At 41.2% G+C, this 141,621-nt stretch overlaps 4 protein-coding genes across 7 annotated transcripts in view; 3 read left to right on the top strand and 1 right to left on the bottom strand.

Annotated features, from left to right (window-relative positions):
* Nucleotides 1-15,591, top strand: part of hdac7 (histone deacetylase 7) — a 56,387-nt gene extending 40,796 nt beyond the window's left edge. The window contains exons 10-25 of the mRNA XM_022757487.1: nucleotides 50-215; nucleotides 774-979; nucleotides 2,066-2,269; nucleotides 2,969-3,328; nucleotides 3,587-3,707; nucleotides 4,016-4,065; nucleotides 4,746-4,853; nucleotides 6,334-6,389; nucleotides 6,859-6,946; nucleotides 7,095-7,214; nucleotides 7,308-7,405; nucleotides 12,659-12,777; nucleotides 13,205-13,338; nucleotides 13,841-13,922; nucleotides 14,327-14,465; nucleotides 14,557-15,591. Of these exons, the coding sequence (XP_022613208.1) occupies nucleotides 50-215; nucleotides 774-979; nucleotides 2,066-2,269; nucleotides 2,969-3,328; nucleotides 3,587-3,707; nucleotides 4,016-4,065; nucleotides 4,746-4,853; nucleotides 6,334-6,389; nucleotides 6,859-6,946; nucleotides 7,095-7,214; nucleotides 7,308-7,405; nucleotides 12,659-12,777; nucleotides 13,205-13,338; nucleotides 13,841-13,922; nucleotides 14,327-14,465; nucleotides 14,557-14,599 (2,094 nt within the window). The 3' untranslated portion in view covers nucleotides 14,600-15,591. The remainder of the gene's footprint in view (nucleotides 1-49; nucleotides 216-773; nucleotides 980-2,065; nucleotides 2,270-2,968; nucleotides 3,329-3,586; nucleotides 3,708-4,015; nucleotides 4,066-4,745; nucleotides 4,854-6,333; nucleotides 6,390-6,858; nucleotides 6,947-7,094; nucleotides 7,215-7,307; nucleotides 7,406-12,658; nucleotides 12,778-13,204; nucleotides 13,339-13,840; nucleotides 13,923-14,326; nucleotides 14,466-14,556) is intronic.
* Nucleotides 15,592-22,833: 7,242 nt separating this feature from the next.
* On the bottom strand, nucleotides 22,834-23,504 carry LOC111230701 (twist-related protein 2-like). Its single transcript, XM_022757519.1, has one exon. It carries the CDS (start codon nucleotides 23,479-23,481, stop codon nucleotides 22,834-22,836), a length of 648 nt encoding a protein of 215 aa, XP_022613240.1. The 5' UTR covers nucleotides 23,482-23,504.
* Nucleotides 23,505-36,856: 13,352 nt separating this feature from the next.
* LOC111230688 (E3 ubiquitin/ISG15 ligase TRIM25-like) lies at nucleotides 36,857-40,990 on the top strand. Of its 2 annotated transcripts, XM_022757502.1 has the most exons (4): nucleotides 36,857-37,649; nucleotides 38,452-38,591; nucleotides 39,627-39,794; nucleotides 40,013-40,990. In XM_022757502.1, the coding sequence occupies exons 1-4, from the start codon at nucleotides 37,023-37,025 to the stop codon at nucleotides 40,719-40,721; spliced, it is 1,644 nt and encodes a 547-aa protein (XP_022613223.1). In that variant the 5' UTR covers nucleotides 36,857-37,022; the 3' UTR covers nucleotides 40,722-40,990. The 2 variants fall into 2 exon arrangements, with proteins under 2 accessions (XP_022613223.1, XP_022613224.1); XM_022757503.1 differs by lacking the exon at nucleotides 39,627-39,794.
* A 1,123-nt stretch (nucleotides 40,991-42,113) lies between these two features.
* Nucleotides 42,114-121,430, top strand: LOC111230673 (MICOS complex subunit mic25a-like). 3 transcript variants are annotated; one of them, XM_022757473.1, is made up of 10 exons: nucleotides 42,114-42,311; nucleotides 44,713-44,806; nucleotides 46,016-46,136; nucleotides 46,981-47,125; nucleotides 67,707-67,730; nucleotides 70,418-70,501; nucleotides 80,099-80,169; nucleotides 91,062-91,197; nucleotides 120,229-120,269; nucleotides 120,953-121,430. In XM_022757473.1, the coding sequence occupies exons 1-9, from the start codon at nucleotides 42,228-42,230 to the stop codon at nucleotides 120,250-120,252; spliced, it is 783 nt and encodes a 260-aa protein (XP_022613194.1). In that variant the 5' UTR covers nucleotides 42,114-42,227; the 3' UTR covers nucleotides 120,253-120,269; nucleotides 120,953-121,430. The 3 variants fall into 3 exon arrangements, with proteins under 3 accessions (XP_022613194.1, XP_022613193.1, XP_022613195.1); XM_022757472.1 differs by having other exon boundaries at nucleotides 120,229-121,430; XM_022757474.1 differs by lacking the exon at nucleotides 67,707-67,730 and having other exon boundaries at nucleotides 120,229-121,430.
* The last annotated feature ends 20,191 nt before the right edge of the window (nucleotides 121,431-141,621 follow it).

Genomic DNA, 141,621 nt, shown 5'->3' with positions numbered 1-141,621 from the left:
TGTGTGTGTGTGTGTGTGTGTGTGTGTGTGTGTGTGTGTGTGCGCGCAGGCTGATGGAGAGCTGTCCTCTCTGAAGGTCGGCCGGGTTCCCGTGGTTACAGCTGGGGGCTCGTCAGTCTTCCTCCCCCTGAGCAGGGAGGATCAGGCTGGGCACCCCCACCTGCCTGTCATCATCCTGGAGCCCTCGGGACTGGTACACACTCCGCTACTCACTGGTGAGGCACACACACACACACACACTGACACATATACTATAGGCATGTACGTGCATTTACACACTCAGTGTATGTGCACAGGTGTACGGATATGAAAGTTATCAGTGTTGAAACGTTGATAAGGAAATACCAATTTTACTTTTACCCTCTGTAACTGATTTACATCTGGGACTGGGATTGTTTGCACATGCAAAAGTTCTCAAGGCTGCAAAAAAAACAAATAACCACAAATGAACCCACATACATTCATCAACACTGAACCCACCGAGGGAAGCAGTGGTTTCACAAAGGTCTTTCAAGTGTATTGTCTGAAATGTTATAGCACCACCCGGTGGTTACATTTGGAATGATCTTTTTTCTTTTTCTTTGATGGCGTGGCACCTGTGCTCTTCTTTTCCCCTCGGTTCAGTGGTTCAGATTCTAAAATGAAAGAAATGATTCAGTCAGTTTACAAGACAGCAGGGTGGTAGTTATTGTGTGTGTGCATGACTGTTGGTCTGTCTCTCATAAAGTAGCATAACTACTTTCCTTCTCCTTGTTCTCCGTATCTCTCACCAGTTCCGGGCCTGGACTCTGTCCCGCTGCAGTTCGCCTCCCAGTTAGACCACCTGTCTCCTGGAGGTCCTCAGCCCCACAAGCCCTTGAGCAGGACACGCTCTGAACCCCTTCCCCAGAGCCCAAGGAACCTTCACACACATCTCCTCCAACAACAGCACAACACACAACTACTGGAGAGGCTCAAACAGCAGACCCACCTTGGCAAGGTGTGAATGCACTCTGATCTGCATCTATGAAAATTATTAGTAAGAAGACACGAACACTGGTCTTTTGACCTTCTACGTGAATTTACTGGGGCTGCAGGTAAAACAGTGGAATCACGTTATCGCTGCCTTATTCCACATTTGCATCCGATTTAAATTTGCAGCATGTAAACGTCTTCAGCTTGGTGAGAGTTTAAATTACAGACTGTGAAAGTGGATTAAAGCAGGAGACGGACATGGCAGCAAATTTGTTGATGTTATTTGCCTTAGCTTGTGTAGGTTTTCTTAGAAGCTAATGATTGAATGCAGGGGTTTATGTGTGTGTGTGTGTGTGTGTGTGTGTGTGTGTGTGTGTGTTTGGATTTTGAGAAGTCACACAGACATGATACACATTTAGATTCAGTGTGAAATACACTTCCTAAGGATATCATTATCCCTGACATTCGTAAGTCTGCAAGAAAAAAAATCACAGAAAAAGACTTCCCTCTGTATCAATGTAATCCAGTGATAGCTGTCTGTGTATCCATGGCTGCACTGCAAACTGCTGGAAGTGCTGATAGCTAATTTGTTAATGTTGCCAGTTTGCTAAAATGGAAGCCGTGGCCTCACAGTTTCAGACTTTCCTCCTGATTTAAATGTGAAACTTCCTGCTGATACCAAGAGCTTTCTTCAGACTGTAGCAATCCTGTTTCAGAAGGAGACAGTCTCAAGGATGCAATTTTGGATATGGGCACAAGGGTTAAAACATTTAAACACTGCTATCTGTGTTGCGGCAGTGAGATGTCTTCCTCCAACACAAACTTGACCGGCTTGTGTTTATTTTTGTGACCCAAAGGCCGTTGTTTCCAACAAGCACCTTTTAGATTTTCACTCACATCCCCTCATTAGCCTCTGCATATTTAGATGAGGTTGTAACTGAGACAGAGAAAAAGGCGTATGTACTGTCTGCACATGTTTTTCATCAGGTGTTACGCTACAGCAGCAATGTGCAGGGCCTGCTTGTGAATCCCTCTGCAGATCATGTCTTCATCTGAATGCCCAAGTGCAAACACTGATATGTTTAATCTGCATGTGTATGTGTTTGTGCAGCTGATGTCCAAGTCCAGCGAGAAGCCCAGACTGCACCAGATCCCCTCTGAGGACATGGACTCAGAGGACGGTGGTGGGATGTCGCCCACAGAGCCGACCTATCAGAGCAGAGTGAGGTCAGAGTCACTGAGGGAGGCGGAGCCAACGGCATCCAAGAGCCACGAAGAGCAAATGAACCTGCAACACGCGCTCATACTCAACCAGGTTAGAAAAACAGAGAGTTCTCTGACACACGAGATACACACACACACAACAAGCAGTTAGACAGATGGAGTGAAACCACACGGCTGCTCTTCATCCAACAGTCCTGTAGATGGCGGCCTCACGCTTGCACTTGCATTGGTTCTAGTTGCCGTTGCGTCGTCTTGTGGTTTGACGACTACTCATTACATTTATGTGGTCATTTCAGCATGATATGATGACAGAGTGCATGTAATATGAGCTGAGCTGCGACCCTTCACCACATCGTCAGGAGGCCAGCTTTGGATAGAAGGAATGACAATGAGACTTTTTAAAGGAAGAGATCAGACTTCCAGATTGAAAACACTACACTTGATATTGATCCAGATGTTGGGGGGTGGGGGGTGGGGGGTAATTAAGGCAGATTTTATTGACATTAAGCTGAAGGAAGCTCTGCAACGTCCAGCACTTGACATCAGCCTAGAATACAACTAACTTAGAGAATATTAGAGGGAAGTAACAGCTGCATGTAATAAATGTAGAAACTGATGTAAATATAATGAGCAGTAATATTCACAGAGACCCTTTGGCTCTCTATAGTTTCTGTTCTACACTTTCCTCTCATACTTCATTTTGCCTTCTTTTATATTTATGATATTTACTTGGAAATCTGTCCATAACATGACTATCCTTCATCCTTCATCACCCCACCTCTCTCTGTAGTCATTGCTATGGGAACAGCAGAAGCAGCTGCAGCAGCTGCATCGACAGATGGAGACCTTGGCAGTGCCCATGTTACGAGACAGCGGCGGGGTCGGTAGCAGGTTGGGTGTCCACCGCCCCCTGTCGCGCACACAGTCGTCCCCAGCCTCCACCTCTCTCACTCTGCCTGAGAAGACCCTGAGCCTGCCCCCGCAGGAGACCAGCAGCAAACCACGCTTCACCACTGGCCTGGTGTATGACTCTCAAATGCTGAAGCACCAGTGTACATGCGGAGACAACAGCAGTCACCCAGAGCATGCTGGGAGGATACAGAGCATCTGGTCTAGACTACAGGAGAGAGGCCTGAGGGGACAGTGTGAGGTACACCACCACACACACACACACACACACACACACACACACACACACACACACACACACACACACACACACATAAATTAGCCTGTTTAGACACTCGGGTAGAAAATAGAAAGGTTGAGTTCACAGACAACTTCAGGGCAGAATCAGGCTTTCCGTCTGTTTAACATTATCATTCATTACTTATTATACATTGTCCACATGCTATATGATTCTTTATTGGAGACGTGAAAGTCAAATGAAAATCTTGTGTCTATACAGAGTATTCGTGGGCGTAAAGCCACGCTGGAGGAGCTGCAGTCGGTCCACACAGAGCGCCATGTGTTGCTCTACGGCACCAACCCCCTCAACAGACTCAAACTGGATAACCGCAAACTGGCTGGTGAGCGACACCTCACCCTGATAGAAATGTAGTCTCAATTCTGACTCAGATAATCTAAGTGAGAACTATCTCATGACTAATAATGTTTGTCTGCAGAGTTGATATGATCAAAATTTAAATTAAAGCTTTATAATAAACTTTTGTTTAACAATTATGTTTGTATTTTGTCGTGATTCAGGTAGCGAGGTACCAATAGTTTTCTCATGCCAAGTGTTTTGGTTTTCATTAACCTTCACACTATAAAATGAAAAGAATAAAAACAGTAATATATATATGGTAAGGTAACTTCTATGTTTCTGTTCCCACAGGAATCCTCTCTCAGAGAATGTTTGTCATGTTGCCATGCGGGGGAGTAGGGGTAAGAAAACACACACACACACACACACACACACACACACACACACACACACACACAGAGCTCCATTTTTGATTATAATTCTCCAAAGCTCTTAATGGATGCTATACAATACACCACAATCACTGCGTTGATGAAAGATGATCTAGTTTCAAACAAAAGCACCGAAGAGCAGCAAAAGAAAATTACAAGAAAGACGGAGAGAAGGACAGGATATTAAAGAGGAAAAGAGAGGTTGCTTTGGCCCAACGCTAACGTTCGCCTGACAGTCCGTGTCGGACCATGACAAGTCAGACTAATGAGAACAACATGTCCGTGACCAAGGATAAAAGAAATGCCTCGGATTTCATTGTCCGAGCCAGATGGACAGTAATGCCAGTTTGTGAACAAACAGCAAAGAGAAAAAACAGAATGGAAAGGAAAATTAGTGGCAAATATGGATCTGGCCTCGAGATGAGAGAGTGAAACTGACATTTTTACTCTCCAGTCACAGCTGTGTGTTGGGTCATCCGTGCCCAAGGGGAAAGTCTTTGGTTTTCTTTTATTGCCCGAGAGATCCCCTTTTTGGATGTTCAGGTTTCATTCAACAACAAATATTAAAACTAGTTTCACACATATGAATAAGTGTTCGTAGATGCTTCTTTTTAATCAATGAGCTCCATCGTTTGTCTGTCGATCGGCAGGTTGATAACGACACAATCTGGAATGAGTCGCACACCTCCACGGCGTCCCGAATGGCGGCAGGCAGCGTGGTGGAGCTGGCCTTCAGAGTGGCCAAAGGAGAACTAAAGGTGAGAAAACTGAACCCTGCAGTCGCTCTGCTCTGCTTCCGTCTGTCTTAGCGAGGCATTTACACATTGAAATAATGTGCAAAATTCAAACTTGGATTACAGATTAAATATTCTCAAAAATCACCACAGCCGTCTACATGACTGTATCGAAGGTATAATAATGCTCCAAGAAGTTTCCCCTATATCAGAAAATTATGGATGAAGTGCAAGAAAGGAATGTCAATCCAATAAGAATGAACAGTTATAATATACTTGTAATATTATATATCATGTTTTACTGCCGTGATGTAAGTAACTCAAAACACACACACACAAGGAGGATCGCCGCTCACTCCGAACACATAAAGATTAAAAACACATTTATTTAGTCAGAAGGTGAAAAAGGCAAAGACGTAAAAATGACAGATTTAATTTTGTACTCATACGTGCAAAGTTACTGCTTTTCAGACAGAAAAGAGACAGGCCCATGACAACGGCTAGGGTCAGAGAGAAACATCAACTCAGAAGTGCATCCAGTAAAGAAGCGCGCCTCGCCCCGCCTCAAGGAGCTACTAACCCACTTCAAAGACGACTGGGTTTCAGAAAAGACTTTTCCCTGTCACATAATGGCCTAAAATTTCTCCCTTTTCCTGCTCACAATGATTAAAAGTCTGGGATAAACTTTTTTTTTTTTTTTCTCATCCTAAATTGTCAAATGTAAATATACCACTGGCTAAAAGTATTTATAGCCGGCAGCTTCAATCCAAACATTTCTACCCAAAAACAAATAGATGAAAAAAAAAACAAAAAGTGTAAATCAGGCAGAGAATGTAAAACAATGGCTCAGTCTGTAGTGAGCAGCAGCGGTAAACAAACCACCACACTACACCACAACCACAGGACAACCGCTCCACTTCAGAAAGGCTGTTTTTGAGCTATACATATTGTAGAGAATGTATACTGTACATACTTATTTACAAGACAACATAATAAGTACCCTGGATGACCTGAACTCATGCATTTGATCTTGTGTATGCATGAAATGTTTAGCTTTATGCTTTGAGATGATAAAGATGAAGTCGACTCTAATTCACTTCACTGGCTTTTAAAATAGCAGAGTGAAAAAAATCTTAAATCCACATTTATAATTATATAAAATTGTCTAAAGCCGTCATACTCTCTGTAAACCTCCTGAAAATAATAAAAAAAAACCCTATATCATGAGGCTGGAAGATCGGGTGTTTATGAAAGATAAACTGGGTTTAAAGTCAAAGTCATTTCATAAAGCTCCACCTCAGTGCTGCAAATACAAGCAGCACTGATGTAAACAAACCTCACACAAACCAGGAAGCATTAGTTGCTGTCTAGTTTTCTTCATGTAAACTTTATTCCTTTACATTATAAAAGCTTTAGAAGTGAAGGATTGTAGTTTCTTAACATGTAAAGTTCTTCACATCCAGTCAAACACTGATTAATAGCGTCGTCTTCTTCTTCTGCACAGAACGGCTTTGCTGTGGTCAGACCGCCGGGGCATCACGCAGACCCCTCCAATCCAATGTAAGTGTGTGTGTGTGTGTGTGTGTGTGTGTGTGTGTATGTGTGTGTGTGTGTGTGCGTGCGTGTGTGTGTGTGTGTGTGTGTGTGCGCGTGTGTGTCAGTCACATGCTCAGCCTGACCACAGTGAGTTTTCCTGTTCTTGCTGCACTGTCAGCAGCTTCTTTCTGGAGGATATTTATGGAGTGATAGAGAGAAGACAAAGGGACAAAATCAGGAAGATGAATATGTCTTTGTGTTTTTTTTGTGTGTGTATGTTGTTTTTCTTTTTTAACTGATGCTGTAGTGTTAACCATTTTACATTTCTGAGTCCCTGTCTGACACTACAGACAACGCAGAGCACAGAGCCTTTCCAAACTTCTCATTGACTGTGCACTACTCATGACACTCTGAAGCCAGCAGAGATTTAGTGTTTTTCCCTCTCATGTTCTAAATTGTCTCTACACTTCTGTCACTGTCTCTGTCTCTACAGGGGCTTTTGTTACTTCAATTCAGTGGCCATAGCTGCCAAGCAGCTTCAACACAAGCTCAGCGTCAGCAAGGTCCTCATTGTGGATTGGGTAACTTTAACCTTGTGCTTTTATTTTCACTGTTGTTGTTTAAACTGATGAAAACCCACTGAGATATTCCTGTAGTGGTCAGACGTGAATGTATTTCCTGTGGTATTGCTGTGTTCAGTATAGTATTAATACGTCGTCCTGTTGCTAGGATGTTCACCACGGTAACGGCACCCAGGAAGTGTTCTACAGTGACTCCAGCGTTCTCTACATCTCGCTTCATCGCTATGACGACGGGAACTTCTTCCCTGGCAGTGGTTCGCCGGTGGAGGTGAGCGGCGTCCAGGACACTTTGTCGCCCTGTTGTTGAGTGAAAGTACCGCCAGAATTAAACTGGTTCTAAATGCGTTTCTTTGATTTTTAGGTCGGTTCTGGTGCGGGCGAGGGCTTCAACGTCAACGTGGCGTGGACGGGAGGACTGGACCCACCCATGGGAGATGCCGAGTACCTCGCTGCATTCAGGTACAAACAGCTGCTGCTGTGTTTAAGCACTGCAACACAAGCTTACAAGATAAGGCGATTTATACATGTGGGTGAGTAATTATAGGACAAACCAGCATGAAGTGTCTGAGTTGTTCTACGAGCCTCCAGAACAGCTGCAGTGCTTATTATGATATATAATTGTAATAATCTTTATTTATAAGTCTACGTTACAAAGTGTTTACATTACAAATGTTGTGGTACTCCGTGCTCTGACAGAGACTAGACACTTCCTGTAGACTGTTGTACAGGACTGTTTCTCAGGTTCACTTCATAAGAAGGAGGAAGTAGCTCTTTTAAACTTTTGGGAAGAGTTTGGGAAGTTGGTGTGAATGGAAATATAAATATCTTCAGATTTAGTTTGTGATACACAACAGAACGTTGACTTTTTTTTTTTTTTTCATTTTATCATATACGCTGCACTGAAAATTATTTATAATCTCACTACAGCTCTTTTTCATAAAGACTGAAGAACAGAAAATATTCAGAGTGTCGGGACAATAAGTCAAAGTGGATCATTCTGCTGTCATTGTTTCAGCATGCTCACATTAGTAAGGCCAGTGCATGAGGAATGCTTGGTTTGTCTTTCTGACTTTAATTCGAGTCTTGGATGTGAAATCTGGTAGATTAGGCAACAAACAGAAAAAGCCCAATAACTTTGCCACCAGCTGTGTTCCAGTTTTTATTGATCAGGATGAAGATACTCAGTGGAGCTGTAATCAGACAATTTCTCTCATTTCCTTTACACTGAGCCACAACAAACACACTTAAGCTGATCAGAGGCTCCGCTCCACATCGCCTCTGACGTACTTCTTGCGTAATTGATAATCCTTGTCATTTGGGGACCATGTGTTTGGCGTTCTCGGTTTCCAGTAACTTCAGATGCTTTACAGCAAATGGTGTCCGGGTCTTGTGTTTGACAGACTGCAGACTGTGACTTCCTGCTCGTGGGTCGGGATAATTGTCGACGGTGGGTGTTTGCCACCAATAAAATTTCAGTAGTGTGGGCTTTTTGGTTGTCTGGTGGAGCAAACCCCAAGGAAACTGTGGCAACCGCATGGTTACTGGAAAAGGGGAACAGTGGCAAAGCTGCAGAGAGAACGTGGGTGTGTGTGTGTGTGGGGGGGGATGGGGGGTGGAGGTTGGGGGTGGGGCATACACACAAGCATGTACATGTTTATATAGTCCTCAATCACAAACACACACACTCAAACATGCACTCTCACACATACATGAGGTGGGTGGGCCATGGCAGGCACCATCAGCAACGATCTGCCTGCGTGCACTTCGGTCCTGTCGTTAGTGTGCACTTCCATTAACACACACGATCATTCACAATCGATGATTCAAACATATCACTGCTCATCTGAAGAGTTTCAGAAGTCAGACGAAGCTGTCCTTCCTCTTGAAGTATTCCTGAGCAGAACACTATTTCCTGCCAGCTCCAGGACTGACTCCTTGTAGCATGACCCTGACCTTTGACCTTTTTTGTGGAGCAGAGGTAGACAAAGACAGATTTTGCCCGTGAGAATAATTCAAAGCGGGGGGCTTGTGCACCTGGTGTTTTTTGAGGGGGAGCGGTTCACTTCCATGGCTGTGATGTGACGTGAAATCTATTTGGAAGCGAAGCGTGGGTGTTTAGATTAGATCACATCTGCATGGTGAGAGGATACATGAAAATCATGCTGTTGGAAAGTCCAGAAGGTCCTATGTATGTATATCGTCCTGCTGACAGCGGCCGTGCCCGTTGGATGGAGAAAAACACCAGATATAATTTAGATATCATGTTTTTTCATATCTGCTCATAATTTAAATTCAAACTCGTCCCTTAACGTCAGAGCCGAACAGGAAACGTTCAGGTAATGCTGGCTTCAGTGTTCTGTCTTCATGTGAGAGAGCTCGAGGTTTTGGACATTGAGGAGGTAGGTGTGCACCTCCCACAGCTTGAGGTCATGAAGAAAACCCCAGAAAAAAGGGGGTTGTGTTTTTCTTCACATTTAAAAGAGAAAATGTTTTGAAAAGTATTTAATGACAAAATTGGGTTGAACCGCTTTCCCATCAGATCTAAAGAGAATTAAGAGGGATGTGCCTCCTCAAGTTCAATGGGACCGACTGATTCAAAGTATCATTTTTATTACATAATGTCAATCGTATGGGCCGGTCTTCAGATCTGGACCTAATAGAAGATCTAAGTAATTCTCAGTTTGTTTCAATCTGCCTTTAGCCCCGGATGATGAGAGTTCACCACATCAAAACTGTTCAGATAATTGCCCGCTCAGTTATAGAAAATAAAAGTCATTTAAAGATGAGATGTGAGTTGAGGTCACCGATTCCAGATGAAACTTTGACCGAATCCACCAGAAGGTGCCATTTTCTACCATAGGTCACTAATTATTATTAGTTCGTATAGAATGAGACGTATATGAGAGGAAAATGTGGGTAAAGAGAGAGAGAGGGGATGACACACAACGAAGGTGGACTTGAAATGTTGTATATTTTCATTACACTGTGTAAAAACACAAGTAGGGACAAGAGTCTCCTGCTCTGTATTGGAACTATATTAAACTGCATTTTCCCTATATAATAGAATAAAATAAAAAGCAGTAGAGATGATGTGATTACATGGTCAGCATCTCAGCCACCAGGATGACAGATAAGTAACACAATTTAACCGTGAAGCCCAGTATCTAGCATCGGGCCTTACCTCACTCCGTACACCACCCAGCTGATCTCCTTTCTCTTATTGAATAGACGTAGCACTTTGGACTTACTACTACTGCACTGAAGCTTTAGTGCTGTCCCTCGCTTGTATTAGTCGCTTTGGATAAAAACATCTGCCAAATGATTAAATGCAAATGTCTCTGTTAGCTTTACAGGCCCAAATCATCAAAGGTCCCTCAGTCCAGGCGCTAAGAAGACGAGGAGAAACCCTTAGCGCACACGACAGGACACAGAGTGAAATTCATGAACCAGCGTGACATGAACGTCTTTCTAAAACATCAGACTATAGGGAAAAAAACAACTTTTCTGTTGTCCGGAACAGAAAATGAAAATGATTATGATTATCCTGCAGGGACACATAATCTCTTTAGGCTGTAATGAGAGGGCAGCGTTCCCCCCCACCCACCCACCAGTCACGCTCCTCTCCGTCTCCCTTTGTAATTAATGAATTTTGTAAATGTTTGAACGGTCTGTGGAAAAGAGTGTGTAAGCCATCGATTGAAATAAATGTAATGGGTTAAAGTTTGAGTGTTTCAGCTTCAGAGGGGGAGCGTCGGTGCATTTTCACCTTATCCTTCACTCTCACCCCGACCCCCACCACCACCACCCGACACATATATACACACACACACACACACACACACACACACAGTTCTGCCCCTCTACATCTCCTCCCTTGATTGATCTTTAATAAGCATCCCCTCCTCTCCTCCACCTTCCCTCCTCCCCTCCATCTTTCCATTAGTTTGTCTGTAGTTTCTCTCTCTGGGGGGAGCGCAGGAGCTTTAATGGGTCTACAGGCGAGGTGGGGTTGGGGTTTTGCGGTTAGGTGTGTGCATGTGTGGGGATGAGTGAAGTGTGTGTGTGCGTGCTCTGCTTCATATCCACATGGCTATGATGAAGTTTAGGTCTTAGGAATTATTTATCAAATCAAAGCGTAACACAACCCCAACACACAACACACATCACACACACTGTAAAGGTTTGACACAGTAAAAATGTTACGACTTCACGTGTTGGTGTGTGTATGTGCATGAAATTTCATCCATGTGTTGTGTATATCTTTGTGTTGTGTATTAGCGTGTGTGTGCTGGAATGTGTTTGTGTGTTTTATCTCTGTGTGTCCTCCTTTTTGTCTATGAGCTCATGTTGTCCATCTGCATGCAGTCATGACAGCACTGTGTGTGTGTGTGTGCGTGTGTGTGTGTGCGTGCGTGTGTGCGTGCATGCGTGCGTGCGTGCGTGAGTGCGTGTGTGTGTGTGAGGGGAGGGAGGGAGGGAGGGAGGTCTCCAAAGTCCCCAGGCAGAATAATGAAAGTAAATGGATCCCAGATGGACTGTTTTTCCTCTTTTCTCTGTGTTGTCAATGACGTGAGGCGAGTGACAAGCCTCTAATGGGAAACAGACTCACACACTCTGACTTTGAACTCTGCCGACGGCGTCGAGCCGCAGAGTTGAGCCTCGTTCCACCTCAGGACAGCACCAGCTCTCTTCTTAACAACAATAGCATTAAGGAAATCTTCATCTGTTTGAAGTGCACCAATAACACTGTGCAGCTACAAGAGCTGACAAAACAATATGACTTTGTCAAGCAGACTGGTCGCACTCGGGGCTCTGCAGCCTCTCCAGCAGAGAAACAGTGCTCCTTTGTCAGTTCTGGTTGGATCAGCCAAACCTTGGGTTCACTTGTTAATGACTTTTTTCTTTAGATTTGATCATAAATATTTGTCATCTCAGGGAGATCGTCCAGTGTGGAATATTAGGGACAAACTTCACGAGCATATTGATCAAATCAGTCCAAGAAACGGTGAATCATTAAGCTTTGAATCAACTGAGATGTGAGCTACAAGTCTGGTTGTGGAAGTACAATGTCACTGTTTGGACAGTGTGTTGAAGCGTGCCTCTTGTTTGTTCCAGATCTGACTCTTAATGTGTCTACTTGAGATTAACAAGAGAATAACAAGGGAAACAGTCTTGTTATTCTCCCTCCTATTCAACATAAATCCATTTTGCCATTCAAATAGTGATTGAACTTTGCTGTTTTAAAACCTTGCTAGTGATTTAAATGTCACAAACAAGTGATGTCTCACTGGTGATGTCACCACAGCAATGTAAACAGTAGTTAAGTGTTGCTTTTTGACAGTGGCTCCAAGTGTTGACTGCAGAGTTTGTTCACTTTTTAGCCAGAACTACAGGTGTGTGTTCAACCTCTCTGGAGTGTTGACGGGTAGAATTTAGAAGTTATTATTGAGACTTGTGTATGAAGGATTCTGTTACTGCTTTTTATGCGACTCTAAAGAAAAAAGAGTTTCCTCTGCTTCTATTCTTTTCAGTTGTTCAAATCGTCACATATCAGGACAAAAACAAAAAAAGCTGCAATACACAAAAAGGAAAGACACTGTGTGAGTGTTGTGTAATGCATGACTTGTATCAACCTCTATTGGCAGCCAGTAGCAACTGCAACAACACAAAGCTCTTCATCGTGTGTGTGTGTGTGTGTGTGTGTCCTTTCAGGTCTGTGGTGATGCCCATCGCCCAGGAGTTCTCCCCGGACGTCGTTCTGGTGTCGGCTGGATTTGATGCTGCTGAGGGAAACCCAGCTCCTCTGGGAGGGTACAAGGTCTCCGCCAAATGTAAGCATAGTTCTCCACCACAGACCGCACAGTCCGTCCTCCAGCCGTTACCTCAAGGTCTCGTTCTTAGGAAGGGATGCCAATAAGAACTTTATTTTATCGTCCTGCGGATATTCAGAGATATTAATAGATTATTACAGCTCCAGTCAAGCATGGACCAAAGAGCAGGAGTCACCGTAACTCACTTGATCACTGATGTAACCATAATTATTGTAATTGGTAGTTGGTAATGTTGCCGTGGGAGGATCCACAAGGTAAAAATATACCTTTTGTTTTTGGAGAGTATTGGAAATTACAGCAAAACCTTTTTTTTAAGTCTCGCAATACGTGGTCTAATCATTGCATCTTCCGTGCCAAGCTTCATTCTTATTGGCTTTTGCACGGTTCATACTTCATGTTAACATTTCTGTGTGTTTGTCTACCACAGGTTTCAGCTTCCTGACCCGCCAGCTGATGTCTCTAGCAGGGGGTCGTCTGGTTTTGGCGCTTGAGGGAGGTCACGACCTCACAGCTATCTGCGACGCATCTGAAGCCTGTGTCAGTGCACTCCTGGGCATACAGGTAAGGCATGCTGGGTTAATGGAATCGGGTTTCAAATGTCTGTCCAGGATTATCTGCGTAACTGACACATGAAGGAAGCATGAAAATGAAGTACTTTTCAGGGATTGTGGTATTTGAATTTGTGGAATATCGGGGGGGTTGAAAAGTCAGGCATGACAGGCGGGAAAGTTTCAAACTTAAAAAACAGATTTCAGATATTTCTCTTCTTCGAATGGGCTGTTTACCCCTTTGTTAATTCCCCTTCCCAAAGTTAAGAAAATTGGCCCATGTACACACACATTGATGGAGCCCATAGTATGATGTAGTACAACATACTGTATGAAATGTGCTTTTTCTTTTCAATAATATCTGTGGATTCAGTAAGTGTGTTTTTTAGACAAGAAATGATATCTCTTCAGTCACCAGCCATTTAACCACTGAAAGGATGTCAGACTAAGACTAAAGATTAAGATTAAGACTAAAGTTATTTGATTGTGTCTTCATGTGTGCGTCTGTCCTGTAGGACCCGCTGCCTGAAGAAGTCCTGCTTCAGAAGCCCAATGCCAACGCAGTCCGCTCCCTGCAGACGGTCATCCAGATACAAAGTGAGCACAATCAAACTTTATTCACTTCTTCTTTCGTTTTGTTGTCGGTTGGTCCTCTCCAGTGCTACGCTCATTCTCTTCCCTCTCCGCCTTCTTCTTTAGATGTTTAGATGTTGACGATACAACCTTACACATTCACACTACTCATGATGCACATAACAATAACAGCTGACTCAATTACATAACACAAACACAAAGAAAATAAACAAGCTCCGACTGAATCTATCTTTATCAAACAGATAAATATCATCCTTTAACACTGCATGCCCATGGAACTATTTCACAAATATATGATAACACACAAAAGTTTATTTATCTATTACAAAACTTTCGTCCTCTTCCTCCTTTGTTTCTTTATTTTATTACATGAAAGCAGCAGTAACCTGTGTGTGTGGATGTTGCAGGTCAGTACTGGCAGAGTGTGAAGGCTCACAGTGGGTCAGTGGGTCTGTCCTACCTGGCTGCTCAGACAAGAGACTGTGAGGAAACAGATGCTGTCAATGCTTTGGCCTCGCTCTCTGTGGGAGTCCTCTCCAACAAGAGGTAGAGCACACACACACACACACACACACACACACACACACACACGACAAAAAACACACTTTCTCCACTCACAATCTGTGTTTTTCTCCAGCGTCCCTGATGAGCCGATGGAGCACGACAGCGACTCCATGTAGAAGAATCCGACCAATCACCTCACAGAAACTCACCTTCAGGAGTCGGGCCGGACCTGTAGCCTCGGATCTCTTGCGCTGTCACATTACCATGAATGGGGATGCATTTTGTAATGCCACTGAGCCCCACCCATCTGCCTTATTCACCACACATGCACATCCAGCGACCCACAATGCTGAAACCTCTAACAGACCTGCCGTACGAGCACCTCAATGCTGGTAACCACTCAGCTGGCGCCAGCAGCACTACCTGCAGCTGGGAAACCTTCTGAAACCTCACCAAAGAGCAATACAAGATGATTTTTAATAGACTTTCCATGTCTCCTGACTGACAGTGGATTGTGGTCCGGGCCCACAGCTCTGTGACCACAAACCTTTATAGGAACAGACACTGACTCTTCTTGAAGCACTATGTACCAGCAGCTGTTTTGTTGCCTTAATTTTTTGCCTTAAAGAAAAGACCAACATCTGGTTTCAGAAGGAGACGACTTTGGATTATAAATTCTTTTTCTCTCGTGCCACATCGCTTCATCCATATCAGAGCTGAAGCCACTGTCGACCAAATGTATTGCAGAACGGCTGACGCAGGACGAACCTACTGTATGACATCAGGTGCAAGCATGTACTGTGCAAATGTACCTGATGGATGAGATGCAAAAAGAAAAGAAAAACAAAGAAAGAAGTGGCCACATCAAAAAAAAGAAAAGAACATTGAGAAGAAGACACGGAGATTGTCTGTTTTAATGATGTCATTACATGCAGTTTAACCACTAAAAGAAGACAACAAAGAACTCAAGGGAAAGAGAGAAAATGAAGACACAAAAAGGACAACTGTGGTTTTTTTGTAGAAACAAAGAAAGGGCGAAAGTCCCTGTTGTTTAATTGCACTGTTCATTCCATAATGTGAACCATAAGAAATTCCAAAGCTCTGGGAAAAAAAACAACTCCTCTCTCTAGGTTATTTAATAGTTGTTTTTTTTTTTTTTTTTTTTTTTTTTTTTGAAGATTTGGATGAAATGGTGTTTGCTATATTTTTTTCCCACTCTTCATGAGATGTCTTATGAAGTCTCTGACTCAGTCTAAGGACACGTTTTGGCCGAAATACTGTACAGTTGTATTTCCTCTGAAGTTAATCTGAGAAGTAGGCAAGATCTTAGGAGAAGGGTTATTTTTTACTCCTGTTCAGTGTCTTAAATGCACACACACACACACACACACACATACAAACACACGCACATATAAATACACCTACACACACATGTACAAAGCAATGATGAACTGTTGATGTACCACTAGTATTGAATACTGTATATTATTGTTTATATTTGAGACTAAAGGAGCATTCATTCCACCGTGGCACCACTGAGGACCATTGTATTGTTCGATAGTGGCAATAATGTTAATGCACTTAATGGACATCACCCAAAGAAAACTGCCTTAAAAATAAAAACAAAAAAAAAAAAAAAGAAAAAACAGCCTGCACTTGGCAACGGGACTGTATGCAAGCAACAGGAGGGACCAGTACGGACACTGCTCTTACTCTACTTTTAAAAAAGACGACATTCGAAACCTGTGGATTTAGGTGAACACCGTATATGCAGACTTTTGTATTCTCGTTTGATGAGTTCAGTGACCCGGACTGGTGTGAGTGTTTTGTTCATGATCTAAATAAGTTTGGAGTCCAAGCTTCATCACAGTCTAATTAAGGAAACTAATGCATTGTGTTTTTGTTTGTACGTGACCTTTTTTTTTCTGTTTTTTTTTTTTTTTCCCATATGTGACTCTTCTCTGCAACCGTGTTTAGTAGCTGCACTCCTTGTTACAGTCAACCTAGAGTCGATCGTCTTTGTAGTAGAGGTCATGTTGATCGTTGTGACCGCCCTGCTACAGGGGCGTGTGAGGGCTCTGCATTCCAAAAGTACAAATAACAAGATCATGTTTTTTAGTTTGCAAGTTCATTTTTCATGCGCACTAGGTTTCACCAGTTTAGACTTCTGATGAACATGAATGCTAATGCTTTTAGATTAAAGCTGCAGATAGATGAATTTAGATAATTACATTTGACAAAATTTGACTTTTATTTCCAGATTTCTATAATTTGAAGCAGCATCTAGACACTAAAAGTCTCTAATGAAACTGAGACTGATGAAATTCATATTTGACTAGTACTTTCTACATGGCTTTGTCTAAAAATTGTTGCATTAGAGATTTCCTTTGAGTTTTTTATAACCATAATAATAAATAATTTTAAATCAGCACAATCCAATTTTCAACAGATTTGATAAAAAAGAGACCCGATGTTGCGTTTGTGTGTAAATACAGCTTTTGTAAAATCTAGAATAACATTAGCACAATCTCCACAGCGAGTTCATTTAACTGGCTGGAGGAACTGTTGTCAGTTTAGCATCCAGGTAGGAAACTGTATGAGAGTTTAGTCAGACCCTGGGCATCATCTGCCCAACAGAAGGCCTCAGAGTTTTTCTATCAGACAGCAGGACAGTATAGATCCGTCTGAGGTCCCTCTGCTGTTGCACTACTGCTCCATCCCAGTAGGAATTGTTAAGGAAATGTTGCATGGAGGACTTTTATTCTGAGGTGAGGGCAACTGAAAAGTGTGTCATTCTTTTAGTGTCGTTCATAGTATTCTTAACAACAAGTGACAGCATTCAAACGACATGCTGTGCCTGTCTTATACACCGTGCCGGGCAGGTGCACGCGGCGTCTATGAAGTAAATGTTTTCTATGTTGTCTATGTGTGCGTGTGTGTGTGTGTGTTAATGTGAGAGAGAGTGTGTGTGATTGCATGTGCACTAGTACATATGTAAACTTCTGTCATGTGTTTTGTGTGTTAGAGTGTGTGTGTGTGTGTGTGTGTGTTTATGTATGTATGCCTGTCTAATACTGTAAGTGACCTCTCCTGTATTATATATATTTTTTGTCTTATAGAGGCCAGTATTGCCTCAGCTCTTAATTCCCTTTATTACTGATGTCATTGTACCTTCTTCTTAAAGAAAGACACTGTAAATAGAAACTTCAAGACCAAAATACACATGTCACACATGTGCCTTGATGCATTCAGTAGTATGTGTATTGGTAACTCTTAACTAACTGGACTTACAGTAACTCTGTATCTAAAAACATGACATTGAAATCTTTGTTTCATTGCTATTCTTTATTATTTACCTGTATGTGTTATTTTTCCTTTACATTTCCTACCATGTGTATGTATAGAAAGATTGTCTATTTTGTACTGTTATTTTTGTCTTTTCCTCTTGATTAAAAAAAAAATAACTTCCAGTATAAGCCCGTTTTTATATTTCCCTTTTGTCCAAACATCATCATATAAAATGCAATTTGCATAGAACTTGTGCATCAGTGAATATAACTGTGATAATCTTCACAAAATCCTGATTCTATTTCCTAATAAATTACTAAAAGATCATTGAATGTTTGCAGTAACTGCATTAAAAAGTGAATATGACCAGGTAGGATTTATGGGTGTTTGAGTGAGCGCTGAGCATCACGATCATGTCAATAATTTATGGAGACAGATCTGAAGTTGGTTGTGAATAAAGAAAGTGCTTGGTGTGTTAGGTTAAAGAATATTAGCTTAAAGGAGGTTAAGGAAGGTTTAATTTTTTTTGTTATCACTGACAGGAACAAGTCATCTAGCAATATCTATGAGTTCAGTTTTAAGTGACATCTGCCCTGTTGTCCCTAGTAGCAGGCTAATTTGCTATTTCAGTTCCAGCTGTTTAGACACTGTCCACCAGCAGATTAGAATAGCACATTAAGGCGTCTTATTCATACCACAAATTGCAAGCCAGTATCTTATTAGCTAGCTACTGCTGTTTATTCCAAAAACATCATGCATCTTAATGCCATGTCCATGTCACATTGTGTTACAATAATTACTAGTTTCCGTCTTATTTACCTCAGATCCTCACTGTGCACGTCTACCGTTAAGACTTTGATGCAGACATGCCTCAAAAAATCAAACTTTACAAAAGAAAAAAAATCTCAGTTCAGTGCAATTTAACCCAAATCTAATACAAGCATCTCATTCATACATATACCAATTTTTGTGTACTGTGTAGTCATGACAACGTAATAGGTGTCGTCATGATTCAGCCAACACTTTTTGTCTAATGACTTTGTGGCCATGTAAGCACCTGGGTGCATTTCTTTTTGACTCAGTCGGTCTATCTTGAGATGACATGAATGCTTGGATGTCACAAACACATTTCCCATCCGTTCCACAGAACGATCAATGTATCCCAGGTGTGACGTCACCGTGTGATCAGCGCAACTAGTCGTCCTCCTTGGGCAGTCACCTACTAAGAGCCAGCATCCACCGGAAAAAGCAAACTTCTCAGGTCTGTGAACTCAAAAAGAAAAAAAATCAATAAGCAGATGTCACATGACTCTGTCCACCGGAAGGAGGCAGAGAAAAAGCTGCTCGCACTTATCTTCCTATCACTGAAACACCACGTGCAGCACTTCAGCACTGTTTGATTGACGCCTGCTGTTAGTTTCTGTTGCACCGGTTAAGGCGGGACGACTTACACCTTTAGTCTTTTTATGTGCTCAGATATCGTGTTAAGTTTTTTTTCCAACTCCACCCAGCCTGCAGCTGAGCAGAGCTCTAATCAGAACAAACGGAAACACCTGTGAGCGCGAGCAGAGCCTTTAAGTGGCTGCACCGGTGAGTCTGCCCGCTGAGACCTCACATATACGTCACGTTACTGCAGACCCGGGGCTTTTTTTCAAAGCTGCCGTGTTTTAGAGGAAGAGAAGAACATTTTCAAGCCACGTCACTGATAAAATATACAGTTTTCCTTTGTATTTAGATTGGTGAGAGACTCTGCCATGGAGTGGGACCAATTAGCCTCTAATTAACTTACAATGTGGATTAAAATAAATACCAGGAAGCTGTGTCAACAGAAATCTGTAGACTGACGAGACCAGTGTGTAGTGTTCTTCTCATGTATGAGGTCCTATAGATGTTGTACTGATGTTTTACTGATTTAACTCTTTGCTCAGGCATGAAAATACACAACAGAAAAGATCAAGCGACAACCGAGAGGTTTAAGTCCACACAGGCTATAAATATCCCCACAGCCCTTAATTGCACATTAACGTGTTCTTTTTGGAGGAATTAACTGTTCCTGACTGACCAGGCAAAGGCACACAGACCTCATTAAAAAAACAAAAAAAAAAAACTGAGCGGGGGAAGGAGGAAGGAGGAAGGAAGGGAAAACAAGAGAGACAGTTTAACAAGAGAGACAGGAGACAAAGAGGGTGTGGTGCCAGTGTAAATCTTTGCGCTGTTCATCATCCAGTTTTGGCCAAACAACACAAACCATTTTGAAGACAGTTTTTTATTTTTCAAATAATGATACATGTGCTGTATGTATCACTTACTCTATTTTTTCTGCTTGTAATGTTTATATTCAGTCATACTGTATCAGTGTCATTTGTCATAAAGCACCCCACTGTATATGCTTCAAGTAAATGCTCTTAAAAAAAACCAAAACAAAGCCTCACACACGCTGTAAACACATGTACAAGAGATGAACACACTATTATCTGAGATTGAAATCTGCAGTCTTTTTCCAGTGACAGCTATTATATAAATTTTCTTAGAATAATCTCTAGGGGAAAATAGAATGAAACAAAAAAACACAAATACTGCTCCAACTTGACCTGTGGCGGCATTTTCTTCTCAATAAATGACAGCGTTTTGTTGATTTAGCTGGTCCAAAGAAATGTCAGTCTGCATCCCGATCACTTTTGATCTATCCAAAAGTGAGGAACCTAAAGGTTTCCGTTTGCATCAAAGTCCATGTGATTGGGATGGCAGACATGGCAGCAAGGAGCATGGAGATGTAGAGGGAAGATCACAGTCACTTTATTCAGCAGCTGGAAAGATAAAAATGGAGACATGTTACTGAGTTTGTGGCGTGTATTTATTATTGAATGATGGTCATTGGAATAATCTTTTTATTACTCCAAATTACTGCTGCTAACAGGAATTTCATATTTCCAAAATGCCACCAGAGGAAGATAACAGTCATCCTCTTCATTCATTTCATCATTGTTAAAAATAACAGAAATAAATGTTGTTTTTTTTAACATTAATAATCCTAGGATCAAGATCTCATGTCAGTAAAACAACTTGATTCAAACAAGGGTGGGTGACACATGGGCATTAAACTGAAACACGAATGGGCGTTAGCAAATCTCCAAATTTTTCACACATCATCAATCTCTGCACCAAGAAAAGTTCTGGAGTAAAACTTGCAGACGCCATCATGTCTCAGTACGTTAGATGAACGCTGTCTGGAATTAATGTAGAGTCAAAATTCATCTGCCTGATTGTAAAGGACCAGTCGCACTCATTTTATAAACAAAATGCACAGGGGCTTCTTTTTTTCCTCTCTCCCAGAACTGAATTCTTTTTAAATGTCAAGTGTCTTGTAACATGTCAGTGAAGGTTAGTCCTCTGAGACCACAGTGTGCTGACTATGGGGCTCAGTAAAAGACTTCATAGGAGCTGGAAACATTAGCTACCTCCCTGGGACATTCTAATGATAGGTTGCTGGGCTTCATGCATATTGGCAATGAAGGAAGAAGTGGTTTGTCATGGATATGTGTTGAATACAAACACCGTGTCAGCCCCCATTTCCTTGTAGTTTGGTAGTTGCTAAACCTTGCAGGTGGTGTTTGCTTGGCATTAGGTCTCTTTCATGTGAGACCAAAATCATAGACGCAATAATGCAAAAACTGGCTTTTGTTGCTTTAGTGCATGTGTATAATTTGGTAATTATGGATGTGGACTTTTAAAGAAAAGGGCACTCGGGTTCTTTTTTAAAACTCAAGACGTGGGGGGATGTGTGTGTGTGTTTTTGTGCATGGGTGCGTGTGCACAACTACACCTATGCATGATAGCTCATTTGTGTGTGTATAAATCAGCTCTCACCTCCTCCATCACTCCCAGTGGTTTATGGGAGCCCAGCGGGGAGGCACATCAGCCCCCCCCCCCTTTGATGGTGACACACATGATTCATGGCTTTAAGGGACCGTTTGTTTTCATTACGCCTCCTCGTCAGCTCGCTGTAGCTGTATCACGGTTTCATGCAACGCAAGCAAATTTGGGCAAAAATGAGAGGAAAGAATTTCAAGAGGAGAGTTTTTTTTGGCGCTGGAAGAAACAAAGGGGCTTGGTTTGGGTATAAAGAGGAGAAACTTAAGTCAGGATGACGGCTGCCCGCGGCTACTTTTTCCACTGTCGTTTGGGTTCAGAGGTGGTCAGGGATTCATAATATGTCAGAGTCTCGGAAAAGTAGGAGTTGAAAGGGTAGGGAAAAGTCAAAGGTCCCAATATGTCTCGAATTGAACATCCAATTCTGTCTTCCCGGTTCTGACTTTCGTCTAGTCCCTCCTCTGCATCCTCTGGTTGTTACTTTTTATGTATCATGCAAAACTTGCTCACACTCGCTGGCCCAAGGCAGAAATTAAGTTACATAAAAATATAAAAATGAGCATCAAATGTGGCTCAAAGTATGCATACCTATGATGATGACGATGGTAACGATGACGATGATGATGATGATGATGACACTGATGGCAGTGACGGTGATAAAAATCAAGGGTGATGATGAGGATGAAAGCCGAGGGCTCACGGAGGCTCCAGCAGAATGAGCCGTGCTGTCATGTGGAAGCAACATTTAGGGGCATCACATCCTTAAACCATCAGGTTGTTGGAACTGAATAAATGTTGAATGCAGTCCGGTTGTTTTTGTCTCTCTCCTGTTCTGCCCTCCACTGTGATCTATGTAAACAAAGTACAAATGTTGGGGGAAAAAAAAAAATCCTTTTTGAAAAGCCAGGAATCATTCACCGAGCACAATGTTCCTGTTGTGGCACATTTCTCCAGACCTATCACTGGCACACAACAACAACACATCACCAGAATCCATATTTACATCTGATATGTAGGTTAAGAACAATGTCAGCTACCACAGCTTTCGTGAAAGTGCAGTGGCTTAAATGCTCACATGAAACTATCAAGTGTCAGATAGTCTTTCCACTGAGGAAAACTACGTTGAGGTGTGAAACGGTGTGAGTCCACCGGTCGGCCACGGGTCAGCTGTCTGTGTCAAGTAAGAACATTACCGTCATGAGGAATTCATCATATGTTTTAGGGCAGCAGTCAAAAGACAAGTCAGGCGGGGTTAGTGACCAGCGGACATGGTCGACCAGGCCCCCTCCATCCTCCACACAGAGAAGGCGTAGCTCAGTCTTTCATGGGCCAGGTAGTTACATCCAGCCAGCTTAGAGTCCATCTCGTCGCTCTGCAGTACCTGGTACAGGAAGTCAATGTAGCGCGATGCCAACTTAAGGGTCTGGATCTTGCTCAGTTTGTCAGAGGGGAGTGTGGGGATTATTTTACGCAATGAGGCAAAGGCTTCGTTCAGAGATTGCGTCCGCTGGCGCTCCCGGATGTTGGCAATCACCCGCTGGGCGTGTGGGTCCTCGATGGCTGAGAGACCTCCGGGACTCGGGCCGGGGACGGGAGAAAGGGACGGCTCTGAGGAAGGTGGCCGATGCTGAGGACTCTTCTTCAGTCTCTTGGGTCCGGTGGGGGTGTAGATCTGGATGTCGTCCCCTGGCTTGACCTTGCTGTAGCTTGCTGATGTGGTGGGAGTCACTGTGGTAACGCGATCCTCCGTATGTGAGCCTGTCAGCCGCTTACGCACGGTGACCCCCGGCGTCGCTACAACAACAGGACATGCGTTGGAAGGTGGTCTCCCCATGTTCTCCTTGCTGGAAACCACCCCTCCCTCAGGGTGCTCATCATTAGACTGCTCCTCCTCTCTCATGCTTGGCCACGTTTTTCTTCTGTCTTCTCTCTTCTTTATGCAACTATATCCTTCTCTGAATATCCCCAGCGTTTTTCTCTTACCTTCAGTGTCTTTCTCTCCCCTCTGCCTCTTTCACACTCTTTCCCTGTGTTCAGGAACTCCCCCTGTTACGTTGTGTGTTTCTCCGGCCTTCTGCTGTGTCCTCCTTCTTCTCCAACTTATCACTTTTAAACGTTGTCACATCCAAACATACTAGGCCAAAGTGGGTGAGTAATCAGCACTCAGCTTTGGTTTACCACAGTGCTTCTTCATCCACACACATGGAAACCTTCCAATGATCCCTTCCCAGTCTCTGTCAGTGTACACTGCATCGGCAAACTGGACCGTTCTCATGCCTCGCTCCTGTGGCTGCATGTGAGACAACAGCAACCTGAATCTGACTTTTTAAAGGGAGGGGACCGTGAAACTTTCAGCTACCCACCCATCTGACTCACTGATTGGTCCACAGGACTTTTCTTGGACAGCTGAGCTTAAGACAACAGGAAGAATGAATCTTAAGCGATTGGTCCGATCAAAGGGACGAGGCGGAGACCAAGGTGTGCCGCACAGCCAACCAAATCAAACCGTTGTGACGTTTGCTTCTTGTCATAGAAGTTGCCCAAGTTTATAGGTTCCAGATTTCCTCCAAAGCAAGTCGCTACCATCCCCCCATCTCACTCCCTGCCTCCCTGTCCTCTCCTGTCTCCCTCAGCACGGCTCAGCACCAGCATCAGTCGCTTTCTATATAGTTCAGAGAAAAGGAAAAAAAAAGAAAAAAGCTCCACAAATGTTTTTGTTTCTGGTTTGAAAGTTGGACAAAGTTCACCTACATTTTTCTGCCACATGGTTGATCTTCCTGCGTTAGAGACGGTGGAATGTGACGATATTGTGAAGACATAACATTCCAGGCAGATGCAGTAATGGTGGTCAGGGACTTAGGTAACATGTCTTTCATTGTTTATTTTCTGCCGGGTAAACAAAAATTTTAATCGCTGCAGTTGCCAGGTCTGCCATCTTTAGTGATTGAAGAGGAAAGAGAGATGAGAGTATTCAACACTTAAAAAAAAAAAGAAAAAAAGATGCAGAAGTCGAATCTACGGCCTCGTCTCAGACACCATCAAATCACCGAAACAAAAATCCTTCTTTGGTGTTATATGTAAATAATGTAAATACATAATTTGGCAAATTAGCTCAAATATTGAGAGAACTGACACAGAGTTCTTCTCGTTTGTGAAACAACAGAGGGAGTGTGTTTTATTGTACTGGCAGTGACTTGGCTGCAGTTTCTAAGCGTAGACCTGGAGGGAGGGAAGAACTGGCATTCAGACAGCACTGCCGCACCGAGGTCTAATCACAGCATTAAAGGAAAGAATGAGTTCTGTGAATCAGAGCGAAGCCTGTGGGACATTTTGTAACTTTCATCCTCTGAGCTACGTCTAGAACAAGCCTCGGTCCGGGTCCAACGTGGACTACGCTCTCCAAACTTGTGGGGTGATCCCTACAGCGTGGACCACAGCCACACCCCCACCCCCCCGCACAAGAGAAGAGTCTTTTGTTAGCGTGATGCTTTTCAGAGACAAGATGCTTCCCTCTGATGAAGACGCTGGAAAACTGAAGGTGGTTTTGGACATGACACAGAACTGGAAAATGTCGGTCTCTCCACTGAGTCAACTCACCGATGGCTCAGGTCCACAACAAGAAGAGAAACCTCCATTGTCTGACCACAGATGATACCATTTCTCTTGAGCACACGCAAACACACACACACACACACACACACACACACACACACACACACACACACACACAACGATATTTGCACTCGTATTGGTAATGTGCACAATCCCGTGTCAAAAAAGGTTGCTGGAGCTTTTTGAGGCTCTTGTCCCAGATTTTTGACCCAGTGTTTTCTTCTTCTTCATCATCTCCCTTTTCTTCTTCTTCTTCTTCTTTTTCTTCTTCTTCTACGCCCTGTACAAGTCCAAAGACACAAGTCTCCACACATAGCCCAGATACGCCTTTTTATACACTGGAGTTTGCAGCTCTATGCCACTGTAAACCTGCTGCATGCTCCTATCGTGGGTTTTCTGTGTTAAAGAGAGAGAGAGAGCAGTGACCAAAATTGAGATTTATGTTTTAATTAAATAATGACATCTGCATTTGCCAAGTAATTTGAACACTGAATTTGAAAAAATGTGCACGTGAACAGTCTGCGTGGAGAGTAAATGGGTAACGAACCAACAGAATGTCAAAGAGGTTGAGGTTTACCTATTGTGACATGTCAAATGAACAACAAACTGCTTATTAACATGAAGTAACCTAACGTGAGTTAAATCGACCACCGTTATAGTGATACTTAAAATTTAAATGGTAATACTAACCATCTGACATTTTCACCGTGATTTAGCATGAAACCTTCAACCGCCTCATCTCTACCACAGACCAACAACTAGCGCTGACTGGGAGTCGAATCTGTGGCCTGATGAGTCCAGTATTCACCCTCCTTTTGGAACCTGCTGTAGTTTTTGTCAAATCCAAAGAAAGAAATGTTTGTCTCTCAGCTGCTGGATGCTTGATCACTTTCACTGCTAACTTTTGCTAGCAGTGTGTAATGTGTTAATGAGAGAATACAACTTCCTGCCGTGGCTGGAAACACGGCGGATGAGAGTAGAGTTGTCAGGATAGAAAACCGCAACGATAAGATGAGAGTGAGTAGAGGCAACGTAGATCAGATATCTTTCAGACAACTTTCACATCATTTAAGTCATTACTAAGATAAAACACTGTATTAACCACAGCTTGAAAGATTTTGAAAAGGAAGTTTGAAAAGAGTATGAGAGTAAAATATTCTCAAACTTTATACCACGAATCTGTGCATGCAGTCACACAATGATCAAATTAATATTAACACAATCAGTCTGGTGTTGAATGACTAAAAGTATTTACATAAGAGAGCTTGAGTTACTGTTACCATCCTGCTCTACAATGCTTCAAATTGTTGTTGTGGAAATGAGTGTCCATATATACTCTGTGCACATTCTGCTGCCAGAGTGGCTGATTCCTTTTCATCTTCTTCTCTTTAAACATCATCAGACCGTGCGTCCTCTCTGTGGGCAACGGGACACCTGTGATGGATCACGACTATTTACATATCACAGCTCCCTTGAAACAGTTCCTTGCTTGCTAAAAATAAATACCTCCAAGCTAGAGGAGTGATGGAAAATGGATATCAGGTTTTGATATAAACACATATATTGGGGCTGGGGAGAGAGGAGGGTCGGGTCACGCTCACAATGCTGCGTCTTTGTATGGGAAGGGCCCCCCCCCCCCGGAGGCTCACTGCGTCTGGAAAAAGGGGGAAAGAACACTGGACCCTGTCTGTTTGAACTGCACGCTCAAATGAGGACTTAGCATAAATATTTCCACCATGAGAAACGAGAGAATGTTATCACATGTGGAGCTTATATACACACACACACACACACACACACACGGCGCACACGCATGCTCGAAAATTCATGGGTTTACAATGTGGCATGCTCTTACACGGACCCACAAATAAAGAGGATCCACTATATAAACAAGTCAGTAAGGGATGTTAGATATAAGACATGGTGAAATTTGAATTTGAGTGAAGCTAATTTTCCATACAGCATCAATGACTGTCCTCCATTTAAACACTATTATTAGATTGTATCTACATTTTATAATGGAAGTATTTGTTGCAGGGCTTGGATTGGATTAAACAGAGTTAGCGTTCAGTTTACAGTATTTTTTTTTCCGAATGGGGTGAAATTATATTGTATAACTCTGCGTTGCCCAGTCCTCCAACCTGAACTCCCATATAGGTCATTTGTCCCTACCCTCTGATATGACCCATAGTTCCCATCCTGAAATAGTGCCCCGATGGTGGGTGGCGTACCATCCCTTCATCGTCGTGGTTACAATAATAAGCAGGTTAGTTTCAGGTACAAAAACCACCTGGTGAGGTTTTGGAAAACATTGCGGTTTGGGTTAAAATAAGTACTTCCTTAAGTTTGGAGGGCTTCCATTGTCATGGTAACATGGTCCTCGGCTTAAAACAGGAAATGGAAGACCACAGAGAACTGTCACCTGACTCTGCAGCTCTCCTCAAATCTGTGGAGAGTTTTAGGACTCTGGGTCATAACTTAGTGTCTTTTCTAGTTTCAGACTGACGCAGTTGTCTTTTTCCCATCCAGCGGCCACATTGTAACAAATAACAAATATACCTGCGCCTATCGGAGCACCCATGGGCGTGTTGAGCTACAGTCAGGCACAGTGCTACCTTGAGGCAGGGAAGTGATTGCACAATTGACCAACATAAACTTGGTCTAACGTCATTGGGGCCTCACTGTTATTTTAAGGGCACACTGTCAAGACAGTTATACATAGACACTTATACACAACGGGGCATCCTGACGTACGTGACGCTGCGATTTTGCAGATGAAGATCAGCGTGAAGTGCTGAGGACACGGCGTCCTCCGTGGATCTGTTGGCCTTGTAGGCAAACTGATGTCGGTGAAAATTTGTGGAGCGCCATCAGGCCTACACTACATTACATTAGTGACATCAGTATGTTGTTGTTGCACTGAATGTGCCAGATGTGTTGTGTTGGTGCTAAACATTATATTAGATACCTGCAGTGTGCCAAAGCTGTCAATGCAGGATTCAGCCATGACTGATGATTTCGCCAGGACTTAGTAAGGACACAGAAAGCGTATGTGTGTTTCTTTCTCACCAGTCTGTATGAGACTACCCTGCATCTTATTAAAGAATGCAGAAGAATAGAGCTAATTCTGCAGCCTGAGCTGAGTGGGGGGTTTCTTTCTTGTGATTGTAGCAGGTAGTGGGAGGTCCCTTCCAGGTCATCATAGAGTTTCGTCATGTCTACTTCCTGGTTTTAATTGTTTTGGGGGAGGCTATATATACAACCCTGATGCTGCTTAGTTTAGTTATTGTGTTTTTGGTTTAACTGTCTGTTTAGTTAACTGTTTTGCTTAGTTTTGTTGTTTGATACAGTGCTTTGCACTTTCTATTAGTTGTTTCTTTAGTTTGTACACCGTTGGCCCTCCTGGCATTGATTGGTTATTTCCCCCAAGAATTTGCACCCCTGCTGTGTCTAACACGTTTTTCTTCTGTCCCTGTATGAGTGCTGTAGGTGCGGCAGCGAGAGTGGCCGGCCGCACCTAATTTTGCAATTCCTTTTATTTTCTGTGTGTGTGTGTGTGTGTGTGTGTGTGTGTGTGTGTGTAGGGCACTGGAGTGGTACTCTATCCCAGTGAGAATCTTTTCACTTTACTGTCTGCGGCCACAGCTGCTAATCCAACAGCACTAACTTTACTAAATTGTTGATTTTATAATCTTGATTTTGTAATCTTGGGGGAAATCCTTGTCTCGGTTTTTGTCATCTGTATCATTAAGGGATCTGTGGATTTAACTGCTTTTACTGGGGGTACTAAAGGGGTCAGTGGCACCTAAATTTTCAGTCAAATGCGGGCCTTGCCACCTGGAGAGATCCCTTCCTAATGTAATTCCAGTGTAACAAACTAAATCCACAGTCTCTGTCCTGCACAAAAATGTATTCTAAATGTATAAATGTATGTTACATGTGAACAAAGTGGGAGACCACACAGCATTTTAAGTAATTTACAGAGTATTTTTTATTTGCAACTAAGACAAAAGCAATAAAAGAGTTAGATCTGTGGTCAGTGGTGATTGCAGTGTGGGATCTGTGTGTGGTGTTGTGAAGGCAGAATAAAGAGGAAAACTGAAACAAACTGCGCTTGACTGGAAATTAGGGAGGTCACGATACCAGAACTTTGGTGGTCGTTGCCAATACCAATGAAATTCCTCGATACCGAAGCAAAAAACAGAAAACATGAAGCTGCTGCTCACACAATGTGCTAACACACACGCACGTGCACACACCTCCAAATCCTCCATAACCTACTAATGTTGTGAGCACCCAGTGTGGAGAAACGGAAAGCCGGGGAAGACCAACAGAGACAGGAACACACTGAACACACTGATGAGGAAGACTGTTGACAACTTCGGCGGTCAAGTTATTGAACATCCCCTCCTGAGGTTTCACGACAACAGTCTGTTTTTGCAAGATGGCGTGCACTTCACCAAGGAAGGACACAGAATCTTTCTGTCGGGGCTCCACGGTGCCATCAAGAAGATCCTTCAGAAATCTCTTCCAAAAATCCACACTTGACTTCTTCCTGTTCCTGTGTGGGTACACTGGCTGCATCCCACAATATGAAGAATGTAAATATTGATGTATTCGCCCTGATGAAATAAATATGTCAAATAATAATAATAATAAAAATGAAACAAAAAGGGCTGTGTAGAGTGGTGCAATGTCTGTCGGCACAAAACAGAGTGATAAAACCTTGGGCGAAGCATTGGGGCATCAAAAGTTCCAGAAATGAAACTGACTTTCATGCAGTGTAAAGTTTGTTAAGCAATATATGAAATGTAAAATATTAAAGTAATTCAATGAAAAGAAAGATTGAAATGACATTTACATACAGAGAAGAACATGTTTGTCTGTGCAAGGGAAACATCAGAGAGCTCCTCAGGTTGAAGGAAAATTTAACCATCTCATCATGAACCACAACTACTGGAAGAGAGACCCCAAAGTATCATTTATCTAGTGTTTTAATACCTAATGTTATTGAAATGATTATAAGTGTAATTGCCCATAACATCACTGATAACCCTGGCTACATATTATAAAATGTTCATGTAGGACTGAAGAAAAAAATCAGCACTCACATCCACATGTGGCAGAAAACTGTGGCGTCATGTTTGTGATGCTGAGACAAACATTACACGACAAGTTACAGTGTAACCAACCAGCGTAGATGCTGAAGCTCTGTTTTTGATGATATGGAGTCTGAGTTACTGTTAGTTATGTGAACATAATGTAAATAATCAGCTTGTTGGTTTGTTGAGGTCATTTCTGTCACTTTTCTTTTTTAGCATAATTATTGTAGTTTAGATGTAGGAGCCATTTATTAATTTCTTGTGTTATTATTAAAGGAAATTTTTTTTATCTTAACTTTGTCAATTTGCATTTAGCCTGAACGGTATTAACTCAAGTTTTACTGAGGAAGTCAGTGGAGATAGTAGAAAGTTCCAGTCTGGCAATGCCTCTGCTGATCTGTGAGGCTTTTGTCATGTGAGGATTAGACATAAGTATGAAGCACCCTCTGCTGGGGACATGGTGGGAGGTGGACTGTCTCTGTGTGTCGGGTATCTCAGCTTGCTGCTCTGCACCTGGTTCGACAGAGAGAATGTAAAGGTAAAATTTTCACCATCAATAGTCGGGGGGAGGATGATGAAGGACCCGCAGGAGATTCAGCTGTTTTCCCTGGTATCTAGTCAGTTTAACTTCCTAAGGACCAGTGTTGCCATGGCAGCCAGTAACATCATATCCCCAAGCTAGTGAGATGTGGTTTTGCCTGTAATTCCTCATCTTGGTCTCTGTCCCTCTGCTGGGAGCAGCAGTAACATCTGTTTCGGTTTGTACAGACTTGCAGACAGCTGATCCACTGATTGCTTGTCCTCCTGCAGGTCTTCATGTGCTGCCTGGATGACGATGTGTTGTTCTGCTGACTGTGCGTTTGGTCTCACCTCGCTGTGTGTTTTACACTAAGTGATCGGTAATTCTGATGCGTCACTGCTGTTCAGAGACCAGTGGGAGTGGTTGTGTGACGAGAGTTGTGGATAGAAACGTGGGGTGAAGGTGTGTGATGGAGTGTTACATACCGACACACCTGTTCCTATTTACCTCAGCAGCTCCTCTGCATATATACGAGTCTGGTTTTCAGTCATTCACAAGTTCATCAAGGTCCCTCAGTTTCTCTTGTTGGCTCGGACCTGGTTTCCTACCTGAACCTGAACCTCTCCTTGGACCTGCTGTTTTTCTTCTGCCTGCTTCCCTTTCCTGGACTTTGTTAGCCTGTTCACATCTGTGCTTATTAAAACCTCCTCACTGCAGCTGCCATACATGTGTGGCTGTTTAGGTTGAAAACGCAGCTCTGTGGATGGGCATTCAAGGAAAAAAAAAATCCATGTGTGAAATTAAAGAATTTATTTAATGAAGCTTCATCAAGTTTCTGCAATAAACTGAAAGTCCAAAGACATAGTGAATATCACAGTGGAGATGGATGGAGGCTGCGCCTGTTGTCATAAAAACGAGCAGCTTGAGGTGAGTGCAGAGTGAATGTCGGGTTTGGGCTCTAAAGGCTGTGGTAAATGGCATCTCTGTAACGGGATGCCTGCTCATTAAGGGGCTGTGGTGGATGTGGTTCATCACCCCGGGCCTCATTCATACCCATTCCCATTGTGCTGGTCCCCTGGAAAGGTTGCACAATACAAAGGCTGTATAAGCCGAGGCTGCGCAGTTGATGTCCTGCACACTGTCCATCTCTATGCAGAAATTTGACTTCAGGATGCCAAATGCATGTTGTATTATGATACGCGCACCATTCAACTTCTTATTGCAGTTTATTTCCTGGCTGTCAGGTGCCCATTATCTCTGTTGTTGTTTGACGTGCGAGCCCTCTGGGACAAGGGATCAGCGATCCTCTTCCAGAGCATGTACAACTGCTGCAAGGCAGAAAGCTCTGGCATCATGCCAGCTGCCAGTGTGCCCCACAGTGAAGTGACAGAACCGCCTCTGGCTGTCACAAAAGCCAGTCAAGGTGACGGAATACAAATTTTTCCTGTTCAGATGAGCAATAGAGTTCTCAAAGTGGGGCCTTGAGCTTGAACTCTACAGCACAGACAGTTCTGGGGACACCAGCTCTTTGAAACCCTAACTTAGATATGTATAGGGCTTCCCCCGCAGGCCAGGTCATGTAATGCACCGTATGGGTGTTGACTAGGGCACAAAACTCATGCAGATTCATCAGTGTAGATTTGTTTATGTTAAACCTAACTGCAACATATTTTGCTTTCCTGTGGACTCCAGTGGACCGGACCAAGAGCGGCTATAACGTCCTGGGTAGTAAAGGCAAGAGAAAAGGTTATTAATAACATGGAAACAATTTTATATTTATGCTACGTAGCCACTGTATGCCATACACACCTCCACTTGTGCTTTAGAAAGCCTGAAATGAGCACTCAGCTCAGACTGTAGGATGACATCCTCCACGAAGCGGAGAATTTTAGGAACAATCCTACAGAAGGGGAAACACAAACTTTGTCCTTACCAGCACATGTTGTACTGGTAATATCAGTTTGAACTGATTGCATGTAGTTTCTCTAATGCCACAACTGCTCTGAACAAATCAAATGTAATGATAAAATGTATACAAAAGGAAGTAGGTCAATCGTAACACAAAAAAAAGTAGGACAAAACAAAATTTCCCGCTCCTGAAAGTAGGTAGGTCAAAACAAAAGGAAGTAGGTGATCATGTGAAAGCATTGGTTACACGTGCTACAAAAAAGGAGAGAGAAAAAAAAAGAGATTAGCCATGTTGTGAAGGTTGCGTCAATGTATGGGAAGTCTGTGTCTGATGTGCTAAAACCAAGAAGGAAGTTGCAAAAAGCAAGAACGGAACATTCCAGGGACCTTAAGGAACACATGCAAAGATATTTCATTTTTATTTTTTTATTTTATTTTATTTATTTTATATAGATATAATATATTTTCTATTATTATTTTTATTTTTATTCTTTCATGAATGTGTTGAGTTCAGCAGTTGCCTCTCACTGCAGGACAGGGAAAGCCTTTTGCTTGTGAATGGAAGTGAAAATTAGAGAATAGTTGAGATATCTATGTGGGTAAACTGTGAATATCAATGTATTAGACCTGATGAAATAAAAAAAAAAAATATTGAAAAAACCCCAAAACTGCTGCATAGGGAAAAAACTGTTCAAGTTTAAAAATAGCACTACAGTTGTAACTTCATGGTTTATTTCAACTGACAAAACATTATTGTTCAGTCATTTTTAGTCTCATTATCGCCATGAAAAGTTTCTCAATGAATAGTTTTCATCACGGTTTTCGTTGATGCACCTGTGGAACATAAACGAAGGCTGCAGGTTTGCATGTGTTAAACACACTGTTATATCTGTGGAATTTTACAAATCACACTAACAATTAATAATAATAATGTAATAACGTTTGGTGATTGACATAAAGACCCATCCACCTCTGATAATGTACACGTTTTGATGTTGTAAAGGTAAGGATATGGTGGGGGTGGGGGTCAGCTCCTATATAAGATGACCCCCACCATGTTCAATGAAATGTTTGTTCTCTGGCTCCTCCTATACAGCTTGTGCGTACATTAATTAAAACGTGACTTTAAAACCTTAAACCTCAGTTGAACCAGGTTTGTAGCAGGTCTAAGTTAAACCTCAGTTACAGTGACCTCTGCTGGAGGTTCAATGATCTCCACTGGATGCAGCAGCTGGTTCAGACTAAACCACTGAAAGACTTTGACCCAGACAGAACAGGTTCAAACCCATCTTAAATCTTAAAGTGCAGCTAAGCTAATGACAGAGCAACAGCCCCTGAGGTCCAATTATACTATTAATAAAAAACATATTCGTCATAAAAATATTAACAAATGCATAAGCAAACAGCGCAGCAGCACCGAACCAAATACATGTGATGTGTTTTGATGGTATGTATGTCAGATAATAACAGAATTACTCAAACACAATGTTGTCCTGGTAATTAAACTAATTAAACTACACTGCAGGAAATGTACTTTGGGAATATTATCACATGACATATTATATATGTTTCATGTAAGGCAGGTCTATTCAACTATGTTGTTCAGGCTGCCACATATCCTGAAAGCAAAGGACCGTAGCTTTTCCCTGAGCTATTCTCATCATGTATGTAGACTTGACCCAACATGCCACTATGTTTTCAGAAGTTTTATTTTGTCACAATGTAAAGGTAACCTAATCACTAACTAAGGAAGAAAATAAATAGGCCTTCTTTAAGTTATCAGACCAAGTGATTAATTAGATTTTCTGTGCAACACAAGCTGTGAGACTTCTACAACACATCATGTCAGCTGTCCGACTGTCTACGTCACAGCATTTAATAAGTGGCAAAAAGAGGCAAACAGCAGAGGAGAGCAAAGAGAACGCAAAAGTTCAAGATGAACTGAACTCGCCTTTGCACTTGATGCAACACAAACACAAATTGTAGTTGAAAGTTTGGAACATTTCAGCAGCAGATACGGCTGTTACTGTGTGGGACCGGTGAAACTGCTTACCAAGATGGCTGCTGCATTATTAGAGCCTCTCTGTGGTTTGGGGGGATTTATTGTAGAATATTTATTTGTTTTTCAACGATTGATCGGTAGGCAGGTCGGACTTGATTGACAGGATGGAGTTTGCCCGCGGGCGGCCAGCTGTATGGGGAAACTGGAATGACGCAGAATGCAAGCTTGAAAAACCACACGTGAGCGCGAAGAAAACGTGACCAATCGTTGACTGATGTTTGTTTTCACATTTTAATTCGGTGTCAGCATCAAGACCTGGATTTGTGCGCGTCTTTGATCCGTATTGTTTTTCATACTACTGCAATAAAAAAAATAAATGAATAAATAAATTCTCTTTTCACTTATGGGATATTGAGTTTCGATTGACGACGGAAAAAATAAATGATTTTAACTTCAGACCGCAACATAAGAAAATGTGAAAAAAGTGGTCTGAATACTTTCTGAGTGCACTGTACATCTTTCACAAAATTTATATTTAAATGATCAAGTCTCACTTATTATTTAGTGACCTATTTTTTATTTTTTATCTTTGATTCAGCTATTACCTGTTTCATTTTGCTAATGAATCCTGGGTCTTTTAGTGATGGACTGATTGATTTATTTCCAAACTCTTGTGTCATCCCCCTTTTCACCAATCAATTGACAGTTTGTAATTTCAAAAAAACCACTTACTTGCTTTTGCTTGAGGTTTCAATCAGTCAACTAGCAAGCACTCAATATAATTCAGGTCATGATGGAACCTCAACAGTTTCGTGCCAATTTAGCAATCTGATGATGAAAACCATGTGAGTTCACAGTCAGAGGAGCATGAGTTGTAATTGTTTTGTCATCTGCTCTATCCAACATCAAAAAAAGAATTCTTAAGCTGAGTTTTATAATTTGATTATTAATTTTTTTTAACAGGTTTCATGTGTGTGTGTTTCCTCTACCTGGCCAGCAGATGTCCTTCCTGATGCCCTTGTCCTGTTTGTTGTCCAGAACAGTACTCACAGACAGACAGAGGGCAGTGAAGCAGATCAGCGATGACTCATTACAACTTTGTGTTGGCTAATGTAATGATGGAAAACCCATGAAGCATATCAATCATAAAATCATTATAATAAATACTGTTTGACTGTTAATGGTGGAGTTTTTGTTGCATGTTTCAACAACCTGAAGAGAGAGGAGCCAAACTGTCAGATAATCACAGTCACAACTTAAATGCTTCAATATACTCATGAGCCCCTGTGAGTTATGTCAAACAAGGACTTAGGACAGAGGACCTGCAGTCACTGGTTATTTTGGAAACAGCTGGAGCCACCACTTTCAAATGGTTGGATGGCTAATTTTAGAAAACGCTCTTCACCTTCACTGAAACGCTTCCGATTTTTTTTTTTCCCCACTTCACTTTATGTTGGTCTAGGTGACATTAATACCTCTTTACTGGAAACCTCTCTTGAATGCACCCTTGATGAAAACACAGGCTACAACACTGAAGGAGGTGGAAGTGATGAGGGTCTTCCCCTGTTTGTGTTTACAGTCAACACGAGACGTTAGCGCATGTGATTTTTACTGTGTACAGTACCAGGTTCCCCCATCTGTGTACATCCAAGCACATACAGGAACGCACTCGTACACTTAGACACTCACAGTGAACCAAACAGTGATGGATAAAACGCTTGAGTCTCTTTTGAGATTGACCATGCATTTCTTATGTTCTTTGAAGTTTTATACACCTCATTGGCTGCGGAATTGAAACCAGTTAAAGAAAACTGAAGGGGTGTGTGTGTGTGTGTGTGTGTGTGTGTGTGTGTGTGTGTGTACAGCTTTTTCTTGCATAAAGTTAGATTTGTGTTCTGTGAGTTTCAGTTCTATGACTCCTGAGGTTGTGTGTATAATAGGGTCATGTGGAGCATATTTTTACCATCAACAGCAGCCCTGATGGTGGTGGAAATTCTTGGCAGCGCAGACGGGCCTCTTGGAAAGGAATGTTGTCTTGCACACATTCGTGGATACACCTACCATTGAGATAAATAGTTAAAGGCCGTTGACTTCCTTGTTTGTTCTGTATATTACCTGTTGTCACTGCAGAGTCACCTGCAGTCTTGCCAGGTGGGAAGACCAGACAAAATACCAGAGATAGTAATACGATAAAGGGTGGATTGGAGGTGAGGTGAGATGAGCAGATGTCTTTGACAAGAGGCGTGATAAGAAAAGAGAAATAACAAAAGAAGACATCAACCTCATCACCTCCCATCATGTCTTTGTCCAAGCCAGAGGAGCTGCTTGCTTACGAGCTGAGTTGTCCCATCTGCCTCCAGCTCTACTCTGATCCGGTGGTTCTTCCCTGTGGCCACAACTACTGTCTAGCCTGCATCTGCAAGACCGCTGTCACCGCCGACCAAGGCGGCACGACGCTTCCACGTTGCCCAGAGTGTCGTGAGGAATATCAGGGTCTGGACTCCCTGAAGAGAAACTTCAAACTCTGCAGCATCATCGAGGGTTACCGAGCCACCGCTGCTCATCTGCGCGGGCAGCCTGACGCCAAGCCTGGGAGGATGGAGGTTTTCTGCGACCAATGTATAGACGAACAGTCGCCGGCTGTGAAGACCTGCCTGAAGTGCGAGGTGTCGCTGTGCTCCAGGCACCTCCAGAGACACCACGAGAAGGAGTCGTTCAAGACGCACGCTGTGGTGGAGCCTCTGAATGAGATGGGAGTGAAGGGCTGCACCGTCCACCAGCGTGTGTTTGAGTACTTTTGCTCCAGTGACATGACCTTGCTGTGCGGCACATGCTTGATAGAAGGCCATCACCAGAACCACGATGTTCTCACCTTCGTCGTAGCCGAAGAAGAGATGAGGCGGGCGCTGGAGAGCCGCAACAAGGTACTTATTGTTTGGTCCCGTTGACATTTACCTGAGCAGTGATATTGTTGTCATGACAACAACATAACAAGGTTTTGCAAACATCTACAAAAAGTGAAATTGGTGCTGAAGTGAAAGACAGGGTAAGATTTTATTTCATGGATCAAAGTTCTGTATAATTTCTGTGGTAGTAATTGTAATTCAATTATAGATAATTACATGAAATAGTCACAATGTGAAAGTTGTACAGGCAAGCACACATTTTGACACACATGGAGAACAACACTAATGAATGAATGTTTACTTGTGTTCAGTCAAACTTTTCTCTCAAGGCAAGTCCTATTTTTGCCTTAAATTACCAATAAATACATTATTCTTCTCAGGAAACGTTTCACTATCATTCTGAAACAATTGACCTGTAAAATGAGCCACTACCAAACAGAGCACTTCAGAGAGTGCAGGTTGTTGAGGCTATGCTTTGTGCCTGTGGGAAACAACAATGATAAAGGTCAAATATTTGAGGCTTGAATAAAGGGACTGGCAGCTTTGTGGCTCGCTGGCATTGTTCTGCAATGCAAAAAACATGTCTGACCGGCAACAGCATGTGTAATGAAGCCAGCAGGGTTGGCGTGAGTTGCCAATTCCAGGCCAGTGATTAAAATATTTTGATGACACCTGTGTTGACGGTCACATGTAATCTTAACATATATCACCTGATATGAAAATATGCTGTTGTTTGTTACAAGACAATCACTTCCAGTTATTCCAGATTTTCCTCCTACAGAGATAAAGACACAGAAGCATTAAATGCACATGTTTGCAGGTGGTTTGCTGCAGGCTGCAGATGACCCAGAGTCTCCTACAGAAGACGGCAGAGGAGCAGGGAGCCTCTGAAACTGTGGGAGACAAACTGATCAACAAGGCTGTCACTCTCATGGACGGTATGGCTGCACTCGTGGACAGGTAACAGACTGCGCGTGTGCTGGTGTTGATCATTCTCGTGGCGTCCTCGAGCGCTTCCACTAACGTATTCAAAGATGCATTTTTAAAAGCTCTGAAAACACACGTTCTCAGTCAGTGTCTGACCTTGTGTTCACATGAGGGGTTTGCCTGTGCAGTTTTTTCTCTGTACTCCTCTCACTGCTTTGAAGTCAGACTGATGACAGCTGTGGGGTTGTTTACTGATGTTTCAGGGCCACTGTTAATCAAATCCAATCAAACCACATCCACACAGTCCTGGTGAAGCAGATTAGCAAATGTTAGAGTGTTAAACTCCTATTGAATAATATGTAAGTTTTTTTTTTTTAAAGTCTTTTTTCAGCTTATTTAGTCATACATCTTCATGTTTTTATATCATGTTTTCAGGGTCTAAATGTATAACTGGAACTTTCATCCCATCACCTAGTTGACTATAGAATCTGAGGATGATTAGAAATAGTGCTATGCACCAGGGTGTATGATGTATAACATCTCCTTCTGTCATGTTTGTATGTAATTTCACATCTCGATAGTATCCTAAAAATAGTAACGCACACTGTGTATTTAAATTAGTAAGATCATACACTATATTAGGTTTTTGACTGACACACTGACTGCTCAATTTACAGTACACTTAGTAGAATTACCGGAAGAACAGGATCGACCAGTGATTGTTGTAAACGCAATCTCTTTGTAAAAGTGGCCACAAGACTGAGAATCAACAGCCAAACCAAGAGCCTTGTGAAGCTGTGTTCAGGGAGAGCTATTATCAACATGCTAACATGCCCAAAATGACAAACACACTGATCTTAAAGTACTTGAGATATCTCGCTCAAACCACAGTTTGTCAGCCTCACGGTGGCGCTAGACAAAGATGGAAGAATAACATGAAAGAACAGGGGAGAAATCTGCTCAGCTACTGAAATTAAACATTGTAAAATATATCTAATCACCCACTTGTCCAAAAAAATCTCCAACCTCCAACCACCTATTGATGTGTTATTATTGTGCTGTGTTCAGGTACAGGGAGCGTCTGATTGTGCTTCTGGAGGAGGAGAGAGGCCAGCGCAGAAAAAGCTGGCAGCTCGGACTGAGCGCACTGGAAGAGCAGCAGCAGCAGTTAATGAAGGTCCAGCAAAGTGCCACAGAGGCACTCAATGAGACTGACACGTGCATCTTCATACACAGGTACAACAGAACCAGACATTCAGTCAGTCAGTCAGTCAGTCAGGGACATTCCAGATTACAGGGCTGGCCCGGCTGTTGCGTTCCAGTCTAAAAATAGAAAAAAATAGAAGTGTTTTATACAGTCTTTAAGCCTATTTAAGTAAAGACATGTGATGCCAAGCATAAGCAGGAACCACATAGCAGCATTGTGTCCCAATGGAATTCCCTCTGCTCTGTAGGTTCATGCAGATTGACCATAAGATGAGAGAAGTTGTCGAAGACACCAGTCCCTCCATGATCCCCTGGAAGGCACCGCTCAACACCAGGCGTGTCCACACAGGCCTCAAAACCCAAGACTTCCGCTCAGAAATGACCTCCTTCCTGGATTCTCTTCACCTCCTCCTCAACCCCCTGGATCTCACCTTCAACATCTGCACCGCCCACCCCAGCTTGATAGTGTCCAATGATCTGCGCACGGTCAAGTATAGCTCCACCAAGCAGGCATATGCGGAGCACCCAGAGCGTTTTACAAGCGCACCTCAGGTTATGTGCAGTCAGGGTTTCTCAAGTGGCGAGCATGTATGGGTGGTAGAGGTGGGGGCCAACAGCATGTGGTCACTGGGCGTTTGTTACAAGACCATCCCTCGCCGTGGCGACCACAGTCGCCTGGGGCACAACTCTGTGTCCTGGCGATTGCAGTGGAAAAACGGCAAGCTGACAGTGTGCCAGTCCTCCTGTAATGTGGCTCTGGGGGACATGACCCATCCTCCGCTGAAGATTGAGGTAGCGCTGGACTATGAGGGGGGGGTGTTAACGTTCCATAGCATCAAAGGGCGTAGGGAGCACCTCCATACCTTCAAGGCTGTGTTTAGGGAGCCGGTTTACCCAGCGTTCAGTATTCATTCAAACAAACCAGAGTCCTGGATCACACTGCACAGTGGGATGTGAACGCAACTGTTTTTGTTTAGTACTTCCCAATAGGGCTGCACAATTAATCAAAATATAATCTAAATCACAATATGGCTAAGTGCAATATCCAAATGGCAGGAGATACAAAAATTCCCAGGAGCTCCAATTGCAAAAAAGCAAAATGTGTCACATTGTTGTGCATTGTGAGCAACATAAGCATTGTGGTGCAACAGAGACGCCCCGGCCTACAAATCATATTCTCCAGATGTTAAAGGAACATGTTTGTTTGGTACAAGACCAAACAAAAATCACATCATCATCATTTTAAAATTTTCTTTTCAGTGAAAATGAAATGCAAAAATCACCATTCCAACTGAAATTGCATATCATCAATCGCATATCACAATCGCAATATCTGCCAAAAATAATTGCAATATTATTTTTTTTGCATATCCTCAAGCCCTACTTCGCAAGCATAGAATTAATTGATGGGTTCCTCTATGTAACTATGATTGGTCTTTGTACTTTACTGGTTTCTTTCAAAAGTCTGCATGGAAATACAGTAAAAAGTACAGATGTTGCACTTTTGTGTCATTGCAGTGGAAATGTGACTTCCCCTTCTCAGATAAAAGCTTGGGAATGTAATTGGCTACCACAAATAAAATCACACAAATCAACCATGCCATGCGCCATCTCATAAAGCCATGCTATTATACAAAGGTGTGTATTTACTGTCTAGCATGACTGCATTAAGGTAATGGATTAATCACATGAGATCATTTATTATTCATGATCAGGGTGATTTTTGTGGAGGATATAGCTCAGAACAGGTGTCCCATAAATTAATGAGCTTTTTGGGAGTTTCTTTAGTCATTCTTCAGTCGTTCTGGCGTGCTATTTGGCATGTTTCAATTCTGTCTATTTAAAGTTAACTAAATGTCTCTTGAATGTTGTGTGTTTTGCCTTTTATTTTCTTTACATACAGTAAACAGTAAAATGTACACAAACTTCACCGTGAACACAGGCTGAATATACGAGACATGTTTGTGTTTATGCTTCAAATAAACTCTGAGGATTATGATGTTTGTGTCTCAAAATGTCTGTGTATCTATAATAATGTGTATATATATATATATATGACAATACGGTGCATGTGGTGTGTGATTGGCTCTTGAAAGTTCATTCATGCAAGGAGATGTAGTGTGTGACACTGGGGTTGCCAGGTTGGGATGTAAATAGGTAACTAACGCTGATTCAGCGGTTTATATTTTACCTAACTGCACGTATAAGACACACGCAGATAAATTGTTTTATGAATAATGTTATTTAAGTTATTTGCTCCATCTTACTAATATACAAATAGCAAACTATGGTCTGGGTTTTACACCTGTCTATGAGAGGGGGGGATGATCTAAAATGAATCTGGCAACCCATATCCCATCTGTCACAAATTCTGTCATTGGGCAGGACACTAACATTATTTGATGTTAGTAGGATTATTCCACATAAGACAATTAGCAACGCCGTCACGGAACACCAGAAGGAATGGGCTCAGGAGAGAGTACGACCAGAAAAGTGTCTTTCGGTGTCGACGACGAGGACAGAGTCAGGATTCTTCGTGGAGTCAAGGTAATGCTAGTTTAGCTAGCGTTTGATAAGCCATGCTAACGTTACTTTAATGTTACGCCTAGCGCTAACTAGCAGTTAGCGTGTTGCTGCACAGGCAAATGAAGTTACCCGTGTGTCATGAGCTGTTGACCTGAGGTAAAGTGAACAACATGTGAAGCGACTGCTGAAGTGAGGAGGATGTGAACGGATGCGGGGTCAGGGGAGGGTTGATGTACGACCTGAAACATACCTCTGTCTCTTTTTTTTTTCGTTACACCAAACATCAGCCGTAATAAGCTGCAGGTAGAAGTGTGCCTTGCTTATCGGCAAAGGAATATATCTGGTAGATGACCGACGTCTTTTTTAGAAACCGTCAAGGTCTTCTGGTAAATTCGGCATAATCATTATCCACATTGCAGTACTGAATTCATTAGCAATCCCATATTTTTCAGTGTTCACTAGCTGCTGTCCAGCGTTTGCTAACAACGTTAGAGATAAGGCGTCCAACTAGCAGCTAAGAAAACCGGGCAATAAAGCTCATTGGTGTCAGGAGAGATTCCCACTGATGTAATTAACGGCCTCAGTTGTTGTTGTATCTATGAGGCTATATATGACCATAACCAAAGTGGCTTTAAATTGGTAAATTTTGAATGAAGTTTGGCTTCCTGCTCTCTGCTTCTTGACCCTGCTGCCTTCCAGTGCTGTTGTATATGTCGGAATTTTGTGCAAGTCATGACCAACCAATTGAATGTTAATGCAACTGTATATGTTGCCAACATACAGAAGTAAAATCTATCCTGAAACATTTTAAATGTAGTTAATAGAGATTTAAAATAAAATCAGCTTCATCCATACACATTGCTTTTAGCAGCTGAGGTATGCTAGTAGTTTGTGTTCGTGTGCATTGAGAAACATCAAATCTTCATGTTTGAGAAGCAAGAAACAACAACAAATTTTTGACCTTTCTGATTTGATCATCAAAATAGTCACTTATTAATTATCTGTAAGTTTACTAGTCAACTAATTGTTGCAGTTCTACATACATCTATACAGTTGTAATAACATCACAATGATTCTCATGCAGATTCTCTTAGCAGAGAGTTTTGTTGCATTAATGCAAATGTGCTCCCTATCTTATACTGCATTAACAAAGTCCAAGACTTCATGTCACCAGATGGAGACTTGATGACAGATGACAGGAAGCAGAAACAACAAGAATGTGTGTAACACAGGAATAACAAAAATGACCCATTTTGAACAGTGCATCGAAACGGCTGCTTTCACAGAATGCATTAACACAACCTTTGACTCACACTGTCAAGACTTAACACTTTTGTAGCTAAAGCCTCACACTTTCTGTATCATGATGGCTTTTTATTTTAACTGACACAAAGCAACAACTTTACCAAGTGGTGCTTTTTTTTTTGCAGTACTTTTCAAATGGTGTTTCACCTTATTGTAGTGATGTAGAAGTGTGTTCAGTGCACCTTGGCCTTCACAGCCTATTGAGTGTGGTTACAGGTAGAGTGTAACTGCTGGGTGTGGTCAGAAGTGTGCTCTAACTGTGCAACACACAGGAAAATTTCAACTAGAAGAGCTCAGTGAAGTAGCAACTATCAGGTTGTTGTTATCTCTAATCTCTAATTATGCCACTTGCATGCATGCACACACATAAGATGTATGAATGTCACTACTGCGACTGTATCCAAAGCATTTCTATTTTCTGAGATGTATGAGAACTTGTTCGATTTAACTTTCAAATTTCTGGTAGTATTTGAAGGCACCTTCAGACCTAGCTGTACATGTGCAAGTGCAAGCTTGTCCAGTATAACAACAACTGGAATATAAAAGATAAACCACAGAAGTGAAGAGTTTATAGGTCAGGAACTCCCCTGCATCACAATGATTGTGAACATGTTTGTATAATTGTGTACAAAAAGCAAAAACAAAGAGCCTCTCAGATAATCACATATACCAGCCCTGCCTGCACATTCAAATCTTGTGAGTCATAGAAACAGTGAGTCAATGGCAGTTGCCGACTTCTGTGGTTTTTGGTGTAACTGTTTTTAACCATTTCCCTGGACACACACACACACACACAGACAGCGATCCAGTGTTTTTGGCATACTCAGCTGGTTCATGTGTTTTTCTTCAGGACAAAGTCACTCTGTTCTTCCCGAAAGGATTAAAAAAGATAAAAGGATGATTTTCATGTGAATGAAAATGACACCAAATAATGTGCATGATTTGCAAGTAGACTGTTGAGTTTGTAGAAACTTGCAGCAAAGCCTATGATTGTTTCTACTGTATAGAAAACAAAACGAGGGGTGAAAAACCTTAATCTCAAATCTGTGTCGATTCTGTGTCTTGAACCTACCCATCTTTGTCCTTTTTAAATTTTTCTCTTTATCCCTCTGTCTAGCTGTCAGAAGATGTTCTCCAGAGGATGAGAGGAGTAGCCAACATTGCTCCAGAACGCACATCATCATCACCCTCAAGCGCTCAGAAAGACACAGGTATCTTACAGCTTACAACCATTGTATCTGGCTGCGTTGCATTCAGGCTCCGTCACAGCTGTCAGATATGATTCGCTGTTATTTGAGCTGGTGTGTGTGTGTCCATCGGCACCGTGTCAAGCATGGTTCTTTCCACCGTTCCCCTATTTTTACACACAGGGTCTATAATCTGGCAGCTTGCACTTCTGGACCATGAGATACGCTGAAATGCACATGTAAATAAATGCCTGTGTTAAATGTCAGTCGTCTTTAATGATAAAAAAAACAAACAAATATTTTACTTAATACATTTACTACTGACACTGTTCACATACATACATAAACATGTTCCTGCTAATGTTAAAACTTCAAAACATATATGATGGTTAGTGGGGTAGTGCGGGAGTTCCCACTATAATCAGTACCAAAAATAATCAGTAATAATAATGATAATCAATAGATATGGAACAGTTAATTAATAAGATCTAATAATGTAAGTGTTAGCTGGAATATAAGATGACAATGATTACAAGATGACCCCGCCCCTTTTTCCAACACCTGTTTCTTAGAAAACGACTTCTTGGAGATAGAAACATTTTCATGACCACCACCTGAGATGCTGCAAGTTTGAGGATAAAATTCCTTTAAAGCCAAATGTAAATCTCACATTGTCTGTCAGCCACATTCTCTCACGCTCTCTTCCCGCCAGGCTGTTGAAGTGGTCAGGATCATTTTTCAGTCTCTTTGAGCTCCTCATTATGATGCCGTGTGACAGCTGTGATTATTAGCATTTTAGCAGATAATCTGGTCGCTGCACAGTTCTCTAGTAAAAACATCAGAGGGGCCTTTCACTCATTTTCACTTATCAGGAATTTATTTACTGTCAGCAACACACACACATGCAGGCCATCATAAGCCACCCACAAGTCAAACTGGGCTAATTAAACATTTTTAGAGCTTATGAACAGACGCACTATAAACACACTGGAGAAATTTACTAGTTCAGCAACATTTGTCTCATCCTCGAATATCAATCAACCCCTAAGATTTTTTTTTATATGTTAATGCAGGTTAAATAATCAGGTACCCATTTTTAGACATTTATTTACACTATGCAATAATTACATCCAATAATAGTAACAGGGTTTATTTCAATAGTAATACTCTAAGTCACATAATAACTTTTCTTCTGCAAGAGTTTTGCCCTTTGATATCTGTGTCTTTGTCCAGGTGCCTCTCGCAGTCCCAGCCCAAGCTCACGACCCCAGCAGAGCTCACAGAACCGGCCCCAGCCCAGCACCCAGTCCAGCACTAGCAAACCAGACTCCCGCACTAAGGAAGAGCAGAGGAGGTGGGTTCAAGAAAACATGTAATTCATGTAATATAGATTCTAATTGGTTGACAAACATTTCCGCTGATTTATGCCTCTATGCCTATATAAACCTTTTATGATAAAACTATCTGCTCTTGAGTGATTGTAAACCACTAATAAGGGTGAGATTCCTTAGAGCAGCACTGTGACTATTTCAGAAATGTGACTTGGCTCATGCTCCCTTTATAACCTTTATATTCAGACACATTGGAGCTGCCTCTGGAATTCACTGACTAAGCAGCTGTGCTGGGAGTATCATGCATGATTACACTGAGTGAAAATACTTTAAAGAAATGAAAGCAAATGGAAAAAATCATCTGGAATAAAATATTAAATGATACCTTGTGTATCACAATCAAAATATCACCAAGCTACTTATTCCATGCAGTGTGTTGTATTACTGCATGTTTCACTTTTACTGGCTCTGTGCAGCCTAAACACATGCACACACACAGGGTTAAAAATGATAAAAAGGATCAGTTTGTTCACTGACAAGTGACATTTGAAAGATGGAGATCAGACCAGAGAACATACAAGTTTTGTGGTATGTGTAACACAGGAACAACAAAAACAACTGTTAAAGAAGAACTGTTAAAAAATTCACTTGATGAAACCTGCAGTTTTCTTGATAATTCCTCCCTGTGGAGAAATAAATAATCTTAGATACTGAATGGATTTGACTGGCCTGAAAATTGGTATATGCTGCCCCCTTGTGGATATACATGCCTAAAACATTTGACCGCAATCAGAAGACATTGACACTTATTGCAATAGGCAATGAATGCAATCGTCATATTTTGTATATACGTTTAATGTGTTTCAGGTACGAACAAAAGCAGAAGATTCACAAAGAGGAGTTGGCCAAGGCAGCACAGAGACAGAGGGAGGCAGCTATGCAGGAGATGACTAAAGCCATGAACCGGGAAAGACAACACACTCGCAAGGAAGCTGAGAAGACCAAACAACTGGTACATACACACACACACACACACACACACACACACACACACACACACACACACACACACACACACACACACACACACACACACACACACACACACACACACAGAGGCTCATGTACGGATTGAAAATATATTATTCTCCTTCCTTAAGCCGAATGCTTCTTTGTTCCTGCCTTGTTTCCTGTTTTCCTGTTTTCCTGTTTCCTGACCCAGTGACGTTAGATCACATTGTTAGTAAACATCACAAAATCACCGAGGTTACACTCAGTTCTATTTGGTTTCATGTTTGTATGATACGACACAGATGAATATACAGGGGATAGTTTTGATAGAAACTTGCACTTACAAACACTTACATTCATTTGTGGAGGCCAGCCAGTGAAACTAATGATGGGAAGTTTTGACTGAGCAGTCATTTAAGTGAGACAGTATTAAACACACTGGCCACTCACAGTGTTGACAACATGCACCATATCTGCAAATCAGAAGCTGATTCAAAATACAACAATATAAAGTGAAGCGAGTGCCTCACTGTCAGTTCTCATTCAGATCACGTCCTCAGCTTCTTTTAATTAGTTGATTGTTCGTAGCCACTTTTGTGAAAAAGGCATCTCTTCTAAATAACATGAAGATGAAGATGTGAACTGGTTAAGGCAATCATCATAATGTATTTGTGTAAGTGTCAAGTCAAAACACACCAACTGCAGGACAGCAACACATCACCCCATGTGTACCTCCTGACCCCCATAGCCCCCCCCCCCCCCCCCAATAGTCATAACAACAATGTGTGCATCACACTGGTGGACCCACGCTGATAGGCACCTATTTACTGTCTGTCCTTTTATTACTCTTAAACAATAGGTGTTTTTCACTAGCTATTTTCTGGGTTTGCACAAATATACACAGAAGTTCGCCACAGTGGAGGACATGGGATGGGATCCATGTGAGGCTTTAAGATGCATGTAGCTCAGTTTTGGAATCAGTTACTTGATATGGAAGATGGAAGGACGACAAGAAATATGTTGATATGGAACAAACGAATTATTGGCTCTTGGTCAAGAGACAAAAGAGTGAATGCACAATGTTCTACAGTTATGAGAACTGAGTGATATATGGACTAAACCAGAACTGCATATAGTTAGGATGATAGAATATGAATATGGTACTGTTGTATATAGGGCTGTACCATATGCAAAAAAAAAAAAAAATCTTATTGCAATTATTTTGATACATTTTGTGATATGAGTCATGACATCAGTTGGAAAGGTCATTTTCGCATGTTGTTTTCGCTGAAAAAAATAAAAATAAAAATGAAGATGATGTCATTTTTGTGGTCTTGTACTAAACAAGCTTTTTCCCCATAGAAGTATATGAAGAAATATGATTTATAGGCTGGAATGTCTCTGTAGCACCACAATGCTTTAAATGTACTATTTAGAATAGAAGAGTATCTGTAAGGAAAACACGTATTGAATCCTCTGGTGCTGAGTGCGCTGTGTATAACCGGCATAATAGACTCTTCTGTGTAGGAAAATATTAAATAACTTATTAAAATGAATAGCAAAAAGTAGCCAGACTTTCTATTGCATAAACAGATTAACAAAATGGAAAAACACAGCGCCGAAAGCACTATAACGTGAACCTCCTCCTCCTTCGCTCTCAGCTGATTAATAATGAGAAACAACAGGTTAACACAATGGAAACTTGCAGTCGTATTTTTCACACCTCCAAATAAAATAGACAGGCCAGGACCTACCTCCGGGGTTAGTCTGGTGCTCTGTCTGTGAACTGTGAGACCCGCGGCGGAGGGATACATGCGTAGATGCACCTGATGTGGATATTTCAACTGTTTAACTGATCGTTTTAATCGGTCAAATTTCTTATTGTCAGTTAAATGCACAGTATGTAACTTCTGCTGCTGGTGGGGTCTCTCATTCAAAACAATAACAAAAGCATTTGGTGAGGAAGTAGCGTGAGATCACGGGAGTTGTCGTCTTCAACACCACTGTAGTCAGCTTCCTCCAGTTTGGATGTGTGTCAGTCATTCAGGAGGTTTTTTTTTTACCAGGAGCTGAGTTATCTACAGAGGTCTCCTCCTCCTCCTCCTCCAAGACGGAGGATCCGGTGATCATAACCAGTAAAAACACTGAATAAAGCAGTTTCATTTTAAAAATGTGTGATTTGCTGACGTTGTTCAGTGGACGCAGGACGACTCGGAGTGGCTGGGAGCTGAGCTTTTCTCTGATAACTTAAGATCCAGTTGTCTGATGGCTAAAATCCTTCATCTGGTTAATACATAGAATTGAAAACAACTAATGTTTTTAAAAAAAAAGTGTATATTGAAATCTTAAATCTAGTTTAAAAAGTCAATTTTCAGGCAACCACAACGACATGCATGTGCAAAGAGGATATGATGTCATTGACAGGTGACAAAATGATAAAGACCATGATGTTGCCATTATTAAAATCACAGACTTCTCTAGGTTTGAAAATTGCTGGAAACATTTGGAATAACTTAAAAAAAAAAAAATCTATAACATAGGTCAAGTGATTTTTTACTGTAGAAAATAAAACTGTTCAAGACATTTTCTAAAGAAAAGTCCCCAGTGGCAGGAGATCAATAGTAATACATTCTTGGGCAGGGCTTTGATGACAGTTGTCCTTCTGGTCTGTGTTTCCTCTGTCTTACTGAAAAGAGGCTATTATGGGAGTCTTTTTACTTTCAACCTTGACCATCATTCACAGTCTACAGAAAACCTATGTGCCATATTTGTCACTCAGATCTGTCCTTCAGTGAATATGGTGGATAATGGGAAAAATCCTCTTCCTGCTGCAACATCGACCAGTGGCCAGTTGGCAGAGCTGTTGTAGCCCGTGTGCGACAAACCAGTGCTTCTGAATTTTGCTCTGACTGAAGACTTTAGGGTTTACATGCAGTGAGTTCAGCGATAAAGCTGTGTAAAAGCGGATTCATTTGAGTAGATAAGTTTGTGCAGGGACAAGTCATGATTCAGTCCAGTGCACTTTTCTCTGGTTAAATCACATGTTGGAGCATTTTGCACAGACACAAATTGGGTCTTTGGGATTGCATTTGTAATTTCCATGGTCATATTCCCTCCTGCCTCCTTCTTCTTTCACCTATTATATCGCTGTTCTTTTTCCACCCCCTCCCCTCTCTTCACCATTTTCACTCTCCCTCTTTTCCTTGCTCTTCTTTCTCTCTTCTCTCTCACCCCCACCCTCTATCTCCCTCTGTTTTTCCTCTCTTTTCTATCCCAGCCCATCACTCTCTCCTTCCTGCCCTGGAGACAGTATTATCAGTGCAGTGCAAGCGGTAAATTGCACCCTGAGAGTTTCCTGGAGCTGGAGATAGGACTGGTGCAGGGTTGGAGGTATAGTCATGGGAAGGGGAGAGCTTGTTTTACACACCAGTTTCATGTGACCCTCCCCCCTCTCCCCCCTCCCTGTGTTGAGACATGCTGTAGCACCTGTCTTATCTCCACTACAACACACTCCCACTCCTAATAGAAAGCCGCTGGAGGGACGTTGTGAGCAGAATGACCAGTGGAGCAGGACTGGACCTCCTTATGCCGAGGGCTCCTTGTAATTACTGTTTCTTGTGCTTTGAATACATATACGCGCCTACGCACGAGTACGGACAGATTTAGTCACAGTCTTAATTCAAATGAGATTTTTCCCAGTTGTCAAATCGGAGGACATGATCACTCATCATCTGCAGCTCTTTTCAGGTGCGACCTCAAACACGTTGACAATGTCATGTTTTATAGCTCTTACGCAAACAGGGTTATGGCCAGTCTATTCAATGCTGGGAAACTGTTCAATTTCAAGTAATTTAAAAACAAAATTAAGTAGAAACAAGTTCTTGAATTTTCTAGCACCCTGTTATGACCGGTTTGTTGTTCATGGGTTGTTTTGCATTTTGTTGCCTTGATTCGTGGTTAATGCATTAAAACTCTCAGTTTTAATCTAGTCACTAAAATCAAGTGTCAGCTAAGAAATAATATAGATAATTTTGACAATATTACCTTGATATCATGAGCATATTTACTGCATTGTTGCCCAACGTCTTTTTTTTTATTGACATTTTGTCGATTTTTGTCTTTCTCTTCCATTCAGGAATCACAGGAGACGGATTTTTAAAAGAATAATTACTGAGATATTTTGACTTTTAGACTAGTTTAGTTTAGTTTAGTTTAGTTTAGTCTAGTTTGTTTTGGTTTAGTTTATTTATTTAACAGGGATGATGAAATCTGTCATAGTTCCAATACAAGGCATGAAACTGATGTGTTGCACAGAGAGTTCAAAGCTATTGCTAATTTTCAACTCTTATCCCTAGTTGGGCTTTTACATGTACAGTTTAATTAAAATAGTTAATGGACTTCCAGCCATCAGGGGCAAGGTGGGATTCAGTGTCTTGGCCAAGGACACTTGGACACACAGTCTGGAGGAGCCGGGGATCGAACCACCGACCTTCTGATTAGTGGACGACCCGCTCTACCTCCTGGGCCTGTGCTGTGCAGTCTGAAAAGAGACAACAGCAGCAGAAACAAAACAGACAATCAGACAAAACAACTGATAATATCATACATTTAGCTAGATTAGCTGCTAAATAGATAGCGGTCAGATGTACAGTCCAAAAGGAGACAAGACCGCAAAACAAGCAGATAAACAGTCAACAAAAACAATTAATGTACTAAGTTAAGCCCTGTATGGGTTAAGCTCCGAAAAATGCTTTCCCATAATGCATTATTCCCATGTTATTATTACTGTTTAGTTTAGCTTAGTGTATTTATTTGCACAGAGGTTACACTAAGATATCACACGGAAAAAAAGATAATTGCGCAGGAGAGGAAGGAAGTCCAGAGGGCTTATACAAAGTCCTCCCCTAATTTCAGCAAGTCATTAAAAACATACAACATAAAACAATACGATTACTGGAGTGTTAAATCCCATTATTACCTTAATACAAGTACGTTCTAATGTTTTCATCATTAACTTAGTACAGGAATTAAACCGTGTCATTACAATGATAATGTCATCATTACATGACATCTATTATTGCGTTTTCACCCTTTTGTTATTACCGTGATGTTATATTATTTTTACTGAGCTGTGAGGTAAAGTGCTACAAAAATACCCAGGCTGTTTGTTGGATGATAATAACAGTGCAAACGTAGAGAAGCAAATTGATGTCGGCTTAGTTAGTTTGCTACCATCAGGAAGCTTTAGCCACCATATTGGCCACACCAGACCAAATTTATTTATTTATTTTTGGTCAAATTAAGTCCACAACATAACAAGCGTTTGACTTATTATTTCCTAATTTCCTGGCTAATGTGTTCGCTGACACTTTGCCTGCATACACATGGCGCAGACACACAACAACATTACCCTTCAGTTCGAGTCATGTTTCTGTCCACCTGATGAATTCGCTCTCCTTTTAACTCTGTTTTCGTCTCCAACTCCTGAGAAATGCGACTTGGCTTTGACTGATAACTTTGCCGCTATATTTCACCAGCTGGTTGCTTACAGNAGACACTTTGCCTGCATACACATGGCGCAGACATACAGCAACATTACCCTTCAGTTCGAGTCATGTTTCTGTCCATGAATTCTCTCTCCTTTTAACTCTGTTTTCGTCTCCAACTCCTGAGAAATGCGACTTGGCTTTGACTGATAACTTTGCCGCTATATTTCACCAGCTGGTTGCTTACAGTGTCTGCTGTGCTGGGCATCTTATACATCTTATAATTTGCAGAGGTGAATCTCCTCACTTTTCCAATAGCGACTCACTGTAGCCTCCAATCTGCCGTGAACACGTAGCGCTGCTCAGAGGGCGTATTAACGGCTCTTGAAAACGTAACGATGGCCGAAGCTCTTGTCAAGCGACAATCATCAACAACCCGTGTTCGGTGTCAGAGAAAAACGTACAAATGTCAGTGTCTACATAGTGGAATACCGCGTACAATGTAGGTGTAACTTAAGACATGTGCTTTCAAAATGTATTTCTGAGAATTCAAATGGATTTTCAGAGTAGAGCCCCCAAATTAGAGTACCTGCCAACATGGCTGGTGCTATCTTTGCACAGTTAGTGGGCTGCCATGGTCAGAACCAGCCTACATTTGGCAGCTGGCCCATGTTAATTTCACACCCTGTGAGGGAAAAGTTTAAAGCGATGACAGTGATGCAATATTGCCTGGAGAAAAAAGGATGAGGAAGACTGAACATATGAGAAGATGAGAAATAAGAGGTGACAGCTGATTAAGCATTTACTAAGTAATTGGGAGCAAGAAGGATGTGAGGATGAAAAAGAAGTGACTGAACATTTTGTGAAGGGATAGGATGAAGAATGAAGAGGCGCCGAGAATGAATGAGAGTGAAAGAGAAGACGGCGCACGTTTCCTATAGAAGTGAGCTGAAGAGGAAGAAATGAACGAACAGGTGAAAACGAAGTCCTCACAAGCAATTTAACATTTCCTGGAGGATCGTGAGGAGGTGGAAGAGGAGAGCAACAATGGGAAGACCAGAGGGAAGGAGTGACTGTGATGTTTCTTCGATGCTCTGGGAGGATGAATAGGAGAAAAAATATGATTAAAAAAAATAGGGTTAAAAGATGAATAAACATTCTGCACAGTGAGTACTGCACAAGAGTGATGTGTGTATGACCACCTTTTAAATTAAGACAAAAGGAAAACGGGTAAAACGCTAGCAAAAGGAACCAAAGTTGACAAATGTACTAGAAGGCGACCAGCAGAGTTATGATGAAGGGGAGGAGCAGGAGGCCATGCAGGTGAAGGGGAGAAAGCTGCGATGCAAATGTGCGACCAATAACTTTGTGAAGAATCGCTGCGGTGTGACGAGCAGACGGAAACAAGGCACGGAGTTTAGCCCTGAGTGTGGAACAAAGGTGTGAGGAGAAGGTGCTACAGGTGACTAAGTGCTTCCTGTCCTGGGTGTGTGCGTGGGCTCGGCTCTGAGTCACGAGTCGGGGGGAGCCAGACAATGATGTGTGGCATCTGCTATTTAGTTGCCTCTTTCTTGTCTTAGCCTTCACTCCCTCGCTCTATTTCATCCTGCCTTTTGTCCTCCTCCCAGAGAACTGTGTGATCCCGCCATTCCTCCGGCCCTTTCTTCATCTTTCAGCCAAGGCCCTCATCCGCTGTGCCGCGCTCTGTGAATAGTCTTTGTTAATAGCAAATCTTCTGCAGATTAATTTCAGAATGGGAGAGGGGCACGGGAGAATGGAAAGAAAGGAAGCAAGTCGAACTAAAAGGGCTAAAAGGGATTTTCTCTTTTTATAATGTATTAATGGCCTTTTGGCGCCTGTTGAAAGCAAAAAAAAGGTTATAAGTCACATTAGCATACGGTAAATTTCTCTCTCTCTCTCTCTGTTCCCACAGAACAATTACGAAGCCTATTTTATTAGCTGCCCTTTAACTTCCTCTGATGGAGCTTCAGCTAATACAAAAAGCCATCCATGCTTTCTATATTCTTTAAACATGGCTGTGAATCACAGGTGAATCAGCTGCATCTAATAAGAACATAATGCGTCAGGGAAAAATCTATGATGGTTAAAGATACTATGTGTATATATGATTATAGCAAAAATGTGTCGGATTAATTTTACATGTATCACCGTACTGTGCCCACTTACTGCTGTCTACTACAATAACTACTGTCCAAAGGGCTGGACAATTAACAGAAAAATCAAAATGGACAGTTACAATACTTTCCCCAACGCATGCGTTCATGAACTGTCCACAAACATCTTACCTCATGTTCAATCAGGTGCCTCCTCGTGTCAGAATTGAAGGGGGTACTCCACCAATACACATCAATGTTAAGTTTGCTCGTCATGAGAAGCAGTTTTCAGCCTGTGGAAATTGTTGCGTAACGTCTTCTGTGACACATTTTTAACAGAAAGCCTTCAACTAACTGTGGGAGTGGAGTTTTAATGGTGTGGGAATCTACCAATGAGACGAACAATATTTAAGTCGTAATGGAAGGTGTAGGCTTTTCCTTGAATGATTCTCCACCTGCAGAATAGTTGGTTGTCTTCTTTTTTTTTTTCTTCTTGTTTAAATGGTGCGGTTGGACAGCTCTCACTGACAGCTACACCCCAGAGGTTAAACTCTTGGAGGTGAATTTGCCAGGTGGTGAATTTCAGCTTCACCTGTGGTTCCCAGTTTTATTCTCAAGATAAGTAAAACCTCCACAAGATGCCAGGGTTTGAAGGGTTCATTTGCAAGGGTAGGGGTAGTGTGGGGTGATTTAGTTCATCAGTAAAAGTTGTATGAATTAGCTACATGTGTGTGTTTTTTCTCAGTAAAAACATCTGTTGAGAAATGTTGGATTAACCAGTTCCTCCGAGCGACACTAGATGGCAACAGAAGGATATTCCATGTTTCACTGACTCGTCATCAAGGTGGAAGCATCTCTCTCTCTCTCTCTCTCTCTCTCTCTCTCTGTCTCTCTCTGTCTGCTGCTTTGTCTCTGTGCCCATCCTGCACAGTATTAAGTTAAATTTCGAGTGTGAAATTCTCTCATTGGAAAAACAGTCACAAATGTTATGCCAGAGGTTCCCCATGTTAATTTAATCTACCTTTTCTCTCCCCTGTACGATGACCTTTCATCTCTCCCATCATTTTTATTGCTTCAGAATTGGTTGTGTAGTGGCACGGTGACAGGGAACATTTCATTGTAATGTTCAAATTACTTTAGTCTTCACGGAAATCGTCACATGCCAAGAGCCGCTGGCGTTCCTCCTCTCACCTGCTTTTATCCTTACTACAAAAATAAAGCTGGATCGTTCCAGAGGAAGTAATTAGCCTTCATTCAAAATCTGTGAAATTTAAGACTGAAAAACTTCAGTCAGTCTGTGACTTTCTATACCTTTTTGTTTGCTTAGATGTCTTTGTTGGCTTAATGACAGTCTTTCTGTGAGTCAGGAAAAGTTTAAAAAAGAAGCATGTAGTCGGTAATCTGTGATTTCTCTCATTTAATATTTCAAACTGCAGTGTGTCATTTACATTTATTGTCAGTGCTGACGCCGCCACAATTGGAAAGTTGTCCCCTGTGAATCTTTAGCGTTTTCCTGTTTTGCTTATGGCCACTCTGGAAGATATCAGTCAAGATTGCAGTTTCAACACAAATGCTCACATATCCAGTCCATTCAATGAGAATAACATAAAGACAAAACACATAAATGGAGCTGCAGTGTGTCCTGCACTGAACCACAGTTACTGTCACTCTCGCAATCAATCATGATCCTGTAGCAGACGTAGAGCTCTGCAGGTCAGTCGCTTGTCTAAATCGCATGAAGCCATTACATGGATTTGGTGGTTGAGGTGGTGTCACGTATAGTACTGTACATACAGTACATGGAATCTCTGTCTTTAAAAACGCCCTCTGATGATCATTAAGTGTTTAACCTTGTGAGCATCCATGTGATGTTTTTATAATGCAAGACACCGAACTGCAGTGAACTGATGACAGGCTGCTCATTAAAAAAGATTCAGACAGCCAGGGTGTCGTACGTCAAACCATGTGAAACTAAATATTAATCACAGCAGAGAATATTTACATAGTTTAAAACGTGTCTGGAGAGGAACTTTAAAGTTACTATTTATGGAAATTGATTAGCATGGGTGTGGCACCCTTTACCCAATCCCTAAGACTCCCACTTTGGGAACCACTGCTGTAACTAATGGTCTGTGGGTTTAAACATTTGTACCAGTTTATTTCTCCGGTGGGTCATTGTTCAAGAGATTAAGAATATATTTACTTAATAAAGGGCAGAGTAATATTATTATTTTAACACCTATGCATCTTCTCATCTTTGTCACACAGTCTGTGCTTTTTTTGTGTATCCATTGAAGAACTTCAAACACTAGCAGAGAATATCCATCACTCCCCTAACGATGCCGCCACTACTTTTACAACAAAGACCATAGAGCTAAACGTTCAGCTAAATTCCCCGTGTTTGATCCCCAGATGGTTTTTCTGAGGCGGCGGCACCACTCCAGAGCAAGATAGCGCTGGGATCCCTCTTGCCTGCCTATCTGTTTGTCAGGCGGCCCTGCTGGAATGAGCCAGATGTTGGCTCTGATTGGACAAACCTGCCTCTCTGGTTTATACTTAAATCCATGTAATCAGCTACAGATTCTGTGCTGATGGAGAGACAATGTTGTCTCTCTCTCACACACTCAGGAAACTCATTCAGACTTTCGTTAGGGGCATGAGAGAAACAGCTGTGTTCACGCGCACGCACACATGCACACACACACATACATACATGTACACATAAGAGTGGAACAGACTGAGGCAGATGGGAACATGCTTCATTATAGCAGTACATGTGAGCTGCTGAATGGCTTGATGTTTTATCATGTATCCCTCTGACTGCTTGTTTAGTCAGACATATGGTAACACACTGATATTATATCATTTAGATGAGTGGAAAACTGCTTAAATGAGTTGCTTTGCTCAGCACACAGGCTTTGTCTTGAATTTCAATGGATTGACATTGTTCAAGCCATTTAAGGATCATTACTGTGTAGACGCACAACACGTGCTTTGATTTTGTATAAATGCCTGCACACTGAGACATATGAACTCTTGCTCAGTTAATCACAGAGCTTGTTCTGGTGTCTGGCTGGGGAAAAAAAGAGTAAGAACAGTAAAGAGGAAGGAAGTAATAGTGAGTTGGAAAAGAGAAGATGTAATGAAAACAGGGGAAAACGGGAAAGGAAGAACAGAAAAGGGAGAGAAGAAGGGAGAGAGGGAAATGTTGGGAAATGAGGGTGCTGAAGAGATGGGGAGATGGCAGGAGTAGCATCGAAGGGAATAGAGGGAAAGAGGTGAGTGAAGGAATGGGTAGATGTGGAGGAGGAGGAGGAGGAGGAGGAGGAGGAGGAGGCTGAGGTACAGATAAGCCCACAGTTGTATCAGTAATTGTAATCTGCAGCTGCAGCTGACATGGTTCTGCATGTAAAGCTATTAGGCTGCTCAAAAAACTAGCCTCCCTCTGCTCTGTCAGTTAATCAGGTAAGACATACGCAGGAAGACGGACAGGAAATCCTGATACACTGAAAAACAGGGCAGACTGAGAGAAGAATGGACATCAGAGTAGATCTATCGAAATTTCTTAGCAGCATTGTTGCTGAAAAACCAGCACACTTACAGCAGTCTGTAATTGACAGAGTCACATTTATACACGAGAGATGAGTTACGTTATAGCTCACTGGAGCAGTTAAGGAGTAGTGCACTGCGTCTTTGTGCTCAATATAGCTTGTGTGCTGTAATACTGTAATACAGCTCAGAAAGGATGTAAGGTGTCACAATGTTCCCCACTGCACTGGGATATACATTGTAGTATTGCAAAATCAATATTCTCAACACTTCCTGGGAGCTGGAAGGCTCGTGTCTAAACATCTCGGTCTTGTTCCTGAAGTCCTCAACTCTCTCACCGGGAAAAGATCATCTCAGCTGACGGTCCACGTCAGCTCGCTTCCAAACTAACGCTGTACTCGGGCATGCAAGCAGACGGTAATGAGACGGTTTCAGCAGGGTTTGATTGCAGTTGTGCAGTATATGGTTCTTGACACGTTCAACGCAGAGTCCCCAGCAACACAACTGCTGGCAAAGAAAAAAAAAAACAATGTTGCTGCAAAGGAGGAAGTATTTTGTCTTGTGTGTGTTGTTGTAGTGAACATCCAATCATCATGAGCTGAGCTTAGTCACTATTAAATTGCAGCTTAATAGGACTTAGACATTTTGACATTTCACAGTAGGAAAAATGCAGGTGTAAAGGAAATTAATGATGGCTGAATTCCATTTAGCAACTTCATTGTCAGCGTCCTGGTATTGTTCATGCTGGTTCAGTGTAACACTGTCACGGCTCACTGAGACACTTGAATAGAACAGAGGTGTTGTTAATGTCATTATTAGGGCCTCCACTTTCTCCACAATAACAAGTCAAAATGTCAGCTGTGAAAAAGGCCTATTGTAATCAAGGTTGGATTTTTTTTTAATGCAATTTTTGATCAGATTTTTTATTCTGGTGAGTCTGAAAAATGTGTGCACTGACTGTTTAAAGTTTTAGCCAATTGTGGTTTGGATTAAATCACATTTAATCACACAAACACTTAATTTTAACAAGTTTAATAATTTTTTTTTTTTTTTTTACATCTTTAAACATCATATCCTGGCAAATTTACCAAGTCTATGTGATGATACAAACATGCAGGCATACAGGCCAAATTTTGAAGACGGTGTATTTTGGGATTCAGACCTATCAAGTCATGGTCCCAGGCCATTGCACCAACATCACAGAGACATTAACACACGTTAAACCAAAGGGACTTGGTCTGATTACTCTGGCGGATCCGCATCCAATATCTCTTGCTAAACCAGACGTTGTGATGACTAAGATCCTTGTAATAAAAAAAAAAAAAAAACACACAAATACAACATCACAAATTACATATTGCGTGTGTTTTTTTGCAGATACTTGAAATACCAACACTGCACACTGTCGAGCCCATTGAACTACTTTAGATCACATCTCATAATTATGTAGAAACTACTTAAATGAAAACATTAAAGACGGGATGTGGTACAAACGGAGCAGTCGGAATAAAAGGGGTAAAGTTATAAACAGAGGAGAGGAGGAGGAGCAGGAAGGAGGAGGAGGAGGAGAAGGGCCAGTGGCCACTATTGTACTACTCCTTTCTCTGTATAGCTGCCTAGCTGTAATTATCAGTCAGATTAATATTGAGTGCTAATTTATTGCCTCGCTGGGAGCTATGTGTTAAATAAACGCAGCAGAGTAAATAAAGAGAGGGGGAGAACGAGGGAACGGGAGAGCAGACTGCTGCTGCTGCTATCAGATGGCTACACAGCGCACAGACTGCCCACAGGGGGAAGAGTGAGAAGCGTGAGTGTATATTTATACATGTCTGTCACAGGCGTACTTGTGAGCCCTAAAGACTAGTATTCTGCGCCCGTGCGGTTTGTTGATGATCCGTTGGACTGTTAACATTGGTTTGCTGCCCTCGGATGCTCTCTTCATGCGTTCCCTCTGTACTGGATCAGTGAGTTGGCCCTCTGTGGCTGATATCACTGTGGCGTCTACCCGGCAGACGCGCTAACAGTTAAGCCAGCCGCCATCTGTTGTCCCTACAATGTAGTTTCAAAACCTGCAGTACGATATGGCTGTTGTAGAGAAGAGCTCTGTAAAAAAAAAAAAGAAGTGGGGAGCTTAATGACAGATATTTGTATTTTTGATGTGGACTCTGTTTATCAGGGTCTGGTATTGTTTTAGAGATTTGGGGCCTTTATGATGCCTGAGTGTCAGAAACTAAATCACAAACATACTTTTTAAAAACCTGGCCATCCACCGTGATTTGTGTGTGCAGACTCATGAACAGAGATGTTAACAAGCTCCGTGTTTCCTTCGAGCCTTTAGCTGTTAGTCTGGGGTTCTTACTGATCATTCTGCATTGAGCTTTTGGAGTCATCTTAGCCGGGCGCCCGCTTATAGCCACAGAACTAAATCGTCTCCATTTATTGACAGTTTGTCTGACCGTGGAATGACGTTATCACCCTTTCAGCAGATGTTTCTTTTGAATAGCAAATTCAAAAAGTGTTTTTTTTTTATAAGTTAAAGTAGCTCTAACCTTCACCTTCAGTCTTCTTTCACTGACTGGACTCTAGGTTTGGTAACTCCCGAGACCATGAACTTTTGTTGATGCCATTAGCCGAGGATTTCACATACTTTTTCCAGCGTACACTGTGAATGTTTGAATGGTGTTTCAATATGGATGAGAAGGATAAATTGATTTGTGTGTTATTAGTTCAAATAACTTGGAAAAGTAAACTAAAGTAACTCTGACCATGGACAGATTTAGACTTAAATGGAGGTAATTGAAAAGTGGTTCTCGCCACTGTATCTTCTCTGGTGGTCTGAACAGCTAAAAGAATGAAATTGTTGGTTATGAACATTAGTTGAGACTTGAGCAGGACTTCCTCTGTAATAAAAGATAACAGGCCTCCAGAAACAGAGGAAGCACATTCATACAATGCTTTTCACCTATTCATATGGTGGTGGTGTAGGTGATGGTGGTGGTGGTGTCTCCTCACTACTAACGAACTGTATCAGACTTCTCTTGGCAGCAGATAGACACCAACATCTCAGTGTAGGCGTTCTGTCCAGGCCATCGCACAACTGGCAGTGTGACATGTAGACAGCTGCAGCCAACTGGCAGAGAACGGTCCAGAGCGGCGCGGAGGCAGTACGACACTTCTCGCTGACTTCTTTAACATCATTTCAATAACGTGTCTCAATACAGAGTGAGTCATCAGTATGTTTATAAAAGCCTCATTTTAGGAATCTGTTGATATGATGTGAAAGTAGTATTTTGATATCGCACATGTAGAACATTTGACCCAGCAGTTAGACAGTGATATTGTTGTCTATGTATTGATCCTGGTGCTGCTTTATTGACAAATAAACATGGACTTTGTCGGAAATTATAACAACATCCAAAGTGGTTTTTATTGTAATTTTGGGAATTTTTCCTGCTGGCATAAATTTTGAGCTGATGATCTGGTTTCCAGGTTATAGACATGACCGTCCCTATTTGTACATATTGACTTTATTGTCTGAAATCTTTCAAATAGTCTAATATCTATTGTTTTATGATGAATTTTTCCTTTAATGAAGAGACGGACAGGTTTCATTGAACTGTTGAGAGTTAAGAGGAGTTTTCAGCCACCTGAGCTCAAAGTGACTTAGAATATATTCGTATTGACATAAGATATTTTCTCCAGTCTTCTGACACCTCCTCTCTCTCGGCCCCTGTTACCCACACTATCTTTTATAAAATGATTGTTTTTCGCAAACAACGTGAGCATATGGTCGAAGTTGATCTTAATTGATTCATAGGCAAATAATTATCAACATGTTAGTTTCATTCAACCACTGCACAGAGTCATGTCATGTCAACAACATAACCATGTTAGTGATTGGGTCAATAACCCAGAAAGTCTCTTTCATCTCTGTAAGTACAGGTACTGCAATCAGGTGGGGGTCAGTGCAGAATCTACTACAGAAATGTTCTCAACACTATAAGTATTTTACCCAGATGGCAGCAGTGTTAGCCTCTGTGTCTATTGGTTGGGAGCTTTTAGATTGTCATTCATACTGTCATTTATTTTCTAAAAACGTAGCTCCAGCTAACGAGCAAAACTGTATTATAAACAATGAGAGCTGTCTAAATGTCTCTGCTAGGTTTCAGTTTCGCTGTGAGATGTTTCCGCAACAGATGCACAACTTGCTTGCTCCCTCATTCTTGAGAGGATTTTGTTTTGTCTCACTTTGTCATTTTATTTTTTTTTTTCATTTTTTTTTTTTTTGTTCATTTTTTAACTGTTCAACCTTTTTTTTTCCCTTATCATTTTCAGCTCATTTTTCCCATCACTCGCTCTGGCTCGGTTATTCTGTCTCACACATTTACACATTTTTTCCTCTCTGTAGCTTCTAAATAGATGCTTCACACTTCTAGCTGTGTACTGAATTGATTCATATGCTGAAGGCGCCTGGGGCAGGAAGAATATACAGTAATACGTTTGTAAGCCAATCTCCCATTTAGCCCATGGGTAGCAGCTGCTATATTCAATTATGCACCTTCTTAATAACCAAAGTTATTTTTCTGCACTTGTTTACATTTGTTAGGTGTTTGGTCTTCCTCTTTCTTTCTTGAACTTCCTGTCTTCTTCTTTTCCACCAGATGAGATATTTTATTGTTTTCATTTTTATAATTTCGTATGTGTTTAGTGCAATTTTTAAAAAAGCTAGAGGAAAATATATTTGATATCCTGCATGAAAACACAGCATTTCTTCAAGCATTAGGACAAAAGACAGGAGGAAACAGTGTGAGTCTCTGAACAAATTAGTATTCTGATATGTGTGCGGTGACCTGATTGCTGCTTTAAAAGCTACATTTATTTATTTATTTGTTTATTTTTCTGTAGACAATATCAGTCCTAAGTGCAGAGTAAAATGAAACATATTTCCTGGTGACAACACTGCCTTTTTTTAATGTACATCTTAAAAGCAGAGTGCGTAATATCACTGTAATTTTACAGTGCCTTTTCGACTGAGCATCTCAGCAAATTGAATTCCTTTTGTGTGCAGGTGCACTTGGCCAAAAAGCCGATGGCGAGTCTGATACCAAACAGGACTTAAAAACAGCAATCCAACATGAACAAATGCACAGCTCGGGCGCTCAGTTTAGGGATTCATTTTGTAGAGGGATAATCCTGAGATGACTTGGGTGTGTTTGTTAGATTTGTTCATCATTCTTGAAGCTTAGGGGTAAAAACTTTTTCTCTGTATATCACTTCTGAGGCTAATGCTGCTGCTTTACTATAAGAAGTTTGGGAAGGACAGTCACTTAATTGTTGAATTGATTTTCTCTTCCTTAACATTTTTTTTTTCTCAAACGTTTTATTTTAAGACTCTGCTCTTGACTCCTGGGTCAGATTGCTTATTGAACATCAATACTTCTGTGTTATTGCTTTGAGTATTGAAAACGGTCAAAGACCAAAAGTTGGCATTGAATGCTTGCTGAGATTCATACTCTTCTTCAGTTACTCTCTAAACATACCTTTACCCATTCTTTGCCAGATTTTCTTCAAGCAAAGTTCTAGTATTTAAACATTTGAAATTTAAGAAGTTTGATTTCCTTCTCTAAAGCAATGACTAGGACCATACAGCCATGCTAGCAGCTCTGTGAAGCTATACTTTGGCATGATGGTGCTTTGAGCTGAACGCTAACATCAGCATGCTAACATGCCTACAACTAACATTCTGATGCTAAGTAGATATGAAGTTTACCAGGTTTGCCATCTTGGTTTAGCGTGTTAGCATGCTAACATTTGCTAATTAGCACTAACCACTGAGTACAGCTGAGGCCAATGGGAACGTCACTAGTTAAACCATATTAGCATTGTGTTGATGGACGATTGATAACGGTGATCGATGATCATCAGAGCAATCGCCTTTATTATGCCTTTTCCATTGTCAAGACGATATTTGGCTTGTTTTCCCATCAATGTATTAACTTATTATTATTGCTGTTATTATTATTGTTTGTAGTATTACATTTAATTTGCCATGTCATAGTTTCACTTCGGCATCGCCTGCATATAACCCATGCTTGCAACATCGATGCATGCGCACACACACTCACACACACACACACACACACACACACACACACACACACAAACACACTCCCCGACCTGCTGACTGTCATTGAAGCGCTGTTTGTTTTGTGTAGGTGCCTTACTGTGATTAAACAGAGCAGAAGAGATCGATGGACAGACAGCACGTCACTTTGTTCAATTTGTTTCAGCTATTGGCAATTTCACAGGATGGCGATAGGCCGATCTGGATAAGATCGCACAATCCCAAACTATACACCGCATCCCTAGAGCCACACTGCTACCAAGGCACAGCAGGGTTTTGTAAAATATCTTGGTCATATTCCTCAAAGTAAGGTATCAAAAAAATGTATCCGATCAACAGTTTTAAACAATACACAGCCATAAGGTCGAAGCACCATATGGGGGAGACTTTCAGTCATAACAGAACATCAGGCAGTCACCTCCATCATTGCTAACGTCAGTCACTGCTCCCTTGGTTGGTAGGTCTACATGCATATCTCATCACTGCTGCTTGTGAACTGTTGAGGTCACCCCAATAACACATTTAGATATTTTAGAGTTTGCTTATCACATTTATATTATGTGGAAAGATTCAAAAACTCTTTAAAGTTGTGACGGCAGTCATCATTTGATCCGTCTTGGCAGTCGTGAGGTGAACTGTAGAAATGGAAAGGAATGTGAGCTTGCATGTATTTGACTGGGGGAACACTGTGTGCTGGATGACATTGCATCGCGTTGTGAGACGGCGTGAGCCAAGTGCAACTTTTGTTTTGCCAGATGAGAATGTGTTTAGTTAGCTGGAGTCCTCTGCAATGGCACCCCCACTGTGCTGGCGCAAAAGATAGATGGAAATAAATCAGGGGACTGTGTTTGTTTCACGCAGTGCTGATGTCAGTTGAAATGTCAGTTTAAACGCGGTCTGAAGTAGGAAGACACAATAACAGGCTCATTGATACACATTAGTTGAGACAAAAAAAAAAGCCTAAATGACTGACACAAACAGATTCTTCCAGGTATCCCAAAAGAGAGACAGACTAAACATCAGCATGCAAGCCCCAGCCCCATCCTTTGTGTGTGTGTGTGTGTGTGTGTGTGTGTGTGTGTGTGTGTGTGTGTGTGTGTGTGTGTGTGTGTGTCTCTTGATGTGTGTGTGGTGTGGTGTGTTGTGTGTAAAGTCACGCCTGGCTGGCTGTTATCTACCATAGACTCGCAGGTCCCTGGAGGGACACCAGAGGAGTCATCTGATTCACTTGCAGTTTCTTCTCAGACTGCAAATTAAAACAGGACCAACACAGAGAAAAACACAGATAGGAAGGGTACTTGTGTTTTTTTAATTAAATCTATTCTGTTTCTGCTTAATCCCTGCCAAACAGATAGTTGTCTAACATATAAAATTAACACATGAACAGCTCCAGTTCCTCTTTTCACCTGCATTAACATGCGGCAGCTGCAGCTTTTTCAGCTCACAGTGCAGGTATCTCTCACATCAGAAGCCCTCCTGCTCTTTGTCTTTCCTCAGTTAAGGTCTGTTTATGAAACACAGACGATCGGCTCTGATTTGATTTGGCGTTCAGCAGCCCTGATAATTATGATGAATCTTCCTCCCTCTGTATGCGTGTGCATGTGTGCGTGTCTTCACCCCCAGTTTCTCTTTAGTGGTGCTACTTTTTCACTGCCACAGTGTTGTTAGTCAGACCTGCTTTGCGGTAATAATGCTTGAAAAATATTGATTGGCTTTAATTTGCTGGCTGCACCAGATGTGTAAGATTAAGTACATTAGCTTAGTTCAAACAGTGATACAAAGACAGGCTTCGTAGTTATTATTTCAACTTTCTACACGTTGGTTTCCCAGTGTGACAATTGGCCCGTCTGGTATCAAAATAAGCTTTATGAATTACATGTGCTCAAACAGTAGCAAGTTACAAGACGTTTGCCTAATGTTTATACTTTGGCTCAAAGCAACAAGTTTCTAATCTGAGGAAACATCCTCTGCTGTGACAGTACTAACATGCTGCTCCTCGTGTAGTTCGCTGGCAAAGAAACCAGAGGAGTCTTGTTTATACAGGCTAATTGCCATTCTGTTTTACAAGGCACAACTGCTAAGCTTTTACTTTTTAACATATTCCAAACTAGCTGAGAGCTGAGAGTCCATCAACAGCCGTGAACCAGTGAGGATCGAGGCAGAAAAGCAGTTCGCTTGCATGAGGACAGTGTGATGCAGTGTCATTTTGAAATGAGTCATTTTGAAATGATGCAAATAAATGTAATCCACGAAGCTGATTGTGTCATTGTTTTTAGGATAAGCCAAAGTTGGATGTAACTTTTGAACGGGCACATTCATATTTCCCAGAAGTTGCATCTTTAGCTAACTGCTCAATGCAAAGGTTTCTCATTAATTCAAAAAGTCAAGTAGGAAGTAGGAAGTTTTTAGTTTTTATACCCGTTTCAGTTCAAGTTCTGAAATTGAAAATATTTTTAATATTCAGAGATTCTCAAGTTTTAAATAAGAAAGAAGGAGCGGGTGTAAAGAATTTCTAACTAGTTTTTGGAACGTTTTTGTGTCAGACCAATTATCATTGAAGACATTGTATTTTCTTATCTTTAAACATGTCTGGAAATGACCTTTGGCATTTAATACTTTATACTAGCAATTTTTTGGCAAGTTTTGTGTCTGTATTAGATTGAGACAGTAGAGACAGACATTAAAAAAGCAGGGAGAGAGTAAGGGAAAGACATGGTCCGGCCGGCCTGGAGTCAAACTGGGGACTGTTGCTCAGGGCATTTGAGCTCGTGTGATATGTGCCCTAATCATTCAGCCATCGGGTTCCATACACTGCTACTTCTAACATATTAGTTACTATTTCCCACTGACATTGTCACATACCAGTTCTTTATCTGCTCGTTCCTCAAGATGTTGTATGGCAAATTGCTAAAATAACATTTTTGCAAGTTTAAACAGCTTGAATGGCATCATAACTTTCACGTAATCCATGTGGGGATCCTTCTATAGTTTTGTAAAATAGAATACAGACAAATGTACAGCTGATTACTGACGTACCAGCTGATTTGACTCCTTGAAAGTTTTGATACTGTGTCAGCTGCGTCATGGTTTTATGAATCCAGGATTACTTGTGAAATTGAATACATTTTGCTCGAGCTGAAAACAATAGGAACTGATGTTTCTGAGGGAATTTAATCAGATCAAAATCTGTGATTAATTGCAGCTGTATCTCCTCACTGTTCCCCCTCCTCCTTGATCTTTCTTTCCTAACCCTGCTTTGTTTCTCTACACCCTCTTCTCTTTCTGTTCTCCTTTCCCCAACCTGTGCAGTCGCCAGATGAGATGGAGGTGATGGTAAGCTTTGTAACAGTTTTCAAATTCCTGCTCTTCTGTCTATTTCTTCTGTTCTGCTGCTTTTTCTGAACTTCTCAGTGTTTTATTTCACCATTGTCCAAAAAAAGCTGAAACCATCAATGTGCTGATTAAAATTATTCTTAATACTTTCTATTTAACCAAAATCCTTGACTGATGAAAAAAGTAAAATAACTGTAAATTGCAGCTTCTGGAGAAAAATAGCCTGTTTGATTTGATTGAATAGAAAGTAAATTGAACCCATTTATTCTCTAGAACCCATCCGTTTATCTCTGTCTTCAGTTTTTCATCTCTCCTGGTTTCATCTCCCTCCATCAGTCCTTCTTCTTCTTCTTTTTTCCATCTCTCCATCCCTTCCATATATCTTTGCCTTTGCTCTGGCCACGACTATCCTTCCCTGCCATCAGCAGCAGCAGCTGCAGCAGCTGCTACATCCTCGACACTGTCATCAGATTGCATGCATTTCAAAAATTACATTTTGGCCCGACAAACCAAAGGTTTGGTTTTAGAGGGATTTATAACACTTGTTGGAAAGCTTTAATTGCACTTAACGTAACGAGTTGTCAACCTGTCTCTCCTCCACCTGGCTCTGCTCCGTGTGTGTGTGTGTGTGTGTGTGTGTGTGTGTGTGTGTGTGTGTGTGTGTCTGTGTCTTACCACACACACACACACACACACACACACACACGGTGAAACAGAAACCAGAGGAGAGGAGAGAAACATGACAGTAAATGACAGTAAAACACAATAGAGACTCTCACACTGAGCTGAAATGAGTGCACATAAATATGGTAAATAAAATATTTGGGGTTTTTTAAATTTTTTATTTGGGAGGGTCCCGTCGGGGGGCCGGCTGCACCTCCAAGGCAATGGGAGGGGAAACACCAGGAGGTGAGCTGAGGTGTAGATACAGATGTTTTTTTTATGAAGCTGTGTTGAACTTGAAATAAAAAAATCTTTTTTTTTTTTCTAGTCCAACATTCTCTAACAGCAGCAATCTCCAGTCAGTGATTGCATCTGATACAGATCAAACATTAAATGAAGTTATTGAATTAAAAGCTAACTAAGAGGAAACTGACCAATTACAGCTAACAAGAAAGTCTCATTTCTCTATGATCCCACTCTCTCTCTCTGTTTATGTCTCTTTGTCTCTTTCTGCGTGTTCTGTTTTCTCCTTTTTCAATTCTCTGTCTCCTGTGTCGCTCCCTCATGTGATTTTATTTCCTCCTGTCTTTCAGTCAGTGTGAAGGCTTGTTTGCATGTGCATTTACTGTGTGAGCCAGTTTGGGCACAGGCTTGTTTTTGTGCACATATGAGTATGTTTGTCATCTTCACTCCTTCATAACTGCTTGAAAATAACATATGATCTGCAGCGAGTTCGGGGGTCTGGCGTGATTTTCTGTGTTGGCACAAACACAGGCACACGGGGATAGATTGCCATGGATGGATAAAAGGGTTGGTGAATAGAAAGGCAGGTGAAAAGCAAAGATTTTCAAAGAGGGTTGGGTCTTGCTGTTCGAGGAATTTTGGATTTTATTTTATTTTTTTATAGCACAGGCCTTTGTACCAAACACTACACGGTCGAGAGAGCAAGAGAGAGAGAGAGAGAGAGAGAGTGTGAGAATGGGTGTGTTGGCCCAAAGACACTTGGGTGTCTTTGGATCTAATGATAGTATGTGCATGAATGTGAATGCATCTTCAGGCCCTTTTTTTCTTTGATTGTGATACATGAATATATTTTTTGACTCGTTCTGTCCTGCATGCATTTCCTAGTGTTGTGTATAAATTTGTTCCCTACTGTGTGTGATGCTAATGTCAAGTGAATATAGATGGGAAAAAAAGTCATCATAAAACATTTATTTATCAAACTCATTATATTTGATATTAATTAAATATGACTCTGAGGCAGAGAAATTCCTTCATTCTTCTATTTTGGGGGCCCTTGCTTCTGGTTCTGGTTCTGGCTCTGGCTCTGGTTTTGGAAGTAAAGGTGCCCTTCATTTTTCCCATTTAACAATTTTTAATGAGTCACAGTTTGAGTAATTCCACTATTTGGATGGACGTGAGATTCTCTAGAGCAAAAGATGAATAACTTTGTACGGTAATCAATCAATCAACAATCAAAGATACAGTCATGTGTACTTAAAAACTTCAGATTCTGAGGCCGAGGCTCATGGGTATTGTAGTGTTTTGAGCTGTCTTCCATGCCAAGCTGATGGGCAAAACATGCTTCCTCAGAGATTAAGGTGAAAATAACAAAAACGTGTCACAACGATTCCATAACTACTCATCATCATCATCATCATCATCATGAATTGTTACATCCTGGGAGAGTCCTGTGTTTTAAGTAACACTAAGGACATTGTTTAAGGAGAAATTTTAAATGGGAAAATACAGAGCAAGGAAAAATACTTGAATATTGAAGTGCTATAACAGAAATTATCACTGGAAATTAAATTTATCTGAATACTTGTAATTGAAAAACAGAACAAAAAAACAAACAAAAACCAGGACTACTACTGTACTGCACCAGTCACCTACGCTGTGTTGAGAAAACACAGAATTACACACTGTAGAAATTCTTTCTATCTCACCCTGTGTGTGTGTGTGTTTGTGTGTGTGTGTTTGTGTGTGTGTGTGTGTGTGTTTGTGTGTGTGTTCTCTTGTAGGCTCAGCAGCTACAGAAGAAAGATTCACAGCTGAAAGCGCTGGATGCCTTCTACAAGGAGCAGCTGGCACAACTGGAGAAGAGGGTACAGCATTTACACAAACACACATACACTGACACACACACACACACACACACACACACACACACACACATACACACATACACACACACTTGGAAAGACTTCATTAGAGGCTTTCACAGACTCACAAAGTTATAGTACTGAAGCAAATGTAAACACACACAGATTTGGACGGACGTAACTTTGCATCACACCAAAAAACATCCCTAAACAAACACACACATTAATGTACAATCACAAAAATGCAGGCAAAGAGAAAAATTTCCCTGCGCACACACACACACGCATCAATTCTCCATATGTTTTCTGCAAATTCACTTGGCTACAGCAGTATGACATAAAGCGGATGAATATAGATGTTGAACAAACAGACTGAAAAACACAAAAGTACCATTAGGCCAGGAACACACTGGACTCGTGGCGGCTGCGGAACATCTTGGTTTCTGGCGCCCATGTTAACGGATTAGAGCGGACACACTGCCTCACTGACTCACTATAGTTTAAATGTCTAGGCTGAAGCTGAATGTGTCACAGACATGAAATAAATGTTTTAGCCATTTTATCAGCTGCTTGTGGAGACAGTGGCTTGAAACCTTTTCAGATGGGACACTTATTGGTATTAAGACTTTTTGTACTAAAGGAATACCACCTTTATACTTTGTTTATGTACGGTGCATAACTATAAAGAATGCCAGCATGCTAAATAAGTCAATTACATTTACAGTATATTTCAGCATGCAAACATGTGTAAAGTAAATTGCAAGTACAGTATACACACATAAAAAAAGGAACGCACTGCACAAGGTGTGTCTGGAAATGTGATTCAAAGGGGAACAAGGATTGGCCACATAAGAAGGAGGGGGGCACTCCTCTAGTTCTCAGCTGGAGAACAGGACATTATGTGTAAAAATCTAACTATTATGTTCTGTTTACCATGTCTAATTCAAGCCTGTTGTGCTTGAGTGGGAGCGGAGGGAGCAGATGGAGTCACAGGGGGCAACCGGGGCATTGGAGTGCCATCACTACAGAGTTACAGTTGCCCCCAGTGGTCCGTCAGCATGTAGCTGAGGGCAGACTTTATACTCAGTCACTTTCATTGAGCCCTTTATGTCCTCACTTTGCTGTTACATTTAGTCAGTCATTTGTTTGTTTCTGATTTCTGTTGTGAAATTAAAAGACAGAAAATCTCCAACGAAGTTTGGAATAAGTCTTTGATGTTTGGCCCACTAGTTTAAAAAACTTGTTTCTGTGTGCTTATGCGCATAGAGGTTATGTTTAGTGTCTGCCATAAGCTACAATAAGCGGATAGAGTCACTGACTCGAGCAATAGGCTTTTTTCTGTTTGGTTAAATCTGAAGTTTGAGCTTTTTGAAACTAGGCATGTCCAATCCTGTCCTGCTGCCTCTGCCGAAGACAAGAAAGACAAAAAAACACAGTCTTTCTTTCTTTCTTTCTTTCTTTTTCTTTCCTTTCTTTCTTTCTTTCTTTCTTTCTTTCTTTCTTTCTTTCTTTCTTTCTTTCTTTCTTTCTTTTTCTTTCTTTCTTTCTTTCTTTCTTTCTTTCACAATTCTGTGGATGTCTAGTTGACATAACAGATGGACAAACACACACAGACTTACATCACAATAGCACAAAATCTGTATTCTAATTACCACACAGTCAGCCTAAATAAACATTTATTACGTCGGTAAATGGTATCTACACACACTTTAAACACACGCGCACACACGCGCACAAACGCGCACGCACGCACACACTGACAGGTCTTGGTGTCAGCTGCCTGGCTGTTTGTGTTCGTCTCATTAGTAACAGGTTGGGTTTGCAGAGGGAGTAGAAGACTGGCAGGCTGGCATACGGGTGGCACAAGCTGTATTTGCTGTTGAGCTTAGGATGTTTGTAGACAGACCTCTATGTGGGTGTGTGTGGTGTGTGCATGTCTGTGTGACAGAGAGACGGACAGAGAGAGTGAGTTTTGCATGCATACTGTATATTCAGGTGCACGTGTACTGTATATGTAAATGTGAGTCTACGTGTCTATCTGCAGGGCTCAGTGTGTTTGCAGACTGTACCAGAAGCCACATAATGCCATGGTTTTAGTCTGTTTGACTGCTCAAGATATTCTCAATGCTTGAGGTTTAGTTTTTCTCAAACTGCTCAGCTGAACTGAACAAAAAACTGAGCTGGGCTTATGTTAATGTTATCTCACCCTTTGCATTAACATACGTCCTGGGTGGGGATGTAGCAATGCATCCTGAAAATAGACGTTCGACAATATGCACCGGGAAATTACGGTTTGTAATTTCAGTTGCCTAATACCTTAAAACTAACAAATGACACACTCAGAATTGAGATAACTCTAAAGCAGCTATTTGTAAATTTACCTATTGCTACATAGCTAGCATTAGCATTAACAGCTGTTGACTTACCGGTCTTGACAAAAGGTTCAGCCATTGTTGCTGAGCAGCGCTACTTCTTCAGGGCAGACTGGATGCTACAATAACTCGGTATCGGAAAGTGACGAGATGGGCTGGAGCTAGCTAGTTAGCATGCTAACTTCAGTGCAAGAAAAGAAGTGATAGAAGTAGAATCAAAACAAGACACTCCTGTTTTCCACTCCTGGAGACACCTGTGGCTATGTAGCAACTCTTGTTACTTTCAGCGCGTATCAATTTGCATTCTTCTGTACTTACACTTGCCTCTTTGAGTGCATAAGCGCATTCACACTGACAATTAAGGCAACATGCAGTGCACTCTGTCCCCATCTCGGCTACATGGCAGAGCTTGTAATAATGGAGGCTGAGGAAGCTTCAGCTGTTGCCATGGTTCCAACGGTGAACACTGCACCATACAAACCATACAGAGTTACACAATTCTACACAAAATTTGTTTTCCACTCAGTACCAGTACACTGTTGTCAGATATGTTTGGTTAATTTAGCAGGCTGTTATGATTTGATACCGTGCACGATAACGCAAACGCTAGCTAGCTAACACCAGTGACCGTCATGCATAACAGTCGTGTTGAATGTGAGACGCGACCAAAACGAAATTCATGCACTACACAACTAAGTACAGAGCGTAAACAGTATCTGAAATGAGGCAGAGTGTTGGCCTTTTATTGTTCCTCTCTCTTTCTAATGGCTGCCTTACTCTCGCACCCTCTCACACACGCTCCTGTCATAGTAGAGTAGAGTTTGAAGCTGGTGGAATTAGAGCGTACAGAAGGAGATAATAATCCTCCTCCAAGTCTGACAGGTTGCTTGACACACTGTCAGCAGTGGCCTCCATGTAGTGCAGCAGAAATATCTACACACACACACACACACATACACACACTACTCTAAATAATGTCAATGGCAGTACCTATATTCCCGGCCAAACAGAGAGGCAGAGGGCTTATTTAAGATGGCTTACACACACACACACACACACACACACACACACACACACACACACACATATACATATAGATTAACATATACATACATATTGACAACATATTGTATGTGTATGTGTGTTCCCGACACGATGTAGCCAGGTTCGCCCTCTGATCAGAACTTTTTTTTTTTTTTTTGAAAACTGTATTAAAAACTCCACTTTTCTGCTGTGTTGCACTTTCTTATGGAAATGCATACACTCTGGGCCCTGTATAGACTAAGTCAAAGTTTAACGCTTTCATCCTGTGAAAAGCTATCTGCTCAATATGCTGCAGCGAGGGCTTCGAATCAGCTTATTAGTTTAGCTTGTTAGCAATATTTCCACTGTGGCTGCACCCATCTGGAGATGAAGATATGAGTTTTATAATAAGTTAATGTTTCTAAACATTGCAGAGTTGTGGCTAACATTCCAGTCACCTCATTATTTTTGCCCGAGAAAAAAAAAAAAGTGCTTGTGTACATTCCTCGACAGTGGTAAACACTCCATGAGATCCAACCAGCTACATTTAATTTATGTATACAGTATGGAGATGAAGGCAGTGTGGGACAGAAAAATATGAAAATGAATATTTACACAGAACTTGTGAAGATGTAGTGATAGCTTTTGTAGAAATGCATTTATTTTGCCCATAGCACACGTGACTCTCAGTCTATAGAATGTGTGTTTTTATACTGTAGTTTTACATATCCTCCAACCCAGTGGTTCCCAACCTTTTCCAAATCACGGCCCACTTAAAAAATCTCAAAAATTTTGGCGGCCCACATCCGACACCGTAATAATACAGAGGCCAAATAATGTGTTCTCAGAGCACTTTTTTGAGCTATTTGTGTGTTCTGCCCAACCGCTTACTGTAGCTACATCCTCCAGCAGCTATGAGAACATTAATTGTCCCTCTGCCACACCGTTTGTTTGGAGAAACATTCAGTTACAGTGCATGTACGTATAGAAGAATGTGTGGTCATGACGGCAACCAACTGGCAAATAAGATTTTGTTTTGGTAACTTGAAAAATGAATAATTTACTTTAAGAAGAATTTGCTTTTTAAAAAAAAAAAAAATATTTGTAGCTTTTGTTGCTGAAGGTGATTTTCTTACATGTCTCTCTTGATGGGGGAGAGATCACTTTGATTCTCTTGATACTTTCCTTTTAACTAATTTAATTCAATTTCAGTTCAGTTTAATACAATCTACTGTCTCAGGTGCTGTGTGGCCGATTTTGCCTCTCAAACACCTAAACAAGATAAAAATCTATTAGGATTTGATGCATCAGAGTGAATGAGTGGATACCAACATGCACATGCTTGCTGTCTGTGTGAGCCAATACAAACAGAGCTGTCAGTCAGTCAGGGTCTCCGCCAGTGACTTCTGTGACTCGTCAATGGCTTCAGTACTGAAGACAACAAAAGAAGAGTTCTTAAGTAGATGACCGTACATTTAAGCATATAGGACAAATAATGAAACACAATGACGTGTCTCTTGAAGCTCACACACATAAGACACACACACACACACACACACACACACACACACACACACACACAGGCCCACACAGAGCCCAGGGTTCAATTGTGTGACACCACACAAAATTCTTCAGTGTTGTTCAGTGAATTCTGTTGCCACTCTCGGGTCACACCGAAAGGTTAGATGGAGTGGGAGTGTGTGTGGTTTAAAAGACTGCTCTTTCTACTGTTGGATCAAAGAGCAGCGTGTGTGTGTGTGTGTGTGTGTGTGTGTGTGTGTGTGTGTGTGTGTGTGTGTGTGTCAGAGTTTTTTTGCCACCCACCTGTAGACCAATGTTTGTGTTGTCTACAAAAATTCACGCTGTGTGTTTATGTCATGCCACAAAATTTCAGTCAGGACAGAATCTTATCAATGCTCTACTCCATCTGTATCCTGTGTCAGAGATCTGCTTTTCCACGTCAGTATTACCTTTTTTTTTTTTTTACCAATTTGCCAGTACTGAAAATAAACAGTAAAAATAAATCTACCAAATTACTTTTAAAGTTCCAATTGATTTCTTAGCCCTAAATTTAAGAAACGTTAGTTGTAGGATTGGTGTCAACATCTGGTGGCAGCTTGGGCGACTGACTACAATCACACTCAGTAGGGAAGCAGAAATCTGTTTGGCTGTTGAAGGCTGAGGACTGTAAAATACAGCTGTTGTCAACTTTTCACAGCTAAGTGAAAGTCTGGTAATTATCCATTCTCTCAAAATATTAACCACACACCACTATCATCGTTGCCTGAGTGTTCAGATGCAAAGCGTGAGGAAATACAGAGCGAGTCCTCAGTGCAAGCCTGATGTTGGGAGCACCTACTCCAGCTGAAGAAGAGAGGAAAGAGCAAAAAAAAAAAAAAAAACTGAACAAGGTTGACGAAAAGGGCTGAGAGAAAGAGAAAGAAGCCTCTGTACCGTGGAGAACATAATGAGCAGGTTGGAAAAGAGGTTGCAGGTGAGCTAAGAGTTGCAGTCAAAGCCCTGACCACTGAAGGATTCAGGTTTAGCAGCACCGACCACTGTCAATCAGTTGATACATGTGTCGAATGCTGTCAATTTTGTCCTTGAGGAGGAAGCTTCAACCCTTATCTGCTCACTCAGCGTAAGCTGTCCTTGATGAGATCTATGCAGCATGAAAAGGAAAATAAGTTGGAAGATTTGGAAAAATAGTTGGACCAGAGAAACAGGAAGTAATAGTGGCGATGGAGGAAGATGAATAAGAGATAATAGCTGACGAGTTCCATGAGCCATTATTTCTAAAATTCTTTTTTCCCCCTTCCTGCCTCTGTTTTTATTATAGCTGCTGAAATCAACAGTTGCTGACTGAAACTTTCACCTGCTACAGTTTGTTAGGACACTAAATTATTGAAACTACAATGATTTGAAATTATTTCACTTCTTTCAAATCACAATTTTGATATAAAAACTCATAAATAGTCCCTTGTATAATAAATAAACAGGCTATTGTATAAATGGAGATATGGGTTAGGAGATTGTGATACTGAAGAAGGTGATAAAAGAAAAAGAGACCCATTCAAGTGAATAGGAAAATGACAACGGATAAGTTTGTGTCTGTAAAGATGAGAAATTGTTTTGTTTTTTTTTTTAAATCAGAGGGAAAGAAGGAGTGGGGGAAATATGTTGAGCAGAAGGAAGAAGGGTTTGGTCTCAGTGCCAGCGTGAAAAGTAATACACACAGACAGCTGGATCAGAAATCCTGCAAACAGCCCTTAATTCACTAGTGTCACCATGGCAACCACACTTATTAATTTGTCCCTATGAGTAAGGTAAAAGGATGATTCATCCTGTAATGAAGTTTACTTTGATTTCATTTTTCCATACAAGAATGTATGAATACTGGAACTGACCCTGGAGTGTGTTGGCAATCCTGAGAAGTGAAAATTATATGAACCTGCTCATAACCAGAAAACAAAACAGAACAAATGACACACTGACGCTCGTAATGGAGTTGTGTAACAGTAGTAAAATGTGTCCAACCTCCATGAAATCACAGGATTTATAGTAACATTTTCTCTCCATGATTTATCTCTGTATGGGTTTTTTGGCGAGATGTTCATTAATACACCTGAGGCTAGATGTAGTACACTGTGTGAGAACAGCTATGCATACGCTATTGTACCTTAGTGTGTACTAGGTTTTGTAGCTGACATGACAAGGAGTAGAGATGGAATCTAAATGTTTGTTAGCCAGATCGTGTGATCTGAAAAATGCCCGTCAAAACTAAGGGTGGGAATCAAGAACCGGCTCCATCTTGTCCAGTTCCAGATTGTCCAAACCATTAGAATCGTATCCCTCCATGTCAAACTCCTCTGTCTACGCTATTGGAAATTTGCAACAAGAAGGAGTCATGGCGAAGAGTTAAGAACAGTCCAAAATGTGGCTTCATTTCACAAAGAAGGATAACAATGGTGCTAATGAGAAAGTGCGATTAAGGGCATGTCTCAGTTCATTTATGGGGGAGGGTCCGTTCAAAGCAGGAAGTGCAAAGCGTGTTGTTTTCACGGAAAATAGGGGTCTCAGAACCGCACATGTTTTCCCGTTTCCTGATGCCACTTGGGTAATTGTGTCAAAAACAACAAAATAAATTCTGGTAAACCCGCTAAATGTACTTTCATACGTACATTACACTATTAGGACTGATTGGTCTGACTTAACAAGTCTTATCAGTTTAAATTAATACACATTGGTAGCCATTGCATTTTTATTATCAACAGTCGCAAACCATGTTGTGGTTCTATGTTGGTTGTGGCATGAAAAACAACTGTGTGTGTTCTTTGTCACTAGTAGCGGCATGACCAGGACTATCACTGCGGCCACACACTTGCCAGTTGTAGTGACTCGTTCAGTCCTCATTGCTTTGGTCCTGAGAGCAACACCACCCTCCATCATAAGCCAAACATTCAGCTGTAACGACCACTATTGGAGCACAACAGCCTGCATCTGTTTCTTTAAGTCACAGGCAGGACGGCTTTTCTACCTTTTAGTTCGGGCAAATAATGTTACCCAGTTCCCAAATCTCTCTCCCTCCTCCTCATCTCTCCCTCCTCTCTATATTCTGTTCCCTCTTACCTTCATGCCTTCTGCCGCGTCTCCTTCTTTATTCTTCTCTTACCTCCCTTCCAGCTTTTTTCTCTTCCCTCCCCAGCTGGACAGTATGCTGGTTAAATATTTGGGGGGGGATACCGGGTGCTGGAAGGCCTAATCTAGGAGGATCAGTAGAGGAGAGGCTGCAGTTGTTGGGGATTAGCTGCTTGTTTTATCATTATACCACTGCCTGCTTGCTTTGGGTGGGTGCTCACCGGGCAAGCTGCAAAGTCAGAAATCATGATTTCTTAAAAAAATGTATGAGTAATGCAACTCATTATTGCTGAGCTTTAGTTTAGCTAAAAGAGACTGGAACTGCAAAAAAAAAAAACTTTCTCAGGATGAAAATACGACTCCATAACTTTTCCTACATACTGTAAATTTCATGTTAAGAGTGTGCTCATGAATTGGGGCAAAGTAAAAAAAAAAAAAAAAAAACTACAAGTGAAATACTGAGTTGTTACTGTGAACTCACAAAGAAGTTCATAAAGTCTGGAAGAGAAAAATGGCAGAAAAGGAAGCTGCAACAAACGAGAGAAAGACAAAGATGAAGAAATGCAGTAGAGGAAAGATATTCATTTTTCATATGTGGGGACAGAGACAGAAGGGTGGGACAGGAAAAACACTGAGATGAATTTAGTGGTTAGTATATCATAGGTAGATTCAAAGTGCAGAATAAAGTTATCATTAAAAATATGCTAATTCAAAATATGAATTAAATGTCTTAAAGTTTTTTTTAAAGGAATAGTTAAAGACATTTGGGAAATGTGCCTGTTGATTTTCTTGCCCAGAGTTAGATCAGAAGATCGATTCCACTCCTCTCTGCCATAAACTATGAAGCTGCTGCCAGCATCTGATTAGCATAGCTTAGCATAAAGACCAGAAACAGGGGGAAACAGTAGCCCTGGAGCTCACTAATTAACATGTTATATCTCTTTTGTTTAATTCATATTTAAGTTATGGTTTTACTGGTGCTGGCTGCAGATTTTTTTTTTTTTTCCAGTTTTCCCTAATTGTCAGACTGTCCCTTCAGCGTGTTCTTTTAATGAAATATTAAAACATTATTTACACAAAGTTCCCCCAAAATCTAGCAGTTTGTCTCATTATTATTCCCAATGATGTCTCAATGCTCCAAAATATTAATATATTGCTTTACACAATTTCAAAAGTGAAAACATCTCTTCATATATACAGAATGTTTGGCGAACACGTCCTTCAATGCTTCACTGACTGATCAGAGTTTCTCGACGAACTGTTTTATTTCTTCTACTCATGGCCAACCGGGACAAGACATAACATGTGCAGTTGTGAGACAGCGACACATGTGTAACAGTTGCTGCCTCGCAGGTGTTGTTGTATTTATGCGAACAAAACTTGACAAGAAGCTGCTGCTGGAAATCTGATTGTGATTATGCTGAACATACAAAACAACAAATCCTCCAAAAGTTGTGTCCATTTAGAATCACACTTGCTAACTATACAAAGGAAGAGAAGACACAGCAATGCACATGTTAAAAAATCAACTAATGCTTTTTCCTCCTGTGTTGTCCTGCATGTCTAGAATTTGGAAAGATACGAACACAGCAAGGAACAGTTCCACCAAGCTGCCTCCAAGACTGAAGCAAACGTGAGGTGAGACACGCGTTCACACACATACACATTCACAAACTAATTTGCAGTTCCAAAAGTAAAGAGATATTATTCCCTTGGAGCCTCTGGCACGCACCCACCGACTCACAAATGACACGGGCATACACACAACAGAATAATAAGCAGCGATAGATAGCTATCTGCTCTTTTTCCTCATTTTTTAAACCAGATAAACGCACACATTCTCTAGAGCAAACCTGACTAATGTGATAAGTGTTTTAATTGGCTGCTTTAATTAAGCCGAGTTTAACAATACCCTATTTCCTCCCATCTTTGCTTCTCACCGTGGACTCGTAATGAGCCACAGCCAGGGAAAAGGTGGCTAATTTGCCACCGCAGTCTGTAAAACACACAGCTGTAATTCACATTTGAGACCAGGCCTTGACTTGGCTGTTAAATTCTCTGCCACAGCAGTAGCAGGGCTTTGACAAGACGAGAGTCGGTACAGCTATAGCTGAAAGACACAAGTACTTAAGGGTGAGAACAACATATACTTGTTAATGTACGTATGTGCTGCAGTGTGTCCTTGTCCCTGGAGGCAGGTTTTAGCTGGAGGCCAGCTTTTTGTCAGTGAAGTTTATCTGTAATGTTCTTATGTCCCCAGGATTTTCAACTCACTTCACTGTCAAATTAAGAAGAGAGCAAGAAACAATTGGTCAGAAGGTTATACAGGTTTTTGATAAACCTCCCAACGTATTTGGACCAATTTCTCTATGCAATGAGTGACAGATATTTTGGATTGCATTTCACAGTAGCAGCAGGCTAAGCGTGATAGCCTGGAGGTTTTTCTTCCTAGCCACGTCCACCCTCTCCTCCTGAGGGATCCCAACATGTTCCCAAGCCAGTTAGGATCCTCCAGTGAGTTCTGTGATGGACATGCTCAGAAATCCTTTAAAGCTTCTCTTATCAGTATTTTAACAATAACAATGGATCAAATGACTACACTCACCGAGCATGTAATTAGGGACATCTATACACCTGCTGATTCATGCAATTATCCAATAAGCCAATCATGTGGGAGCAGTGCAGGGCATAAAATCAGGCAGATACAGGTGAGAGCTTCAGTAAATGTTCACATCAAACATCACCACAGAGGAAAAAATGTGATCTCATTAACTCAGATTTGACCGTGGCAGGATTGTCGGTGCTGTTTCTGAAACTCTCGATCTCCTGGGATTTTCACACACAGCGGTCCCTGGAGTTTTTACTCAGAGTGGTGTGAAGAACAAAAAAACATCCAGTGTGCAGCAGCTCTGTGGACAGAAACTCCCTGTTGATGGGAGAGGTCAGAGAGAATAAATAAATACATGGCAAATAAATCAATGTATGGGAGAGTGCAGTGTTTTTATAACCAGCTGAAGTGATGGCCAAAAGCGCAAAAGTAAAACTGAATTATTCTGAAAACATGAAGGAGATTTTAAACTATAAATGAGTTTGTATTACAAATGAAGTATCTGGAGTTTAGATAAATTGAGCGGTTAATAAGACAATGAGAAACACTTGTTCTTTACTTAATCTTGAAGTCATGAATTAAACCACTAACTGCTCCATTTAAAGAGCCCAGATTCCAGAGATAGGGAGTTGCACTAAATATTTGAGTTTGAAACATTTGTGTGGTCAATTTCACCTGGATGACTCAAAAATGAACCGAGAACAAAAAAGGTGCTGCCTTTCAACAGAGCGGAGGATTACCTGCTGACTTCCCTTTCCCACCAAAGCCCCGCACTTCAGTCTTAAGCCTGACGATAACAAGTAGCTCTGGGCTTACCCCCGCACTCACACATACACAGACTGCTTGCTGCGTGTTAGCACTGCAGTTAATGCACCCCTTGCCACGATGATTCGAAGTGACTGTACGCCGCTATTGGCAGTTGAGGAATATGAGGAACCCCCCCACACACACACACACAACACCAACATGTTTTTGATCTGATCTGTGCAGATGCTGAAGACCAGGTGATCTTACCTCCGGGGAATACTGTACAGTAATACCTCTAATCCTCTGCTCGTTGGGATGTTGTGTGTGTGTACGTGTGTACGTGTGTGTGTGTGTGTGTGTGTGTGTGCGTGCGGAGGGGGAAGGAGGATATTCTAAATCTATGAGTGTTTTATCAAGGAAGATAAAACGATCCAGGCTTCCTGTATGGCACTACCTTTACGGTCAATTATATGCTGCTTTTACAGGCTTTAGAGAGTGGATTAGACCCTCATTCATTTTGTAATCCAGTCTAACCCTAACCTCCGGGGGATTCAGTAGTGTTACTTTAATGAGTGGATTAAGGTGTGAGGAAAAGAGTATGTCTGTGTATATGGTATGAAAAATATACACAACAAACAGGGTTGTATTTGATTTGGACCTGTACGCTACAATGCTGTCGTTCACCTCAGTAGAATGGAGCCTTTGTTAATGGTAGTAACACCTGTGCTTTTCCTATCAAGACAAGTCAGATAAATGTCTGCTGCTCAACAAAGAGATATGATTCATGTTGTGCCCTCCTGTTGTTGGTGAGCATGTACTGTAAGAATGTGATTGGTGGGGCGACCCGGAGGCCGAGCGTTTTGGGGCGTATACCGTGTGGGTGCAGGTGCTCTGGGCAGGCGGGTCCCCGGTTTGCCTCCAAACTGGCCATGTCATTCCCCTTCTCTCTCTCTCTCCCATTTCTTGTCGCTCTTCATTCTCCTGTTGATTAATAGAGGCATAAAATGACCAAAAAAATAACTTAAAAAAAAACCAAAAACGTATGTGATTGGTATCTTCCAAATGTGTGATCAGAAAGGCTGGAAAAGTATAAATTGAATAGAATAAATCTTTGTTTGCCTTGAAAAACATTTAAATATATGCAAATTGGGTGAGCTAACACTCTATCTGTTCCTTTGGTTAATATGAAAATTATAAAAATTCAGAATACATACGGTGCTGGTAACAGAGACGCAGAGCCTGGACATTTAAAGGACACTTTGAATCATTCAAATAAAAGTTCCATATTCTAACATTTTCCGATGCCAAAGCTACTCTGTAGGAAACTTCGGGCCGGCTCTGGCTTTATGCTGTAAACTGATTGAGTGAAGTTTCTCTCAGTGCAGAGCTGTAGAACAAAGCTACTATAAAATATGAGGTGGATGACTCCTAAACCCCGTTGGCTCCACTGTCCGTGTCGTTCTGCGTTTTGTATAAGAATGTGTGCGTGTGTGTGTGTGTGTGTGTGTGTGATGTGATGTGTTAATCCGCAGTTTAATCCTTGAAGCAAAAAAGGCGGCTTCGGCTTCCAGCACTCCGTGGTTATGAGGGACCCGGGGAGCGCAGGGCCAGTGTGTCATTGTCACTTGTGTGTATATAAGAAAGAGACAGAGGATGAAAAGAGAGAGAGAAAGAAACCTGTAGCACTCTAAAATGTCAAACTCAACGGATCATGAAAGAACGGTATGATTAACTTAACCGTCATTACCCCAGCCAAGGAGGTTCCGTTTTCACCCGTGTCTGTTTGTTGTTTGTTTGTCAGCAGGATTACGCAAAAAGTACTGAATCGATTTGCGCCAAATTTGGTGGAGAGAAGGGGCATGGGGCGGGGAGAAGAACCCATTACATTTTGGGGCAGTCACTATGAATTTGAGTTATTTCCTCTGAGGTCTGGTATGTGTTTCTTTGATATTGGCCTTGGTGGAGGTCTGCACTCGCTAAGTTCCCTTCCAGTTTTCTTCGTCTCTCTATATCTATTGTATTTTTTTGTTTTGTATATTAAAACAAAATGGACCATAGCTCAATAGCATCCCCTACTTTTCATCCACTGTAGTATATACTCACACCAATGATCTACTTTGCCCAGTACATACACTTTAAATGTTTGTCCTCAACTTGTTCGGGAGAGTACAAGAACACACGTCAACACATGCCGCCATGTGCTGTGCGTACAGTACATGCAAGAGAAAGACACATAAATAGATACTAAACAAAAATATAAGTACAAAGCAAAGCTCACCTAAGTGTACCAGAAAGCAGTTATTAAATGAAACTAATACTTCTAGCTGACCCTCTCTCCCAACACCCCGCCCTCCCATCCCACGCTCCCTCTTACACCCACTCCAGATGGTCAAGTTTGATCAACACTAAAGTACAGTCTTATAGTCCTTCCACCTCACAGGAATCATTAGGACCCACAGATTCTTACCGATTGACTGGATATATGACTTCAGACTTGCATCAGCATGACTTGATGTGAGCAAACAGATGTAATCTTCGTCACGGCACCTGAGATAACTTAAAGTCTACACCCATAGGTCACCTATTGATTTTGTACATATGAACACTGAAGCTCCAGTAGCAGCTGGAGATTATTTACTCTACCTGGGTTGAACTGCAGGCATTGAAAGTCTAACTGAGATAGAAACTTGTGGTGAGAGTCAGTCAATAGCTTTGAGGATTTCTGCAGTAGTTGAGCAGAGCTCCTGAGCCGTATGACCTGTGCACCCCTCCGTCGCTCGGCTGCCACAAAAACAGAGGAGGCCTCTTAGCAGTGGTCTGTGGCAGCAAGCTGTCCTTGAACTGGCCTACAATGAAGCAGAGATGGCTACACTTAGCTGTTCACCGCTTAGCAAAAGCATTTTTGAATTTCTCGAGCTCGACAGATTTTTACCAAGCTGTCAAAATAAAACAGATAAAGTGAAAGAGACGTGAAGATGGAAACGGCCGTCTTTCTAGTCTAGATACATTTTGTATGTTAGAGAGCGAGGGAGACAAGCTCCTCTTCAGAGCTGAAAGTAATAGAACGAGAGTGAGATGGAGACAGACAAGGCAGATATCCACGTCAAACCGCTCAGGTCACTATCCAAGGCATTTTAACAAGGCCAGCTGTCTGTTACAGTAGTAGCTGAACTAGCCTTAATAGCCAGCCTTTGTCAGATCCACCCAGCCTGTGTCAGGCGATACCAGCCTACAGAGATCACTCAGTGATAAGGCTGGGAACACTGACAAGACAAGTCCAGGGTCCAAGTTAAAAAGCAGACGACTTGGCAATTGTTGCTGTGCTGTAAGAGAAAAAGCCGACAAAAAACATGGTGTGTGGTTCACTGAATTTAGACCCAGTTAAATTTCAAATGTGTAGATTACACGCTGCTGAACTTTAAAGTGGCTGTTTGAAGAAAAACAGTCTGATTTGAATGGAAAGGGAAACGGTGTTAAATCAGGTGTGTCATTAACATTATCAAGTGGCTGTCTAGTCCCGCAGCTCCTTCAGATGAATCCACAGCCTGCTTTGATTTATGGCTGTCAGGAATATAAGATTATGACAAGATATTCACCATGTTAACACAGATCATTTAACGATCCAATACATTTTCTAATTGATAAGGAGAGTCAGGAAAACGGAAACTACTTTATATCAGTAAATCGAACAGAGGAAGATTTGATAAATGCTCTGTGTGGGTATACACGGAAAAAAAAGAAGCTGAGGATGAATGTCTGAAGTGGTGTCTTCAGAGAGAGGTGACGGTGAAGCCAGGATTGTCAAGTACCAATATTGTTACTTTGACTGCTACAAGATAATACAAATTCAAAGTAGACGTATTAGATGAGACATATAACTACTTTTGTTTTTGATAACACTAAACAAATGAGAAATTTTACAAATAAAATTATGTGAATGAGACGTTGGGTGATCAGCAATATTTTGCTTGAAGTCAGTACTTGTCATGGAGCTACAGTGTCACAGGGCTGGAAAATGACAGGGGTGGTTTACTAACCGATGGTGGTGTCATCTTTTTTTTATGCCTTTAGTGATAGCACAGTAGAGAGAGACAGGAAATGGGGAGGCAGAGAGAGGGGGAATGACATGCAGTAAAGGGACGTGCGATGCGGGATTCGAACCGGGGCAGACTGCAGCGAGGACTGTACATGTGGGGCGCCTGCTCGACCCACTGCGCCACTCGACGCCCCATCTGTCATCTGTCTTTTGAGCAGCAAAAAACTGCAAAGAACTAGCCAACTTGTAAAGTATCAAAACAATATAAAGCAGGTTTTCTCTCTCTAATAAAGTAGAATATGATTGTATGAATATATGTCTCCATAAAGTGGAAGCCATATATAGTGATCACGTCTGTCCGCATCAAATTGATCATCAAGAACTGAACTACCACTTTTATTAGCAGGCTTAGATGTTTTTGTGTGGTGAAAAGCAGACTGTTTAACTTTTACGGTCATGGGAATGTTTTGGCTTTCAGCAGGTGAGCATATATTGAATTTTACAGAAGAGTCATTGTGGAAACCTGCAAGGAAAAATATTTACTAATACAGCGTTGACAAAAGAGAGGCAGAGGAGAGAGAGAGGCATTGAGAGACGTACTCTACCTCATCTTCAGAGTTTCAGAGACAAAGTGAAGTCTGAGCTCCAGTATATATAGGACTCTCTTCCTGGTTGCAGGTGTGATGGGAATGGAGAGATGGGGGAGGACGAGTGAAGCAGTGTGGAGATACAAGATAGAGGAGAGGAGGATGTGTGCCCTCAGTCAATTGAAAAGCTGTCAGGGCGCAGGTGCATACAAGCTACAAGCCAGAGATAAGAGGCAACTCTATCTCTCTAGCTGTTTTCCTCTTCACCTCTCTTGCCCTCTTTCTCCCTTGTTATCATCTCTCTTTTTCTCTTTAATTCACCATCACTCCAGTATTAATCAAGCTAGTAACGGTGAAGCAGTCTGTTCAGGGATTCCGACCCTCTAACATGTCAAATGACATTTTCCTTCTCGCAGTCTCTCACTATCGTAAACATTTTTGCTTATTTGTCTTCTTGACTTACAAGAGAAGATCAAAACCGTTTAACGTCTGTACATTAAATTCAATGTGGGAGCCAGTAGCAGTAAAGAAATATCTACCTAGGATACATCATGTTGATTGACGACCTTCAGAGGTGCGGGGAGGTGACTTTTTATTTTAAGTTTTAAATATCCCAGGGTTGTCTTCCGCCCCCCTCCTTCCAGTCTTTATGCTAAGCTAGGCTAATGTCTTGCTAACTGTGTTTAACACAGACATTAGAGTGCTATAGATCTTCTCTGTTGAATCTTCAAATCAGATCTATGTCATACGGGCACAGAAAGCCATAAACACCACACTTGTTGTCACACAATGAATCGACAAGAGTTGTGAGGGGAAGAAGAAAAGGAGGGTGTAAAACAGATGATGATTGATGGTGTAAACTCAAGTCGTTTAGTGCAAGGCAAATCCACTGAGCACCATGCAGAGAGTTAATGATAAAGTGATGGCTCTCTCTTTCCACTCTTTTTCATTGCAATCAGGTTTTAGATGCACCCATGAGGTTGAGATATTTTTATGTTTTGTTTCATGTTTTGATATTCACTCACATGAAATATATTGAATAAAGGATTTATTACCTTGGTAATAAGAGAGAGAGAGAGAGCATTATATTCATCTGTATTTTGTGTTATTGGAAGGACAAACTTCAGCTTGAACCTCACTGCTGAAGGAATGCTCAAAGTAACAGAGCTACAGGATTAATCTTAGCGGAGAAAATGTGGTTTGATTGGGGATAAAAATTGGAGTTAATTTGATAAATCTGACTTCAGTTACCAACAAATAAAAAAAAAAGAAGTACTCTTAACAGGTCAATCTGAAACTAGCAAATCTAGTTAACCGAATAAATGCATAATATTGCTCTTTTCAGTTTTTTGCTGTGAACTTAGAGAATAAAGTCGAGGTTTTGTCACAGTGCATATCAAGCTAGTTAGGATAAGTTAGTAAACCGGTTTAGATTATGCGTCACACACATGAAAAAAACAACCTTTGAAATTTGAGTTAATAAATTCCCCTGTGACTTTACCACTGTATAGGAAAGTAGCTTTCACAATAATACAGTTAGTCAGTTATTTGGCTGCCACTTGGGGAGCCGGCTCAATTGCGATTAAGGAAGTTTTTTCCAGCCCTGCAGGGTTAGTTTTAATGTTTAAACAGTCTTGACATTGAAAGATGTAGTTGTTCGAAGTTGACATTTCCCACACACACTCAAACATTGTAAACACTTTATTGTCACAACAAACCGAAACATGCAACATATGCCTCACGTGTTGGCTCACCAACAAGATGCTGCAGAGTTTCACTGTTTAACTCGTGTTGCAGTCACCTCAAGTCAGTCACTATATTGGATTCTCTTAATTTTTCCTCCTCGGGCGCCGCTTCCTATGAGGCGTTAACAAGATTTTCTAATTACTTGCCTGAAACAGTAGAGATACCAATACTTTGTAGTTGGCAGGATAGAAATAAAATGGCACAAAGGACAAACAATACTTCACATGTACAGCCAAAGCCATTAAGGAAAACAGAAAAAACATCACTCTTAACTCCAAGAGAAGCATTGTTTAGAGGCGATAAAAGCATCTTCCTTATCAGTCTCGGAGCTTTGCCAGTAGCTTTTGTAGTTGCTGGTGTTTTTGTTTTTTTGTTTTTTTGTTTTTTTGTGTATGTGTGTTTTGTGTCTTTCTCGTTTTCCAGTTTCTCCCCTCTTTCATTTTTCTCTCCCTCTCTCTCTCTCTCTCTCTCTCTCTCGCTCTGCCTCGGTAAGCTGGTCTGCATGGTCCAGAAGTCTGAAGCCTCTGTGTTCCGTCCGCCTTCGCCGCCGGAGATTAAAAATAATGGGCTGCACCATTAATTAAGCAACTAATCTTACTGTTTATGTTTTGTCATATTTACTGCTCACAGATGCGTAGAGAACTCCCCCAAAAAATGACTGCTCCCACACACACGTTAAATTGCTTTTGCGTCGCACACACATTAACAACAACAAGCCGACACGCGGCTCGACAAGCTGTCGGAGAGGCTGCTTTACTTTATTCCAGTTAAAAAAACCAATGCCTCCTACTCCTCTCTTTCGATTTTTATTTATTTATTTTTGCGAGCAGCAAAGTTAATATTGTTGATTTAAGACCTCACCTTCAATTTGGTGTAGCATGTAGACAGAGCTTTAGCTTTCGCCGTGGCTGAACCAATTTTCTGCTTCAAGCGCCTTTTAATAAACGCAGCACTATCAGGAGGCTCCGGCTTCCCTGATGAAGGCCATTTATTTCAAATTAAAGGAGAGTTCCTTATCTTCGGCCGCCTCAAACGGACAGAGAGATAAAGATGGCGCGCTCTGGTGTCGTCCCCTCTATGTTGTTAACGTAACGAGAGAAACGGAAGGAGCAAGTGAGGGAGAAGTGAGACAGGAGACAAAAAAAAGTGGAAGAAGACAGATTAAACAGGAAAGATAAACCATTAGAGGTGGTGTGTTGGGGGGGAGGTAATCTGATAGGCTGTCTGTCCTCTTTTTAAAATGGGCTTGTGAGAGAACACCAGTGGATGTTTCGTTCCTCCTCTTTCATCTTTTCATCTCACTTCCTTCCTTTATACGTTTTTCCTCTCTGTGTCTTTTCCTTTTCCCATTTAACCTCCATCACCCTTTCTCAGATAAACTCTGTCTTTGCCTCCATGATATTGTTGCTGATGATGAAGTGTGTTTGCCTGTGTGGGTATTGGTATGCTGTAATTGAAATGCTGGGGTCAGCTCTCCTCTGTAAATCAAAGCCAAAAAGAGCCTTTAATTTGGCTTTCAATTAAATCTGGTGTTAAATGCTCCTCACAGAGCAGGTGTGTATGCTGGGGCACAGTGTGGGGGAGACGATGATGTTTCAGAGGTGTGTGTATGTGTGTGTGTGTATGTGTGTGTGTGTGTGTATGTGGGTGTGTGTGTGCGTGTGCGTGTGTGAGTGTGGGGAACATGTTCATTGTGTTTTCATGTTTACGGTGTACTACAAAGTGTGTGTGTGTGTGTGCGTGTGCGTGTGTGAGTGTGGGGAACATGTTCATTGTGTTTTCATGTTTACGGTGTACTACAAAGTGTGTGTGTGTGCGTGTGCGTGTGTGTGTGTGGGGAACATGTTCATTGTGTTTTCATGTTTACAGTGTACTACAAAGTGTGTGTGTGTGTGCGTGTGCGTGTTTGTGCATGTACCTTTTTATACCTGCGTGGGTGTACATAACTTGCTTGTCTCTGCTTCAATCAGTCAGAATCCATTACAGTGAGGCACCCAGGCAGCCAGCCTGTCATAGTTAACAATCACACAGATAGACAGGCAAAGACCAATTATAATACAACCCACATATCAAATTAAGCATGGCTAATTCAGTCTCTCAAAGCACACTTTTCTGCTGTATTTGATCAGAATGATCCTACCCACTCAATTAGATGTGATTTAGCGGTAATTGCATGATTTGCAATGAAGCACGTACTATGCACACCATAGGTTTTTAAACAGGCTGCAGTGGGTGTAAATGTTAATTGTTTTTCAACTTTGTCTTGCCTCATTTAATCAGACCTCTTTTTTCTTTTTTTTCCTTTCCTACACTTTGGTATGTTTCGTTAGTTTTCGTCAACAAAAAGCGTTGTCTCATTTTTGTTTTCTTTGCATTTTTTATTCATTTTTATGTCTTTTTTTATGTCGCCATCTTTGTTGTATACAGTTACCATGGTTACATGTGTCATCTTTGCAAGAAAATGCACAGTTTATCTGTTCACACACACGGAGCTCATGTCACTATAACAGAGTGACGCTCTTCAGTAAATCCAGTTATCATTTCCAGACTCCGACTGTCTGAGCAGAACTGCTCTCTCTGTCGTTCTACTCACCGAGCATCACCTCTGCTCTGTGTTCTCCACTGTGTTCTCCACTCCACCAGTATACATGCTGGTGCACGTCAGTTGTTTTTAAGTGACCCTACTTTTTTTTCAGTTCACATTATTGTTCTGAAAGGGGGGAAAATGCACGTTACTATTTTCTTTCCCTCCATTCCTAAACCCATCTTTCTGTATCTCTGTCTGTTTCTTTTTGTTTTTTTGCAGTGCTCGTAATACAGACCCCGTGTGTGCTGGCCTGCAGTCTCAGATTTTATCCTGCTACAGGGAGAACGGAGACCAGACCCTCAGGTGTTCAGACCTCGCCAAAGCTTACATGCAGTGCATCAATGCCGCAAAGAAGGTAAGAGTTTTTTCACATCCAGATTTGGAATATCAGAGAAGCGCCAAAGGTTGAATATATCTGGAGCAAAAGTATTTAAATATAATTATAATGTCAGCAGTCCCATTAAATTGAAAAAATTAAGTCGTAGATCATAACTTCATTATGAGGAACAGTCTCTGCAGCCGTGTCACTAGCAACCTTCTAAAGAAGAGAGCATCTTTAGTCACCTGTAAAGCGATGGATGTGTTGGAGGAAAAGCAGTAATTGCAAAACAAAACATCACACAGGAATTCATGAAAAAACAGTAAATAGAGTAAATAGAAAATGATTAATACTATAAAAATATAAAACAATTACATGTAACACTGAACAGTGTAATATAGACAGAATTATATCCTAATGGAAATAAATAAAGGTTAAAAATAAAGTCAGTGCACATACAAGTCAATTACGTGAACAGTGACATCTTTTACCATCAATAAACATACAGTATATTCTCATAAAGATCGTGATGTCAGTAAATGTCAAAATATGCTGCTGCACTGGCACCAGACACATTTAAAGCTTATTAGGTTAAAAGACTAATAGTAAATGACAATAATAAAATCTTTTTTTCTTATTTCTTGTTTTAGTTTTAATCTGAATGGAAGTGTATTGGGAACTGTGATTTCTCACTGTTGTATACTAGTGGTTGTGACCAAATGATTAGGGATATTTGTCTATGTTGATGTGGGAATCTCACCTGTGATGCCTTATTACCTCATCCACCTGCCCCTTCCCAGTCTTGGCTTGTTCGTCCCTCAGTCTCATTCTTGTGAACACGATACATCAATAATGGCTTGAAGGAGTTTTTTTCAAATTTTGGCACGAACATTAGATTTGGTGGTCAGAGGTCAAAGGTCAAAGGTTAAGGTCACTGTGTTTTTGGCCATAAATTCATACGCTAACAATTTAACACAAACATCTAATACGATAAAATGATGGAGTGATGACCTTTTATATCCAAATGGTCAAAGGTCAGCCTCACTGTGACATCACCATGTTCTGCTCTGGCTGTTATTCTGTGCTGTAACTCGAGAAGGGGAGATTGTGACCATATATTCTTGCAACTTGGCTGGTTGGAGGAGGCATTGAACCGTCAGGCGGTGATATCAGAGACTCATGCAGACCGGTTGTCATTTGCTGTGTGAAATGCCTGATTAAGATCCCTGAAACATTGCAGTTTAATGACTTCACCGTAAGTGTTGACAGTGTGCAGGAGCAGCGACTTCCTACCAAAAGTAATAAAAATGTTGAAAATAATAATATCATATTGGACTTCCCCTCAAAGAAGCAATGATTCAGGGAAGTTTGGGACATAACAATCCAGTCTGAGTGGTGGCTTTTGAAGTTCTCTAAGGAGAGACATGTTTTTATTTTCACAGCAGCACTCTGTCTGATGTAAAAGAAAGAAATTCATTTTTTTTTCTCATGTTCACAAGATTATTCTGGGGGAGTTGGAAGAAAGAAAAAAAAAACATCTGATTGATAGGGTTTTGAGTGCTGTCACTTTAGGTTTTTACACAGGAAAAAAAGCCTTGTCATTAAAAACAGCTTTCAGACTGAATGTCTGATGCAAAAGTGCGTAATCCAATTTCTCCAGCGCTACCAAACTTCTTTTCCTCCCAAGACTGAAAATGACACCTTTTCAAGGCAAACACAGTTTTTGGTTGCTAATAAAATAAGTCTTCAGTCACAGTTCAAGTCGTCACTGCAACTCTTCGCTCAAGATCACTTCAAGTAAGTGAAGAAAAGCAGGTTGTTATCAGAAAACAAGCTGTAAAACCAAACCTTAATTACAAGAAAGAAAGGAGAATGAGTGGCTCGTCCAGTCAGATGCAGCAGGAACGTCTGCAGTTTCATCATTAGGATTCAAGGATGGTGTGAGATCAAAATGCTTGCACTGCAGACTGTGTTTGACTGTAAATAGGATTATGTAATATTAGGCCTTGTTTAGAAGCTTTTTATGTTCATTTGCATAATGTTTTTGCAGTAAGTTTGAAACCTTGATCCTTGAACCCAGTCCCTCATCACATCGAAAGGAGGACTCACTGTGTTTTTGTATTTTAGCTGTGAAGAGAATCTATAGTGTCACAGAGCTGTTTATCTTGTTAAATAAACACAATCCTGTGATTTGAGACCGGAAATTTTAAGCCGAAACCGAATTACACAGTGGCAAATATGTAGCACCAACATTTACCAAAGCCAGTAAAAGGTTAACTTGCTGATTGGAGGTTTATAAAAACAAAATCCTTGATACAGTGGAAACAGCTTGTAGTGATCACAGTTACAGAATCAACAGCTTAGATCAAAAAGCTCAGGACATAATCATTCCTGTACCAATGCTTTTTAAATAATTTGCTTATGGTAATCAAGTATTTGCTTGCAGTGTTCATTTTGGGTCGTGTACATTGGTCGTCACTGCTGCGGCTCACTGACTTATTTTACCTTCTGGTTCCCGCTTTGCTCATGTTTTGGGACTTTCACAGCGCGTCATTATCGGCCCTGCTCTCTCACCGCAGCAGTGTTGCATATGTTATAGGTGAGTGGCTAGGCTTGGAGAAGGAGAGGGCCACGGTGTAGTTTGTTATTTTATCTTTAAATCAGTTTGAATAAAAAAAAAAATGTCGATTAGATGCTCGTCTCCATGAGCAATAAAGAAAAAGAAAGAAATTTGGTCACGACAAACGTCCATTTACAGTAACGAGTCCTCTGTATTTCTTTTTACACTCCATTTGAATTATTTAACAGACAGCATGGTTTGTTTATCTGCTCATTTATATGTTCGACTTGTCTGATGTTTTTTTTTTTTTACAGTGTGTCAGTTTCAGCAGTTTCGGTTACAAACTGTAACACATTCATTTTTAGTGATTACGGTTTCATGCACTTCTCTATGGAGACTTAGATTTAGTTAATATCATTTTGCCTTCATCTTTGGGGTTATCTTTGTCATCGAGCAGTCAACTGAGGTTATAAACTATGCACCTACTGAGTCAAGACATCTTGCCTTTTTCTCTACGCCACTTCCTTGTATTTCATCTGCAATAAAGACCAGACAGGAACCTCTACTTATGCATGCACTCAGTAAAATCCAGCCTTTGTACTGTACTTTCCAGCATTCCACGTTCCTCAGTTGAACGTGCTGCTGTATTATTCAAAAGCAAAAGCCAAGTTCCTCAAGTATGTGCATCTCTGCAGCAGTTTTAAGTTACAAATTCACAAAAAGTTAGAGAGAAAATTGCGAGGAGGAGGAAGAGGAGGGGGAGAGCAAGTTGGAGGACAGAATACTGGAAGCTTGCACTTCCAAAGTTTGTACAGTACAGGCATTTGAAGGTGTAGCTGCTCATCATGTACCCAAACAACGTATTACTCTGCCTCATGCTGGTCTCTGCTCACATCTCCGCTGCGTTGCTCAGGGGCACTGAGGCTTCCCCTGGCATACAGTAATACAGCATGTGATAATCAGCCTGCTGAAACGTGATTCCTCCGCTCTTGTACTAATGTAATGTGTGCGTGGCTGCCTGTACGTGTGCGCACTGTCAATGGCGTCTGAACCTTTGTTATCTGCCTTGTATTACACCATCCACACACAAACGCACATTCATATGCACACAGTTGACAGTATGTTTATGGTCTTGTATTTCTGCACTTATGAGAACCAAATGTCCTTACAAGGCTAAGCAGAGAGAGAGAGAGTGTGTGTGTGTGTGTGTGTGTGTGTGTGTGTGGTGTGTGTGTGTGTGTGTGTGTATGCGTGCGCGAAAATCTCTTTCTCATATTAGCTGGTGTGAGATAACGAGGAGTGAAGTGAAGACTCTTTGAAGACCGTCTTTAAAAGAGCACAGCAGATCATGCACTGTGTGTGTGTGTGTGTGTGTGTGTGTGTGTGTGTGTGTGCGCATGCATGCGTGTGTGCGCGCGCATGTGTGTGTTTGTGTGTGTGTGAGTGGTGCGTGAATAGCTTGCTACATTGCAGTCTGCTTTAACCTACACATCAAGGTCTTTCCTCTTGATTGGCCCCCGAGGCATCTCCCTGACTTTCACCCCATCAATTTGAAAGTTTATAAAGTTCTTCCTCCATTTTCTGTCTTTAAAAGCTGTCACAGTTAGTTTGGTTATTACTGATAACTTTTTTTTCCTGTTGAGTGGAAGCTGCAAAAGCTGTGAAATAGCAGTTAACAAGTGCGAGATGCTGCGTTTTGTTTGGAATAAAAAACATTGCCACCCATCATGTTGAACTTTTAAAGACAGAATAACAACCTTTATAGACAGAACTAGTATTAGGTGGTCAATACTAATTACTACAATAGCACTATGTCTGTGTTTTCTCTACCCATTCTTTCCATCAAACTTATTTTTAATGGAATTGTCTCAATCAGAGGATTTTCTGTCTATGTTGGCCTCAATGTCCATCCATTGATTGAAGTATTATTATATATATGTACATAAATATCAATAATTGTGGTTTTCTAAATATGCTAGCATTGATAAACTACCTGTTACCAAGTCACAACAACAGCCCCCTGAAGGACACTGTCGGCAGCTCAGTTTCCACTTGAACAGACTGACTGCTTAAGAGGTTAAGGTAATAAATGAGAAATAATGATGTGATATACTTAGCTAAAGATTTAAGTGGAGATTTTCCTCATTGCTAACAAGTTAGTGTGGCCTCCCGAAGCGGCTGAAAAATGAAGCCAACATGGAAGTGCCAAAAGCTGCAGTTCCTCGAATGGCCACTTGAGTCTGGCTCCAAAAAATGAGTCAAGCCAAGCCAAGATGGCGACAGTGGAGCAGCTCACTCCGAGCTTCAAAACTGTTCTTCAGAAACCTGTGGGTGGCATAATGGAGGCTACGTCAGTCTTTATTTACAGTCTCTGGGTCCCCCCACAGCAAGCAAGCTGTTAGCATAGCAAGTGCTTTCTTTACTCTAGAAACCCGTCTGAAAGTTTCATTTTGTTGTTTTATTTTTGTCACAGAATTCAGATTGATTGAGCGCAACTGATAAAATATCTCATTAACATTTGTCATTTTAGCAAAGTGACTAAACTAAAAGTAAGCCTGGTAAAATTTGTGTAATTCACTTCAGTTTATTAAATGTTTCTGAACTTTACTTTTTACTTTTTGAGTAAAAAAAAAAAAAAGACTATATCTCACAAAAGAACCTAATATGTAGTTTAAATTGTGGCCCTGACTTTATCTTCTGTTTTAATTTACGGACAGGTGATTTTCATTCTCAGTATTTTAAGCTATCAGTAATTATCTATCTATGAATAATTGGTCCCAACTCTAAAAATATTCACATTATCAACCTTTGAAACGACACCACATACTTCATGATCTTTGCTTCACACTCTTCATTAGATTTTCCTCTCTGCCTCATATAAAAGTCTAATGCAGAACTGTGGCAAAAAAATTTCATTTTCATATTTAATTCTTTAAAATGCAAATGTTTGAGTCCAACAAACTGGTTGGAAATGATAGTGTGATAGTTCTACTGTGTCCATTTAATACAGCAAAACATTGTTTCCTTCTCTCTCCTGTAATGCATATTAAATGTGCCGTGAGGTCAGGGAAAATTTGTTATTTCTGTTTTTGTCTAATTTCTAATAACAGCTGACGAGTGATGTCCTCGGTTGTGAATATAAGTTGAATCCGTTCAAAAGTTTAGATTGAGTGAGAGAAGCTACTCCTAGTTTAGTTCATCAAGTTTTAGAAAGAACTGATAAAGTTTTTAGTGGGTGAAAGACGACTCTAACTGGGACTGAATTTGTTCCAGTTCTTGTTTTGTCTTCCCAGTCTCACAGATGCAGCTGTGATGTGTTTTGATCAGTGTCACAGCAGGTCAGCGGACAGGCCTGCATGTCACGGCCGTCCTCCAGCTGGCCTACGCTACTGTCTCTGTGCATGCGTGTGTCTTTGATGGCAAATGGGGGGGTGGGGGTGGGGGGGGAATCCCACAGAGCCTGCAGAGGCAGTGCACACGACCTCTCGTCATTATTCTCTGGGAGGCTGAGCCTGACGCGCCACATGGAAGACATACACACTGTCCAGTGGGATGCTGTAGTCATTCATCTGCTCTCTCAGATGCAGATACATACACAACAAACGCACACAAACGCACTGTGTGTACGCCTGGTGGCATTCTCAAGTCATTTAGGGCCAATCTCAGAAAGAGCCCGGCTCTGATGCTGATCAGTGTTTCCCCTCACAGTGGAGAGGAGAAGTAGGAGAAAGACGGACTGAAAAATAAGAGACGATGCAAGAGACATACAAAAGAAACTTGGCAAAGAAAATCTGTACAGAGAAGTACAGAACAGATTCTATGTAGGTGAGAGTGAAAATACCCAAATTGAGAGGAAAAAGGAGCAGGTGAAGGATATAGAGAGAGTTTTGGGAAAACACAGAAGGATGACTGATCCAATCACAGATATGTGTGTGGAGCTACAGCAAGGTTGGGATCTGGTCGGCTGAAAGTTGAGACCTCTGAATCTTTAAATGCTGTTATTTTCCCCTTCAGCAAGGCCAACTACTGAGGCGTACACACACTCACATGTATATATCCGGAGCCCCGCTGTGGAGTACAGACATGGCAGGCTTTGGGTCTAATACCCAGGGAGCTACCCCTAAAGTTAAAAGCTGCCTGTCAGAATGGAAAGAGAGAGGGGGGAGGGGGGTGAAAAAGGACCGGAGAGAGAAGAAAAAGGTAGAATCAGAGTGAAGCAAAGAAAGTTTTTAGAGTGGTGAGAGGCAGCAAAGTGATTGAGAAAGAGATTTGGAAACACTTCTACTTCTGTGAACCTAGATTTTTCTGTGATCTAGCCAGCTAGCCAGTTCCTCCGTTCCCCTTTTCTCTTGTTATGCTATCATTGTTTGCGAGTCAGTGTATTTACAGCTATTGGCTATTGTCATCATTTCCATCCTGGCCATAAAGCAGCTACAGTGTAAGAGAAGAAGGCCATCCACATCCTTGAACAGTGTCAGGTAGCCAAACGATTGTGTTGTCCTCCGAAGTAACAGCATTTTTCGAACAAAGGTATTTTCTGTGGACTGTTTCTCCTTGGTACAGCGGTGGATAAGTAACTCCTTGCTGTCACATTTAGGTTTGTTGATGAGTCCAATCTCATTTTGACGGTCAAATCGTTGTAATTCATTTTTTTTGACAACAGCATGCCGACCTGTAAACCAAATCTACCCAACAACAAAAGTAATGGTAATGCAGTTGGATAAAGATGATTGAAATGTACAGGTCTCATTTCTGTTTGCTTCTTCAATGCTCTCAGCTCTTGTGCTGTAAGCTGGCAACGTTGGCTTTAACCTACTTTAAGATCAGAAATTGGCATCACTTTGCTACTGACAGAGCCAACAGATAGGATTTTATTACTGAACTGTGACCACAACACACTTATTTCTTTCACTCTGTGGAAATCTAATGTTTTTACATACAGTGACAGTGGACAGACATAAAAACATGAGACTGGACATGTAGGCTATTGGTGTGGGGTGGTTGTTATGCAGATAGGCTGGACAGTAGTGTCCCTAAAAATACATATACACTGTATGTTGTATATTAAAGAAGAAGCCTCAGTGATGATGTCGAGTTTTTTTTTTTTTTTTAATAAAAATAAACATGACAAAATGCAATCGAGCAGAAATCTCCCGCCTCGAAACTGTCAGCACAGAGTTGGTTTGGAAGATAATGACTCGAGAATAGTCACTCTTTTAACATACTGTACACATGATATGTGAATATTGTATTTATGTATATTTGAAGTCAGACCGGAAAATTCTGAGCCCATCCTTTTAAATTTGTCTGGCACAAAAAGGATGTACTAGATTTTCCTTTGTGGTGCTCCATGGATGACATCCTGCTTTGCAATTCAGTGAAATCATCCTTGACGATTGACATCAAGGGTAATTGTTGGCAACCAAGATACAGGATGGGGAAACATGTCTGTTAGCACAGCAGCCTGAATAACTTAACAGTCTGGAAGACTTACATGTGATAGATATCAAGAGACAAGCAGACTGACTACAGCTCACAACCCTGTCTCCTAGAGATGATGTTCATAGACAACTAAACCGCAACAGCAAATATGGTTTGTAGGAAACGTGATGGCTGGCTGGATTACATTCAGAGGCAAGGTGTGTTTTTGAATGAATGAAGCCTCACATTTATTAACACTAGCGGAGTCGCCAGGAGGTGGTTGGGCTGGATAACGGGGGAACAAACTGCACGACTGTCATATCAGAGACCGGGGTAGAGTTAGGTTTATGCAACAAAAGAACTTTGGTTAAGGTTAATTCTTCCCGTTGTGAACCAAACAAAGTAACTAGCAAACGAGTACACGATGTGGTCCAGCAGCAAAGTGGTCCGGACAGCAACACAGATTACATTCATAGGCCTTGAGACAAGAAAAGTGAGGAGATTTTAAATTTTTTAAATGTTTTGAAAGATAATTTTGTTTTAAAACTTTTAAAAACATTATATAAACCATTTGTCTGCCCACTTACAATACCAGCTTAGCCCACCAGAGGGCCCACAGGTTGGGAACCTCTGCTGTAGTTGCTACCGGTCAATATTGTACCGTAAGATCAGACACTTTGGTGAAGGAGAAACGTGTCTGTGAACATTTGACTGAAACGTTCAGTATCAATATATATGCGACTTCCCAAATATGTAAATTAACAAATATCCTCATTACTATAATATAGAATGTAATCCAGTCACAAGGTTGTAGCTCACGTATGTTTTCTGACTTAAGGATTATGACTAAATTAGATGTGCATTGTGTAATTTTTCTCTTTTTCTCTTCTCCTTTTCTCTGTTCTCTGTTGGCTGTCCAAGTTGTTGAACTCCCCAGTGCCTGACAGCCATGGCTAGTTACAGAAGGGCGTAGGAGGACTTGCTCATGAGATGTCAGAGTTGTCAGCCGTCATACTGTAAGACATTCTCCAAAATTACCCAGTGCATTAAGACTGAATGTTCCTCTCCTGCAAGGAAGGGGTCATTAATTTACACCTTAAATCTAAATCCCCCCCTTCATCTGCTTAGCTCATAATTCAGGTTGTTGGACTGTTCAGTCGTTGACAGTCAAGCCATCCACGGCTCCAGGTAGGAGGTTTGACTGATGACAAATCACTGCTGCTGTTCATCAGAGGCTACTTTGCATCAAGATGGAGCTTTTCTCAGTGGCATAGTTTACACACGATCCCTCACATTTAAAACCTACTTAACTTTATTTTTTAAGACATAAAATTATTATAAAATACGTTCTTTTGCTCAGGTAGCACTTATGATGAACAACCACTCAATCCAATATGACAGTCCCTGCAATGAATCTGATGTGAAGCTGGTAATGTTCGGTTTTTGTTGACACTGTGTCAGAGAGCTTTTGTTGATGCACTGCGCTGGATCATACTGAGAGGCGTTCGCAATCTTCCGTCCCCCCTCGTTTATGTAAATGGGGGTGAACAGAACATTTGAGCAGGAGAGTATTGCCGTTAATGCACGGGGGAGTGTCACATGCACCCACCAAGTGATGGTTTAGCATTTTTGTAGGAAACGCTGTTGAGATTTGAAATGGCCCAGCTTCGTTGTGCAGGAGCCTGTGTGCTGTTTCTGAGGCGTGCTTGAGTCCCTGTGGATGGCACACCTAAAGATAAGGGGAAATGGAAAATAGTTTCATCAACTTTTGATAAGTCCATTTGCAAAGAAAAACCCTATTGACAATACTGATATACTGATAATAAATGTGTATCTGTTGCCGATCAGAGCACACGCTGACTTTTGCAAAGCCAGTGAATCACAGCGGTATAAAACCTAATATTGATTTCTTTTTTCTCTTACCTTGAGTCTTATTCTTGATTGAACAGGAGTCATGCCGGTACAGAGATCACAGCAGCTCGGCTATTCTGTGTGTAATATAGACAAACAGACTGAAGAAAAATACAAAGAGAAGGCAGAGGACAAAGAAATGTATTGAAGAATAAAAAATCAATTAAAAAAACATGCTGTAGATACATACAGATGTAGAGGGAGTTAGATAAGGGTGGTAGATGTGAAAGACCAATGAGAAATAAACGGGAAGGCCTTTAGAAACATTGGACACGAAAAAAAAGAAAACTAGAAAGGAAGAAGAGTAGGAGAGCATCAAAGCATGGCAAGAGAGCACAGTGAAAAAGAAGAAACAAATAGGTCTGAAGTGAAAGCTGAGATTAAATGTTAAGAGCCAGAAGCTGGAGATCCGTTTAAGAGAGACAAATACTCTAAGCGACTTTCTCCATATGGAGTATGAAAGAGAAAAGATTAGTGAGAGTGGTAGAGTGGAGCTGAACCTTGTGATGAGGACTAAGGGCAACAAGCGCAGGGCGGTAGGTCTCGGGTGCACGGACCGTGTGGGCGTCTCTAAGTGCTCCCGCTATTTTTGTTCGTGTAGGTGCAGCAGCGCAAAGTGCAAAAGGGACTGGATGAGGTGCAACTTAAATCAGAGGGTGTGATGATTTAATAAATTCACTCTTGGCCAGTCGCATCGCTCTCTCGTCGCTCTGAAACAGCTGTGCTAGTCACAGTCAACGGGCACGACAACAACTGCTCAACAAATGGAAAGAGGTTTTTTCTCAAGGTCTAAACGGTGCAGAGCGGCAACATCCTCAACAAACAGCACTTCAAAACTGCAGCCAGGGGTTGGTGGTGTGGGTTTTTGTGGAAATTGTACAATAATGATAGAAATAAATAATAAAAATTTAAGTACCAACAATTTTCTTTGCACTGCGTTATGTCCCATCTAGCAGTGGCTGACACACCACGAGTACCCCAACTTCCCCAAGTCCCAAAATGGCCACAGGAACAGATTACGAGTAGATCAAAACACCAAGACTAACCTGTTTAACTAACAAAAACAGAAGAAAACTGGCAGTTCACCCCTACCACCTCTCACATGCCACAAAGCTGTCGACACAATGGTGTGGCAGGTTGGGACAGGAGGTAGATGAGTTTCTTCCCTTGTTGCTCGGCTACAACATCTTGGTTCCTTTTATTTGAAGAGGACATCTGACAGGAGCCAATCAGCTGCAAGAGTCAATGTTGACCACCAATCACCTCCTCGCCCTGACACACACCTATTTGCAGACGTGCAAACTTTCCCATGCCATGCCAACTCTCAGGCCACTTGTTTTCACCTCTCCTCCCACCTGTGCACCTCGCGCCCTGTCAGGAAATGACCAAAACCGTCAGACTGTCGCTTGTGATGGTCGTTGGTGGCGTCACGCGTGTAAGGCCCTGATAGTGCAAAGCTGGAGAGACATTACAAAAAAAAAAACTAACCAAAGAAATGAACCTGAAGAAAGAGGAGAAAAGTGACAAACACTGAGCAACTGAAGAAGCAAGGAGAGAAAATAATAGGAGAGAGAAAATAATGAAGAGGAGGTGGACAGTTGATGAACAGAGGTGGAGGCAGACAGGATGATGGGAGAATGGGGGGGGGGGTACTTCGGACAGATAAGGGCAAGGGGAGAAACTAGGAGGAGTGGAGGAGGCTTGAGTCGAGTAGGAAGAGTTAAAAAGCGAGAACGGAAATATGGGTGGCTGCCATGAGGAGAGAAGTGGTTATGGAGGAAGGGTTGGAGATGGACAGAAGATGAAAAGAGAGAGAGAGAGAGAGAGGAGGAGGAGGAGGAGGAGGAGGGCCCCTCAGCAGTCAACCCTAATGAAGAAGAATGAGTAGCCTCAGCTGCTTGCTGGACCCACCACTGACCAAACACACACACACACACACACACACACACACACACAGAAAAGTTTCACACATCTCCACCTAAATATACACTCCTCAAGTTATGACATAAAATTCATGAAGCAAACGAGTAGTTGAACTCCACATTCACCTCATTCTTATGAGTGAATAAGCGTCTTGTAGCTTTCTTTAAATTCTCGATCTTTATATTTGTTCTGGGACGGTTTCTGTCAGATTTAAAAAACTCAGGCATGAGAGTTTCACACCAAGCTTCTAAATTAGTGTCGGCTGCTTGCAGGGTTTTTTTTTTTTTTTTATATCCTCTTTCAAAATGCAGAACTTTGCTACAAAGTTGATGCAGATAGCACTTTTTTTTTAATCCTTTGACACTATCCTTTGACTCTGCGCTTTAACCACTGAGAGTTCGTGCCCACTAGAGAAAACAGGAATAAAACTTAGAGGTAAAAAAAAAAAAACTGAAATATTAACAAATGTTCAGTAGTTGTGTTTCACAGTTTGTGCAAAGGTGCTGAATTGATTTAAAAAGGTGACATTCATTTGGAGCACATTTTTGTCAGATTCCTGTTTCTCTTCTCTCAGTTGAAGGTCTGTTTTTGCCTCATTAGCTGTGACTGCCTACAGACAAGAAAAAAATAAGCCTTAAGGAATCCTTGAACTTTTTTCCTCCCCAGCTCCTAGTTTCGAACAAATGTTAATAAAGACTCACCATAACGCAGCACGCACAGTGCGGTGATGAAGGTCTGTTGACCAGAAGTTTTCTTTTCCATCAGCTTTCATTTCTGCAGAAGCAGCGTAACCACTGAAGGTGAACTCTCTTTTGTTTGACTCTTTTGCTTGTGAAAATACAGTATATATGTGGTAACATGTACCTACAAACAAAATGAATGCCTGTTTTCAATAAACTGTTGCTGTAAATATAATAACTCCTGTAGTGCACACAGACAGGAAGTAGTCCAAGTACTGTAGATGGGCGCGTTGATCCCAGGATAAAAATGCAGCTATTTTGGAGCTTTTGACATGGATAGGAAATAGTACAGTGGTGTAGCCTAACATGCTGACATGCGTCAACATGCCCCCAGTGTGACTGCGGGGCACCGCCGTGTCTTAGAGGTTAAGACACTGACTAAAAACCAAACTCCCCGTTGGGATCCTGCTGGCAGCCTGTGTTGCATCTGTGTCTCCTTGTTTCCTGTCATCTCTCCACCACTGGTATCTAATAAAGGGATAAAAAAGCCCAAAACAATAAGAAAAAATAATAAGAGAAATAAAAAGAAGACAATGAATGTGGTAGAGCCGTCCATTATTCAAGAAAAAAAATCCTGTTTGAACAAATGAGAACTAACATGTAATTTGTTCAGATTAATTTGAAGGCTAATTCTGAAATGTGCCAGCAGCTGGTGCTGTTTAAAAGGCAAAAGACGGTGACGCTAAACATTGATTTGATTTAGATTGGTCTGTCTAAAGTTAATTGATAAATGAAAATCATCCATGGCTTTATTGTTTGAAAGCATCCTGACTTTACTGCGTTTCACAGCTGCATTAAACTGTTTATCAGTAATAATTTGTAGCCACTGGCAACTCAACAAATTGAACAACTGGCCAATTTCCACCTCACTTTATTTGCATTAATTTGACCTCTGCACGGTTTGTGCAGTCAGTGTATATTCACCACAAAAAAAATGTACTAACTGTACAAATGTTAGCTGTGTGTGTTCACTGCTCATACTCTGATCTCAAAATTTAATAGGACCTTCAGTCCTTTCTCTTATTTTCTTTTACTGTCCTTTTTCATTTTGTCTGTAAATTCATTAATTCCTCAGACAAGTATGAATTTGATGCTCAAGCCGAAATATTATTAACTCAACTTGTACGCACTGATTACGATGCAGGATACACGACGGTATTAGCTGTGTGATCGGGCCATTCCTCACTCCACAGGAAGGTGGCTCAGGTGACCTTAAACAATTGATTTTGTGGCAATCCAGCCATGATGACTGATTTTCAACACACAACCTTGATGCCTTTTAGTTCAGGGCAGTTGCCATGGAAGGTCTGCATAGAGGATGCAGTAGTGTGCGAGTGCTCAGGATGGTAATATTTTGCTTTCCAATTCCAATCGAGTCAGCTGTCATGATTTATTTCAAGCATGGGTGATTTTTACAAGCTGAATTTGTACAAGTGTGGACCCAAAACATAATGAAGGCTGCTGGTAGCAGGAGAGAGTTTAGTGTGAGATAAAGCCCCCCCCCAAAAAAAAAAACAAAACAAGAAACAACAAGCAGTAGTACTCAGAGTTTAATTGGTTTTGTTACAGTAATATGAGTGTTTGTTTTCATTGAACTGGAGTGTTGTATGGTGTGTGTTTGACAAAATGGATTCGATAGACAGGATGAGTTTTTTTCTTTGTTGTTCTATGTTTCATTTATGACTTTTGTTGGCATAGATTTATACAAACATATCAAATTGGAGACATTCAACAACTTGGACCCGGGTGTGATTAATATTCGTTACGTTTTCAGAGTGTGTTTGTGCCTCATTGAATTTGGGCTGCGTGACCTTGAGTGTGCTCGTGTGTACCAGCGTGGACGGGTTCGACGCTGGAGACACGGGTTTCAGACTTACTGAAAAACAGCCAAATTTGTTATCAGGAATAGAGAGATGGAGTTCAGGATGGTTATTAATGCTGGTGTAAACACACACACACACACACACACACACACACACACACACACACACACACACACACACACACCTTGTTGAATATTTCTATAAAAATAACATTATTGGTTTCTTAAGCTGTTTTTTGTCTGGAACATGTGAGCATCGGTTCTCTGCTCACGGCAGAGGCGATGGAGAAAATATGCCCATATGTCAGTCACCTCACTTTTCCTGTCTGTGTCTCCCTGTGCATACGTTCACAAACACACACACATACATAACACAACATGGAATTTCCAGGGGTTTGTAGAAAAAAAGTTGTTGTCAGTTGTTTTATCTGAATGTTCATTCAGTTTGTTTTTGCTGTCTTCTTTTTTTTTTTTTTATCTATCTTTAATGAATCTTTCTTCATCCGTCAATTTTGTTTTTCTGCGTCTGCTTCCTTTAAACCAACACCTTTCATCTAGCTTGTACGTCTGTCTGCAGCCCTTTTTTTTCTCTCTCTCTCTCTCTTTCTCTGTGACTACTCCACTGTTTTTGTCTCTGTTGTTTTATTCCGTCTAGCCTCCTATCTGTTGCTCTTTCTCTAAACCCTTTCTTTTCATTTTCTCGGCCGCTTCCTTCATTTTTCTCTCCCTGCTCTGCAGTTGACTTATTGATTTCATTTTCATACTGTTGGCAGTTATTCCCTCCGTCATAAACCATCAGCGTTGCCTCCTTTCAAGGCAGCATTGATCATTGTACAGCCGATCACAACCAATCACCAGCAAGCGCCATTATCTGTTCGTACTCTTTTCTCTTTTGTTGTTCGTCTTTCTTGTATTGTGTGCTCTGTGGGTTATATTTTTTAATGTAGCTATTCACAGCTCCAGTGAAATAACAGCCCTGTACTTTTGGGTATTTAGAGAGTGAATTAGGCTTCACTTTTTTCTTTTCTTTCCCTCAGACTCAGTGTTGTGAAAAATGACTCACTCAGGTTGGAAGGCTGAGGACTTTCAAAGAAAACTGCATCACAAAACTTTCATAACAAATGATCAGAGGCGTAGTCTTCTTCTTGTTGCAAAGAAATTAAACTCTTACTGTGCCGGGTGTTAGTGAGCCAGTTCATAGCCAGTCTTGTGTATGATTGAATTTAAACATAGTTGTGTCAATCTAGAATTACAGTCCTACCAAATCAAATTGCCAAAAAAAACAACCAAAAGGTAGAAATTAATGCAGTAACAGACAAACTGAGCACACCCCTGGTTCGTCCTTGGAACCCGTGGGAGCTGAGGAAATACAGAGCAGTTGCAGCAATTTTTTGAGTAAGACAGAACTAGTAATAATTTTGAAGCATATAGTGCTAACTGGTTATCCACAGAGACCAAGCCAATGTATTCCAAAGACAGCAAACAATTCTGACACTATTTAACAACTAAAATAGTTGCTGGGTGCTTCTTTAGAATATACAGTAAATGTATATAACATTACTCAGCTTTAAGCTTTACTTGCTAGCTAGCATTAGCAAAATTAGTAGTTAGCAGCCAGCTAAGTGGTAACTAGCTAGTTAGCTGCACAGTTTTTTTTTTTTTTTTAATATCTCAATGGGTACATATTTCAAGTGTGAAGTGACCACACACACTGACTATCTGCTTAGAGTTTAATGATTTGTATTTCTGTTTTAGGACTTAACCGCCATGAAAACATCAGAGAATAACATTTCAATCCCTCACTTAGCGCCGGTCCCTCTCTCTATTCATTCTCTAGCTCACTTGATCACTGCTGCTCTCTCTCTCTCTCTCTCTCTCTCTCTCTCTACACCACAGTCGCTTGCTCTCTATCTGGCACCACTTAAAAAAACTGGAGTGGACACTAAAGATGAAGCTAAAAATATAAATAGTTCTGCTTTTGTGTCAGTAGAGGTTTTGAACTACTTTTTCCCCCTCTGAGGCCTTGTTGACTTTAAATGCAGTTGAAATAAACGTTTTCCATGTTGTTGGCAATATCACAGAGCCTTAACTTCACTGAAGTACATCAGGCCAAAATTTGAAATTAAGTTGTGATAGGTCATTTTTAAAGAGCATTTATGATAATTTTATTTTAATTATGAATAATAAACTCTGCACCAAATTGACACTTTGCAATTTGAACTCATTCCGAAGTCGTTTTATTGTCCATATCTTCTAAGACCACAACTAGAAATACATAAAATGTACATTAGGATTAAATCTGTCCATTTGTTTTAGGTTCATGGCGAAACCTTGGATGAGATCAGGAAGGGGACGGAGTTCTGATTGGACACGATGGTGTCATGTATGACGCTTTTCCTCTTGAAAGCTTCATTGTGGCCGTGTTGGTGGAGGAGACGATTGTTCTTCATCCCCCAGCGATAGTTTTGCTATGCTAATGGGCACCATGTACTGCCTTAATGTGGAGTACCCTTGCGATATGAAGCACTCATTTAAATTCCTGCAGAGGGTGATCGTGAAGATGAAACCCGACCACTGCTCAGCTAGGATACTACTTACACACAAACTGCTGAGCTGTGGTTTATAGACTGATGACTACACATCTCAAGCCTTAGCTGGGAGGAAACTGTTACTCTGCAGTTTTGAACATTACTTCCCTATAGAAAGTAATGTGTGGACAAAATATGGAAAAAAATTAGAGGTCAAAAACAATATAAACTCGAAGTTTGAATGCTGGTAAGGAGTAATATGAACATCTAAAGCTGCTTCACGCTGTTTTAAAATTGTATCAAACAAAAGCCAAGTACTGCCGAAAAATATCAGAAGCAGAAATGTATGGACTTGTGACACCTCGCGCATGTACATGGAGGAAACCTTTGTCATTCTGCACTGTTGACATGATTGTCCTTGTTGCTTGTAGAAGGAGTTTGCTTCTTGCGTAATGATCAGCATGGTCAAAACACCAGTTGTTTAAAGAATTCAGAGGTCAAAAAGGCATGTCAACTTCTTCTTATCAAGAGGAAACCTGGAGCTTTAGATAAGCAGTTGTGAAAAACTAAATTCAAGAGAAATGATGGCAGTGTTTTTCTGTTGAATTATGTATTAGGACTTGAAACACACACATGAAATTGCCTTGTCTACTTGTATGATTTTATTAATCTGTTAATATTCCACATTCTGTGACTGCACATGACATATGCCTCTTACTCTATCTACACCTCCCTCTCCCAGTTCTGCTATACATTCGAGAAACCTGGATATTGATTTGATAGCAAGGATGTTTTATTTTTTAACAGCTTTCTGTTTTCCTATAAGTGGCTAGTCTGTCTTCCAAATTTGAACTGCTTTCATCCCAATAACTTCCACCTCTCCATTATCAGCATGAGGTGGGGACACTTCTTTTTTTGAAAATGTACCAAAAACTAATGTTAAAGTTTGTTATTGCTCAAATAAATTTCGTACTTTTAAACGGATGAGTTTTAAATTGATTCAGTGTGAAGTTAAACTGGCAAACTTGCCATTATTAGTCAGGAAAAAGGATGATATCTAGTAGAAACAATTTACACACTTGTCTACTTAACTTGAAATGGCTGCTGGTATTAATATAGTTGAAGTTACCTCAACTTGAGTTGATTTAGTGAAGAGTTGTATGTTTGTTTGACAAGATAGAGCAAGCGAGTTTAAACAACAAACGGTCATGAGTTATCAACTTAGCTTGAGTTGAAACAAAGTTCATTGTCAGTGTATTCAGTCTGTATTACAGTGAAGGATAACATTTAAATAAATAGTACAGTTATTCAAACTTTTTTCAGCACATTAAAGCAGATACAGTATATATACAATATATATATATATATATATATATATATATATAATATATATATATATGTACATACAATACAACTTCCAATACAACTTCCAACGAATGATAATGCTGCTCTTTAACAGCTGGATGTGTAAATAAGCAACCGGTAGATATTGCAGTTAAAGTCCTGATCAAACAGGATTTCACAGCTTTAACTGATTTTACACTTGAAGTTCTGTTTACTCGTCATAATGAGCACTACTCAGCCTGTTAACAACAGTTGTTTGAGTTTTGTGGCTTTGAAGAGAGTTTGAAAAAATAAGTCATTTTTGCCTTTATTCAGACAGTGAAGTGAGAGAGAGACAGGAAAGTCAGGGAGAGAGAGAGAGAGAGAGAGAGAGAGGGAATGACATGCAGCAAAGGGTCACGGCTCGGATTCGAACGGGTCGGATTTGAACCCATGGCCGCTGCCACCGAGGCGCCCCTGAAAAAATAACTTGGATGACATATTTGACAGGGTTCGAGACTTGACACCAGAAAATTCTTCTAAAACAGGGATGTTCTAATGACATAAAGACACCATTTCATTGCATTATGGGAATCGTAGGGTCCAGTCTCTCACAACATATAAGTAACTCTTGTGAATTCTTTAACACACAATTGCTGGGATACCCTTTTTTGAAAAATTGAAGGACGCACACAACCCACACAGAACAAGTGGTACAGTGCAGCTGCTGTGAAATAGGACTGACTGTTACTTGGTGTGGAAATGCGTGTCAGCTTGTGTGCTGCCGCTGTGTGTTGCCCTTTTGTATGCAAACTATTTATTTATTTTTTTTTGTAGAGTGTAACTGCTGCTCTGCCCAACATCTTCCTTAAGTAGCGACAACAAACGTGCATTCTCGCACAACTCTCAGCCACTGTGAGTGGCACACTGAACTCTTTCGTACTCTGTCTCTTTCTCTACGAGACGTAACACTCGCTGGGTCTCTATCTGCCACCTCTCTTGTCTGCCCCTGCCCTTCCCCTTCCGTCTCTCCCTCTGCTGTAGTCCCATTTCCCTGTCTTTTGTTGCGCTGCAGAGTGCAATCGAACAGCACATCAAACCAAATCTAGTGCCTCTGTTTCCTCTTTCATCTGCCTCGAGGTCCCCGGTGGCCCGCAGACACCTCAAAGCTTTTCAAACGAGGGGGGGGGGTGCGGATAGCATGGAGGGGGTGGGGGGGTGGAGGGGCGTACTCACAACTGCCTTCTGAGGGAGGCACTTTCACCAGCTTTTGTACCCCTCGCTAGCTGTACCCTGACCTTTGCTCGTACCGCCAGACCCCCTACTTTCATTCTCTCTTTCTGCATTCTCTGATGGGGGGTCCTAATAATAATTCAGCACAGCCCAGTATTATGTTCTGTTGAATGCACCCTTAGCTGCGTAAGCTATCGACACACTTAGTTTTTCTTTTTTTTTCTTTTTTCTTTTTTCTTTTTTTTTTTCCTGGGTGCATTTCACACCAATAATCTGGTCAGCATTTCATCACCCCCTTACACCACGCGCTTAGGAAGAGGTTTTGTGGAAGAAAGACCCCCAGCTGGGATAAGAGAGGACAGCAGCAGGGCTTTTAGGTGGGTTTTTCACTGGCTTTTGTCGCCTCAAAGCAGCCTCAACATTATCGGAACAGTCCACTTTGTACCAGCCTCTCTTTTGTGTCCCATTGTCACTCAATCCATCTGTCTCTCCACCTCCTCTTTCTCTTTATGAGTGGGAGCCTGCCTCTCCTTTGTGATTGCTGTCCAATTCACACCCTGTACTCCAAAAAGAGATCAATTTTTTTTTTTTTTTTTCTGGCCTTTTTGTAAATAAATAAATACCATTGTGTTATTGTTGGCTCCCAGAGCTATGTTGACAAGTTGACTTTAATGTGAATTTTTAAAGAATTGCTTTTTTTTTGTTGTTTCTTTCAGTTACTTACAACTCTCTGCCTAGCAAATGTAGCGAATGCAGCATTATTTATGCTATGCTAGAACAATGACTAATGAACTTTGTGGTCATTTGTGGTGTTTTTACTCCAGTGAAATCATTCATCCAGCACATCTTTGTTTGTGCTTCCAATTGATGATGTGCTATAACCGTTCACTCTCTCTGTTTACACTAACATGCCGTGCTGCTGTATAATGTACTTAGTGCCCAGAGGCTAGGTTTGGACACTTCTTCTCAGTGCTTCAAGCAGTAACGTACAGTAGCAGGATAAAGTAATTGAACCCTTTGGAATTAGGAGGTGTGGATTAGAGCCATAAAAAAAAGAAGTACTTATAGACATTTTTAGTTTGTTATTCATAAGAAACATCTCCTGAGGTGAACCATGCTCCCAGAAGACTTAGGGTCAAGAACGGTTGATTTGCATGAAGCTGAAAGGGTTACACAGTAATCCCAACGGGTTCAGATTTCCATCAGTCCACAGTTTGACAGACCGTCGATGAATGGAGATGATTTAGTTCTGTGGCTGCTCTCTGTAGACGTGGACGTCCAGCTAAGATGACTCCAAAAGCGCAATGCAAAATGATCGTTAATGTAACCAAGAACCTCAGGGTAACAGCTAAACGCTTAACGGAATCAATCGGAGTTGATTAACGTCTCTGTTGATGCGTCTACCAAACACAAATCATGGATCTTGTTGTCTTGCCATCGACACCACAGATGAAGCTGCTCCTCTCCAAAAAAAAAAAAAACATTGCTGCTCCTCAAAAATTTGCCAAAGACAAGCTTCACACTCCTCAACACTACTGAGAAAATACTTTATGGACTGATGAAACTAAGGTTGAATTGTTTGGGAAAAACAAAAAGCTTTGCTGCCTCTGGACCCGGACAGCTCAAACGTCATTGGTGAGAAAATGAATCCCCAAGTTTCTCTTCCAGAATAATGTCAGGGTGGTTCCACCTGCCGAAGCTCAGGAGATGCTGGTGATGCAGCGGGACAATGACACTAAACATCAAAGTAAATCCACTGCAAACTTCAAACAACCTTTTGGAGTGACCCAGTCAGAGCCCGGACCTTAATCCAATAGAGATGCTGTGGAATGACCTGAAGAGAGCCGCTGACTCAGAGAAATATGTCTGAGCTGAAGCAGTTCTGTAGGAAGAATGGTCCGAAATCCCTCCTGAATCATCAGCAGCTAATGGAAGAGCTGTTTTGAGGTTGTTGCCGCCAAAAGAGGTTCAACCGCTCATTCAATCCAAGGGTTCACTTACTTTTTCTACCAGTACTAAGAATGCTTAATGGGTGAATTCAGTGAAGACACAGAAGATTATAGTTATTTGTATGATATTAGCTTCGGGACAGTGTGTTTGTCTTCATTTGTGTCTTAGATGAAGATCAGATCACATTTTATAACAAATTAAAACATAAAAGCAGGTCAATCCAAAAGGGGTCACCTACATTTTCTTACACTTCTTGTCTATAAAAAAGTCTCCTTTTCTTAAGCAGTGGTGAACTTCTCAGGCTGAAAAGACAAAGAGTCTATAGCCATTCTATTGGCTCTGTTAGGCCGAACTCACAGTTGCCATGCCAATGTTTAACAGGTATAATTTACTATGTTCAGCTGTAATTCACCTTAGCCCAGGAAGTCTTTCTATATACTGTCTATAAACAACTCCTGCATATTAACACCAGAAACCCTGCAACTTGACCACAGTTTAAAAGACAGCGGTCAACATGGTGAGGTGTTTAATCTTATCTTTAAAAACCTTCGTGGACAATATTAGGTAGTCTGTACAGCACACTGATTCTGCATGATTTTGATGCTGATTACTGAGAACTGTGGGTGCTGATTGGACGCTGTTTTGGTGATTGATGAATTATTTAAGTCATTTATCCGGCTAAAAATCTAAACAGGTTTCCTGCTTCTCAAATGTGAGGATTTGTTGTTTTCATCTGCTGCATATCATTATAAATTGAATATCTTTGTGTTTTGCGCTAATTGATTATGTGAAAAAGTAATGAACAGATTAATTGATGATGAAAATATTCTCTAGTTTGCCCGTGCTGTTCTTGTGTTTTTGATAGAGGCGGTGGACAGCTGATTATCTAGGTATCCTAAAAAGAACTTTGTTAGTGGAGACAATCTGTGCAATACGTGTTCTTCTCCACATCCCCCTCCATCTCCATCCCTCCATCGCTGAGTCGTGGAGTGGTCAGGCCAATCAACCACAGAGCCTCAGCCTATCACCTGGGAGCCCCAATTGCCTGCCAGTCATCAGATAAAATGGATTTCCAATTGAGTCAAGGCTCCCAGGTTGGGTCAGGTAAAATGGAGGGCGGGGAGACTTGTACTGCTCCTCTAGCTCTCCTGACTTACTGTTTGTTGTTTGTCTCGCTCTCTTTCTATCTCCTACTGTGCTCTGCCTCTGTCCCTCTTCTCTCTCCACTCTCCTCACGCTGTCTCTCTGATCTGCCGGCCAGAGCCACATGTTGTTAAAGCCCAGATACCAATGCGTGCTACGTATCTAGGAGGCAGGGAGATGTAACCCCAGCAAGTATTCTCGGTTCACTTTAACTCAGGATGGGTCTTCAATTAGAGTAGCAGGTGGGAAAGCCATTACTTTGTTAGTGGGTGAGTTATGAGGTGTTTTCTTTAATACAGTAGAAGTGCACAGATTTTTCAAAACCTGTCTGTGTACTAATTACTTTCACACCGTAGTCAGTAGTACAGCACTTTTTTATCATTGTAAATTTAGTTTATCTGGTTTTTAGAGCAAGTGATCTGTTGAAAATATAATGAACAGATTAAGCCTCCAGCCTCTAGCTGCCTCATCTACTACAATCTCCTCCAATCTCTGCCACCCCTGTTCTGTCTCGTCAAGTTTTCATTTATTTGTTCATTATTTATTTTGTGTTTCTTTCCCTGTAAAGGGGCCTTGGGTACCTTGAAAGGCGCTATAAAAATCCAAGTTATTATTAATATAATTATGATTATTATAATGAAAATACTATATATACTAACTATATACGTATGTATATGTAACTATAGTTCCTCTTGAAGCGGTGGACAGTGTATCTAGGCAGCCGGAAAGGAACTTTGTTAGTGGAGACAAAAATCTTTGCAGTATGTGTTCTCCTCCTTCTCTATCCAGTTACCACCCTCTTCATCAAAAGGCATTGGACCTCTGCATCACAGACATTTCTCATCATTACATACTATTAAAAATTTTGCTCATGTCTGAAGCGAATAGATTAGTAAGGTTCCCATTATTCCTTGCAAACACATGTATATTTCCAGACGAGGTCATTACTGACAAAGCCAGGTGATAAACTGTATTTTTCTTATTGTCAACAAATACCAAAGCCAAAACCAACGTATTGTCTGTGCGTACCTTATTCCTTTGTGTTGTAGACCTTCATTTTTACCTAGAAACTGTTATAGACGCATCAGTGACACGTCCCCTCATGGCCATGACAATGAACTGTCAATACAATGTACACAATCCTGCTGTCATAAATATATATTAGAGGACCAAATTTTATATTAACCCACCCCTGAAAGTAGTCCTAATGCACTGTTTCCTCCTGTTTGAGTGACATTTGCTAAAAACTAGAGTGCCCAGCTGATTTAGGAAATTACATAAAAAAATGAAGCAATGTATTCCTTAGTCTTTTTTTAAAGATTTACGTCTTCATTGGGAACCAGTTGGCCTTGAGCTGAGCGCAACAGAGACACATCGATAGGGAAAAAAAACAGTAGAATTATACAAACACATCATTGGTTTTGTTGTTTTCGTAAGATTTATTGAAAGAAACAACGGCTTTATCCTTTAACAAGACAAATTAATTTGACAGTGCAAATGCAATTAGACCAATGTAAGATTCTAGCTAATGAAGCTCATGTAGCTCATTCTAAGCAATGTGATTGTATACTAATATAAACATAATTATGAATATTATAACCATCTCTGCCATTAGATCCCCCTAAATCTTACACATTGGTCCTTCAACAGAGGTAACCATGTCAAAGATTTGAGAAAACGATCTAATCACAAGGTCCACTTAGTTTCTGTTCTGGAGTTTCAGTCAGATTTTCATTAGTAGGTGAAGTTTGCTCAGTTGAAATGGGAAATAGTAAATGTTCAAATGTCCCTTTTAGCAGAGCACTGTAAGGACTTCTTGTGAATGTTGGCTTAAAAGCTGAGGTTCAAAGATGATTCTTGACCTTGGAAACCTTGAAATACTGATAATGATATTCAGAAGAATAAGATATAAACATAAGAACAGTCTAAAGTAAATGCATAGAGTATGTCTGTTTTTTTATTTTAAGGTTTCAAAGATCTTTAAAGTAGTTTTAGAAAGGATTTTTTTTAAGTGCATTTCTTATTTCTGTATTTTAGAAACAGGAAGTTTACTTTTTCTTTTTTTTATTACAGATCTAATTTTTTTTAATAAATGTATTTCTCAGGAAATATTCATATACTTTTTAAACTGTTATTGCAGGTTGCATCAAAATCCTTTTTAAGTGTTCTTGAAAGTTGAAGGCACCACGTAAGACGCCAGTGACTCAGTGAGACGTGCTGAGACAGCTACTTTTCAGAGATGGTGTTTTTGACCTGACAAACTGTGATTGTACAGGTCAAAGATCACCACCGCCTGTCCTTCAGTGTTTCTGTTTGTGCAGCATATGTGGGTGGGGGGGGGTGGGGGGGCAATCCTGAACATACACACATTCCTTTGAGCGATTTTTTTTTTTGAGTTGTTGCTTTATTTCTCTTTCAAGTGAGCAGTAAATGACAGAAACGTTCAAGGAGAGAAAATATGCATTCTCAGGTTTGCATTGAAGTTATTGTACTAAATATAAACATCTACCACCTGGATCCAGTGAAATGTGGAGTTAGAGCAGAAAGGAAAGTAGTTGGAGGGAGGAGTGCCGGGAGAAAAAATTAAGAAAAAAGTGTATGATTGATGAGTGGATGAGAGGAGAAGAAAAGAGCAAATAGGAGAAGGAGACAGGAGAACGTGAATTGAGGAGAGGGCACCATAGGGATGAGATGAGAGGACAGGAGAAGGGAGCTGTATTGATCACTCTGCTCTGTGAGTCTCTCTCTTGTTTTAATGGTTTGAGTTTCACAGCTGGTATTAACTCCACAGTGCACACACACACACACACACACATGCATGCATGCACATATAGTACATACATACCCACTGTCTATGTCTCTTTACCAGCAGGCTACGGGTCAATGCACCCCTGGCCTTCAGTCAGTTCAGCTCAATGCATCGTTCCACGTGGGCAACAGGAGTTATACTGGAGGTGCAGTGGGACCAGTGGTCACTCTGAAACAACCCTCCTTCCTGCTGCTGCCCAGCCTCTGAAGCCAAGCAGGACTGAGCCTGATTGATTTCTTACTGGGAAACCAAAGCACATCAACAAGGGTGTTGATTTTTTATACACACACACACACACACACACACACACACACACACACACACATATATATATACATATATACTGTATATATACACAGTATATACATATATATACTGCAATGCCTAGGTGGGTATGTTTACCTTCTTTACCCTACTCTGTTAGCATGTTAGCATGCTGACATTTGCTGATTAGAATTAAACAGGAAGTACAACTAAGGCTGTTGGGAATGGCATCAGTTTGGCAGGTATTCGATCATAAACCAAAGTTCAACATTTTAATTTAAAAAAATTGCAATTTCCAATAGTTATTGAGACAAGTGATTCAAAACCAAATATGTCATACATGAAGACGCAAGAGGTTAAGATCAGCAAAATCATGAGATTTTATCCTCTGGGAACCATGAATGTTGTCACAAAAAAAATGAATGGCAATCCATCCAATATTTGTTTTGATATTCCAGTCTGGACCCCTAGAGCTCATCTGCTGGAGCTTTAGGTTGAGTGGGGGATTTGTCTGACATCACCAAGCTCAAAAAGAAATGATACTTTACTTTGGCCATAGTTCAACTTCACTTAATAAAAACTACTGCCAATAAAATAATAATATCACTATCCAAGGGTCTAATGTATAATAATGTAATATGAGTCCGACTAACTTTGTGGGAAATGAAATAGAAACGGACTGGCACGGCCGGAGACCACGTACACCACAACTTGTGAAGAGAGAGAGAGAGTGATTAGCAGGCAGCAGCAGGTCCAGCAGCTCAGACTGCAGCAGGCAGAGATGGTTTGATGCAGCTGATATCGTACTAGAAAAGTGAGGTATATGGAGTCACTGTTCATTTCTTATCAGAAGAAAGAACAGTGCAGGTTTCAGCCTGTTTGCTGGATGTCAAGTTCAACTTTCTAAACACAAACCACACAACTCCTCCTACTTGTTTTCCGATACAAAATAATCTGGTGTTGTGCTCTTTGATACTTATTGCTCTATTTTCTATTTTTAGGAATCTTTTCCTAGTTAGGTATAGGGTAAAAAATGTTTTAATTCATATATCTTTAGCTACACAGGGTAATGATTGGTCAGGCAGTTTGGTCCAGATTAGAATATCTCCACAACTGTTGCCATGAAATTGTGTACATACGAACAGGATGAGCCCGAATGGGCTACTTCCTGATCCTCGAACTTTTTCTCTAGCCAGCATGAGATTGACATTTGTGTTTTTACTGAAAATATCACGCCCCAAAAGGATTAATTTGACCATTTGGTCAAATTTAATTTTGTCCCATACTTTATACCCGCAAAATGACATTCCCATCATCCTCAGCTGTACTTTGGGTTTACTTCTAAGTAGCAATAGTGTGTTTGCTAACATGCTAAACTAAGATAGTGGGGCAACGTAAATATTACCTGCTAGCCATCAGCATGTTAGCACTGTTATTGTGAGCATTTGTCTAGAGTTGAATGTGTCACATCTGCATCTAAAAAATCAAGCAAAAAAGCCTTAGTATGTCTGGCTCTGTGTTTATTGGGATTCTGTGTGGGAGATGAAGTATTCAGGTTCAAGCCTCCCTCTTGTAATCAGGGTTATACATTCATGGCTACGAGCTGACTTGTTAGATATTGTCTCCCTTGGAAAGCATGAGTAATAACTAATAAGGCTTCAAAGAGTATATTGACTTTCACATAGAAAGCCAATCACCAACCATTAAACGCCCATGAGCGTCCTCTTCATGCTCTGAAACTCAATATCTCACTAACAAGGTGCTTTATTGAAATAGGAATTGGTCTCAATGGTGGAAAAGCTCTATTCATGTTGGCTATTTATCACTTTGACTTTATGGGTTGTCTCTCTCTTGATCATCTTGGCGGGATTTCAAGGTGTTAATTGATCATAGCCATTTCACGGGAGAGAACACAATCTGAGCGAAGCCCTCTTGGTCGTGCGTCGCAGCTCGGAGTCGCGGCATCAGACGTGCGGTCAGGGACGGTGTGTTTCTTGGGTTTTAAGGATTTCATTGATCTATGGTTGAAGGTTCGAGGTTGCGGTCCTTTGATCACCGGCATGTATCTGTTTTCAAATAGGCCTGATAGACTACAGCTTTCATAGAGGTCACTGAGTCTGAGGTGTTCTGAGTATCACATTCAAGGCCAGTCTCCGCGAATCTGTCGCCCAGATGAAAAGATAGACAGGAGGCTCTTCACCCGAACCCTTAAAAAGGCTTTCATTAAAGGGTTCTGAAAATAAGAGTTGAGTGGAAAGAGTTTGAGTTAGAGCCATCAGTTATAACCTCCAGACAAGGTTCCTTTTGCACTTAAAAAAGGTTTTGAATGTGGACAAGCAAAGAATTTGAAATGTTTCTACTCTGTAGAGAGAGTTCAATGATGGAAAAGGTTTTATTGTTCAGCGAAGTAGAACCCAGCTGAAAAATCAACCAACCCAATATTATTGTCTCATATTAGCTTATCACATACATCAGCCAATAAATAAAGACATTACAGTAGATAATGGCCACAGGTAGGCCTACAACAATTTAGAAAATACTGTGATTTTGTCCCAGCACACACCAGAATGTGTGTGTGAATGAGTGAATGTGGCTTGTATTATAAAATGTCTTATCGACCAGTCAAAGCGCAAATATAAGTGCAGTCAATTTACATCATCTACTATTGAGACATATAGGGGCAAAATTTTACTTTTGCACCTTCTGGAGAGTTGCTGCATTTGCTGCACGCGCACCGACAATAATGGACATGAGAAGAGCCCTGTGAGTGATTGTGTTTGATGTCGGCCAAAAACACACCCTCTCTTCATATATTCCGCCCTGATTACACCCCGTTCTCAACGTTCCTGCTCTTAAAAATACCAAAGATACAATGGGTAGACCAAATATTACGGAAGGAGATTAAACTCATCGAATCAGAACTTTATTGTAAAAGGGATTTTTCTTGTAAAGTAGCACAAATAGCTAATGGATTAAAAATAAAAATAAAAAGTCCATGGCCAAACTTCGTGTGCATTGAAGGGTGAAAGCTGAAAAACTGACTGAGATTGTTTTGTAGGTCAAGGGGAACGGACCTGTAAAATTCTAACAACAAATGCCAAACACAAACCGCATCAACAACACGAGACAACAGACACAAGTGGTGAGAACTTCTCCTCTTGTTGTCGGCCTGGTGTTGTTGCAACATATTGCAGTATGAAAAAGCCTCTTGAGTAGTGATGTAGAGCTGAGTAACATCGGTCAACGAGTTCACATCTCTCCATTACTGTGATAATCCATACTATTACCAGGTCTGACATTTCAATTGTGGTCAGTCAAACCTGGGAAGGTTTGTGTAAAACATGGACGGTCCCTGCACGTAAGAGCATCTCAAAGGTCAGAAGGTTTGACAGGAGTGCAAATGGACTAATAATCGCTTCTTTTGTCTCTTTTTCTCTTAGAACCTGATGATCAACCACGGATGAAGAGTGGGAGGAAAAGGGTAAAACATTTACTTGAGAAGGCTTTTACTTTGGCACTAAGAGTGGCACTTGTCGCCACTCCCGTTTTGAATTATGAGAGAGTTGATTTGCTGTTAGCATGCCTTGTTTTTAAAAATTTCCTATTACGCTATTTATCCGCAGTATCATCGGTTAAAGTTGTTGCTGCACTGCACTGCTTCATTCTACGGGAAAGCTTTTTTTGAAAGAGTGTGTGTGTTAGGTTCATGGTCTGAGTCAGTACACTTTCAATTTAGTAATTTAAAAGATCATCAGAAAGTATTTCTAAGATTTAAGCTGTAAAGATGAAGTCAGGGTCACTCCTACCATCAGCTGAATGAAATTCAGTTTACGTCCAAACCTCTGCTGCTTTTGTATGGAATGAAAAGGAAGAAAAGCATTCCAGGTTGGAGCTGAATCAGGTGCAAAGGGACCGTCCTTGTTTTGATCTTTAACTGAAAGAGGATTGTACTGCTTTTAAGTTTTATGGTTTTGTATTTTTTTTTAAACAACACAGGAATAAGCTCAGGTAATCCTGGCCATGACTTTTAAATTCATTAGACCTGTGATGTATCATATGATTTTATTAAACCATTCATATCGGGTCTCATCTGTGTCTTTAGTTTCTCTACTCATCTACTACTCAACTAGTTAATGCATTAATGCCCTGTGTATTTCATTTCAGCTAAGTGATTAATTGATTCCTCAGCAGAAGTCAAACCGCCTTTATGTCCTTTAAGAACACCTTTCAATGAAATGAAAGGAACTGGAATGACAGTGCTTCACAGAGCAACAATGACATAAGAAGAAACCTTGGTTTGTTTGGTGGTTAGTTAGAGCCTGACACCAGCCGCACTGCACTGTTTAAATCTTCGAATGGTTATGGCACTGACTGCAATGTGCCGTTCCCTAATTATGGACCTCAGACTCAACATTTGAAATCTCAATTTTACCATGAAATAGTGGCAATGAAAACCACTTTTCAATAAATGAACTGTAAGTTTGAGATGAGTGAGTTTTGGAGCTGTGAGGAATCTGAAACAGCCTGACAAAGGGGAAGTCGCTGATGACGGAGACCCCAAAGAAAAATACAATGTGGTTTATTCAGGATTCTGTTGAACAAAAAAAAAAAGAAAAATCCATCAGGAGGACACAAAAAGCATCTAGTGTCATAGATCGTCAATAGCCGGGTATCCATCAAAATGCGGCGCAAAATTGAACAGAACTACCATCTACTACTGATATGCCAGCAGCTGGTGGTACTAATCCTCCAGTCTGTGATGTTAAACCATTGCAGAAGAAAAGGACACAATGAGATGACGTGATTAAGAGCTCCAGTCAAATGCTGTAAAACAATGTAGAGAACATGATGGAAATATGGCATTTTCATGTTTGTTTCATGTATTGATTTGGGGACTGTCCAAACAGATCTGATTATTTCAGCTGCCGCTATTTTTCCGACTCTTCGGTCACTCGCTTCGTCTATGTCACCATTCATTTCATTTGCTAAATTTGTTCCCATTGCCGTTTGTTGCGCTTCGCCGACTTTTCCACCTCAGCCAAGTGAGAAAAAAGCAATATTTTGAGATTCTTTCTCAAATTTTCTGGATTTCTGCATGCAAGATAGAAGTAGAAGTGCACTGGAGAAACAAGGATGATGATACTGACGGAAATTTGAACAGAGAAAATGCTGTTATTCAGACATTGAAGAAATATTGATCATTAACAAGGAAATTGATGGAAGTAAATGAGAGCTTGTGAATTTGTTCATGAATAAAATGTGTGGAATAATTCTGTATGTCTCCAGTCAATGTTTTTTCTTGATGACAAAAAGTTACAGTGTGCTCATCCCACCCATCAAAGCACTGTATGAAAACAGCTGGACACCCAGTCCCAAGATGGCACCTTATTCATTCTAATTAAAGGAGGGGCACAAAAATGTACCAGTATGTCTGTATGAGATGTTATACAGCAGTTTTTATTGTCAGCACTGTAGAGTGTTAAAGAAGAATTGATGCAGTACGTAATCCACGATCACTTTGTAATTTTATCTTGTTGATATCGGCCTTGTTTACCCGGAGCATCGTTACGATACTGCTAATGCAAACTGAGCCTTTTCCGCCGTTGCTGCTTCACACCGGTGAAACACAGGGTTGCATTTATTGTCAAGAAGTCACAGGAAATGCGGAGCATTTGTGTCCACGGTTGGCACTGACTGTGATCATTGATATAGGCCTCTACAAAACAACACGAGTAATGAATCAAGAGAGCAACCATAGAAAAGTGTTCAATGAAGAGCTGGTGACAGACTGCACGCCTACGTCTCAGCGAGGTAACTTCCTCTTTTTAACATATACCTTGGAAAACGCCTGGAGCCACTTGTAATGTGAAATCACATCTCACTCCTGGCATGATGGGAGGCCAGGATGTTTGTTTGGATGCACTGTAAACACATACACCAGTTGCTCTTCTGTCATATTGCTGACAGAGTATAGCTGCTCAGGGAGTGCTTGCTGGCTACTGAATTCTGGGACCTGTAGTGTTAAAACACACTTGCCGTTATTACCAGTGACCCCAGTTGTTGCCAAATCAACCGGCACCTGAACTATTGTAATATTACATTGTGATTACAAACAGAATATTCATCCGCGAGGAAAGAATACACCTTATCATAAAAGTAATCAAATGCATCAATTTTTTTATGCCAGTGTGACATACAGGGTATTTACAGTATGTGTATATGCCCACTCACCTTTTAGCCAAGTTTACATGTAGGGTTGCCACCCTTCCTGTATAATACGGGATCGTCCCGTATTTGAAAATAAAATGCTGCGTCCTGTATTGAATCAATACAGTAGCAGTATTTATATATACGGTAGTTGTAGCCTACAAGTGGATTGGAGAAGTTTATCAATTAGCAGTAGACTGACGAGCTCTGACAAGCTCTGTGGAAGACATGTCATCCTCTCTCCCTGCCTTTCTTCTCTAATACTAATTGTAAATCAGCATAGCATTAGGCTACATTTTTTGTTACCCTTGATAATTCTGTAATTTTGGGTTTTAAGTATCTAAAAGAATCTGCATTGGCATTTTAAATTCTCAAAAAATCTTTTGAATCACATAAAAGGCTTGCAACCCTACATGTACACGTGCATGTACAGCTATGCGTAGCTAAGTTTACATGGACATGTAGAAGCTCAGCTCAATATTCCACTATTGTTCCTGCAAAATTAATATTCAAACAAAGAACAATTCTTAGAAACAACTGCAAGTCCCCGACCTCTGTCTTTTAGCCAGCAGAAAATAAAATGGCAATAATTAGGGGGACGGAGAAGAAGACTGCCCTCAGGGCCTGAACTGGAGTTTAATGAAAAAAGAAGATTTTAGGTAAGAAAATGATTGTTTCAGCATGTTGTCATTCACCCCATTTTTAACACTTTTTGACCAGGGAAGACGGAATATGAGGAAGGAAGGAATTTATTTGTCTCTTTTTCAAAGCTGTGTGGAGTATTTGGTGGCAGCAGTGTGACTTTTTCAGCTGGAGATATCCCCTCACAGCTACACTCAGGTGTACCCAGGTGTGCAATAATGTATTTGATTGACTTAATGTAACAGGTTTGATTCAAGTGGCTACATTTTGCCTGTTCGGGGGGGGGGGGGATTCCTCTGAGCTGTACGCTTTATATTCGGTAGTGAGGCTCTGGTAATTGGCTTTGAGCATGGAGTTAGGCTGACAAAGCTCTGCTGCTATGCACCTCACTGTTGAGCAGTTACACACAAATACACACACACACACACACACACACACACACACACACACACACACACACACACACACTTGGGCACTAGCGGCCAATCTTAATAAAAGAAATGACACCGGGTAGGAGGAGGGAGGGTGGAAGATGCGGTCACGCAGATGTTGCTACGGTAACAGCGGTGAGCAAGGACTAGGAGCTGGAAGGCAGCAGGTTAGAAAAGAAAAGTGAGGGAGACGACATCCGGCGCATTCAAATGCGTCCTTGCTCTCTCCCTGTTGATCCCGTGTCATACCCAATTACCACTGCAGCGAGGGGAAGAAGGGGCGCGCGGAGCGGGCGGATGCCGGGGGGGGGGGGGGGGGGGGGGGGGGGGGGGGGGGGGGGGGTGTACGGAGAATATACAGAAAGAGAAAGAGGAGTATTCCGGTGTGTGCTTGAACCTGTCAGGGATATGCCGCATGTGCATGTGCCGAGGTAAACACCCACGCCTGTCATTACACCTTTACAAATGGGGAAAGTTGTGGCAAAAATTCCTTCTCAGCTGCAGCTTCAAGAGAACGTGTGCAAGACGTGAAGGTTCCAGTATGTGACAACTTCTCTGTGAGATGCAGTGTGTGGATTGTGCACGGACTAGAGACTCGGCTCTGCACACACATTTGTCCCTGTTCTATATAATGTTGAGACAAGTTTCTTTTGTGTGTTTGCACTGTGTGTGTGATGAGGAGGGGTGGGTTTTTTTGTTTCCATTTCTTTCCACTTATTTCTAGGTTATTATAACTTGAACCTTCTTATGATATTTTCCATCATTTAGACAGTTCCGATTATGATGATGATACACTGTTTTCACCAAACTAATTACTTTTGCTAATTGTTTGTTGGTCAGGTTGTTGTTGTCAAGAAACAATTCATCCAGATTATTAAAACCACTTTATTTGAAGATAATCCTGAATCATGACTAATAATCACTCGTCCCACGGGTAAATTGAATGTGCACGACTACAGCAGGTGCAGCAGGTCAAAGCTGTTTTAATAGTTTAGCTTCGTAAATTCTGATGGCTGTCTTTTTTTTTTTCTTTTTTTTTAAGGATGTCCAGATTATTTCAGTGGAAGCACAATAAACACAGATGAGCCAAAACACGAGCGCTTACAGATGAAGAGAGTCATGGCGATCATCTCCTAACGAAGGCGCATGTCAAGGTCTGGGATGTATTAGATGGGAGGTGAACAGTCGGCTCTTATGATGAACGTGTCGGATGAGCAGGTGTAAAGACCTGAGCGACTTGGTCAAGGACCAAATCACTGTGACCAGATACCTGAGTTAGAATATCTGCAAACTGGTGAGTATCTAGCAGCAGTGGTTTGAGGAAGGACAGGGTCCAGGAGCGACAGACAGGGTCTTGGGGGGACGCGCTAGAGGACAGAGCTGCTTCAGAAGCACATGAAGGAAACTAGGAAAAATTACATAGTTAACAACTTTGCTATTTATTTACTATAGTTAACTAGCAAACCAGAATTACCCTTTAAATACAGGATTAACACATGCTATGTAAAACATACTGCACTAGCCCACCGTCTGACACAGACAGTAGTCTACACGCAGTGATGTGATCCCAGTTGTAATGCTTGGAATATAAACCAAAAATTAAAGCACCTGCTGTAGAAGAAAATCATTTTGAAAATTGTTAGAATTTCTTTTTTTTCCTGGATGCATAATGTTAATTGTTTATCCTCAAACACACTCACATACACATTCACCACACACCATGTATCACATGCGCGCACACACACACACACACACACACACACACACACACACACACACACTTATACACACCCACCACAAGGGAAATCAATCTCTTAGTCTCTTATCTTCCCTCCATCAGATTATCAGAAAAACTGACATCTATTAGCTCGACACTCCATCTGCTCAACACTCATATGTCAGTGCGTGTGTGTGTGTGTCTGCGCGTGCGCACGTGCGTGCGCGTGGTGCACTGCAGAGGCTTTCTTCACTACATTGCTCCTCCGATTAAAGACTTCCACCTCTCTAATGTCATCAGGGGGATGAGAAAAAGGGCAGAAGGTGGATGAGGGGATGAGACAAAAGAAGAAAACCAGGACAGGGAGAGAATGGTCCGCTTAACCTCTGCGGTCCGACGGAGCAGGCGAACGTGCAGCGAGAGAACAATTTAATCCCTCTGTAGTAGCCCGGATTAGTCCTCCGATTTATCACTGCCCCGCTCTTTTCTCTGGGCTGCACTGTCATTTTCCCCTCCGCTCTCATCCCTTTCTTCATCCCTCTTTCTCTCTCAGTAATGCGTCTGGTACTGAGTGGCTTAATGCTGTTTAATGTGGTGACTTCCCTTTATCTGCCTATTGTCATTACTCTTTCTTAGACACAAAGGGCTCCTATAGTGAGGATTCCACGGAGCTAAAATGGCACTGACAATAATGTGTGTCTTGGCATGGAGCTTTGCATTTATTTTATGCAACTTAAGAAATTGTCTATCTGTTGTTTAAGTCTGTTGCAATTCTAAGTAAAAAAAAAGAAAAAAGAAAAGTCTCTAAACGATGAACCCTGAATTTAAACCAAGACTTCTTCTATCTGCAGCCATGCACGCAGCCCTGAGGCAGTTAAGGCAGTAATGCTAACAAGCTGATGTTTAGTAGGTACAATAACGTTCACCATGCTCACCACCTCCGTGTTTCTCAAACCCCCTAACTATTAATATAAAACTCAGGGACCCAACTCCTCAAACATCTCCAAAACCAGTAGGGCCTCTACTTCAGTAGTGTTATGGCGAGCTTGTGCGGGAGAACATCAGCTGAGACAGAAGCACACGTGTCCCAATTCAGGGGCCACATCCTTTCGGAGGCTGCATTTGAAGACCATCTGCAAGACAGTGGCACGACTAAGCTGTCCCATTTCGAAGGCTCCTTCAACTGCGGCTGAGAAATACGGCCTTCTTTTCCTGGACAACAAAAGATCCAGCGAGGGGATCCTTTTAGGCCCAAACTATCCCCAAGCTTCATTGCGCGCCGGTAATGAAAGCAAGGCTAGCCTAGCCTAGCATAGAGACTGGAAGCAGGGGGGAAACGGCAGCTCACCTGACTCTGTCTCTCCTATAAACAGTTCTGTTAAAATGCAAATGGTAATAAAACCTTTAGAGGGAGTGACCTCTGTGCAGTGTGTCTGGCTGTAGAGCTAATTGTCCGATACAGTCAGCAAGCACCAGTTTAGGTTGAGAAGAAAGAAATGAGTCCACCACGTAACTTTGCCTAAAACTACAAACACACTACATTTATGTCTATGCTCTGGTTAGACTAGAGTGTGTCAACAAGTCAGCTTTCAAGTGTAGTAAGACACATTTTTGAACTCTGGATTGAGCCAGACTGGTTGTGTTTAAGCTAGGCTAGGCTAATCACATCCTGACTCCAGCTCTGTGGTGATACACACAGATATGAGACTGCTAAAATCAATAAGTGAATGGAAGTACTTCTCTCAAGAGCATGAAGAGAAAGGATGCACCAACCGCACCATCAGGACCAAATGTGCCAGTTTGGTTTGACCTGTAATTGTAGCGTCGCTCGCCTCCAGGGCAGGGCGATTTTTTTTGGAAATCCTGGAGCACCGGTGACACGGATCATTCCCTCAAGGCTGTCACAATCTGATGAGCGGGGTCCGAGACGACCCGCGTGACAGACGGACAGAGGAATGAACGGAGACCGATCCTCAGTCGCCCTCCTTGTTAAATTTTTAACAAACTGACTACCACTCACCTGCTGTCAAAATGTTTGCTCTCACAGCTGTTGCTGTCAGGTGACTCTCATTAAATGGCATCCACCTTGTTAGGCAAAAACACTGCCTCCTTATTAAATGCAGTTTTTTGGGTAGAAAAGCAAAAGGGGGAATATGACACATGCACTGTCCACCGGCCTTGTTAGAACAGGACAAATCTCTTTCTGCTGACCATTTGTGCGCTATGGGATGATTCCCACTGGGGCCACATGTATCGTAACGGCCTTTATTCAGTGCACGACTTTCAGCCAATAACTAGTTCATTAAGAGGAGCAGACATTTTTGCCGTGGAAAGACTGCTTGTTGTTAAAATGATTTCTTTTGCAGACTGATAATCGCATCGGCCGCCCACCATATCACACAGGTCATCACACACAGGTGAGTGCTGGTCCAGAAATTGAAAAGTTGCCTCACAAGGACCATTTAGTAGCTGTTCTTGAGCTTTTAGTCAGAACTTGACATTTGGTAAAGCTGCCGAACCAAAAGCAGTCTCAGACACTGCTTTTTATGTGGCTTATTTTATACCTTTCTAGTAACATTTCACTGTTGCTCTGAATAATGCTACGCCTTCCCTCCATTTAGGCTCATAAACGCTCAGAAAGAAAATCTTGCACTTTGTCTCAGCCACATGAGAAAAGCCAGAAAAAGTATGTTCTTTTAAATGAATGATCTTTAATATTTTTGTATAAGTGGAGTGCTGGGAAATTTGAAGTAGCTTCTTCACCTCTGTCAGACTCTCAATGTCTGTATATCTTTCATAACCATTTCCAAAGTACCTGCAATCTTTTTGGCACTTGTGTCAGGCAGCATTTGTAACTGAGCGTTGTGGCACTTATCGCTTTCTCTTAATCTACTCTGGCTTGGAATGGATCTGAATTTTGGATTGTCTTGAAAATTTCATACAGGCATTCATGGTCCCCAGAGGAGGAGTCCTGAAGATGTCGGTGATATTCTGTGAAAGGTGGAGAACTACTAGTGCATGGTGTGGATCTTAAAGCTGCAGCTCAGGCATGGTTATCATCATACTGAAGCATCATCTACACATTAATTGTACGTGATTTTGCCCCCTTGAGTGAGTATGGAGTCAGATTTTGGGATAACTGACTAATTGACCATCACTGCAGCGTGGTGTATTGCTTCAGATCGTGAAACAATGGTGTAAAAAGATATCTACATAAATCCAACAGATGGCCGGTCTGTTTTTTTTTCTTTTCAGTGCAGAATGATCAGATCAGAGGGATGACCGTACAGGAGCGCTGAGGAAAGGTGATAATGATTGCAGGAAACAATCTGGGTTCGTGCCTTCCACGATGACCCATACAATACACACCTAATTATAGAGCAGCCTCTTACTTTGAGTTGCATCATATGTGTGTACGTGTGGGTGTATATGTGAATGTGTGGACATGTGTGAAAGAGAGATTCAACACCGTTTTGCTAGAGGACAGAAAGAAGAATAGGTCATTTTGTAAATAAAGCCTGTTCTATACCGTCATTAACAGTGTAAACTGATGCTTTAATTCAAGGCTGACCCAGGTGACTCTCCATTAGCGAGGCTGGGTTCATACATAGTACTTACATACATACCTGGGTGTCGGCTGAAAGACTGAGTTTCAGAGTATCACCTCCAGTTGTTTAAATTCAAACTGATTTAAGACAATAAATAAATAAACGTTTTACTTGGAGAGTGTGGCCATAAAAATGAAGCATAGGCAAGCAAAAACTGATTTTTTCTGCCCAGAGCTAACGCTACGATCAGCAGTTTGTCAAAGAAGTTTATTTTTTTATTTAATCGTTTTAGCTGATGAGTTAAAGAACTTGCAATATTGACTCGCTTTTCAGTTCAGTTCTGAAGAAGCATCCTAGCAGCTTAAGTTCGACATAATTGGGATTGAAAAATGTTTATTCTACTTGAATAATAATTTAACACAGTATGGTTGCTGTATGTTATTTATTGTGACTTAATGGAGGGGATCAAAATTGTGTTTTTTAGTACAGACCCCTTTAAAATTGAATTCTAAAGTCTCATTTTACTATTGTTTAGTTATCATTTGAATAATTAACAAGCAACTTACAAGCAGTGGCTTTCGCAGGAGATGCTGCTGTGCTGTTGCTGTTGGCAACCAGATGCTAACTTGATATCCTTGCTATCGCTTGAGATCCACCTCAATCTTCAGCTACACTAAATGAAAAGTTTTCAGATCGACTGAATGTTGTTCTTTATCTGTGAAACAGTCATTTCATATTGGCCTTATCTCTCCTGCCCCCCGTGTGTCACTCGCAGCATCGAGGCAGGTGTGCACCACACATCTGTACTGGAGGATCTAGATAGATTTATAGATAGATAAATGTCCCATAACTCAATATTCACAGGGTGACTTAAAGTTTATTCATACTTTATTTAATCAGGAAGTCACATTGAGATCAAGATCTCATTTACAAGTGATAATAATATAATAAAAGAAATAACACGTTTCCATATAGACAAGTAGACATCTGTTTATAAATCAGAGTGTATATTTACATGCATTTAAATATGAATTAAGATACACAGGTAGATATTACATAGAATTATATGCTCATAAGTGCAAGTTAGAAAAGAGATTATGTAGAACAGTTACACCCCAAGTCAGTAAAACCCGTAACCAAATTCTTCAGTCAGCTCTGTAAATTATTCCACACAGATGGGGCGAGATATCTGAAGGCTGTCCTGCCGAGATTGGTATTTACTGCTGGAACATATAAAGTCAGCCAGCCCTGAGAACGTGAAAATATCTTTTATTGACAAAAACAACCAAAAGAAAAGAAGCCGGTGCTGAAGCTGCAGAGGACCTGACCTCGAGGGCCTCAGCAGTGTGATCCACACAGGTGATCCCAGGCTTCTCATCTTGTGTCTTGACTCACATCCCAAGTTCTGTCCCAACATCGCAGCCTGCATTTCAAATCAGCCAGCGGCATCGGCGGAGTATATGAGCCAGACTCACAACTGTTTTACTTTCATTCTAAAACAGGTTTTGATATTTTTTCAGGTGAGAAACCACCTAAGTAGATTTTGATATATATTTTGTTGATTGACCATAATAATGTCTCTGTTGCAGTCTTTTAGGACATGTGAGGACCTGCTAGCTGGGCAAGGACAACAGAACAACAGTCTTATCTCAGCAAACCACTTGGTATTTTACCTGTGGCACTGATGTCTCCATATCATTATGAACATTACTGATAATTCCTTTTGGAAGAGAAATTTTAGTCTCAGAGATGAAATCTAAATAAATCTAATTTGTTGCTGCCAAATGGCTTTGGCAGAAGGTAAAGTCAGGACGACAGGTGTATCTGTTGATTGCGTCTCATCAACAGGACGGAAACTTCAAAAAAGGCTTCTGCTTTTTGTTTTCCTGAAAGAGTCGGAAAGTGAACCTATGAGTTGTGTAATTACCAGTGGCGATCCTAGACTCTGGGTGGCCCATCGAAGAACCCCCTCCCCCCTCATGTGTGGGTTTGGGGCAATGTCCATGCAGTCTATAGAGTCTTTATCAGAGGTTTGTCCGGTTTCCCTGTACGGAGGACGGCCCCTCTTCTCTGGACTGCATGGACGTGCACAGACATCTCCCTCACTTTTCTGTTTCACCAGTTAAGGTAGGACAACTTCTGACTGTGTCTTTACGGTCGTGCATGTGGTGACCTCACATGATTCCCATCATTGTGCGCCCGACTTTAATTTGAGCAGACGTCTAATGAGAATAACTGTAAATGTCTGTGTGGGTTGTCTATCAAAAGTTGGTGTAATTTCAGTACAATATGGTGTGCTGTATATTTGAGTGCATTCAGAAAGTCTTCACACCCCTTCAGTGGTTTTGTTGCAGCCTTATGTAAAAAAAAAAAAAAAGAACTTTTTCCCTCATCAAAGCAAAAAGAGAATTTTAGAAGTGTTTGCAAATGTATTCAATTCTAATGATGGAGACCACTCCGCTCATGCAGCAGACATTTTTGTAGCCTTTCCCAGATCTACACAATCCTGTCTTTGCTTGGCCTCTGCTTGGGTGTTGCTCTGATATGCATTGTCAGCTGTGACACCTTATCATGTCCAATCGGCTGAATGTACCACAGGTGGACTCGAGCCAAGGTGTAGAAACATCTCAAAGATGGGTGTCATAGCAAAGGAAGGGAAAAAATTATTATTTTTTTCGATTGTAGCATAAGGCTGTGACGTTTTACATCTACTCATTTGGCAGATGCTTTTGTCCAAAGCGACTTACAAGTGAGGGTCGTCTCTCAAGCTTCGGTGCTGTATGACACCTTCGTGTAAGTACTAAGAGCTACATCTATTCATTAATTGCAAGGGTATCAGGTAAAGAAGTAACATGACGAAATGTGAAAAGACTGAAGGGGTCTGAATGCTCTGTATGTCAGTCTCAAAACAGCCTTTTTAACTGTGTTTTCCTGCAAAACTAGGAAGCGGTGCAGCGAGGGTGGAGTTCAAGGAAGGGGTAAAATGACAGAAATGATAAAAAAAAGGCTTATGTGCACTGCAATCACATATTTACAAATGCAGATGTTTGTGCCTTCAGCAAGATACTGTATGCTTGGCTGAGAGGTACTTGGACTCAGATGTGATAATTGAAAGGTTTGGCGCACCTTTACTCATGCACTGTGACACATGGATTACTGGCAGATCACTAGAAAACGGGTCTTGTCTCTACATAAATGGAGGTATTAAAATACTCACGTTCCCTTGATAGAGGTCTTATCAGATTGGACCAAAGATGTAGCACTGCTGTCTTTCTGCCCAGCAGATACGCCTCAGGAATTACCCTGTTGTTTGTTTTGATGCTCGCTGCAGATATATTTCTCGAGGTAACACGGACAGCACAATTCATATGTCTAATCCACATTATGGAGACTAACAAATGTTCAATGTCAAATTTTTCATCATTGTATGTCTCACCCCACCAGGCACAGCAAAACCCTTGACTGCGTGCAATGTTTCTGTCAGAGAGGCTCGCACTGTGAATCCTGGACCCGGCATCCACCAGAGACAGCTGACCTCAACCGCGTGCACTTTATCCGTGAGTTGCAGTCCGCTAAAGATGTTCAGACATGGCCTTATGATTCTGCTACGACTCTCCGGGGATGTTCTGTCTGAACTTGAACATTTAAAAAATTTTTGTCAGCCCTTGGGTGTCACTTTATACCGATGCATTCATCCCTAACAACAATGTGAAAGTATTTCCAAATGGCTCTAAATCGCTAAATCTCCTCCTGAATGAGAAATAGAGGATGGTTACCTCTCTGAAAGAGAACAATGACGTGAAACAGAAAGTAAGAAATAAAAAGCAGGTGTAACTTAAAAAGCATAAATTACAAAGATAGGATGGAGTGAGAAAAAAATGATGACAGACAGCTCTTATTATTGACACAATATCTATGGTTTGATGTCCACAGTTTTACTGATGTTACTTTAAAATGTGCCTTTAATTTCTCTTGTCCTTCCTTTGAAAGTGATCTCCGTTAAGATATGTGAACATTTAAAACCTCTGGCTGCAACTCTCTTTTAACCCATGCACAGCCACATGTCCTGGTGATTGTCAGTCAGCAAACAGTGCCAGTGTAGTGGAAAGAACTAGTCTGATATCAGACCTGTTAATAACAGCAGCCGCTCAGATGTATTATATTATCGCCCACCAGAAGCCTTGAAATCTATAGTCATGAATTCTTTTGAAAAGTGATGAAGTGAACGGGAGTGGGAGTAGATGAACAGTAAGTGACAGCTGAAACGGACATGCAGTATATATCAGCCACCCGACGTAATTGATTTTGCTTTGAAATGACTGACTTTTTTGGTCAACTGCGGGAAACGAAAAAACAATCTGTAAACACAACAGTGACTCATTATCTTCCTCACAGAGAGCCAAAGTTTATAGGTCAGAGAGAAAGCCTCATTGAAGATCCCGTTAACTTTTTTCACAATGCAAATAACTAAAAATTGTGCCACACTGAGATCACTTCATATGTTTAGTAATAAACAATATAATATTGTTCCTTCTTCAGTATTTCTGCTTTTAAAGATCTGCAAAATGATGGAGCTGGTAAAAACTGCTGCACTCTGCCATCTTGCCTGCGGGTGGTCACTGTGTTCATAAACACAGGGAGCCAATGGTTGAACTCGCATGAACTAACATTCATGCTTTGCGTTGCCCGTCCGGACACCAAAACAAAGAACAGGGAAACTCAGATTACAACACATTGCAGAGGGAGTGTGACTCCATTACTATCTTTACGTGAAATATGCCTCATTCATTCATTGAACGTGTCAGCAAACAGTTGCTTTTTTTAACATGAGCAGATATGCATAGATGCAGTAGATTTGAAACATGTAGCAGTGCACTGACGTCTCATAATCAATGGTATTTATATGACTTTATTTTTATTTACTGTTGCATGTAGCTTAACTACCTCAAACACACCTAACTAGGGAATGCTTTATATAATATTTTTATTATCAGAACAGCCCTAGTTAATATTCTGTATGATAAATTTAACAAGAGGATAGTGGAATATAGTCTCTGCTTACCTGCACCCTAAAAAATGCATTATTAACAAGGAGCCAGGAGCTAAAACATCTATTTGTTTGCTACCAGCCAGTCTCATGCTCCCTCAAACTGTCCTCTGGACATGTCATTATTTACCCAATTATAACAAGACTGCACTTTTTATATTGCTATATCCACAGCTTTCGAACCAAGCCCTATTTAATGATGTATGACAGTGTCTGGTTTGCCTCCCCCTGTGGTCCCCTGATTGGCAGACAAGCACTTGACACAACACTGAGAAGAAAAACACTCCCTGCTTCTCTTTTCCAGTAAATCCCCAGTTTTTTTGGATAGTTTTTGTCGGCTTGTTTTGGTGTTTTATTTATCCTTTATGTCCAAAAAAAAGTTCTGTATGTGTGATTGAAAGGGAGGTTCACGTGCCATTGCATGTGAGTGTGTGGGAGAGCTGGTGAGCGTGTTGTATAGGGTTTATATGTTCGCTCTTATTGTATGTGTCTGCACTGAGGAAAGGCTTATGCAACACACACACACACACACACACACACACACACACACACACACACACACACACACACACACACACACATACTGCTCTAGGTATGGATAAATATTTCAGATTTTGCCTTGATCTAGTCAAACAGTTAATCATGTTAGGCTTTACTTTGTTAAAGTCCCATTTCAGAAAAATATGCAAAATTAGATTTCTGGACTAAAAAGCCCTCTGGGAAGAATAGCTCTGCGATTAACACTCTGGCCTTCTAAATTTGTGTGGGCTGACTTAATTGGGGCTAAGTTTTATCAAAACCTTGTAGTATTTTTCTAGCCTAACTAGAGGTTGCTATGGCAACGTGCCAGTAGGTAACAGAGGTCTTAAACACAATTGGAGAAATAAGAAAACATCTTTCAAGCCGCAGACACCAGACCGACTTCCAAAACTGGCTAATGAGCATCCAGTTTTTTTTTCCAATTGTCAACATATGCAGACCTAAAGTCTGTATGAAAAATATAAATGCTGTAAAGCACTTTCAAATTTGTCTGTTAATCTCATCTCTGAAAAAAAGTGAACTAAAGTATCAAAACATTCCCACATTTTCCACTTTTATTGTGAAATACAGCAGCACCTGGACATCCTGTTTAAACATCAAGACCGGCGTTTAAACACAGAGCAACTGCTGATAATAAGAAACCTGCACATCAGCCTCTGCACGGGCAGTTTTTCAGTTTGAAGCTGCAAACATACATCTGGAGAGAACTCTTCCATTAGTCTGCTGCAGCTTCTTACAACTAAGCCCATCACATAATCCTGCAAAATTGAAGCAAAACTAACCAGATAATTTCCAACATCAACACACGTTGGAGGAATGCAATTTTCTCCTGGAGAACATTATTGAGTCAGAAGTAAAGAAATATATTGGTTTTTGACTCAGAGGCTCCGACTTGCCAAACATCATATTGCACTGCACCACACTCAGAAATCTGAGAAATAACAGTACAAAGTTTTTTCTGCATGTAGTTGCGCAGTAGATTGTTCCACAGCCAAAATATAAAGTGTGAAAGTCTCAGTCCAGTCCACTGTGGAATTATTGAACATTTCATTAGATATGCAACAGATTCAGGGATAATTCAGCTCATGAGGTGCATCCAGTTAAATCTCTGATCGTCACTGCTTTGACATATTAAAGCCTTGCTGTCACCAAGCTAAGAAAGCAGCTTAGAGACGCATTTGTAAATAGTGGTAAAATAGCGGAAATCAATGTTAGTGAGTATTTGCTTTAATTTATACACTCTGGAGCCAAGATCATTTAACGGTAAACAGAAAAAAGAAAGAAAACCATAAACCTTGGTTTTTCCTTTCATGCAGAGATACAATGTGGGAGAGAATATTTCAACAATGTGAAAGCGTACACAGCAAATGTCAGGCTTTTTAGTGTTGGTCTGTCAGAATCAAAGAGTAAAGGCACGACTGGAACCGTACACAACACTTTTATGTTCCTCATTTAATAATCCTTCAACAGCCTCAATAGGCCAGAATGCAGCCGCAAAACATTTTGTTTGAGGAAGTGGCACGACAAGCTTCAATACTCTGTCCCTGTCACTTTAGGCATCACCAGCTTCACTTGTATATTGTGGTATGTAAACAGAGGTTCTGAGGATGGACATGTTTAAAAAGGATGCTGAGTAACATGAACATAGCTCTGTGTGTGGCTCCACAGTGGAAACCAGTATGGTGCACACACACACACACACACACACACACACATGGTGAGATCATGCGGGAACGATAGGTGGCAGCCTTGGCTTCAGTTTACAGCTCACACACACACACACACACACACACACACACACAGTCAAACACACACAACCATTATGCCGTGCCATATGGAATAATACTCACTGCATTCCCTTTTAAAAAGTCCAAATAAAACACTTGAAATCTGGACAAAGAGAGAAGAAAGAATATTTGAAAAGGAATTAATGTATTTAACCTGAAGAAAAAAAATGATGATGATTTATACAAAGCTGATTAACAAAAGTTATTATCTAGTTAGTATCTATCTAGACGTGCACACACACACATCTAAGAGGCAACCTGGAGGCAACACGCAGATAATTAATCACACAAGGTTAAATTACATGAAGAAATTACTTAGAATTAAACCTTGACTTTCAATTATAAATGTATCTATTTTGAATTTAATTCTTTATCAAGAATGTTCTGTCAGAATTTAGCGTTGAGCTTGAATTGGATGTATGCACTGCTTTTAACCCTAAAGCATCTCTGTGCTGTGGGAGCTGATCACATCCCTTATTACTGATCTGCTGCTCCTCCACACATTATTCATACTGACCGAATAGGCGCTGAAATAGTGCCTAAGGCTGCCAGAGGATGCGAGGATGGAGTGGAGGAGGGGGTGAGGTAATGGAGGAGAGAGAGAACGATGGGAAGGGAGACGAAGAGGACGGGGAGAGGTGAAGAGTGAGCAGAGGACAGAGAGGGAAAAGAGAGGGACTAAGGTGCAGAAGGAAAAGAAACTGAAAAGGAGAAGGAAGAAAGGAAAAAGCTAAACATGGGAAATAGGGGGGTGGTGAGGAAAGAGGAGAAGAACGAAGGAAGGAAAGGAGGTGTAGAAGAGAGGAAATAAGGTTTGAAGACAGAAGGAGGTATAGAAGTACAGGAGACAACAGGAAAGGAGGAATGCAGAGAACAGGAGATGCAGGAGGAAGAGAAGGAGGTCCAGAGGAAAAAGGAAGTGTACTTGAAAAGGAAGGAGGTGAAAGAGAACAGGAAGGAGGTGCAGAATAGAAGAAAAGGTGAATAATACATCCGGATAGAGGAGCAAAAAGAGAGAGCAGGAGCACCGGGACATTTCCTAGTGGCCCGAGGGTCGTTAAGGATGGAGTCAAATTCACAGTCTGAATTCAGTCCAGCCCTGAGAGAGGAGGTGTAGAATTAAGGAAAATTGGTGCAGACAACAGGAGGAGGATATGTAACAGAGGAGGGAAGGATTAAAGATGGTCTAGAAAAGAAGAAAAGTATCTAGGATAGGAGAGGCAAAGAAGAGAGAACGAGGGAAAAAAGAAGGTTCAGAAGAAATAGAATAAGGGAAGGAAAAAGGAAAGGATGCACAGAGGGGACAAAATGAGGTTCAAAAATTAGGAGAGGAGGTGCTGAGGAGATCAGAGCAGACGGCCGCTATACAGCAGTGCTCAACTAATCTGTGTCTGTCATGCTCCGCATATGAAACACCAAGTGATGACCGCTGTGATTCACTGCTGCTGGCTACAAACCAGCCACTGGCCACCGTGTGTGTGTGTGTGTGTGTGTATGTGTGTGTGGCTTTCTATTCAGTGCAGAGGGCTCCTTTTAACAGCAGATTTGCTCTGACATGATTCATGACGACCTGGCTCCAGGGGGGGCACAAGGGACACACATGCACTCACAAACACTTTAAATTCTTCGAGTCCACAAAGCGAGATTAGGTTTTTTTTTACATAAAATTTAAATCCTGCAGGAATCCAGCGATGCTCCGGGTCAAGTTATGTGTCCGAGCACACACACACACACACACACACACACACACACACACACACACACACACACACACAGAGAGAGAGAGAGAGAGAGAGAAAACTGGTGAGAAATGTGTCATCATCTTTTTACTTGTTTGAGTCAAACACTGTCACAGGTGCATGACACGAGTGCATCAGGCTCTCCGTCTTTAAGTGTGTGAGGTCTGTGTGGCTACAGTGACGTTTATCACAGTCACAATACACACTACAATACACACACACACACACACACACACAGCACTGTCATCTCCCATCTACATCTACAGCAGTGGACCCCGAGCCACCCGGCCAAGTAGCCACTAATGGAGGCTTGATTGACAGGTAGGGACACACAGTGCATCCCTGTGACTCACTCTTCGAAAGCTTTGTGTGTGTGTGTGTGTGTGTGTGTGTGTGTGTGTGTGTGTGTGTGTGTGTGAAAGAGAACAAGAACAACCCTTTGTCTGCAGAGTCAGTGGCTGCAGGTAGAGAAGAGAAGAGATGGGAACACTGGTGGATGAACGCATGGAGATGTACAGTGGGGTTTGTGTCCATGCTACAGTCTGATGTAAATGTACAGTTTGACTGTGGACAGCAGTCTGAATGGGTTTACAGTAGTATCTATATTTTGCCATTTCTCTTTCCTGTGTTCTCTTGTCTCTTATTTCTCTCCTCATCCCTCCTTTTCTCTGTCGCCCACCTCTCTGTTGTTCAGGATGTGCAGTGAATCAGCTGAGATACACAGGAAGTTGTGAATAAAAAATATGAATATGGTCGCACCACTGATCTTATTCAAGAAGAAGTCAACACGGAAATATCAAAAACAGTAGTTCTTCAAACAACCACTTGAGGCTGGCTGCAAAAGTGAGTCAATCCCCAGAGACTCCCATGGCAAAATGTCCAACTTTACAGCAGAAATAAACATGTTTACAGCCTGATACAAAATTCAGTCCTGGGCTCTATAGCTAATTTCTCCCTTCATGACAACTGTACAGAGGGTGAGTTTTTATATAGCTCACCTGTATAAATTTTATTAAGGCTTAAAGTTCTGCATAATTGAGGGCGTGGCCACTTTGAGTGACAGGCGGGTGAGCGTATGCTTGCCACAAACCAGCATGCACAGAAGTCTTGGCTCCACACACGCCCCACCTCTTTTCCCATTAACCGAGTCAGGTGCTGCCAAGATGGCGATGGCGGAGCCGCCCACTCTGAGCTTCAAAACCGCTCTTCAGAAACCTATGGGTGCCGTCTTTATTTACTATGTCTATGATCTCCTTGCTGTGGAGGAAAGCAAATTAACTTAAATTTAACTGTTGTTACAACCTTAATCTTGCATGCAAACTTAACTCACTTTGCAAAGAAGCAAGTTATTTCATTTGTGTCCTATTTGTTGAAAGCTGTTGATATTCTGTGCTTCATTGTCCCTGCAGTAACATAGATGGCCCCTGTAAAAGGTCTAATTAATTCTCAATGGCAGGGAAAGTCCACTGTGTATTAAGAAAATATAGAGGTACAAATATAAAATGTTAATTTTTGATATCAGTCGTCCTCATAAATGATAAAGCCAGATCAGATCTGACCCAGGCCTATTTTTGTTCAAAAAATCAAACCAGAGAAGCTTGAGGCTTCATAGTACTGGCAGCACTGTTTTCTGCGTTCTTCAATCAGCCACTTATGACAAAGTAGACAACTAAAAAAGGAAAAAATATATGTAAAATGTAAATCCTATGGATTATTACTTTATAGAATATAGGAAGCTAGCAGGAGTTTCCAACAGCATACTATATCTGCAAGGGGTTGATAAAAGTTATTAATACCAAGGAGTCAGTGAATACCATTTAAAATATCTTTTTTTGGTTTGCAGCTGAAAACTCGGCCAACGGAGCTTCAAGACACTCATAAAAAATTAAAGGTGTAACTAATTGAGGCAATTGAGAACAAGGCCAGATGTCTCCTCCAGTCAGATCACACACAGCACTCAACTGCCTTGTTTACTTGTTTTGATCTAGATAACACAGTTCCTGCCATTCACCTTATTACATTACCTTTTGTTTCCAATTCTGGATTATTTAATATCACTTACTGTAATGCATCCGTCACGATCATAGTTTAACTTCACCAAAAAAACATGCATAACATATCTCAAGCCTGCGCTGAAGACATTTTAACTCCCTAAATTTACATAATTTTCATTTAAGACTTTATCAGGTAGATTTACGTCATTAGGTAACTGACTGTATGAGCAAAATTGGTTTTGTTCTCTCGGGTGCTTCTTGAATGAATCTAAGCAGGACACTGAAGATTCAGCAGCAAAATTAATTAAACCTCTAAAATCAAGTGGCTGAGACTCGGTAGAGAGAGCGCATCCATAAACAGCAGAATATGACGTCACCAAGCAGTCGGTGTAAACATGGTATGTGCAGTAATAGGAGGAAAAGCTAATTACTAATTAAATTTTACTGTTTGAGCGCACTATACAGAGCGTTAAATTCACTGTCAGAACTAAAATACAAATGGTGCACAGTAAATATAAAGCAATAGTATATGAGGAGTGATCTCAGACACTGCCCAGGAACCAGAAAACCAAAGCACTCACTGTAACTGCTGGGGCACGTTCACATATCTTCTGTGAAAATGTCCCATGAGCATGTTGCACTGATGCCACTAATTAGCAGAATGACCATGGACGGATTATACGAAAATCAAGCCCTGGACACAAACAGGTACAAGGCCCCCCACTCCTCTTATATAAGAACCCCAGACTTTGAGATCTTTTGTGTTTGTTTTGCATCTGTTCATGATCACTTTACATGTATTTTTGGTCATTTTGTGTCTGTTTTTTGTCATTTGCATTTGTTTTTGGATGATTTACATCTCTCTGTGGTCGTTTTGCTTCTCTTTTGGGTCATTTAGCTTCTGCTTTTGGACATTTTATATCTTCACGTGGTTCCTTTGTGTGGATTTGTGGTCATTTTGCATCAGTTTGTGTTCATTTTTTTCTGTTTTTGGTTAACTTTGATCCTCTTGGGAATCATTTTGCACCTCTTTGTTGTCATTTTGCATCCTTTAACAGATTTTCAAAAAAGAAATATTAACAGTTGATTCATACAGAGGCTCTGGCTCTCAACTCTGATGGCTTTGCATCATGGCTAAAATGCCCTTAAATGAATTGACAACATCAAATATTCCTGCTCTT

The sequence above is a fragment of the Seriola dumerili genome, unplaced genomic scaffold (genome assembly GCF_002260705.1).
Source record: "Seriola dumerili isolate Sdu_G_001 unplaced genomic scaffold, Sdu_1.0 BDQW01000278.1, whole genome shotgun sequence".
NCBI classification, from domain to species: Eukaryota; Metazoa; Chordata; class Actinopteri; order Carangiformes; family Carangidae; genus Seriola; species Seriola dumerili.
The sequence above is the reverse complement of the archived record's forward strand: the minus strand, read 5'-3'. Positions and strand labels throughout refer to the sequence as shown.

Excerpts from the sequence above, each read along its gene's own strand:
- LOC111230701 (XM_022757519.1), bottom strand. The coding sequence starts at position 23,481 with ATGAGAGAGGAGGAGCAGTCTAATGATGAGCACCCTGAGGGAGGGGTG.
- LOC111230688 (XM_022757502.1), top strand. The coding sequence starts at position 37,023 with ATGTCTTTGTCCAAGCCAGAGGAGCTGCTTGCTTACGAGCTGAGTTGT. Across the intron at positions 37,650-38,451 it reads CGCTGGAGAGCCGCAACAAG|GTGGTTTGCTGCAGGCTGCA; the intron begins GTACTTATTGTT and ends ACATGTTTGCAG. Across the intron at positions 38,592-39,626 it reads ATGGCTGCACTCGTGGACAG|GTACAGGGAGCGTCTGATTG; the intron begins GTAACAGACTGC and ends TGCTGTGTTCAG.
- LOC111230673 (XM_022757473.1), top strand. The coding sequence starts at position 42,228 with ATGGGCTCAGGAGAGAGTACGACCAGAAAAGTGTCTTTCGGTGTCGAC. Across the intron at positions 44,807-46,015 it reads AAGCGCTCAGAAAGACACAG|GTGCCTCTCGCAGTCCCAGC; the intron begins GTATCTTACAGC and ends GTCTTTGTCCAG. Across the intron at positions 80,170-91,061 it reads AAGACTGAAGCAAACGTGAG|TGCTCGTAATACAGACCCCG; the intron begins GTGAGACACGCG and ends GTTTTTTTGCAG.